Source organism: Malus sylvestris, chromosome 5 (assembly GCF_916048215.2).
Source record: "Malus sylvestris chromosome 5, drMalSylv7.2, whole genome shotgun sequence".
Classification (NCBI taxonomy): Eukaryota; Viridiplantae; Streptophyta; class Magnoliopsida; order Rosales; family Rosaceae; genus Malus; species Malus sylvestris.
Genome location: NC_062264.1, coordinates 32,370,988 through 32,515,166, shown reverse-complemented (window position 1 = coordinate 32,515,166; position 144,179 = coordinate 32,370,988). Strand labels below are relative to the sequence as shown.

General features: G+C 38.1%; 10 protein-coding genes and 1 pseudogene across 19 annotated transcripts; 7 read left to right on the top strand and 4 right to left on the bottom strand.

The window, feature by feature from the left end:
- Window positions 1-3,328: 3,328 nt before the first annotated feature.
- LOC126622094 (flavanone 3-dioxygenase 2-like) lies at window positions 3,329-5,473 on the bottom strand. The gene is made up of 4 exons (XM_050290753.1): window positions 5,101-5,473; window positions 4,783-5,033; window positions 3,991-4,312; window positions 3,329-3,783 (listed from the first exon to the last, which is right to left on the bottom strand). The coding sequence occupies exons 1-4, from the start codon at window positions 5,293-5,295 to the stop codon at window positions 3,535-3,537; spliced, it is 1,017 nt and encodes a 338-aa protein (XP_050146710.1). The 5' UTR covers window positions 5,296-5,473; the 3' UTR covers window positions 3,329-3,534.
- Window positions 5,474-44,889: 39,416 nt separating this feature from the next.
- Window positions 44,890-47,910, bottom strand: LOC126623262 (F-box/kelch-repeat protein OR23-like). The gene is made up of 2 exons (XM_050292101.1): window positions 46,853-47,910; window positions 44,890-45,437 (listed from the first exon to the last, which is right to left on the bottom strand). Exons 1-2 carry the CDS (start codon window positions 47,836-47,838, stop codon window positions 45,146-45,148), a joined length of 1,278 nt encoding a protein of 425 aa, XP_050148058.1. The 5' UTR covers window positions 47,839-47,910; the 3' UTR covers window positions 44,890-45,145.
- A 711-nt stretch (window positions 47,911-48,621) lies between these two features.
- Window positions 48,622-58,912, top strand: LOC126623260 (myosin-16-like). Of its 10 annotated transcripts, XM_050292091.1 has the most exons (30): window positions 48,622-48,763; window positions 48,875-48,921; window positions 49,322-49,444; window positions 49,963-50,106; window positions 50,221-50,366; window positions 50,450-50,606; window positions 50,807-50,865; window positions 51,249-51,408; window positions 51,489-51,638; window positions 51,772-51,908; window positions 52,006-52,152; window positions 52,263-52,364; window positions 52,653-52,710; window positions 52,794-52,895; window positions 53,267-53,304; window positions 53,615-53,741; window positions 53,834-54,004; window positions 54,180-54,311; window positions 54,388-54,497; window positions 54,636-54,696; window positions 55,121-55,298; window positions 55,547-55,746; window positions 55,882-55,950; window positions 56,054-56,122; window positions 56,240-56,314; window positions 56,537-56,596; window positions 57,016-57,231; window positions 57,356-57,495; window positions 57,925-58,181; window positions 58,443-58,912. In XM_050292091.1, the coding sequence occupies exons 2-30, from the start codon at window positions 48,919-48,921 to the stop codon at window positions 58,484-58,486; spliced, it is 3,435 nt and encodes a 1,144-aa protein (XP_050148048.1). In that variant the 5' UTR covers window positions 48,622-48,763; window positions 48,875-48,918; the 3' UTR covers window positions 58,487-58,912. The 10 variants fall into 10 exon arrangements, 9 of the variants coding, with proteins under 9 accessions (XP_050148048.1, XP_050148049.1, XP_050148051.1 ...); XM_050292092.1 differs by lacking the exon at window positions 55,882-55,950; XM_050292094.1 differs by lacking the exon at window positions 58,443-58,912 and having other exon boundaries at window positions 57,915-58,151.
- Window positions 58,913-75,686: 16,774 nt separating this feature from the next.
- LOC126624067 (transcriptional regulator SUPERMAN-like) lies at window positions 75,687-77,009 on the top strand. The gene is made up of 2 exons (XM_050293062.1): window positions 75,687-75,935; window positions 76,099-77,009. Exon 2 carries the CDS (start codon window positions 76,144-76,146, stop codon window positions 76,732-76,734), a length of 591 nt encoding a protein of 196 aa, XP_050149019.1. The 5' UTR covers window positions 75,687-75,935; window positions 76,099-76,143; the 3' UTR covers window positions 76,735-77,009.
- Window positions 77,010-84,990: 7,981 nt separating this feature from the next.
- LOC126624417 (transcriptional regulator SUPERMAN-like) lies at window positions 84,991-86,202 on the top strand. The gene has a single exon (XM_050293479.1). The coding sequence runs from the start codon at window positions 85,181-85,183 to the stop codon at window positions 85,790-85,792; it is 612 nt and encodes a 203-aa protein (XP_050149436.1). The 5' UTR covers window positions 84,991-85,180; the 3' UTR covers window positions 85,793-86,202.
- Window positions 86,203-88,740: 2,538 nt separating this feature from the next.
- LOC126620752 (bet1-like SNARE 1-1) lies at window positions 88,741-90,946 on the bottom strand. The gene is made up of 6 exons (XM_050289028.1): window positions 90,807-90,946; window positions 90,626-90,688; window positions 89,840-89,987; window positions 89,298-89,354; window positions 89,116-89,175; window positions 88,741-88,973 (listed from the first exon to the last, which is right to left on the bottom strand). The coding sequence occupies exons 2-6, from the start codon at window positions 90,637-90,639 to the stop codon at window positions 88,884-88,886; spliced, it is 369 nt and encodes a 122-aa protein (XP_050144985.1). The 5' UTR covers window positions 90,640-90,688; window positions 90,807-90,946; the 3' UTR covers window positions 88,741-88,883.
- A 766-nt stretch (window positions 90,947-91,712) lies between these two features.
- LOC126623406 (deoxyhypusine hydroxylase-B-like) lies at window positions 91,713-94,272 on the top strand. Its single transcript, XM_050292292.1, has 7 exons — window positions 91,713-92,028; window positions 92,638-92,771; window positions 92,853-93,079; window positions 93,165-93,303; window positions 93,531-93,657; window positions 93,771-93,889; window positions 93,983-94,272. The coding sequence occupies exons 1-7, from the start codon at window positions 91,845-91,847 to the stop codon at window positions 94,013-94,015; spliced, it is 963 nt and encodes a 320-aa protein (XP_050148249.1). The 5' UTR covers window positions 91,713-91,844; the 3' UTR covers window positions 94,016-94,272.
- Window positions 94,273-94,728: 456 nt separating this feature from the next.
- LOC126623405 (poly [ADP-ribose] polymerase 1-like) lies at window positions 94,729-101,528 on the top strand. Its single transcript, XM_050292291.1, has 19 exons — window positions 94,729-94,971; window positions 95,620-95,669; window positions 95,761-95,956; window positions 96,129-96,565; window positions 96,973-97,168; window positions 97,249-97,404; window positions 97,518-97,578; window positions 97,681-97,741; window positions 97,833-98,084; window positions 98,214-98,451; window positions 98,542-98,654; window positions 98,749-98,825; window positions 98,965-99,125; window positions 99,586-99,777; window positions 99,904-100,012; window positions 100,186-100,268; window positions 100,395-100,532; window positions 100,782-100,964; window positions 101,277-101,528. Exons 1-19 carry the CDS (start codon window positions 94,822-94,824, stop codon window positions 101,322-101,324), a joined length of 2,901 nt encoding a protein of 966 aa, XP_050148248.1. The 5' UTR covers window positions 94,729-94,821; the 3' UTR covers window positions 101,325-101,528.
- A 148-nt stretch (window positions 101,529-101,676) lies between these two features.
- Window positions 101,677-105,605, top strand: LOC126623407 (LOB domain-containing protein 16-like). Its single transcript, XM_050292293.1, has 2 exons — window positions 101,677-104,748; window positions 105,145-105,605. The coding sequence occupies exons 1-2, from the start codon at window positions 104,443-104,445 to the stop codon at window positions 105,472-105,474; spliced, it is 636 nt and encodes a 211-aa protein (XP_050148250.1). The 5' UTR covers window positions 101,677-104,442; the 3' UTR covers window positions 105,475-105,605.
- An 8,560-nt stretch (window positions 105,606-114,165) lies between these two features.
- On the top strand, window positions 114,166-115,428 carry LOC126623846 (uncharacterized; annotated as a pseudogene).
- Window positions 115,429-129,809: 14,381 nt separating this feature from the next.
- On the bottom strand, window positions 129,810-130,923 carry LOC126624375 (LOB domain-containing protein 29-like). Its single transcript, XM_050293429.1, has 2 exons — window positions 130,612-130,923; window positions 129,810-130,485 (listed from the first exon to the last, which is right to left on the bottom strand). The coding sequence occupies exons 1-2, from the start codon at window positions 130,888-130,890 to the stop codon at window positions 130,045-130,047; spliced, it is 720 nt and encodes a 239-aa protein (XP_050149386.1). The 5' UTR covers window positions 130,891-130,923; the 3' UTR covers window positions 129,810-130,044.
- Window positions 130,924-144,179: the final 13,256 nt, after the last annotated feature.

Below are 144,179 nucleotides of genomic sequence, written 5' to 3'. Positions count from 1 at the left end.
ATTACACACACACACACACACACACACACATAATTATCTGTTCTCTGGAAAAGGAACTGATACAATATATGAAACTCAAATGTATTCAACCTTGTCTAATTACCGTTTTACTAACAGGTGGGGTATTTGTATCGGTCTGCTAGCTGTACATTCAAGACTATACAAATATGCTAGCAGCAATGACCCCGATGAACCAATATAGACAGCGCTGCACATCAATCGGTACAATTATCAACACAACACAACACAAGTACAAGCAATAAGAATCGAGATTCACAAGCGAATGGTGCCCATAACTGCAGTATTGAAATCCAAGCTGTAATGGAAAGGTGACTTTGTTATGAGAGATCTCAATGTATTCTTCTTAGGATGGTAGATTTGGATATAAAGTGTTCCCGCTCTCTTATGCAGTTGCGACCTTCGGATTTCTGCTGATTCAGCTGCCTTCAAAAGGGTTATTACATGCGACTCTCCATTCAATACAACAAATCCAAATGCTGAGTCGCATGGGACCTGTCTTGGTATACGTGACTTCTTACGCCAACGGTTTGAAGCCATGTCATATCTGAAATGCAGTAGACAGCAACACTTCAACTATTATGTGGAAGCAACATAAGCAAAAAGTAAAATTATCATTCAAAGATCAAATAAATAACAACGAGGAAGAAATTCAAAGGACATAAACTAGGGGCAGATGCATGCGTCCAAAAAGACATCAATAAGCATACACAATAGTGAACATAAAAGAATGTAATCCCATAAGAGAATTACTTGTACTAAACTACTGATAGTCCCATAAAACCATGCATTTCTCAACATTTTTAATATATTACTTAAGAAAGATAAACAAGATTTTCGCTTGTGTGAACCACAATCAATCAAATAGAAAAAGTAAACTAAAACATCGTTGCGTTATGTTCTGGTAGAACCTGTGCCATTTAAGTCATAAATTTAAATTGCCATAACCATCCAAATGAAGTCATCACGTATCCCTCAAATTGTGAAACTTTAAAACTTTTCTGTAACCAGAATAATAAGTTTTTCGTAGTTCAATATAAATGAGCACATGAAGATTTCAAGCTGTGTCTTCTGCATTCACCTTGTGGTGAAAAATATAGATAGTAGCATTCATCCTGAAAAAGCATAAACGCAAACGAAGTCATAGCAAATCAGAACGAGTTCAAGAGCGTACCCTCCCTTAGTTGTTTCTTTCCGGAAAAATCCACAGAATTAAAGTGGAGTCATATATCACATACGGCCAAGCCACCTAAAGATTTCCACCAAGCCACAATGCCTCGGATATTCTTACAAAAAATCATTAAGAGCAAGTATTAGCACATTAGGTTTCATAATCAAATAAAATCTTGATACTTTCAGTCAGATTTCTCTCTCCCCGACTCTCTCTCTCACACACTTGCACATACAACACATATTTTTCCCATGGTGCAAGAAAACAATGGCCATACTCTATCCAAATTCTTATACCCTGATTTCACAACATTTATAACAAACTTCTTCCGGAATGTCCCTGGGTGGGTACTTGGGTCTGGACTAGACCATCGTAGCAACTCTGCATGTTGATTTCCCTCCCTCTCCGAGTTACGGAAAAGCGTACACTCCCCATTCGCATGGTCTAGAAACACAAGCACTAACCCTATATCCCAATTACGGAAATCCAGAAAGACAAGTTTTTGGCACACCTCTTGGTCAAATTTCTGTTAATCAACAAAGATAAATTCCCAATCAGTGAGGTCTCAGAAAATGTAATAAGCATCTATACACGCAGAATATGAGGCAGCACCAAGTACTCCCTATCTAGATCACACATTTAGTTCATTCGAAACCCAACTCTTACCCACTAAACTGAACTTAATTGACATCCAATTCAAACAGATCCAATAATGATACCGACAATGCAGAACAACAACACTTCAACTTGAACTGGCTTTAAATATGATTACCATACTCTAACTAATACCGAGGTCTTTTGTAGTAAAACCCCACACTTAACGGATTGGGCAAGTGGTGAGTTGAGCACAGTATCGATGTCGTTAGAGTGAGCCCCCCGGATCCTTTGATCTAAAAATTTCAACATGGTATCAGAACCCATGGTTATTAGCCCGTGCAAGCCAAAGGATTGTCACCAGGAAGTGTAGGCTTGGAAACAAGCTTGGACTCTTAGATTAGAGTCGGTCTCTAAGTTCTTAAGAGTCCCTTCCTGAAAAAGATTGAAAACAAGTTTGGACTCCATTGGAGCCGACCTCTGAGTTTCAATTGCCGATGTGTGGATCTACGTGTGAACCACTAAATGGGGTTTCACGTGAGGGGGCATGTTGGCAATCCCATATCGGTTGGGGAAGTCAACAAGAGTGGTTTTAAATACGATTATCCTACTCTAACCAATACCGAGACATTCTGTGATAAAACCTCACACCTGATGGATTGGGTAGGTGGTAAAGTTGGAGACAGTATTGATGTCGTTATAGTGGGCCCTCCTAGGCCCGTCAATCTAAAAAATTTCAGCAATTATTGTCACTAGCAGAACATAACAATGAATGTTACTTCAAGCCTGAGCTTAAACAAAAAAATAAAAAAAACACAAAAACTAAAGATAAGAGAAAAACTACCTGAATCTAACATTCAGGTCAAGCATGAATGGTTAGCCTACGGAGAATATAATACAGTGTGCTTCAATTTGCCTGGTGTTTGTTTGGTGCGAAAGTGTAGCTTGAGTCGATTTTAATTATCAAGATGTCTGAAGTAGGCTCAACAACTCCAACAACTAAAGGAAGCAAATTCATACGCCCACAAGACGTGTCATGCCCGCCAGCACCAAAAAAGTACCGACCTCCCAATAATAGAGTTGATCTTAAGAGAGCTCCACAACGTGATGTGAATAAAAGGTTCAATGAAGGAGCAAATTGAGTTAAAGAAGTAATATTAGGGCTACCAAGAGAAGGATAAAGTTTCAAGTTGAGATTATTTAGAACTTAGGAGTTTGATTCGTTATATGTTACTTTTATGAAATAATATTTCTTTTTGCTTGTTTGTTATGGGTACTTATGTAAGAGGAACTGATAACAGTTTTGAATAAAGATTTTACTTCTTGTTTTATGTGATGGGTTTGACATATCTATAGATCCAAGAGAAACTCTTGTATATGTTGGTATTCAATTAGTTGTCGTGGTACTGTGCCATGGTACTGCCCGGCGGCTCCTTCTTACCGATATCTAATTGGCTGTTGAGACCAATTTGGTAAGCGTTCTTCTGCATGCAGACAACTCAAAGAAGTATTTGAACAATGGTAACTTGATGATCAAAGGAAGAATTCAAACTCTAAATAACTTAATGATTAATTAATGTCAATCATAATTCGCAATGGTTGAACACAAATACTAGTACATATGTAGTACTTCCAATAAAAAGTACTCTATTTAACAAATTTTACAATATTTATTAATCCACCCAAATAAATTTGAGACCATTGCCACCCAAATAAATTTGTGTTTTCCCCAGTCACAGCTTCATAATTAACTAAGCATGGAGCTTAAAGGGTTCTAGTACAACTTCAGTTTTGCCCTGCTTCGTAAGATAGTTCATAATGAACTCTTTGTATCGAAAGGATCTAAAGAGTTGTGGATTGCTTGCATTAATAAGATCTCCAGCAGGTTCTACAATGCAATCGTCTGAAGGTGTGATGAAAAATGCAGCAGATGTCCGGGCATTACTTGAACTCGTCACTGCCCGATGTTCAGCACTTTTCAGCTTCCCATTACTGATTATCTACATCCCCCATACCATAAAAAAAATAGTTTGTCATATGGTAATTAAGAGAAGGTTGATGAACATATTTATGGAACTACTATCAGGCCCCTATTTCGACATGATATTGACAGCGCTATGTAGTCAAGTATAGATGGTAATACAGAATCAATAATACCAGCGAAATAATCTTCAGCGTAAAGAAGGGTACTGAATCTACTGATGTACCTGTAACTGATAGCCTATGTTAATCACAAGTGCATCAGAAAGAGGCTTCACACAAATCCATTCCCCGTCTTTGAAAACTTGAAGTCCATTTACGTGTTCTTCTTGATGTAAAATGGTTATGAGGTTTGGATCACAGTGCTTAGATACACCTAATGTCAAACTTGGGTCTGAGCAAGGCGGGTAATGATTAACAAAGAGTAACATATTTTTCAAAAGTTCATCTCTAAAATACCCAGTTCCAAGCCCAAGTCCTTCACTGATTAGCTCCAAAATGTTCAGAGCCAGTTTCCTCACTTGTGAGGAACATGTCCCAACAAGCTCTCTGAAATACATAACATCACTAATTAATCCTTGAAGATACAGAAGCATATCATACATATATATGTAACAAAAACAAAGGGAGATTTCAAAACATGAATCTATAAGATCTTTTATGTAGGTAGAACGTCTGCTCATAAAGATGTAGCCATTTTTATTAAAAATCATTGGAAGTGCTTCCTGGGGCTTATGTAAAAAGAGTTTTTAAGTTTTGGAGAATGATTTCCACACACCTCTTTTCTCTCTTTACACACCCTTGATTCTAACTGTCAAATTGAATAAATCAAGGAGAGTTAATAGACATATATGAAAATGGATGTGTAAGAGGAGAAAAGAGGCATGTGAGAAATCGTTTCCCTGACATTTTCTAACACGTGTCAGAAGCACTTTTGGCTGTCAAAAATCTCAAAAATCACTTTTAGCTAATACAAGCTCTATATATCTTAATTTGGTAGATCGATCTTAATTACTTACCGATAAGTACTTGGCTGTTGAGGCCAATGCTTCATGCTCTCCTCTAAAGGAAGACAAGGGTGTCGTAGGTTATCACGCCAAAGATGAACATCTTCCCAATCATAATTTCCACTGCTGGTAAAGAGTCTACATATTTTTTTTGGGTCCTCAGAGTAGACAGCTGCCTTGTCCTCTGCAGGCAACTCAAAGAACTCCTTGAACACACCCATTGTGTCCTTCAACAAGCTTTCTGATATTCCATGGTTGATAACCTGCTTTATAAATAGCATTAGTTGATGATCAAGGAAGAGTATTTAGTTTGAAGTCCCAATAAGTTACCTGAAAAAACCCATATTCGTGGCTAGCCTTGAGTATTTGCTGAATTATACAGGTTTGATCACCGCCCAGATCAATCACTGGAATGTTGTCGCACGAAGGAGCGGTAGCAAGCTTCCCGGGTCTTGCGTCTGGTGGGAATATGTAATTCTCGGGCAAGGTTCGCTTGTTGTACCAGTTTGAAACAAGCTTCTCCATTTCTCAAATCGTATCTAGCCTCACAATGAAAGGTAAAACTAGTGCACATATAAAGTGGACTTTGTTCTATCAGAGTTGGAATAAAGATAGTGCCGGCCTTGGCAGTTGGCATGGTTACCTACGGGACAAAAGTGAAATAAAATATAGGAATTGTTGGATTGACCTGCTTGGTGTAGGGTTTTTCTCTTCAAGTCATTGTCACTCCAAACTCTAACTGTGCACTCCATAATTTTTATATATAGGAGTAATTTTTATATATAGGAGAAAAATACTATTATCAGGAGTGCACAATTTGAATTTTGAAATGTAAACTTCTAAAATAAAATATGTGACTATTATACCCATGTAGGGACTCTATTTAATTTGTGCTATAAGAAATAACGCATGATGACTCATTAATTAATCTCATGTTATGAGTTTAATGAAGAGTTAATAACACTAAGACCCCATGAGGTTTATCGTATTTTCACAAAATCCCTCATGTTTGAAAAATAACACTAACATCCCCTTAAGGTTTTAATTCACTTTCACTTCATCCTTTAAAAGACGATTCTATGCTTGGAAAAAAAAAAATAAGGAAACCCCATATATAGTTAAGGCTTATTTTTAGCTATGCCTCTGGAACTACATTTTGATCTCACCTTGACCCGTATAACTCAAAAGTCAGCGCGCATGCTTTACTCCCTGAAACTCAAAATTCGTTCTACTTTGACTTGTAAACTCTCTTCTCTCTGAAACTTTATAGGCCGCCTCCTAAAACATATGTGATCTTAACACTCAATAAGATTATGCCACATGTGCAATAAATTTAATTATAAATCTTCATTATGCATTAACATTCAACAATCATATAATATTAAGTTTGAAAGAAATTATAAGTTTTTCCCAATAATTATATTATTTATTTAATAATTAATAATATTTTTATATTTAATAATATATTTAATTTATTAAAATAGAAAATTTATAACCATACTATAATTAATTATAATGTTATAATTTATGTGTCACAGCCCGTCCCGAAATAAATTATCGATGATGTGAATTGACTATTTTACCCTTGGACGTGAGTGTTGTGGTGTGTATTAGGCATGTTAGAGGTGGTCCAAACTTGTGTTTTTTCTTAATTTTTGGACAAATTCTAAATTTTCCTAAGTTTTGGAACACTTAGGACTTAAAGTGTATTCCTTGGTTGGTTGGTGACCCACGTGGACCACACACACACACAAACTCTCTCTCTCTCTCTCTTCTCTCCCGTGCTCTCTCTTCCTCAGACTCACTCTCTCTCCTTTCTCCCTATGCAGATGAACTTCGAACCCAAGCTTTCACGCACGGATCGACGTTCAAAAGGTAATATTCTTGTTCCCTACAAGCTCCTGAGTCCATTCGTACCATTTTTAGATCTTGAAACCCTCAAAAACCCGAGAAACCATAACCCCATATTTCATGCACTAAATATTGCAGGGTTTTTAAGAAGTTTTAAGCTTCTAGGGAGCTTTAGATAAGGATCATTTTGGTTCTAGTTTCATGGAATTTGGATGAAAATCGACTGAGATATAAAGGTTTAGAAAAAAATTCAGTTTCTGGCAAGCGGCGACCGGCGAGGCTAGCCGGAGAAGAAGATAAAATATTCCGTCAAAGTTGACGAAATATTCCGACGTCGTCAGGTAAAACTAACGAATTCTGTTACTATTTAACAGAATATTCCTAATGGCAGTTAGGGTTTCCGTTAGGGTTCCCTACGCGTGGCCGCGCGTATTGCCGTGCACTCGCCGGCACGTGGCCGCACATGGGTGGTCGGAAAATTATTTTAAAAATATGGAGATGTTCGTGAGGTTGCGTAGATCACGTTGGTATATTCAAACACCCCATTTGAGCATTGTATGAGAAATTATTAGCTAGTTTTGTCTATGAGCTTTAAATAACATTTTTATAGTTATTTCGCATATAGGGGAGGCTTATCCCGAGGACGAGCGTAGTCAAGGGTGACTCGGGGGCTACGACCCTTCGACATACCAGTGAGTGAGCTTTTGGTTTTCAGTATATACTTATGTACTTGATATTTTTCCAAAAAATGCGTTTAAATGAAAGTATGCCTTGACTGCCATGCATATAAATTATATTTTGTATATGAATTAGTATATGATGCATAATATATAATTGTGGTGCTGGGGACGCTCAGGTAAGCCCAGGTGAGTTATGAATTTTGAATGTGATTAACGGTTATAATTATTTGAGAAGTATTGAGCTTATAAACCTGCACCTAGGGTCTTAATAATTAGCCTAAGATATGGTACAAGTCTGTTATTATAATGTCACCTCATGCACCATATGCTCATATTGGATCCAATTTAGGTGCACAGTCTTGTCGTACAGACTATCATCGGTGGTTTCGACTCGTAGGTGACTAGCAACTTATCGTCCAGCTATCATAAGAGCGTGGTATTGAGCATAATTATATTACACCCAGTCTTGTCGTACAGACCTTTTAGTGGTTCTGACTTATGTGCAGTGTAGTGCCGTATAGGTCATAATAGTGACTCTGGCTAGATTGACTAATGACCTATGAATTTAGCCGTACAGACTTATGTAGAGGTACCGGCTAATATGTCATCTTCCATGTATTTATTCTCACCTAAATTACTTATTCTGTTTATATCTTGGCATGGCATGCTTATGAATATGATTATGTGAGGCATGATTTGAATTGAGATAATTATATATACATTTATGCATATGCTTATATTCTATTTCTGGGAAAAATTATACATGTTTTACGGCGAGGGGTTAGAACTGTTGAGAAATGAAATGGTTTTGTAAAACATTTGTTTTTGCCCACTCACGTTTTCTGTTTTGCGTCCTTCCAGGTTTTAGGTAGGTTGCTGTTGGTGACGTACAAGGATTCAGGCGGTTCTGACATATTAAAATAATTGTAGAACAACTTATGGTATTGTATGACTAGTACTTGTCCTACTAGACTGCACCGAGACTTTCTACGCTCTGATTAGGTGTATTTACACTTGTATTTCACTCTTAGCACTTCCGGTTATTTTTTGCACTTTAGTAACTTTCGGTTTTTATTTATCGTATAACTCTTATCTTTATTGGTTCCGCACTATGCACATGGCTACGTCACCCTCACATGACGGCCAGCATGCTTCAATTCCGGTCGGGGTTGTTGGAGTTTGTATGCAAATTGTCACATATATATATATCGTTAGTGTATATATTGTCAAGATACTTGATATTATAATCTTCATATTAATAGTAATTTGGTGCAAATAATATTTTATATAGGTCAGTTGGTATAAGACCCAACAGGTATTTGGATAAGCCAAATTCAAATTTTCATACTTATCTCTTCAATTTGAATTTGGATTATGCAGGCAGTTTCTTAACTTCCTAATACCTGTTGGGAAGGGATACCTAATATCTTATATAATAGCAAAGAGGTCAGACACGAAAAATGAGATATAATAATATACATCTACTGCATATAAGATACATATCATTTGGAAGAGAAAGCATTCAAAGGTTCGCCAGAATTCAAAGTTCCGGTGCTGGAACTTTGAATTATAGATAGTTGGATCTTGGGGGACGAACGCCCATTGAACTACAAGCACGGAGTAGGGGCGCAATTCTGTCTTTAGGACACTGCAAATCTGCAGGCCTCTATCTTTTCGATCAAGTCAGTTTTTCTACTTTCTTGTCTCTTTTATTTTACAATATTTCAATACGAATTGGTTGTAATACAATATTGGATTATAGTTATTTCAGTTGTATATTATAATTTGTTATCAATAAAGTTGTATTCTGATTGTTTCTTCCAACAATCTAAAGACAGAAATTGTTATGATGGATCAAATATCAGTGAACCTAGCCCATGTTGTGAAGGAGAAGGCTCATGTGGTAACTGAACTACCAGCGAATAACGACATGTTGTCTGCAATAGACGCTTGGACTCACTCTGAGTTTCTTTGTAGAAACTATATTTTGAATGGGCTGGACGATTGTCTGTATGATGTATATTCATCATGCAAGACTGCCAAGGACCTTTGGGATTCACTGACCAAGAAATATATCACTGAAGATGCTGGATCAAAGAAGTTTATCATTGGTAAATTTCTAAAATTCAACATGGTGGATTTCAAACCTGTCATGGGCCAAGTTGAAGAACTCCAATGCTTAATCCATGATTTACATGCTGAATGATGCTCTATTAATGAACACTTCCAAGTTGGGGCAATCATTGAAAAACTACCTTCATCTTGGAATGATTTTAAAATCTACCTGAAGCATAAGCGCAGGGAGATGTCTCTGGAAGATTTAATTCTCAGGCTAAGGGTCGAAGAAGATCACAGGAAAGGCGACAAAGCTGATGCGTCTTCCATGGACGCCAAGGCCAACTTCGTTGAGGCTAGCAATCCAAGGCCAAAGCATTTCCAGAAAAACAAGGAGAAGAATGCCAAAAAGAAAAACAACTCTGCTATCCATGCACCAAAAGCAAAGGACATCAAAAAAATCAAAGGAGCATGTTGGGTGTGCGGAAAACCGGGGCATAGGGCACAAGATTGTCGTTTCCGAAAGGATATGAAATCTACCAATTCAAACACCAACAATGGCAAGACCAACGAAGCCAATGTGACTGAATGAGATATGTTGGTTGGTGTTGTTTCAGAAACCAACATGGTATCTGATACAAATGATTGGTGGATTGACACCGGAGCAACGAGGCATATTTGTGGGGACAAAACTTGTTCTCTACCTATGAACCAAATTCAAGTGGTGAAAAGCTTTATATGGGGAATGCCTCCACTGCAGAAGTTGTTGGAAAAGGAAGAGTTGTATTAAAGTTCACTTCTGGGAAGGAACTTACCTTGCTGAATGTTCTCCATGTTCCTAAAATTAGGAAGAACTTAGTTTCAGGACCTTTGTTAAGCAACAAGGGCTTTAAGTTAGTGTTCGAATCCGACAAATTCGTGCTTAGCAAGGGAGGAATGTTTGTAGGCAAGGGTTGCTTGGCTGAGGGATTATTCAAACTCAATGTAATTGTTGATGTTTCTATTAATAATATAAATAAGGCTTCCGTTTATTCTGTTGAGTCTATTGAACTTTGGCATGCTAGATTAGGCCATATTAATTATCGATCAATGCATAGAATGGCTAATTTAGGATTAATACCGAAACATGCTATAGATTTCAATAAAAAATGTGAAATATGCGTTGAATCAAAGTTTGCTAGACAAACTTTTAAATCAGTTTTCAATAAGTCAAGTGAGTTACTTGATTTAATACATAGTGATCTATGTGACTTTAAATCAACACCAACTCGAGGAGGAAAGAATTATTATATTCCTTTCATTGACAATTGCAGTACGTATTGCTATGTTTATCTAGTTCATAGCAAGGATGAAGCCTTGAATATGTTTAAGACATATAAAGCCGAAGTTGAAAATCAACTTAACAAGAAAATCAAAGTTCTACGATCGGATAGAGGAGGCGAGTATGAATCTTCTGCCTTTGCAGATTTTTGTAATGAACATGGAATTGTACATCAAACGACGGCACCGTATATGCCTCAACAAAACGGTGTAGCGGAAAGAAAAAATAGAACTTTAAAAATATGATCAATTCCATGCTTAATAGTTTTGGGCTTCCACATAATATGTGGGGTGAAGCTTTGCTTACTGCAAACAAAATCTTAAATCAAATTCCACATAAGAGGACAAATCAATCTCCTTATGAATTGTGGAAGGGAAGGATGCCCACATATAAAATATTGAAAGTGTGGGGTTGTTTAGCAAAAGTTCGAGTTCCTTTGCCGAAGAGAACTAAGCTCGGACCAAAAACTGTTGATTGTGCATTCATTGGCTATGCTAATAATAGTGCAGCGTTCATATTTTTAGTTGTAAAATCTGAGATTGTGGATATACATGTGAACACAATTTTGGAATCTATTGATGCTGAGTTCTTTGAGAAGATATTTCCATATAAAGATAATAAATTAAGTTCTAGTAAAAAGAGATCACATGAACAAATTCATGATGATGCTCCACCGACATATGATGTCCAAGTTATAGACTTGGAACCAAGAAGAAGCACTAGAATAAAAATTCCTAAAAGCTTTGGGCCTGACTTTATAGCTCTTTTGTCAGAAGCCGAACCAAAAAATTTTAAGGAAGCAATATCCTCTACTGAGGCTCCTTTCTGGAAGGAGGCAATACGTAGTGAAATGGAGTCGATAATGCAAAATAACACATGGGATTTGGTTGATTTACCACCTGGTAATAAACTGATAGGTTACAAGTGGATATTCAAAAAGAAATTCAAACCAGACGGCTCTATAGATAAATATAAAGCGCGTCTTGTAGCCAAAGGTTATTGACAAAGAGAAGGGCTAGATTATTTTGATACGTACTCGCCTGTATCAAGAATTACATCGATTATGATGTTAATTTCTATTGCAGCCTTATATAATTTGGAAATACACCAAATGGACGTTAAGACAGCTTTCTTAAATGGAGAACTTGAAGAAGAAATACACATAGAACAACCAGAAGGTTTCATAGTGAAAGGACAAGAGAATAAAGTCTGTAAACTTGTTAAGTCCCTATATGGACTAAAACAAGCACAAAAAATGTGGCATGAAAATTTTGATCATACAATGATTACATACAGATTTAAAATAAATGAAAGTGATAAGTGTGTGTATGTATAGATCTATAAAAACTCGTGTGTCATTGAATGCTTGTACGTAGATGACATGCTCATTTTGGGAACTGATAAAGACGTTATTAATTCCACAAAGAAGATGTTGAATTATAATTTTGACATCAAAGACTTGGGTCTTGCAGATGTCATATTAGGAATTCGAATTAAAAGAATTGATGAAGGTTATATACTGACACAATCTCACTATGTGGAATCAATACTTAAAAAATTTGGTCATTATAATGACAATGCTGCTGTAACTCCATTTGATCCCAACTGCAAATTAAAAAAACATGTTGGAGATCCAGTCTCCCAATTGGAATATGCACGAGTTATTGGAAGCTTAATGTACCTAATGAACTCTACAAGACCTGATTTGGCATATTCCATAAGCAGACTTAGTAGATATACAAGCAATCCAGGGAAAGACCATTGGAACGCTTTGGTTAGAGTACTACGCTATTTAAAAGGCACAATGAACTTTGGACTGCATTATTCAAAATATCCACCGGTACTTGAAGGATATAGTGATGCAAACTGGATTTCAGATAGCTCGGGAACTAAATCCACTAGTGGATATGTTTTCACATTTGGAGGAGCAGCAGTGGCATGGAAATCTTCCAAGCAAACGTGTATAGCACATTCAACCATGGAATCAGAGTTCATTGCTTTAGAAATGAGCGCAAATGAAGCAAAGTGGCTTCGAAATTTTATGGAAGATATTTCGTTGGTGTCGAAGCCTGTAACAGCTATTTGTATACATTGTGATTGCATGGCGGCAATTGCAAGAGCAAAAAATAAGATGTACAATGGAACGTCGAGACATATACGACGTAGACATAATACAATTAGACAATTGCTCAAAAATGGAATTATATCTATTGATTACGTGCAGTCAAAGGAAAATATAGCAGATCCTTTGACAAAAGGCCTACCACGTGAGCAAATTAAATTTTCATCGAGGGGAATGGGTCTAAAGCCAATACAATGAGTTGAACCGGACGAAAACCTAACCTAGCTGATTGGAGATCCCATGGTCTAGGTTCAATAGGCAAACTGGTTAAGTGAGACTCAATAGTTGAACACACAATTTGACCATTCCTAGGATGAATTTGTGTTGTCTGCAGTATGTTTAGGTTATGTATTTTACATTTAATGACACCGATATCTTTGTATAAGAGGAATGTAGCAGAACATTCTTAATTGGTGGTCACCTATATGAAAGTAATGTGGGGTCACAATTATGAGTATATTTTTGGCTAAATTCTCTAAAGCTCTCATGAAACCAGGATATTGTTCAGAACCAAAACGAACACAAAAGTATGAACCTACGTATGTAGAAATGAAATATGTGTGATTCTTATTGTATCGATTTATCACAAAAAGATGAACAATTCAAGATCATCTATATCCAATGCGTCATCAGGTAGACCCAATAAGTATTCACTAAGAAAGGTTCAAGTCCAAAAGACACCTCTTCTGATGCATATTTTGTTTCGTTTTTCTCTTCCAAGGCTGCATGCATTTCATTTGTGACAATTTCCATACAAATGTGGGATATTGTTGGAGTTTGTATGCAAATTGTCACATATATATATCGTTAGTGTATATATTGTCAAGATACTTGATATTATAATCTTCATATTAATAGTAATTTGGTGCAAATAATATTTTATATAGGTCAGTTGGTATAAGACCCAACAGGTATTTGGATAAGCCAAGTTCAAATTTTCATACTTATCTCTTCAATTTGAATTTGGATTATGTGGGCAATTTCTTAACATCCTAATACCTGTTGGGAAGGGATACCTAATATCTTATATAATAGCAAAGAGGTCAAACACGAAAAAGGAGATATAATAATATACATCTACTGCATATAAGATACATATCATTTGGAAGAGAAAGCATTCAAAGGTTCGCCAGAATTCAAAGTTCCGGTGCTGGAACTTTGAATTATAGATAGTTGGATCTTGGGGGACGAACGCCCATTGAACTACAAGCACGGAGTAGGGGCGCGATTTTGTCTTTAGGACACTGCAAATCTGCAGGCCTCTATCTTTTAGATCAAGTCAGTTTTTCTACTTTCTTGTCTCTTTTATTTTACAATATTTCAATACGAATTGGTTGTAATACAATATTGAATTATAGTTATTTCAGTTGTATATTATAATTTGTTATCAATAAAGTTGTATTCTGATTGTTTCTTCCAACAAGGGGTGTGTCATTATGTCTTAGTATCCTTTTTGTAGGTTCTTCTCTCCCTTTCTTTATAGGATGAAGCTGCACTATTCCTGTTATGGTTTGAAAAGCTTTAATTTTACATTTTTCTTACCCTATCTAAGCGTTCCTTTTGTCGTAATTTTTCCTCTTACCGTTTTCCGACTTACCCTTTGTGTTTAGGTTCTCTCCCTTTCTTTCTAGGATTAAGTACTATATTCCTATTATTTGCAAAGCTTTAAGTTTTCCCCAGCCTATTCAGGACTTTCCTTTGTTTACAAGAAAGTAAACAAGCCCACAACAAACTAGTATAAATATAGGGTCTTAGTATTCTGAACACACACTAGAGATTTCCTTGAGTATTTGGCTTTAGACATCTTCAATTCGCCTTCTTTTTGTTTGTTGCATAATAGTGCACGCTTTAGTCAATTTTAGTAATTAAGATGTTTGAAGCAGGTTCAACAACTTCAACAGCTAAAGGAAGCAGATTAATGCGACTGTAAGATGTGTCATGCCCGCCGGCACCGAAAAAGTATTAACCTCCTAATAATGGAGTTGATCCTAGGAAAACCCTGAAACGAGATTTGAATAAAAGCTTCAATGAAGGAGCAAATTGAGTTAAGAAGTAATATTAGGCTACCAAGAGAAAGATGTGGAGTTCGAGTTGAAGTTAATTAGGATTTAAGAGTTCAAGTTGTTGTGTTTTGTTGGTTTGCTTATCCTATTATTAATTATGTTACTTTTTTAAGTTTACAATTTTTAATCTGTTATGTTAGTTTCAGGGAGCTAATAGTTATGAATAATTTTTTTTACTTATAATGGGTTGCATATATCTATACATGAACTGGATTTAATGAAGATTAATATTTTTGCATAATGTTGTGTGAATTCAGTTGGTGGTGGTACTGCTTGGTACCATGGAATGGAGCTGCTGGTGAAGAGCCTGCAACTTTAATTTTATAATTTGTTAGGTTCCTCAGATTCATGCTAGCCTTTTTCTCTGCAGGCGTGCATCTTAAAAAATCCTTGACTAAAATTATGGTGTCACTGTTCAAACTTTCCAATAAAAAGTACTGCACTTTACAATATTTATGAATCCACACCCAAATAAATTTGAACCAGAAAGCAAAAAGAAAGACAGTTATATTGCTATATAAGACAATAGTCAACTGAAGTTTTTGCATGATGATCAACCAAGCTTGGAGCTTAAAGGGTTCTAGTACAACTTCGGTAATACCATGCTTCATAGCATAATTGGTATGAACACTTTGTAATCAATGGCTTTATAGAAGTTTGTTGATGCACAAAACCGGAGGGATCTTGGAACAACGTAAATCCGACCGTGAATCTGCAAGAAAGTAAATAACACAAAATGTATCGTGGTTCACCCCAAGGTTTGGGCTACGTCCACATTGATATTGTATTTTTGAGGGAGAGAGAGAGCTTTGAATATGAGAATGAGAGAGCTTAGAGCTTAGGGGATGTGAGGAGGCTTCAGGCCTAAGAGTTGGCCTCCCTTAATGAGGAGGGTGAGGAGTCATTTTATAGAATAAGGGCTCCTCACTTGTTACATATTTGCCCCTTCCTTTATTACTCCCCCAAGTATTTATACGAGGTCTAAATACGGAGGCTCTAAGTATGGTATAAACAGTAGTCCCCCAAGTCTTCAGTCAAGAGAGTCTTTTGGCTGGAGACTTGAAATTCAGTCCATATGTGGGCCGAAGTAACTAGATGTCGTCTAGGACTGATACTCGATATGAGGCAGTGCCCAATATGAAATAATGCTCAACCAAAAGTAGCACATGTTGCGAGGCTGCTCTACTTGTGGCTTATGTTGCCTTGGTTGGCTCGGCTTATGGCGTTGGAGGTGAGGGAGTCCCTTTTATAGAATAAGGGCTCCCTCCCCAATACATAAATGATGGGCTAGAGTCGATGCTCGTAGCGAGGCGGTTGCTCAATAGGCAGCGATGCTCTCTAATGATGGTAAGGGAGTCCCTTTTATAGAATAAGGGCTCGCTCCTCAATACATGAATAATGGGCTAAAATTGATGCTCTCTAATGATGGTGAGTGAGCTCCTTTTATAAAATAAAGGCTCGCTCCTCAATACATAAATAATGGGCTAAAGTTGATGCTCTCTAATGAAGGTGAGGGAGTCTCTTTTATAAAATAAGGGTTCGCTCCTCAATACATAAATGATGGGTTATGAGTGATGCTTGCGGCGAGGCGGTTGCTCAGCTGGTGGCGTTGCTCTTTAATGATGGTGAGGGAGTCATTATTATAAAATAAGGGCTCGCTCCTCAGTACATAAATAATGGGTGCTCTCTAATGAAAGTGATGGAGTCCCTTTTATAGAATAAGGGCTCGCTCCTCAGTACATAAATAATGGGCTAAGTCCCTTAAGTATTTTTTATGAGGCCCAGTTGAGGCCCAATATATGGTGTATAGTGTAGTCCCCCAAGTCTTCGATCAATAGAGTTTGTTGGCTGGAGACTTCAAATTGAATCCATGTATGGGCCGAAGTGGCGGTTGTTCGGAGGCAGTATTTGTATACCCTGAACTGAAGCTTTGTAGGTGAAGCTTTGTAAGTGAAGCTTTAAAGCTAGAGCTCTGTAAATGAAGTTTTCGAAGCTGACGCTTTTGTAAATGAAGCTTTTGAAGCTAGAGCTATGTAATTTAAGCTTTTTGAAGCTAGATCTCTGTAAATGAAGCTTTTGAAGCTAGAGCTTTGTAATTTAAGCTTTTTAAATCTAGAGCTCTGTAATTAAAGCTTTTTGAAGCTAGAACTCTGTAAATGAAGCTTTTGAAGCTAGAGCTCTGTAAATGAAGCTTTTGAAGCTAAAGCGCTGTGAATGAAGCTTTTGAAGCTGATTGATATGAGTGATGCTCATGAATGTTTATGTTGATTGACATGAGTGATGCTTATGGATGTTGATATGAGTGATGCTCATGAATGTTGACATGAGTGATGCTCATGAATGTTTATGTATGATTGATATGAGTGATGCTCATGAATGTTTATGTATGATTTACATGAGTAATGCTCATGTATAATTTTGAAGTATTGGACGTACTTTTGATCACCTGGTTGGTGGTAATAGCGGCAGGTTGCCGAATAATTTTGGAGTAGTGGGCGTACTATTGATCACCTGGTTGGTGTTAATAGCAGCAGGTTGCCGAATAAATTTGGAGCCATAGGGCTTGGCTCTTTTGGGCATATGGGCCTTCGCCCTCCACACGACATTGCAGCCCATTATTTTGGGTTTGCCATTTTTTTTTGTACCCTCTGATGGGGTTTATACAGATGTCTCCGAAAGATAAGAAAAAATACATCAGTCAAAAATAAGAAAAGTAAATCACATCATTCTGGTGGGGTGTTTATTCCTTGCTTTTGCTTTTGTTTTTTTGCTTTGCTTTTGCTTTTCTGCTTTGCTTTTGATTTTCCACTGCACTTTCTCTGTCTCTTCACCTGGCAGACAAAAGGAATCACGATAGAAATAATAATAGGAAGCTTATCTTTTGCTTTTCTTCTTTTCTCTTTTCTTTTCTTTCTGCTTTCTGCTTTGGATATGTCGCTTGATGACATGATTAAGGGCACAGCTGCTTGGACAGCCTTTTCGACCCCACCCACTTGCTTTTCTTGGTATCTCCATTGCGTACTGCAGAAAGATTATTTTTGAACTCAGACGGAACAAGGACTTTGCCACGTTGGTATGTCAGTGATAAGATCCCGTAGTTGATCTATGAGAAATTTGATATACACATTCTTGTTCGTAAGCTCTTTTCTCAACTTAGAGGTTTGCTCATCCAACTTCTCACTTTCAGTTTGATCTGCCAGTGATTCTAAACCGACAGCAATTGAACTGGTTTTGGATGTTGCCTTCTGAGAGCTGGGAATCGCAGCGAGAACGACACAAAGCAAGCCCACATAGTTCTTATACCGAACTCGAGCCTCCTCAAGAGCTCATCCACTGAAAACAAAAAGGTCGCCCACATGGAAAATGGTGCGAGCAGCCCATGCTTGGAGGTTGGAGGATAGATCCTAACCGAACGCTCCACCCACAGAGTGGTTGGTGTTGGCGGCAAAAACGTCCTCCTCCGTGACGGAGTTGAGGCTGTGAATGGAGGATCGAATCGTTGGTGATGACTGCAGCAGCGACGACTGGGCACTCGTGAGCTTTGCGTGGCTTTTTTGACCGTTCATTTAGAAAACCAACTGATCGATTGATTCAAACCCAACCATCCAATGATCGAATCTTTTTCACTTGTTTTTCTGGGTACTAAACCGGCTTCTTGTATCGCGGGATTCTTATAATTAACGCCGCTGGTATTATCAAGCACCCCGGCGACATCTCATGCGCAAAACACCCACGGTGCACGTTAACTTCCCGTTGGACCCACCGCCGGCGTAATTTAGCACCAACTGAAAAACAACCAACTCCCCTGAAGATTCAAAACCGAGGAGAGAGAGATAGAGGTCTTTGTCTGAAGCTGCTGACCAGAAGCTGCTCACGATCTCCTTCAGGTCTGGCTTCTTTATCTTCGTCAGAGGTGAAGATCGGTGTGGCGCGCGACTTAACGGCCGTTGCTGCTTTGAGGAAGGTTTCATTGATGGAGTCTGGTAGGAGGGCGCAGTCCTCGAGGCCGGCGTCTTCGAGATGCGGAGGGAGGATATGGTAAGCAGTGACGGTTCCAGCCGGGTTCCCAGCAACCAACTTGATCTGCTGAGGCAGCCATGACCATCAAAGAAGTTGTGACAAAAAAAAAAAAGGAAAAGCACCATATTTACTGAGAGCTTGCAAGAACACATTCTGATGAATGTATTGTGGATACTGTAGACAGACAGATGTAACAAGAGAATAATGAGCTTTAAGAAGAAATGAGGGTGTGTGTTTGAGTGTGGGTGTTGGGTTGTTTGGTTCTTGGGTTTCTGCGGGTTCACAGTGGTGAGATGAAGAATTGAGAGAGAACCGACTCAATTTTTCGTATCGTTTCTGCGGGTCTTGGAACAACGTAAATCCGACCGTGAATCTGCAAGAAAGTAAATAACACAAAATGTATCGTGGTTCACCCTAAAGTTTGGGCTACGTCCACACTGATATTGTATTTCTAAGGGAGAGAGAGAGCTCTGAATATGAGAGTGAGAGCTTTGAGAGAGCTTAGAGCTTAGGGGATGTGAGGAGGCTTTAGGCCTAAGAGATGGTCTCCCTTAATGAGGAGGGTGAGGAGTCTTTTTATAGAATAATGGATCGTCACTTATTACATATTTGCCCATTCCTTTATTACATAATTACATTTGAGTCCCCCGAGTATTTATACGAGGTCTAAATATGGAGGCCCTAAGTATGGTATAAACAAAGTTCATCCCGGAAATACCCAGTTTCGAGTCCAAGTCCGCCACTGATTAGCTCCAAAACGTTCAGAGCCACATTTCTCACTTGTGTAGAACATGTCCCAAACCAGCTCTTTCAAATACATATCATATCAATATTTAGTATTTGTAGATAAAGAAAAATATGTTACATATATATGCAACAAAAAAATGGAGTTTTCAAAACATGAATCTGTATATCTTTGGTACCTATATATCTACTAGGCTGTGAGGCCACTCGTGCATGTATTCTTCTAGAGGATGCAAGGGTGGCGTAGGTAACCGCGCCAAAGATGAACATCTTCCCAATCAAAATACCCACTGCTGGTCGTCAGAGTAGAGGTTTGCCTTGTCCTCTGCAGGCAACTCAAAGAACTCCCTGAACACACCACTAGTACAAAAATATACTTGTGCAACGGAGCAAATTACATTGCACAAAAACGTTTTGTGCAATGTTGACAAAGAACCATCACGGAATGATATTTTGCCCAACGGGACTTCGTGCAACGAAGCTTCCCATCGTGCAAAACTGTTTAACGCAACAAAGGTGTACCTTCATTTCGCAATGTTTGGAAAAAAGCGGTAAAAGTCTTAGTTTGGCGCCAGAAAATTGCGCTACGGGCAACCCTCGTCATGCAAATAGTCTTCGCGCGACGATGAACCAAAACGTTATGCAACGATGAACCCATCCCAACCTGCTTTGTAAATAACATTAATTAGATGACACTAACATAGTAATTGAAAATCTGAAGCAGAGGTTACTTGATAATCAAGAAAGAGTATTTAATTTAAATTTTTAATAATTTACAACAACAACAACAACAACAAAGCCTTTTCCCACTAAGTGGGGTCGGCTATATGAATCCTAGAACGCCATTGCGCTCGGTTTTGTGTCATGTCCTCCGTTAGATCCAAGTACTCTAAGTCTTTTCTTAGAGTCTCTTCCAAAGTTGTCCTAGGTCTTCCTCTACCCCTTCGGCCCTGAACCTCTGTCCCGTAGTCACATCTTCGAACCGGAGCGTCAGTCGGCCTTCTTTGCACATGTTCAAAATCACCGGAGCCGATTTTCTCTCATCTTTCCTACAATTTCGGCTACTCCTACTTTACCTCGGATATCCTCATTCCCAATCTTATCCTTTCTCGTGTGCCCACACATTCCACGAAGCATCCTCATCTCCGCTACACCCATTTTGTGTACGTGTTGATGCTTCACCACCCAACATTCTGTGCCATACAACATCGCTAGCCTTATTGCCGTCCTATAAAATTTTCCCTTGAGCTTCAATGGCCTACGACGGTCACACAACACGCCGGATGCACTCTTTCCATCCAGCTCGTATTCTATGGTTGAGATCTCCATCTAATTCTCCGTTCTCTTGCAAGATAGATCCTAGGTAGCGAAAACGATCGCTTTTTGTGATCTTCACTAGATTGCTCCGGTCATTAGTGTGGATAAGTATATAAATGGATAGAGATAGGAAAGCAAACACAAGATGTACGTGGTTCACCCAGATTGGCTACGTCCACGGAATAGAAGAGTTCTCATTAATTGTGAAGGGTTTACACAAGTACATAGGTTCAAGCTCTCATTTAGTGAGTACAAGTGAATGATTTAGTACAAATGACATTAGGAAATATTGTGGGAGAATGATCTCGTAATCACGAAACTTCTAAGTATCGGAGTGTGGTGTCGTTTTGACTTGCCTTATCTGTCTCATAGGTAGATGTGGCATCTTCTCTGGAAGTACTCTTCCTCCATCCAGGGGTGGTATCTTTAACTGGTGGAGATGCACAAGGTAATGTATCAATTTCACTTGAAGCTTACTTGTAGTTTCAGGCTTGGTCAAGCGCGATACAAACCATGTAGTAGGAGTCCCCCAAGTCGCCGAGCTAGGGGGTCTGCTGAAAGAGGTGACAGACAAGGTAAGCAATCAGAGCTCCGACTGATTGTTCACCTTCTCCCCATCTTGCAGCAGCATGAAGGATAAAGAGAAGAAAAATGAGAAGAGATGATATGAGATACTTTTGCTTTTGAAGAAGTAACTTTCCACAAGCTTATTCTTGAACTGAGCTGGAGGGTTTTCTGGTTTCCTCCAGAGTATAAGGCCGACTGAAGAATTTGAGGGTCAAAACAAGTCCATCAAATCTAGAGTACGTTCCACCCTGCTGATATGGGATACTTTTGCTTTTGACAGAGTAATGAATGTATCGGCACGTGTGCTGTTACGCTTGTCTCCACATGCTTCCTTGTATCCTTCGCACTTGCCCTATCTGTTCCTCAAGCAGATGCGGAATCTTCCCTGGAAACATAAGATGTTGAAGATGAGTACTCGAGAGCAATGCCAGGTAAGTAATCAGGTAAGGGGTTCCAGGCAGTCAGTTCCTGGCTGGAAGCTTGATTCCAAGTGCTGACTGATTGCTCTCTTTCTCCTTGTCTTGCAGGTAAAAACAAGGCCAAAAGAAAAGACAGGGAAAAAGCATGATATGGGATACTCTTGCTTTTAACCCTGATGATATGAGATATTCTTGCTCTAGTATAGCTTGTTTGCAAAGGTATTATCGGGGGGAAAGAAAGCTGAATATTTCGAAAGGCTTCGTTGGGAGTGCCCTCTCAGATATGATGAAGGGTTGAGCATTTTTGCAGGTCTGCCTGTCCGTTGGGGATGGAGGTCGACATATATAGGAGTCTCCCGAACAACAAGTAGTAATGCTATTCCTTTACCCTGCTTGGTCATAGCACGGTAGTGGGAGCTGCCAGTTTCACATGTTTTAACTCTGTCAGAGCACTTTGAAAAAGTGGTCTGTGGTATCTGGCTCTCGAGATTCGGAGAACGATGCCTCTTCGATTTTTGAGAAAGCAATCATGCTGGGGGTATGACTCTCGAGATTCGGAGAGCAGTGTCTCTTCAATTTTTGAGGAAGTAATCATGTTGGGAGTCTGGCTCTCGAGATTCGGAGGGCGGTGCCTCTTCGATTTTGGAGCAAGCAATCTTGTTGGAAGTGTTGTCTCGAATGTGAGTAAAGGTTGAGCATGTTTGCTAGTCTACCTTGCCACGAAGCACAAAGGTTGACACACAGGGACTTTCCAATTATCCAGCAATGGTACTGTTCCTTTACCCTCTCTTCGATTTTGAGAAAGTAGTCATGTTGGGAGTCTGGCTCTCGAGATTCGGAGGACGGTGCCTCTTCGATTTTGGAGCAAGCAATCTTATTGGGAGTGTTTTCTCGAATGTGAGTAAAGGTTGGGCATGTTTGCTAGTCTACCTTGCCACGAAGCACAGAGGTTGACACACAGGGACTTTCCAATTATCCAGCAGTGGTACTGTTCCTTTACAGTTGTGGGTAATAATATAGTAGCTAGACCTTCAAAATTTATGTGTCTAAACTTTTGTTAGTACTGTTTCTTTGCTATTCTTTTACCTTTCTTGGTCAGAGCGATGTAGTGGGAGCTGCAAGCTTCACGTGCTCAACTTTGGCAGAGAACTTTGGCAAAGTTATTTGTGGTACCCATGAGCTATTGTTGCGTGTGGGAAGTGGGTGATTGAACAGTAAGATTCATGTGCTTTCTACTTCACCAGAAGTCTTCGACAGAATGCCCATAATTTCTGCAAAGCTGAGTGTGCATGTGACAGGTGCTGACAAGGCTAGAAAAGTAGGTGCCTCTTCGATTTCTGAGATCGGCCCTCGTGGTCTCTGAGCAGCCCAGCTTTTGAGAAAGCGAGCGCCTCTTCGATTGATTCGGAGAACGATGCCTCATCGATTTTTGAGAAAGCAATCATGCTGGGGGTCTGGCTCTCGAGATTCGGGGAGCAGTGTCTCTTCGATTTTTGAGAAAGTAATCATGTTGGGAGTTTGGCTCTCGAGATTCGGAGGGCGGTGCCTCTTCGATTTTGGAGCAAGCAATCTTGTTGGGAGTGTTTTCTCGAATGTGAGTAAAGGTTGGGCATGTTTGCTAGTCTACCTTGCCACGAAGCACAGAGGTTGACACACAGGGACTTTCCAATTATCCAGCAATGGTACTGTTCCTTTACCCTCTCTTCGATTTTTAAGAAAGTAGTCATGTTGGGAGTCTGGCTCTCGAGATTCGGAGGACGGTGCCTCTTCGATTTTGGAGCAAGCAATCTTATTGGGAGTGTTTTCTCGAATGTGAGTAAAGGTTGGGCATGTTTGCTAGTCTACCTTGCCACGAAGCACAGAGGTTGACACACAGGGACTTTCCAATTATCCAGCAGTGGTACTGTTCCTTTACCCTTGTGGGTAATAATATGGTAGCTAGACCTTCGAAATTTATGGGTCTAAACTTTGTTAGTGCTGTTTCTTTGCTATTCTTTTACCCTTCTTGGTCAGAGCGATGTAGTGGGAGCTGCAAGCTTCACGTGCTCAACTTTGGCAGAGAACTTTGGCAAAGTTATCTGTGGTACCCATGAGCTATTGTTGCGTGTGGGAAGTGGGTGATTGAACAGTAAGATTCATGTGTTTTCTACTTCCCCAGAAGTCTTTGACAGAATGCCCATAATTTCCGCAAAACTGAGTGTGCGTGTGACAGGTGCTGACAAGGCTGGAAAAGGCTGGAAAAGTAGGTGCCTCTTCGATTTCTGAGATCGGCCCTCGTGGTCTCTGGGGAGCCCAGCTTTTGAGAAAGCGAGCGCCTCTTCGATTTTTGAGATCGGCCTTCGTGGTCTTTGAGCAGCCCAACTTTTGAGAAAGCAAACGCCTCTTCGATTTCTGAGATCAATCCTCGTGATCTCTAAGCAGCCCAGCTTTTGAGAAAGCAAACGCCTCTTCGATTTCTGAGCAGGCGCCTCTTCGATTTCTGAAGCTTCGTCGAGTGCAGATTTTTATAGGGGCTGGCATTAAGTTCCAAAGCACACTTGAATCTCCACTAGTAGAAGCTTCATTCTTGCACTTTTAAGATCTTGATTTGTCCGACCTCTTCTCTCTTCAACACCTTTGAAAATGTCTGGCCCCTCCGACCGTCGTTTTGACTTGAACCTTGTTGAAGAGGCAGCCCCGCCTTCTCCAGACAACATATGGCGCCCATCCTTCGTCTCCCCTACTGGTCCTCTTACCGTTGGGGATTCCGTGATGAAGAATGATATGACCGCTGCGGTGGTGGCCAGGAACCTTCTCACTCCCAAAGATAACAGACTACTTTCCAAACGGTCTGATGAGTTAGCTGTGAAGGATTCGCTGGCTCTCAGTGTTCAGTGTGCAGGTTCTGTGTCTAATATGGCCCAACGCCTATTTGCTCGAACCCGCCAAGTTGAATCATTGGCGGCTGAAGTGATGAGTCTCAAAAAGGAGATTAGAGGGCTTAAGCATGAGAATAAACAGTTGCACCGGCTCGCACATGACTATGCTACAAACATGAAGAGGAAGCTTGACCAGATGAAGGAAACTGATGGTCAGGTTTTACTTGATCATCAGAGATTTGTGGGTTTGTTCCAAAGGCATTTATTGCCTTCGTCTTCTGGGGCTGTACCGCGTAATGAAGCTCCAAATGATCAACCTCTGATGCCTCCTCCTTCTAGGGTTCTGTCCAGTACTGAGGCTCCAAATGATCCCCCTCCGGTGCCTTCTCTTTCTGGGGCTCTACCGACTGCTGAGACTTCTCCTAAGCAACCTTTGTGAAGGCTCCCTCTTGTGTGCTTATTTTGACTCATGTATATGTACATATTTGTAGCTTATCGGGGATATCAATAAATAAGTTTTCCTTCATTTCAACGTATTGTGTTAAATACACCAAAGCCTTCTTCGCTAAGTTCTTTGAATTTTCTTTTGTTAAAGCTTGTATGTTGAAGCTTTCTGAGTGGAGCATGTAGGTTGGGGTAGTGTTCCCTTAATTTCCCGAGTGAGGAAAACTTCTCGGTTGGAGACTTGGAAAATCCACGTCACTGAGTGGGATCGGCTATATGAATTTTAGAACGCCATTGTGCTCGATCCTGTGTCATGTCCTTCGTTAGATCCAAGTACTCTAAGTCTTTTCTTAGAGTCTCTTCCAAAGTTTTCCTAGGTCTTCCTCTACCCCTTCGGCCCTGAACCTCTGTCCCATAGTCGCATCTTCTAATCGGAACGTCAGTAGGCCTTCTTTGCACATGTCCAAACCACCGTAACCGATTTTCTCTCATCTTTCCTTCAATTTCGGCTACTCCTACTTTACCCCGGATATCCTCATTCCTAATCTTATCCTTTCTCGTGTGCCCACACATCCAACGAAGCATCCTCATCTCCGCTACACCCATTTTGTGTACGTGTTGATGTTTCACCGCCCAACATTCTGTGCCATACAGCATCGCCGGCCTTATTGCCGTCCTATAAAATTTTCCCTTGAGCTTCAGTGGCATACGGCGGTCACACAACACGCCGGATGCACTCTTCCACTTCATCCATCCAGCTTGTATTCTATGGTTGAGATCTCCATCTAATTCTCCGTTCTTTTGCAAGATAGATCCTAGGTAACGAAAACGGTCGCTCTTTGGTATTTCTTGATCTCCGATCCTCACCCCTAACTCGTTTTAGCCTCCATTTGCACTGAACTTGCACTCCATATATTCTGTCTTTGATCGGCTTAGGCGAAGACCTTTAGATTCCAACACTTCTCTCCAAAGGTTAAGCTTTGCATTTACCCCTTCCTGAGTTTCATCTATCAACACTATATCGTCTGCGAAAAGCATACACCAAGGAATATCATCTTGAATATGTCGTGTTAACTTATCCATTACCAACGCAAAAAGGTAAGGACTTAAGGATGAGCCTTGATGTAATCCTACAGTTATGGGAAAGCTTTCGGTTTGTCCTTCATGAGTTCTTACGGCAGTCTTTGCTCCTTCATACATATCCTTTATAGCTTGGATATATGCTACTCGTACTCCTTTCTTCTCTAAAATCCTCCAAAGAATGTCTCTTGGGACCCTATCATACGCTTTTTCCAAATCTATAAAGACCATGTGTAAATCCTTTTTCCCATCTCTATATCTTTCCATCAGTCTTCGTAAGAGATAGATTGCCTCCATGGTTGAGCGCCCTGGCATGAACCCGAATTGGTTGTCCGAAACCCGTGTCTCTTGCCTTAATCTATGCTCAATGACTCTCTCCCAGAGCTTCATTGTATGACTCATTAGCTTAATACCCCTATAGTTCATGCAATTTTGTACGTCGCCCTTATTCTTGTAGATAGGCACCAAAGTGCTCGTTCGCCACTCATTTGGCATCTTCTTCGTTTTCAAAATCCTATTGAAAAGGTCAGTGAGCCATGTTATACCTGTCTCTCCCAAAAGTTTCCACACTTCGATTGGTATATCGTCTGGGCCTATTGCTTTTTTATGCTTCATCTTCTTCAAAGATCTTCCCAAAATTTCTCCTTCGAACTCGTATCCAACCCTACTTGAGGTGCGTACGCACTAATCACATTGATAAGTTCTTGTCCTATTACAATCTTGATTGCCATGATTCTATCTCCTACCCTCTTGACATCTACAACATCTTGTACCAAGGTCTTGTCCACGATGATGCCAACACCGTTTCTCGTTCTATTTGTGCCCGAATACCAAAGTTTAAACCCTGAGTTTTCTAGATCCTTTGCCTTACTACCAACCCACTTAGTTTCTTGTAGGCACATAATATTTATCCTTCTCCTCACCATAACTTCCACTACTTCCATAGATTTTCCCGTTAAGGTTCCTATATTCCACGTTCCTAAACGCATTTTGCTCTCTTGAACTCTACCCTTCTGTCCTAGCTTCTTCACCCTCCCCCGTCTAATAGGATCAAAGTACTTCTTTTGTGTGTCCCGGGTAAAGTTGATAGGAGCATATGCTCCCAAACAACTTTGAGTGGAGTCGTTCGAAAAGAAGTTTCTATGGCCCCCTTGCTCATTTAACACTGCATCCGGGTGCCGATGGAGATACAGCGACCCTTGCTCACTTATCACTGTGCTCAGGCCACACAGCGCGCCACTTACGGGTGACGCCCTAGCTTTAGCGCGATTTTGTTCTGGATTCATTTTCATAAGGATTCGACGTGATCATGGAGTGCCGGCTGTCGACTACCTGACGCCCTCCCCCTCCTCCTTTATCCGGGCTTGGGACCGGCCATGTAAGACATAGGCGGAGTTAAATTTTTAATAATTTACCTGAAAAAAAAAATAAATAAACCAAATTCCTGGCTAGCCTTGAGTATTTTCTGAATTATATAGGTTTGATCACCGCCTTCTGCTCACCCAGATAAATCACCGGAATGTTGTTGCACCAAGGTTATTTTGGGTTGTTACTAACAATTCTATACTTGCACAAACATTTGCTTTTCCAATAAACATTAAATGAGTGTTATGAATCTCGTTATTTGCCTATGGCGGACACACGGAAGTTAAATGCTTGCGATGGTGGACTCCATTGGATTTCAGGGGGATCGATGCAAATGGGAGGTCGGCAAAGCATATTACATGTTTTATGATCGTTCAAGAGGCTACACTGGCAGATAGAGAGGATTGAAGAGGTCTCAGGTTCATTTTCCAAATCAGGATGAGTCTAAAGCTTGCACTAGACTAGGTTTCTCGTTTCTAGGTGTATTTGTTTCATCTGGTGGTTTTTTACCGAGGCCCACTGCATCAGTGTACCAAGTGTAACTTGACATTTCCATGATATGATTGTAAACACTTGTATGTGTGTTTTTGTTTATTTCTTTGTTTTGCTCCATGCTAGTGTTCAGGTATAGCATCTTTTGACAACGCTTTTCTTCTTAATGCTTATGTTTGACTTTCGAATAGAGTATTTTGAACTGTTAATTAGACCATGTCATGGTGTTTGAATAAAACGTCTTACTCCAACCAAAAACAAAATTTCTTATATAGTCTTGACCCTCATAGTGCATAAAGAAGAGATACGATAGTTGTATGAGAATTCGTCTGTTTTCTTATTCAAGTAGAGTGTGTAACAAGCAATACAAAGACAACAGAAAACACGGATAAAGGAAAGGTACGGCCATAGTGAAAATAAATGTGAAAAATTAAACTTGGGTTTTTCCCCTCTACTTATTCGTCTATTTTCTACTCACATTAGATGTATCTTATTAGGTTGGGATTTCTGTAGATATTGTTAATCAACTAAATGATCTGTAGCCACGCCGAGTAGTGATCTAGCCACGGCATTATGAGGGTATGCATCATGTGGAGAAGGCGGAGTAGTTGTGTGGCCTGCAAAGTTCCTTTGGTTGATCGTTGAACCGTCAAGATCCTTCGCAGGGACCTTCCCATTAGATCCACCGGGAGGAGGATAGTCGGCCCTCTGCTTCGACTCCAACACGATGTAGTTGCCCATCGTCATCATCCTCATCAAGCTTTCTTTCTCATCATGCAACACCCTGCCTGCACTAGCCTCTTGCAAGTTCATGCTCATAAGAAATACAACTGTTGTAACTGTGAATAAAACATTAAGAAACCTCATGGTGATCTATTGATCTTATATTTATAGATATTAAACAAAGATAGCTAGCTTAAAAATATGAAGGATGTGTTATGTGGAGATTTATGGGTATTTATATGCACCAATGTGCCCTTTTTCTATTTTGGAAAGCATTAAAAATTAAATGGGTCAGGACTCAGAACAGAAGAAATGAGTTTGATCTATGATAGTAGTTTTCAAAGCAAATTTCCAAATGTCATAAGTTGGAATCTCTTCTTGCATGTATTAGGACGAGTCTTGCAAATAATTTTTTATTATATTATTGGCATGTATTTTGGGGCACAAAGAAATCAAAATCAGACCCACAATATATCCTTCTTTGCACTTACTATGGACCTTGAAATACCTTCACCTCGAGACCTACAACAAAGATATCTCTTTGAGTTTACAAGTCACGTGATGAGTGTTGTAGAGATATATCTTTTTATGTCTACATGTTACATGATGAGTGCTACTGATACAAAGGGATGTATCTCTGGCAAGAAAGCAGATTCCCTCCTTTTTCTCCCGAACGTTTGACCGAAATGTTAATAAATACTTTGGGTTGACTTGGTGATTGTATATTAGGTCTCGAATTTACTATATCTCAAGTTTGAAGCCATAGATGTATAAAAGTGAAACTTGCGATACATGTTGCGCTTTAACGCTGTATCTGGTTTGAGTTTGGACTTATACCCCATTCTTCACGGCCAGTCAGTTTCTTCTTTAGCCGCACTAGTCGCTTCGTCATGTATTAAAAATTTGGGAACTCAACAAACTTGGTGAAAACGTTTCTTTACTTGGAATTTCTGCATTTTAGTCTCAACTTTTCCCGTGCTTCACCTTTACACCTTTCTTTTAGTTGGTCGGAACTTCTGGAAAGACTTCACTTATTACACAACATCTTTCTTTTTTTTTTTTTTTTGGTCGACATGTCCGAAAAGACTTCATTTGATGGGAAAACGATTAGAGTTTCTAACACGAGCCGTTTTACTGTTCTCAAAAGGGAGGGGGAAATGAGAGTCTGATTCTGCCCTTGGTTGTAAAGTATCATACGCACGGAGGAGTAAAACGCGATGAAGCTACAAACGCAGAAACCGGTCTTGGGAATCATAATAAACAGATCAACCATTGATGTAACACGAAAAGGGGAAAGATTGATCGGTGCACAAGCCACAAAGCTATTTAACATGACTTAATTATATACATACACACACACACACACACACACACACACATATATATATGTTCTCTGGGAAAACAACTGATACAAATATACGGAACTCAGATCTCTGCAACCTTAACTAATTACCCCTTTACTAACAGGTAAGGTATTTATCTTGGTCTGCTATACATTCAAAACTGTACAAATATGCTAGCAGCAATGACCCCGCGATGAATTAATATTGACGCACCTGCACATCAATCAATAAGTGCAAGCAATAAGAATCGAGATTCACAAGCGAATGGTGCAAATAACTGCAGTATTGAAATCCAAGTCGTAATGGAAAGGTGACTTTGTTATTATGAGAGATCTCCATGTCCTCTTCTTAGGATGGTGGATTTGGATGTAAAGTGCTCTTGCTCTCTTACGCTGTCGCGACCTCCAGATTTCTGCTGATTCAACTGCCTTCAAAGAGTTTATTAGATGCAACCCTCGATTCAATACAACGAATCCAAATGCTGTGTCGCATGGGACCTGTCTTGGTATACGTGACTCCTTACGCCAACGGTTTCAAGCCATGTCATATCTGTAATGCAGTAAACAGCAACACTTTAACTATTATGCTGAAGCAACATAAGCAAAAACTTCAATAAAGTTATCACTCAAAGGTCAAATAAATAACGAGGAAGAAATTCGAAGGACATAAACTAGGGGCAGATGCATACGTCCAAAAAGACATCAATAAGCATACATGACATGTCCCAATCCCGATGTCCAGAGGACAGCGGGATGGCCACACATTGGCCGACATCCGAGGGTGGCGCAAGCCATTTAATGAATGCATATGCCGAAAACATGTGAAACATGCATATAAATTTTGAGAAAAACTATATAATGTAATATCCAGTCGTCAATAAAAAGATAGTGATAATGCATGACATGTTCAGAGTATACTTCTAATTCAGAATACAAGTGGAAGATGTGATAGAAAGTGCTATTACGAGTGATGTCAAAAGCAGATATGATGGCACGATATCACTGGTAAGGAATGCCTCGTAGCTCGAATCATATGCCTCGTTCCTATGTCCTGAGGGGGCACAAAACAAACATGAGTGGACCAAGTTGATATATATAATACTAAAACAGTTATTCAACAATGTACTAACCCCCAAAATTTTAGGGAAAATCAATAGTATAATATGTAATAGTTTTTCCGAAAATCCTAGCATGCCATAAAACCTTTTATAAAACATATATCATATATAATGTGCTAAATAGTGGTATCATAATCGACCGAAGCCACTACATCACCCAACCCGTAGGCCAAATATATGAATATATTCCGACCCGTTGGGCCCTACATCACCTGACCTGTAGGCCCCTACATCACCTGACCCGTAAGCCAATATAAGTATCATCTCACATAGGCAAAACAGTGACCATTAGATAAGCACAAAAACATTGAATATAATCTTTTCAATATAAGTACATATATCTCAAAACATCTTCATAGTAAATAGTCATCCATCATATATACTACCAAGAGTGTAAAAACATGTTCATAAATAATATATAGTCATCCATCATATATACTACAAAGAACATAAATTCGATACAGTATGGTACCAAAATAGTCTCAGTAAAGCATGATAATCATAAAGTGTAAATCTAATTTACTCATAAAACGTTTCATAAAACCTAACCATTAAATCATGTTTTTCATGTATGCATTTCTACTATTAAAACATGCATTTTAGAAGGGGTCCACTCACAGATACTCCGTCGTCAAAGAGTCATGCGAAATAGGAAGAACGGAATCATCGCTAATAAACGCACCTAAGCACATAAAGGTCCAATTAATAGAAACCTATCACAATGATTGAATTTCGGAAAACGGACGTCATAAACGGATTTAAGACGTCTAAAAACATAAGGGGGCCTCAGGTACCCCCACCCACCGTCGCACGTGCAGCCGTGGATCGCCAGAAAGTTGGCTGGAAAAGTCGGCGGTGCGTGTGCTCCACGCACTGGCACTGGCAGCCTTTCGTGGGCGCCTATTCATGGCCTAGGTTCTGGGTTGGACCAGGTTTGGGCTTGGGCCTAAGGTTGGTTCGAGGGTTTAATAAACTAAAAGCCTAAGTCACACGACCCAAGGGTCTGTGTTCAATGGGGCTTTGGGTTTGGGTTCTAATAGGCTTTGGGTTTAGTGGATTGGGCTTGTAACCTAGCCCAAAGGAATTGGGTTTTAGGTTTGAACTTAGTTGCCAAAGGCCTTAGGTTTTGGGCTTGCGGTTCAATGGGCTGAAGGCCCTAGGTTGGCACGACCCAAGAGCCTTGTTCGAAAGAGGCTTTGGGCTTGAAAGCCCGGCTCGATGCTTTAGGCTAGAAAACCCGATTTAGGGCATCGAGTTAGGTATGACCCAATTTCGTTGAAGGAGAAGACCAGAGCTTCCCAAGCTCCGATCGACGTTGATTCACAACCCCAAGGGACGATCTAGCTACCAAATTAAAGATAAAGACGAGAGGAAGATAATTCATACCTCAATCACGTCATATGGTGACCAGAGCTGGCTGAATTTTGGCTCAAAAGCCTCGGGGCTGGCTGGAAAGGTTTGGGTGTCTCGGTGCTTCATAAAGATAAGGGAGAGAAAAAGAAGGTCCACTCAATGATGGTGGTGGTGGTGTCGTGGTTCTTTGGGTGTGCGGGTAGGTGTGTGTGTTGCCAGGAAATGAGAGGGAGAATAGTCTGAAAAAGAAAAAGAGTGAGCTGAGAAAGAGAAAATGTCTCGGGGGAAAAGAGAGAAAAAAAGAGAGGGAGATATAAAACTGCCACATGGTAAGCAGAGAGATGATGAGAATTAGGTGAAAATCCAAAAAAAGGATCCGGATGGGGTAGAGGATAAGGGGTAAATATGGAAATTTCATACTCTGTTAATATGTGAATACAAAATTCGGGACGAGGTTTCACAATCTACCCCCTTAAAAGAATTTCATCCTCGAAATTACAACATCAAATAAATAAATACGAGTACTGGCACCTCATTAATTCCTCTGTTTCCCATTTCGCTTCCTCGACTGCATGGTTTCTCCATAACACTTTTACCCACAGGATGACTTTGTTCCTTATAGTTTTATCTTGTAGGTCAATGATCGCCACTGGTTCCTCAACATAACTCACATCCTGATTCACTTCTAACGGTTTCGGTTGAATAACATGAGAAGGATATGATACATACTTTTAAAGCATGGAAACATGGAATACGTCGTGAATCTATGACAACTCTGGTGGTAGCTCCAATCTATAAACAACCGCACTAATTCTCTCTGTGATCCGATAGGGGCCGACGTATCTAGGACTCAAATTTCTTCGCTTACTAAAACCAACAACACCCTTCCAAGAAGATAACTTCAGGAAGACAAAGTCACTGATCTCATACTCACGATCCTTGGAATGTCGGTCTGTGATGTTCTTCTGTCGATCTTGTGCCGCCTTCATATTTCTCTTTATCAACTGGATGTTAGTATTAGTGGTGTTAACAATTTCTGGTCCCATTAACACCCGTTCGCTAACTTGCATCCAACACAACGTTGTCCAGCATGCATTCCCATACAGTGCCTCGAACGGTGCCATGCCGATACTGGAGTGATAGTTGTTGTTGTTGTAGGCAAACTCGATCAGAGGCAAATAGTTATCCCAACTACCCTTCCACTGGAGAACAAACACTCTCAACATGTCCTCTAAAGTCTGAATTGTCCTCTCAGATTGACCATCGATATGATAGGCAGTGCTATACAACAACTGAGTATTTATGGCTCTATTGAAAGCTCTCAAAAATCGGAAAATGAATCTTAGATATATGTCTGAAATAATGGTGACGGGTACACCGTGGAGTTTGACAATATTATCTATGAATAACTATGCCAACTTCTTTAGTGTGTAAGTCTCTTGAAAATGTAAGAAGTGAGCAATCTTGGTGAACCGATCCACAATCACCCAAATGCTATCAAACCTCGACCGCGTGCTCAGCAAACCATAAACGAAATCCATAGTGATGTCTTCCCACTTCCACGCTAGTATAGGGAGATTCTGCATCAACCCTTCAGGTCTCTGTCTGTCTGCCTTCACCTACTGGCAAATAATACACCTCCACATCCCGTTTTATCTTATACCAGTAGTAGAATGGTCGAATAGTGTGATACAATTTGGTACTTCCCGGATGCATGGCATATGTCGATATGTGAGTTTCATCAAGAATTTCCTTATTCACCACTTTATTGTCCTTAGGCACAAACAGCCTATTTCCCATCACCAAGGCTCAATCTCTCCGGATTTTCAAAACTCGGCTAGAACCATTTCTCACCTGTTCCTTTAGGTCTGCACATTGTTGGTCGAGCTTTTGAGCTTCCCGAACCAAATCCACCAAAACAGGCCTAAGTTGGAAACATGCTAACAAGGCTTCCTGGGAATCTAGTGTCACAGTAACGTCGATTTCTCGAAGAAAAAACAGTAGTGGAACATAGATGGCTCAAATGAAGGCAAGCTATCCATAGGATTTCCGGATAAGTGCGTCTACTACGATGTTTCTGTGACCAGGATGATACTTAATAGTGTAATCGTAGTCACTAATGAGTTCCATCCACCTTCTCTACCTCAAATTCATTAGTTTCTTCTGGGTAAAGACATACTTCAAACTCTTATGATCAGTAAAGATGCGACATTTCTCGTCGTATAAGTAATGTCGCTAGAATTTTAAAGCAAATACTACTACTCCAAGTTCTAAATCATGAGCAGGGTAGTTTCTCTCGTGATTATTGAGTTGCTTGGAAGCATAGGCGATGACTTTCCCTTACTGTATCAGAACATAACCTAATCCCGACAATGATGCATCACTATAAATTTCAAACTCACCACCATCATCTGGAAAAGCAAGGACAGGGGCATGAGTGACGTTGTTTAAGCTCATGAAAACTTCATTCACAACTCTCATCCCACTCAAATTTTACCCTCTTCCAAGTCAACTTAGTAAGAGCCAGGGCAATTGCTGAGAAATCCTGCATAAAACATCGGTAATAGCCAGCTAGTCCCAAAAAACTCCTCACTTCAGTAATGTTCCTCAGTTGCTCCCACATAGACACTGTAGAAATCTTCTGAGGGTCTACACTAATTCCCTTAGCGGAAACTATATGTCCGAGGAAACTGATATGGTCTAGCCAAAACTGACACTTACTGAACTTTGCAAACAGCAAATGTTTCCTCAACCTCTCCAACACCAACTTCAAATGTTTCATGTGCTCAGCATTACTCTTAGAGTATATCAGGATGTTATCAATGAACACAATCACAAACCGATCTAGATACGGTATGAAAATTTTATTCATCAAATCCATGAAAAATGTGGCTGCATTCGTTAACCCAAAAGGTATGACATGGAATTCATAATGTCTATACCTAATGCAAAAAGTAGTCTTTGGTACATCTTCATTTCGGATCAGCAACTGGTGGTAACCCAAATGAAGATCGATTTTAGAAAACACTTGAGCACCCATCAGTTGGTCAAACAGATCATCAATTCAAGGCAGAAAGTAACGGTTCTTCACTGTCACCCGATTCAGTTGCTTGTAGTCGATGTAAAGTCTCATTGACCCATCATTATTCCTGACAAACAATACAGGAGTGCCCTATGAAGACATGCTAAGCTAGATGTAGCCTTTATCCACAAGCTCCTGAAGTTTAATCTTTAATTTTCTCAACTCAGCTGGTGTCATTTGGTATAGTGCCAAGGAAATGGGGTTGGTACCTAGAAGTAAATCAATGGTGAATTCGATTTCCTTTGCAGGTTACATCGGTGAATTCATTCATCACTCGCACATCTCCAGCACACAGAGAAAGTTCATCCCGTGTGACTACGTGAGCTAAGAATCCCTCACAACCCGTAGCAACTTCGTTGTCTGGATGGTAGAAATAATACTATTTTAGAGGATCCGTCGCTCACCCTGAAATATGATCACTGGTCATTCAGGCCAATCGAAGGTCATGAATTTCTCTCTATATCTAACATAGGCATTGTACCTAGATAGCCAATCCATTCCTAGAATGACGTCGAACTCCACAAGTTTGAAGGGAATCAAATTGGCCTCCAAGATTTCCCCTTCGACAATTGAATGAACATATCAAATCAAAGCGATGTAGGTTGTGCGTTTACAACTCGTGCAAATGGTAAAGATATAAATGAATAGGTGGCACCTAAACCAATCAGAACACGACCCTAATTACCACAAACAAGTAACGTACCAGCGATGATTCTGGGATCCTGCTCCACCTCCTGTTGAGTTATGGTGTTGATACACTCATAGACCTAACATCCCGAACCACTGTTACAGCCGCGTCGAGTCCTAGGACCCTAGCTGTTACGGCTTGCTCTATTCCCCTGAGCATAACTGCCTGACGCTGTTCAAGAAAACTGCAGTTGTCACTAAGCAGAAACCTAAGTACTATAATTGTTACTTCCACCATAAATCTGAGTAGTTGAATAATTACCCCCACCGTAATTTGAAGTGCTAGGGCTATTACTCCCACTGTAACCTGAACTGGAAGCAAAACCATCAGATAAACGTAGAGTAGCGCAATCACGAGCTATGTGTCAAAAGCTGCCACACCTGTAAGACTCGGTCGGATTAGCCGCACCTGGATTAAAGTGGCCGAAAGATCACCTCACCGACTCACTGCCTAAGCCTTCACTAGATGATCCTGAACCCTGGCCTTGTCGCTTGAACAACTGAGAATGTATAGGGCCGAAGGAACAAGAAGAAGTAGAAGGCTCCCTCATACTCCAAGATCAAAATCCACGACCCCGCTGATTCTGGTTCCGAGTCTGGTTCTGACTTTGAGGCTGGTTTTAGCTTAATCTGCTCCACCTCGTCTGTTTGACCCTCAAAGCTACCTCAATCATCTCCTCGTATGAGGCATATCTTTGTGGTGCCAAAAGCTCATAAATGCCTTAGTTCATAGCAATCTGTAACTGAATCATCATCTCCCGCTGGTTCCTATAGGTTCCCTCGTGGTGTCTCGACAAGCACCGAAAAGTGTTGTCAAACTTTGTAATACTCAGATTGCTCTGGTGAAACTCTAGGAATTCCTATCTTTTCCTCAGCTGATAACCGGGGCTAAAAAAGTGTGAGGTGAAAAGTTTCCTAAATGTAGCCCAAGTCATCAAAGAATTACGTGGGCAATAACCCATCACTGACTTCCACCAATACCTCGAGTTCCCTTGAAGGAAGTAACCAGCAATATTCGCCCATTCAGACGTTGGGCATCTTATACTCTATAAGGTGTCCTCCATCTTTTCTAGCCAATCATCGGCCTCCTTACAGGCTCTAACTACATTAAGCTCTGTAGCGTCGTGGCTATGAGCAATCTCCATATATGTACGACTCGGCCTGCTACTCCCAGGAAAAGCATTTTGTAGAGCAGAGGTTAATTCTGAATTCCTCCCATTAGACTAGAACGAGGTCGTCGAGGTACATTCCCACTTGTAAGATCCATGATCCTGATAATAGGCAAACAAGATTTAGAAGAATGAAAGATTATGATTACCAAATGGAGGAATGAAGTCCTATGTATGCTCTGATACCAATCTGACACACCTCGATCTCGATGTTCGGATGACAACGGGATGACCACGTGCTAGCCCACACCTGAGGGTGACGCAAGCCATTTAATGAATACATATGCCGAGAACATGTGAAACATGCATATAAATTTTGCACAAAACTATATAAGGTAATATTCAGTTATCAATAAAAAGATAGTGATAATGCATGACATGTTCAGAGTATACATCTAATTCAGAATACAAGTGGAAGGTGTGACAGAAAGTGTTATTACAAATGATGTCAAAAGGAGAAAGGATGGCACGATATCACTAGTTGGGCAATGCCTCGTAGCTCATATCATGCCTCGTTCCTATGTCTTGAGGGGGCGCAAAACAAACATGAGTGGACCAAGTTGATATATATAATACTAAAACAGTTATTCAACAACGTACTAACCCCCAAAGTTTTATGGAAACTCAATAGTATAATATGTAATAGGTTTTTTGAAAATCCTAGCATGTCATAAAACCTTTCATGAAACATATATCATATACAATGTGCTAAGTAATGGTATCATAATCGACCAAAGCCACTACATCATCCGACCCAGAGGCCACTACATCACCCGGCCCGTAGGCCAAAATAAATATCTTCCAACCCGTAGGCCAATATAAGTAGACCTGGCATTCGTGTCGTGTTTTCCGTGTTCGTGTCATACCTGATATCTTAACGAGTCGTGTCATGTAACACCCCGTTAAAATAAACAAGTAAAATAACCCGACCCGAAATCGACCTGTTAATATTAACATGTAATATGACCTGACCCGTTACCCGTTAAGGAAAATATATTTTAAACCAATAAGTAATCAAATGAAAAACATAATAATAAATAAGTATATACATACCATATTGTCACATCCAAAACATAAAAACGCATTTTTCTTTTAAGTATATTTTCACTTACCTAAACTCTTTAATAGTTTTTTAATTAATGTAGAAGTGTAAAAAAATATAGAAAAAATATATAAACGCTCATAATGACAAGCTTTACAACTTTCATGAAGAGCTTAACTTCGAAATTCGCCGCTAGAATCATATAAATCATATATCAAAATTTAACCGTTGATTGTTGTTTACATTTACGCTTCATTGTTCTCATCAAATTTTGTTTTTTCAGATTTTCTTTTTTGAAAACTTGATCTATTAGAGGATGCAAGAAGATGAACCATTTGGATCGTTGATATTATATTCAGAGTTTTACGGTTAGTGAAAATATTGCTTGATGTTTATAAAGTTTCTACAAACTATATGACATCGACTCATATTTCAGTTAACCGTAAATATCGAAACGTGATATCAAATATCTGAACCGTTCATCTTCTTACATTCGCCAGATGATCATGTTTTTGAAAAAGAAATTTTAAAAATGAAATTCAGTAAGAAAAATAAAGCGTAAATGGCAATCGACGATTAAATATAAATTTAAGGTTTATGAATTATAGTGTTGGATTTCGAAGCTGACCCCTTCATGAAAGTTGTAAAGTTGGTCACTATGAGTGATTGTATATATTTTTTACATTTTTTACACTTCTACAATAATTATTATTAATTTTATTAATTTTATTAATTTTTCCCTCAAATAAAAAACATTATTCATGAAGGTTTGGAGGATTTTAAAAATCTAAACGATAATGCAAGTGTAACCATTATCTACTCGTGGAGGAATAATGATGAATCATGAGTGTTTATATATTCTTTCACATTTTTCATACTTGTATGTATGTCTTCTTAGTTCTTGCCTATACAAATACTATATTAGTTTATTTTAATTTTGGACAACAACATGTTAAGTAAAATGCATCCTAGTAATGATAATAAGGAATTCTCATAATAAAAATATATAATGACTAAAACTGTTTTTTTTTTTAACTTATATAGAATAATAATACAAAACTATATATTTAATACAGAATATATTGTATATATTAATATGGCTATTGTATTTTATAATAAATCTTTTAGTAATTAAACTTTTAAATTATCGAAATAAATTTTTCCTTAACAGGTCGAAACGGGTTACCCACGTGTTACCCGCGTGTATACCCGTTAAGAACTCGTTTTTAAAGGGTCACCCGATAATGACCCGATAAGTTATCGTGTTGACCCGAAACCCGTTATTTTAGTGTCGTTTTCGTGTCGTGTCAGAAACTGATGGGTCTAAATATAAGTATCATCTCACGTAGGCAGAACAGTAACCACTAGATAAGCACAAAAACATTGAATATAATCTTTCCAATATAAGTACATATATCTCAAAACATCTTCATAGTATAAAGTCATCCATCATATATACTACAAAGAGTGTAACAACATGTTCATAAATAGTATATATTCATCCATCATATATACTACAAAGAACATAATTTCGATAAAGTATGGTATTTCAAAATAGTCTCAGTAAAGCATGATAATCATAAAGTGTAAATCTAATTTACTCATAAAACATAACCATTAAATCATGTTTTTCATGTATGCATTTCTACTATTAAAACATGCATTTTAGAAGGGGGTCCATTCACAGAATCTCCGTCGTCGAATAGCCATGCAAAATAGGAAGAACGGAATCGCCGCTAATAAATGCACCTAAGCACATAAAGGGTTCAATTAATAAAACTTTATCATAACGATTGAATTTTAGAAAACGAACATCATAAATGGATTCAGGACGTTGAAAAACATAAAGGAACCTCGGGTACCCCCACGCGCTGCTATGGGTCGTCGGAAAGTTGGCTGGAAAAGTCGCCGGTGCCGACGGCACCGACAGCCCTTCACGCGCGCCCACACACAGCCTGGGTTCTGGGTTGGACCGGGTTTGGGCTTAGGCCTATGGTTGGGTCAAGGGTTTAATGGGCCAAACCAGGGCTAGGCACAGGCCGGGTCAGGCCCAAATTGGAGGAACCTAGCCCTGCCCGTTTTAAAATGTAATTGGGTAGGCTGGGCCGGGTAGACGTATTTTGAATTTAGGATCCGGACCTAAAAACGGGCCAATTCGGAACAGGTCCACGAGTCTAACTGCATTTTTTTTTATTTTCTTCTTTCGGTTTTGGGCACACTGTCATCAGCCAGTGACCCCAATTTTCCATCGCAAAGACCGATGTGTAAAGACATTACAACCGTCTGCTTGCCACATCTCAGCCATCAATAAACCATATATTTCCATAACCTGGGACTCATCTTCTACTGGAGAGAGTTATAGAAATAAGTCATACAAAAAAGAAATATGGAAATGGAATAATAAGCACCTAGGTATGAGATGGACCTTTATATCATTAAGGCAAAAGCTCGAGCTATTGGTGACTGAAGCAACTGAATTTGCTTGGAGTAAAGATGAGCTTTTTTTTTACTAGAAAGAGTTATAGAAATAAGGGAGGAATTGAAAGAAACGGTGGATGCCGAAGCTCAAATTTGCTTTTGGTATGTTATAAATGGGCCGGGTCAGGGGCCCGTTCCCTCTCATTTTAAGATCTGCCTCGCCCTACTAATTTTGCACACCCGAACCGCCCCGCCCCGTTTTATGCTTATAAATTTTGGACCCGTCCCTACCCGTGGGTCCAAAACCCGTTTGTCCATCCCTAGGCCAAACGCTCAAGTCACATGGCCCAAAGGCCTGGGTTCAATGGGGTTTTGGGTTTGGGTTCTAATGGGCTTTGGGTTTAGTGGATTGGGCTTATAACCCGGCCCAAGGGAATTGGGTTTTGGGGTTGGACTCAGTGGCCAAAGGCTCTGGGTTTTGGGCTTGGGGTTCAACAAGCCGAAGGCCTTGGGTTAGCATGGCCCAAGGGCCTGGTTCAAAAGAGGTTTTGGGCTTGAAAGCCCGGCCTGATGCTTTGGGCTAAAGGACCCAGTTTAGGGCCTCGAGTCAGGTATAACCTGGTTTCACAAAATGAGAAGACTAGAGCTTCCGGAGCTCCAATCGACGCTAATTCACAACCCAAGGGACGATCTAGCTACCAAATTGAAGATAAAGACGAGATGAAGAGATTTCATACCTCGATCACGTCATGTGATGGCCGGAGCTGGCTGGATTTTGGCTCAAAAGCCACGGGGCTCACTGAAGAGGTTTGGGTGGCCTCTGGTGTCTCAGTGCTTTGCAGAGATGAGGGAGAGAGAGAGAGAGAGAGAGAGAGAGAGAGAGAAGGTTCACTCGATGGTGGTGGTGGTGTCGTGGTTCTTTGGGTGTGCGTGTCGCTGAGAATGGAAAGGAAGAAAGGTCCGAGAGAGTGTGTGTGTGTGAACTGAGAAAGAGAGAGTGTCTCGGGGAAGAAGAGAGAAGAAGAGAGAGGGAGATAGGAAACTGCCACATGGCAGGCAGAGAGAGGAAGAGAATTAGGAGAAAATCCAAAAAGAGGATCCGGATGGGGTAGGGGATAAGGGGCAAAAATGGAAATTTTATACTCCATTAATATTGAATACAAAATTCGAGACAGGGTTTCACAATACACCAAAGTGAACTTAAAAGAATGTGATCCCATAAGAGAATTACTTGTACTAAACTACTGATAGTCCCATAAAATCATGCATCTCTCAACATTTTTAATATATTACTTAAGAATGATAAACAAGATTTTCGCTTGTGTGAACCGCAATCAATGAAATAAAGTGTAAACTAAAACATCACAGCGTTATGTCCCGTTTCCCATTCCTGGCTAGCCTCGAGTATTTTCTGAGTTATATAGGTTTGATCATCGCTTTCTGCTCCACCCAGATCAGTCACCGGAATGTTGTTGCACCAAGGTTATTTTGGGTTGTTACTAACAATTTTATACTGGCACAAACATTTGCCTTTAATTAACGATACTTCTTTATCTTTTCGGTTGTTCTGCCAGATCGGTCGCTCAAGACCTTTGGTCTCTACCCAACCCAATGAAAAAAATGGGATCACTTCTTATGGACTTGTTGAGACAATAAACATTAAATGAGTGTTATGAATCTCGTTATTTGCCTATGGCGGATGCCGGGAAGTTAAATGGTTGTGATGGTGGACTCCATCGGATTTCAGTGGGATGCAGACGGTAGGTCGGCAAAGCATTACATGTTTTATGATCGTTCAAGAGAAGATATAGATAGGATTGAAAAGGTCTCAGGTTCCTTTTCCAAATCCGGATGAGTCTAAAGCTTGTGCTATACTGGTTTTCTCGTTTCTAGTTATATATGTCTCATGTCGTGGTTTCTTTACCGAGGCCCACTGCATCAGTGTAGCAAGTGTAAATTGACATTTCACGATATGATTGTAGACACCTGTAAGTGTTTTTGTTTCTTTCTTTGTTTTGCCCCATGATAATCTTCGCGTAGCGCATCTTTTGACGATGCTTTTGTTCCTAATGCTAATATTTGACTTTCGCATGGAGTATTTTAAACTATTAATTGGATCATCTCATGATGTTTGAATAAAACGTCTTATTCTAATAAAAAAGATGTCTCATATAGTCTTCACTTTCATACTGCATCAAGAAGAAATGAGATAGTTGTATGAGAATTCGTCTATTTTCTTATTCAAGTAGAATGTGTAGTAAGCAATACAATGACAACAGAAAACACAGATAAAAGAGAGGTAAGGCCAAATAATGAAAATAATTGTGAAAAATTAAACTAGGGTTTTTCCCTCTACTCATTCTACACAGTAAAAACACTATATTCGATCACATTTGATGTATCTTATTAGGTTGGGATTTCTGTAAAGATTGTAAATCAACTAAAGGATTTATGATCTGTAGCCACGTTGAGTAGTGATCTAGCCACGACATTATAAGGGTATGCATCATGTGGAGAAGGCGGAGTAGTAGTGTGGCCTGCAAAGTTCCTTTGGTTGATCGTTGAACCGTCAAGGTCTAAGTAGACCTAGCAGGTTTCGTTCCACTAGGTCCATTGGGAGGAGGATGGTTGACAACCCTCGTCTTAGACTCCATCAACACGGTGTCCTTGCCCATTGTTGTCATCATCCTCATCAAGTTTTCTTTCTCATCATGCATCACCCTGCCTGCACTAGCCTCATGCAAGTTCATGCTCATGAGAAATACAACTGTTGTAACTATGAATAAAACATTAAGAAACCTCATGGTGATCTATTGATCCTATACTTGTAGATATTAAACAACGATAGCTAGCTTAAAAATATGAAGGATGTGTTATGTGGAGGGTTAGATATATGGGTATTTATATGCATCAAGATGCCCTTTTTCTGCTGTGGAAAGCATTAAAATTTGAATGGGTCAGAACAGAAGAATCAAAACCAAACCCACTATATATGCTTCTTTGCACTTACTATGGACCTTGCAATACCTTCACCTCAAGACCTACAACCAAGATATATGTATTTACATCTACAATCACGCGATGAGTGTTGTTGATATATATTTTCTTATGTCAACATGTTAACATGATGAGTGTTGCAGATATATACAAAGGGATGTATCTCCAATGAGACATCAGATTCCCTCCTTTTCCTCATGAAAGTTTGACCCAAATGTCAATTAAATACTTTGGGTTGACTTGCTGATTGTATATTAGGACTTGAATTTCCTATATCTCTCGAGTTTGAAGTCATAGATGAAAAATGGTGAAACATGCGATACATGAGGTTTAACGCTGCAATCTGGTTTGAGTTTTGACTCATACATTACCCCCATTTTTCACGGCCAGCCACTTTCTCCTTTAGCCGCACTCCTTATGCATTCAAAGTTTGGAACTAAAACGCGGTGGAAACGTGGATCTTTACTTGGAATGTCTGCATTTTAGTCTCAATTTTTGCCCGTGCTTCACTTTTACACTACATTCTTTTTCGTTTTCCCTGGTCGGAACTTCTGAAAAGACTTCATTTGCTGGGAAAACGACAAGAGTTTTTAACACGAGCCGTTTTGCTGTTCTCAACAGTGAGGGGGAAATGAGAGAGCCTGTTTCGGTCCTTGGTTGTAAAGTACGTATGGAGTAAATACTCAACGAATCTACAAACCAAGAGCCGGACTTGGAAATAATAATAAACAGATCAACTGTTGATGTAACACTAAACGCGGAAAGATTGATTAGTGCACAAGCAACAAACTATATAACACGTCTTGGTATACATATATAAATATATATGTTCTCTGGACAAAAATATACAAATATATGAAACCCAAATGTATTCAACCTTAACTAATGACCACTTCACTACGAGATAAGGTACTTATTTCGGTCTGCTGTACATTCAAGACTATACAAATATACTAGCAGCAATGACCCCAAAGAACCAATATAGACAGCGCTGCACATCAATCGGTACAATTATCAACACAAGTACAAGCAATAAGAATCGAGATTCACAGGCGAATGGTGCTCATAACTGCAGTATTGAAATCCAAGCCGTAATTGAAAGGTGACTTTGTTATGAGAGATCTCCATGTCTTCTTCTTTGGATGGTAGATTTGGATGTAAAGTGTTCCTGCTCTCTTACGCAGTCGTGACCTGCGGATTTCTGCTGGTTCAACTGCCTTCAAAAGGGTTATTACATGCAACTCTCCATCCAATACAACGAATCCAAATTCTGAGTCGCATGGGACCTGTCTTGGTAGACGTGATTCCTTACGCCAACGGTTTGAAGCCATGTCGTATCTGCAGTGCAGTAGACAGGAATACTTTAACTATTATGTGGAAGCAACATAAGCAAAAACTTCAATAAAATGATCACTCAAAGATCAAATTAATAATGAGGAAGAAATTCAAAGCACATAATGCATACACACAAAAAGACATCAATAAGCAGTCACAAAAGTGAAATTAAAAGAATGTGATCCCATAAGAGAATTACCTGTACTAAACTACTGATAGTCCCAGAAAACCATGCATCTCTCAACATTTTTTTTCAGTAACAATCTCTCAACATTTTTAATATATTACTTTAGAATGATTAAACAAGATTTTCACTTGTGTAAACCACAATCAATCAAATAGAAAAGTAAACTAAAACATCACAGCATTGTGTCCCGGTAGAACCTGTGCCATTTAAGTCATAAATTTAAATTGCCATAACCATCCAAATTAAGTCACATAATAAGTTTTTCGTAGTTCAATATAAATGAAAACACGAAGATTTCGGGCTCTGTCTTCTGCATTCTCCTTGTGGTGAAAAATAGAGATAACATTGAAACTGAAAAAGTGTAAACACAAACAAAATCATGCCAAAACAGAATGAGTTCGAAACCAGCCCCTCCCTTGGTTGTTTCTTTCCGGAAAAATGCAAACACAGTATTAAAGTGGAATCATATATCACATACGATCAAGCCACCTGACGACTTCCAGAAAGCCACATAGCTCGGATCTTCTTACAAAATAAAATGTTGATACTTTAGGATCCATAACCAAATAAAATGTTGATACCTTCAGTCAGATCTCTCTCTGTCTGACTCTCTCTCACACACTTACACATACAAAACATGTTTGCCCATGGTGCAAGGAAACAATGGCCACACTCAATCCAAATTCTTATACCCTGATTTCGTCACCCCATTTACAACAAACTTCTTCAGGAATGTCCCAGGTAGGTACTTGCTCTGAGCAACTTTGCACGCTGATTTCCGTCCCTCCCCGAGTTACGGTTGCAAGATCTAGTAACACTAGCATTTCAAACCCTATATTCCCGATACGGAAATCCAAAAGAAAAGTTTTTGGCATACCTCACGGTCAAAATTCCATTAACCAACAAAGATAAATTCAACACCCAGTGAGGTCTAAGAAAATGTAATACGCATCGATACACCACAACATGAGGCACCACCAAGTATTCCCTATCTAGATCACACATAGTACATCAAAAACCAACTGTTACCCACTAAACTAAACTCAATTGACATCCAATTCAAACCGATCCAATAAAGATACCCTAAAACACTTGAACTTGAAGCTTTGTATAGATATTTAATGCTGACACTAACATTGGATTGTCACTAGCAGAACAGAACAAGCAATGTTACTTCAAGACCGAGCTTAAACACAAAACACACAAAAGCTAAAGATAATGGAAAAACTACCTGAATATAACATTCCGATCAAGCATGAAAACAGCAGGTCGACTGCGATCATCGCCATCTTCCACGACAACAGTTTTGCCCAGTCTCATCCTCTCCCCTGCTTCCCACATCTCTCCAACCTCTCGCCACCTGCAACCACCATTCCCATTCTTCAATTCCATTACCACAGCGTCTCTGTAATGCTCGTCCACCGGAAAAACCCCTGATATTGTTCTGGACTCGCCGTACCCACCCATAACCCAGAACTCCCTCTCCTCGCCATCCCCAACAAAGAACCCCGCGCACCCAGCCCGAAAACCTGGCAACCCGTCCATTGCAACCCATTCATTTCTACCAATGTCATACCGCTCGACTGAGCTCATTCGGCTTCCAGCCGCGCTGAACAGAGTGTGCCGGGAGCCGCCGCCAGCGACGAGAATCTCTCCCGAATTTGGAACCGCGGCGCAGGCGAAACTTCCGCGCGGCGTGAGCATAGGAGCGAGGAAGCTCCACGAGGAAGTGCTGAAGTCAAATCGGAAGACCGCGGAGGACGGCGAGGGGCGGTCGATCGGAAACGAACGAGTGTCGAAGAGCGAGCCGCCGATGACGTAGAGATGGGGCCCAATGGAGAGGGAGGTGAAGTTGCAGAGTCCGTAGACGTGGGGGTTGCAGGGCATGGGCGGGAGGGGGCACCAGGCTAGGGTTCGGGGATCGAAGAGGAAAGGGGCGGCGACGGAGGGGTCCTGGGGGAAGACGCAGAGGAGGTGGGAGAGGTTGCTGCGGTGGTGGGTCTGGCGGAGGGCGATTAGGGTTTTGGAGGAGAGGAAGAGCCTCCATGATTTGCAGGTGGGTCGGAGACGGGCCTGGTGGGAGAAGGGGATGAAGGAGAGGATCAACGCAGAGACGTCGTTTGGGAGGCCGGGAATTAGGGTTAGGGATTCGTCGGTCGGAATCAATAGCGAAGAGGAAGAAGAAGGAGGAGGAGATGGAGGTGGAAATCGGGTCATTTCTTCCTCTTCGGGTTCCGATTGGGCGTTGATCTTTTTACCTTTTTTTTTTTTTTAATCTCAGTTTGTTTGGACATGCAGCTTGTGCAGAATGTCCAAAAGGCTACAGTTGAGCAACACGTGGATTGGCGGTTGATAACTCCCTCCATTTTATCCGGAAGGGATGGGGTTACTTAGCTAAGGGGTTTTTTCATGGATTTTTTTACAGAGTTTAAAGTTAATTTTTATACAATATAATAAAATATTAAAAATATGAGTTCGAAAAGAATTGATGGGGAGTGTCACTTTTTTTTTAAAAACGATATTATCTACTATAAGATGTGGAGAAGTGGATTAAGCCTCAAAATGAACTTACAATAATGTGGTTCAAATTCTTCTGCAACAAACATCAAGTTTTCTTCTAATTTTCTTTGTCAAGAGCACAAACCAACAAGAATCACAAAAGAGTCACAATCTATGACTTGTTCGGAAGTACTTTAAAATGACTGCAAGCGATTTGGTGAAAATATTTTTAGAATTAAACATTAGTAAAAATACAAGTGAATCTTGAAAAAAACACACTTAAAATACTTTTAGGAACCATAAATATTTTTTTTTAAATATTTTCAATCATTTTAAAAACACTAATAAACGAGCTTCTAGTCTCTCTAAAGTGATTTGAGATTGAGCAGAGTTTGGACCCAATACAAAATTCATTGTCCAAGCCATTGGACCCATTATTTGGGCCCAATAAAAAACCAACGAATTTAACAGCGGTCGTCTCTTTCTTGTGAAGAAAGAGTGAGAGTATGGCGCGAAGGGAGTGAGAGGGAGCCACAAGAATGGCGAAAATGTGGGAAGTGCGAAGACTGCCACTTCCACAAACCAAACGACACGAACAACGCAACCCCAAACCAACGAAGGACAAAGGGAAGAAAAGCAAAGAGTAAGCAACTTCTGCAAGTTTTTTTCGTTTCCACTATAAAAATCTCCGATTTTTTACGAGAAAATGGGACCCGAATCGCTGAAATCTTGATGGGTTTTGATTCTTGTGAAGAAGGGTATCTGCGTTTCTGGGTTTCTCGTTGAGAATCAATCGTAATGGTATTTTTAATTTCGAAACTTTGTTTTACATTTCTGGTTTCTATTTGTGAATTTCCCATGAAAATGTAATTTGATGATGAATGCTGCTTCAGTAGTATGTGGAAAATGGGATCATCATAATTTTTCCGAAAAGACGATATTTTGAACTGCTCTAAAATACGGGAGGTGGATTCAAACTTGGATGCAAAGGGATATCATTGTAATTATCTTAGATTGAAAACTTAGGGGGATAAATTATGAGATCCCATAAGTTTTTTTTTCGTGGTCAGTAATCCGATGTGCTTATTACCTACTATTACCTACTGAAGGCGTAAACTGACTATTGTGGTACATACTGTGCTAACAAAATGTGAAAAGGGAGATGAACTGATTATGTGGTAAAAACTTTTAACTGCTGCAGGCCAAGCCAGTGACCATTGTTGTTGGTTCTCATATTTGGGTTGAAAACCCAGTTTGGATTGACGGAGAAGTACTAAACATTAAGGGAGATGACGCTGAGATTCAAACTAGTGGTGGGAGTAAGGTAATCTATTATTTGCTAGTTTCATTTTCAAGGATTTTGGGTGCTGAATCATCATTGGTATTTATATGATTTTGTATGTGTTTGGTTCATTAGGCAAAGATGGAGCAGTTCTTAATGTGATTTTTTTTTATTTTTGTATTTTTGGAGCACGATAAGATTTTGTATGTGTTTGTTAACCCAACTTCAGGCAGGAGTTTTATGCATCATTCTAGTTTCTGCTTAGAAATATCAAGATGTTATTTAAGAAGAGACCGAACCTGCTGTTATATTCTCTTGGAAGATTTCATAGGCATATCCTTTTTTTTTTTGAGTTTTTTGCAGCAAAACATGCAGTTCTGATGTCATTTTGGGACAGACTAAAAAAATCTCTTATAAGAAGCTTCTGTTCTATTTTTCAGTCATTAGTTTCCTTATAAAAAGAGACTCCATGAGTTATGTGCCAAAATATCACATAGATGCAGCTGTACTGAAAGGCCAATTTGTTATTCTGTTAAGTCGACCTACTTTGTGTTGTCCAGGTTGTTGCAAAGCTGTCAAAAATATATCCAAAGGATACAGAAACTCCTCCTGGTGGAGTTGATGACATGACTAAGCTATCATACTTGCATGAACCCGGAGTGCTTCACAATTTGGCAACTAGATATGAGATAAATGAAATTTATGTAAGATTTTTCTCATCTTCTGTTTTGTGTTAATTAATGTACATCCTGGTGAAGAAAGTGATTAATCACTGCAGCTATGGGCGTCTCTGTTATAATACTTTGACATCATGGCAGACTTACACTGGAAACATTCTCATCGCCATCAATCCTTTCCAAAGTCTCTCACATCTGTATGATGCTGATATGATGGAACGGTATAATGGAGTACCATATGGAGAACTGAGGCCTCATGTTTTTGCAATAGCCGATGCTGCATACAGGTTAACTGTGTTTCTTTTGCATCCTACTCTTTATCCTTAAATGATGATGCAGTTACTTAAGTGAATTTCCCAAATGTGATCAGGGAAATGATTAAGGAGGGAAAAGGAAACTCGATTCTGGTTAGTGGGGAAAGCGGAGCTGGTAAGACCGAAACAACTAAAATGCTTATGCGCTACCTTGCCTATTTGGGTGGTAATGCTGCAGCTGAAGGGCGGACTGTTGAACAAAAAGTTTTAGAAGTAAGCTGTGTATTTTGGTATCTAACGTTTTTAGTGAGTAAAGTGAGATCTGAAGCCTTGCATAACTATCCTTTCCCATCACTAAACAAAATGATGTTAAGTGCCAATCTTTTATTTATTTTCTCAACTGGGTAATATTCATTTTATTGTTTCCACTTGTACCATTCTAATTTGTTTTGGTTGTAACTGACATGGTGCAGTCAAATCCAGTTCTTGAAGCATTTGGTAACGCTAAGACTGTTAGGAATAACAATTCCAGGTGAGAAATTTTTAAATGCTTTAGTATTTTGAGTTGTTTCTGCTGTTAGTACATTTGTAGGCTCCGCATGACTTTTGATATACTTTTACGTTTTAGGTTCATGGGCATTCAGTGTATATTTATGTCAAGAGTAGAGAATAATACTGGTTTGCATGTACACTCAAAAAACCAGGGTTGCAGTTTGTTTGTGATGAGATTCCTGGTGGAAAAAAATACATTGAAATTCATAAAACCCTTCTTCTTCTTCTTCTTCTTCTTCTTTATTTTTCTTTTTATTGGGTGGGGGGGTGATTATTTGGCAACATGATCTATTTGGAACTGTACAACAGTGAAACTTTCGTAGTCTGTAACTAACTTTTGTTCTCTTGAAAATATTGGTGAAGCCGCTTTGGGAAATTTGTCGAGATTCAATTTGATAAATGTGGTAGAATATCAGGGGCAGCCATTAGAACATATCTCTTAGAGAGATCTCGTGTTTGCCAGATTTCGGATTCAGAGCGTAACTATCACTGTTTTTACCTCCTCTGTGCTGCACCGCCTCAGGTAGATCGCTCAATTTTCTACTTTAGTGCATATATATGATATTTCCAAAATTTTCCGTTAACAGATTTTAATCTTATCAGGAAATAGAGAAATATAAGTTGGGAGAACCTAAGTTGTATCACTATCTTAATCAATCAAATTGCTATGAACTTGATGGCACAAGTGATCAGCACAATTATCTCTCCACTCGGAGAGCCATGGATGTTGTTGGAATAAATGCAGTAGAACAGGTATGTTCTTTTGATTTGAACCTAACATTTGTTTACTGCTAAGTTAAGCATCTTTATACAGAACTTCTGGGAATAATTCTCTCTCTCTCTCTCTCTCTCTCTCTCTCTCTCTCTCTCTCTCTCTCTCTCCCAGGAGGCTATTTTCAGAGTTGTAGCTGCAATTCTTCATCTTGGGAATATTGATTTTGCCAATGGGGGAGATAATGACTCATCTGTTCTGAAAAATGACGAATCCCTTTTTCATCTTCAAATGACAGCAGAACTTCTCATGTGTGTCTCGAGCTTTGCTATGGACACAATTCCTTTTTCTTTTTCTTTTTTTGTGTCAATCACAGTGCAGTTTTGTTCTGTCTTATTCGTATTACAGGTGTAATCCTCGGGCTCTGGAAGATGCACTGTGTAAGCGTGTAATGGTTACTCCAGAAGAAATTATTAAAAAAAGTCTTGATCCCCATGGCGCAACAGTTAGCAGGGATGGATTGGCCAAGACTATATATTCTCGTTTGTTTGACTGGTAAGATGCTAGCTTCTGAATCATTCTCACTCAAATGATTACTGTGGAAATGAAGCATCTAACAATATTGGTTTTATCTATTTATTTATTATTTACTTTTTTATCTTCAGGTTGGTGGATAAGATCAATTTCTCAATTGGACAGGACCCTAACTCCAAATGTCTGATTGGGGTTCTTGATATATATGGTTTTGAAAGCTTCAAAACTAACAGGTAATGGTTGAATACAGAAAATGTTTCAGCCTGATTATGTTCTGTGCATGTAAAAAAAACAAAAACTTTCTGATCTATATTTGGTACACATAAGAAGACCTGACACTACCTAGCATCAGGTGACTTGAACTTCTGACCTGCACTAAGGTACTTGGGAAATCGTCCATATATTGCTGAATCCAAATTCACTCAGTTATAGATAATAAAAAACTGAGGAGATGAAATTAAATTTACCTAGACTCTCACTGAGTATTTTCACTCCTAACTTATTATGTCTCATTAATGCAGTTTTGAGCAGTTCTGTATTAATTACACTAATGAAAAGCTGCAACAACATTTCAACAAGGTATGAGGTTAGTCATACTTGAAAACTTCAGTTTTAAGTAACTTGTTTTTAATATATAATCTAAGTGGTATGATTTGATTCAGCATGTATTCAAGACGCAACAAGAGGAATACACTAAAGAGGAAATCGATTGGAGCTACATAGAATTTGTTGATAATAAAGATGTCCTTGATCTCATTGAACAGGTCTTCTTTTTACTCTCTCTCTCTCTCTCTCTCTCTCTCTCTCTCTCTCTCCCCTTTAAAAATGAAGACTTGTCCCTTTCCTGTGCTGCATCATTCATGATATTAGAGTGTATCATTGTGAACGGCCATGTCTATGGGACATCATGTTTGTTGTTGCAACCCTTATTTTAGAACCCCAAATGTCTTTCCACGCCATGATAATAATTGGTAAAAATTTTGCATGTGTTTCTGAATGGTACATTGAATTTACTCTCTTGGTTTTATTTTAGTGTATTTCTGATTTGTTCGTCCAGCAGTTAACTTATGAGTAGTATACTGAATTAGCTGCCATACACCCATACACTCATCACTAGTTGATTTCGTTTCTGCAGAAGAAAGGGGGGATTATTGCTCTGCTTGATGAAGCTTGGTATGAACATCTCTTCATTCTTGACTGCAGTTACATGCACACACACACTTGCTACAAAATGGTTCTTGCTCAGATACTTCATATTAGGTGAAGTTAAGATAGAAAATCTCCACTTTCTTCACTGAAATTGCACACACGTGAACAGAGATTCCTGCTCAGATACTTCATATTAGGTTGGATGGCACACACATGCACAGGATCTCCACTTTCTTCACTGAAATTGAACATTATTGTGTTGGATGGCACTGAAGTTTTCAGTTCATCTATATTTCTAATCACATTTTTCTTGGACAACATTTTCGCGTTGCAGTATGTTTCCAAAATCAACTCATGAAACATTTTCAACAAAGCTGTATCAGACATTCAAAGATCACAAACGCTTCATCAAGCCAAAACTGACCCGCTCAGATTTCACCATTGTTCATTATGCAGGAGAAGTGGGCTTGGTTCCTGTATTTTGCACTGAAATCTATCTTTTGTAATGTGGTTTCCACTGAACTGTCTTTTCTTTTTGCACTTTTTTTTTCAGGTACAATATCAGTCTGATCAATTTCTTGACAAAAATAAAGACTATATTGTTCCTGAACATCGAGATTTGTTGAGTGCATCGACATGTTCTTTTGTAGCAGGCCTTTTCCCTCCACTTACTGAGGAGGTGGCCAAATCTTCCAAGTTTTCATCCATCAGTTCTCGTTTTAAGGTATCTTCTATTCAGGCCGTCTGCCTACAATTGTGGTCTTGGAAAGAATGAGTATTGTTGTTTTGGATTATACCATACAAAATACTGGAAAAGCAGTTACTCATGTTTTTTCATGTGTCATGAGATGATTTAATTCACAGAGGTGAAACTTAATTTTCTGACCATTTTGATGCAGCTACAACTCCAACAATTGATGGAAATACTAAATTCTACAGAACCCCATTACATAAGATGTATAAAGCCGAATAATGTTTTAAAGCCCGCTGTATTTGAGAATGATAATGTCATGCAACAGCTACGTTCTGGTGTAAGTATAATGTGAACTGTGTGTATACTACGACTTATAATGAATTGGTGGCCTTAATACTTTGTCATTTGCATAGGGTGTTTTAGAGGCTGTCCGAATAAAATGTGCTGGATACCCTACTTACAGGAGTTTTTCTGAATTTTTAAGTCGATTCCGTGTCCTGGCCCCAGAAGTTTTAAAAATGGAGTAAGTTCCAACTTACGCTTTCATTTTTAATTTTTTTTTCTTCACATTTTCATCTTCAATCTCATTGGTATCTTTTCTGCTATTTCACTGGTATTTTGGTTATGTTCCCATTTCTGAACTTAATGCCTATATGATCAGTTGTCCTGAAAATGAAGCCTGTGAAAAGATTTTGGTGAAGATGGGCCTTAGAGGTTATCAGGTAATAAGAACATTAGTGCTTATCAATCACTATTACATTTACAATCACACGACAAGTTCACAACAGAAAATTATGGAACTCCAGATATACTTGGATTTTCCGTGGTGGTTCACCACAACTATCATATAGTAGGAAGCTCCTATCCTATGACTATTATTGATTGGATAGCTATGATGCAGAACCCAATTGAAATAGCTGAAAACAGAGAGAAGAGGGAATAAGGAGGGGAGGAAAGAAAATGGGACTGATAGAAATTCAAGACACAAGATACCTTTGTAAATAATGAAAAGTTTCCCCCAGAGTTTGATCATGACTTATTTATAGAGCCAGTGTGAAATCACCTTAAAATCAAAGATTGCGTCATTTAGTTGCAAGATATCTTTATATATTCAACTAAGCTTTATTTACGTATTTTTTTGTGCAGATAGGGAAAACAAAGGTTTTCCTAAGAGCTGGTCAGATGGCTGAGCTAGATGCAAAGAGAATACTCTTACTTGGCGACTCATCTAAGGTGATTCAAACGCGGGGCAGGACTCGTATAACTCGTAAAAAGTATGTTTCTACACGGGAGGCTTCTATTTGTGTACAATCATTTTGTAAAGGTGAGTGCATAAAAAGAAGAGATAGCCATTTTCTTGAGATGTTCCTTTTTCTTTTTTTTTTTCTTTTTTAAGGCAAAATCCTGAAAACTTTTAGTAGATTTGATCCTCCTGAATTTATGTAGAATTGCATTACCCTAGCAGTTAGTGCACTTATCCACTATATACTAAATACCCTTGCAATTATCTGCATATACTCGCTAGTTTTATATGTACAATATTTTACAAGTATTTCGTTGTTTATGATTCAGGAGAACTGGTTCGCAAGTTATTCAAGCTCAAGAAGCGGGAGATTTCCGCAGTTAAAATTCAGAAGACTGCCCGTAAACGCCTGGCAAGAAAAGACTATCTCAGAATCAAGTTCGCTTCGACTATCTTACAGGCAGGTGTAAGGGCAGTGGCTGCCCGTGATGAATTTAGATATAGGGTTAATGCGGCAATTATTATTCAGGTGATTATCCAGCTTCCTGTATGGGTAACTTGCTATATACAATATACATAGTTTGTTGCTTTTCACTATTTTAAACAAAGTGTCTTAACGCCTGGTGAGGAAAGACTCTCAACTTTGTTCTCCTTTCTCTTACAGACAGGTTTACGGGCAATGGCTGCTCGTTATGATTTTAGATGTAGAATTAATGCGGCAGTTATTATTCAGTTGACCTAGTTCCTGTTTCTCTATATTACATATTTGGTTGCTTTTCACATTGTGAAACACCTAGAGAAAATCTCAAAATTAAATTCTCCTCAATTGTCTACAGACAGGTTTACGGGCAATGGCTGCTCGTGATGTTTTTAGATGTAGAATTAATGCGGCAGTTATTATTCAGGTGGCCTAGTTTCCTGTTTCTCTAATTTTACGTATTTGGTTTCTTTTCACATTCTCTAAGGATATGTGAAACACCCGGAGAAAATCTCAAAATTAAATTCTTCTCACTTGTCTACAGACAGGTTTACGTGCAATGGCTGCTCGTGATGTTTTTAGATGTAGAGCCCAATCTAAGCCTAAAGTTATTGTTCAGGTAATAAGAAACTTAAAGAAGTATCAATAATGCAGCACCAAATTTCTTACTTCTAAGCTCTTGTTAAGAAATCATGCTTCGCATTTGAATGTTAAACATTTATGCTACGGTTAATGTGGCACTAAATATCTTCACTTTTAAATTCTTGTAATGGAACTATCCTTTTTACAGACAACTATTGTACTTTCAAGTTCGTTAACTGGATTTTGCCCATTTGTACAGACTGATTTGGAGACAAAAATAGCAGAAACACCGAAGTTGGAGCCCTCCGTGCAAGCTAATGTAAGCAAAGTTGATGCAACAGATTTGTTGCCTTATTATCAGGTTTCACTGATAGAAATTACGAAAGCGTGCCCTATTATTAAATAAGGAAAACTAATGAAAAGGGCTTGAAAACTTTGAGTTTTAATGACAAGGACAAAATAAAGGATAAAGTGAATAGTACCAAGATTGATTTTTTAGTGTAAAAATGTGGTTTTTCATTAAAGTGAACAGTACCAGGTGCTTTTCGTTAAAGTGCTGAAATCAATGGATGGCACTTACAATAATGCGGCACAAAGTATCTTTACTTCTAAATTCTCATGATGAAATCTATTTTCTACAGACGAGTATTATACCTTGTACAAAATCAGGAGCATTATGCAAGGTAGTGCTTTTTTAAGTGTTTTTACTTTTTACTGAAGCTTAGATTATGTTTGCAGACTGACTTGGAAAAAGAAAAGGTTGAAGAGGCAACAAATGCAGAGTCCTCCCTGCTTACTAATGTAAGCAGAGGGTTTGAAATAGATGCATTGTCTAAAAGTCAGGTTGCACAGGTAGAAATTGAAGATGCATGCTCTATAACCGAAGATCTTTCAAGTCCTGATCAAAACGCTGAAAGAGTTAAAATTCTTACTGCAGAAGTTGAAAGTCTGAAGGTAATGATATTGAACGTATAAATAAGAGAATTACCATTCTATTTATTCCATTATTGTTGTCATTTTAAACTGGCTTCGGAATTACAGCATCTACAATTTGATACTCCTGTCTGTTTTCACATAGGTCATGTTGCAAGCTGAAAAACAAAGAGCCAATGAGTGTGAAAGGAGATACGTAGAAGCTCGGGTATCAAGTGAGGAAGGACGTAGAAAGTTAGAGGAAACTGAAAGAATAGTTCTTCAACTTCAGGAATCTTTGAACAGGTAGTACGAATTATACTCATCAGTATTTCTGTTCTCATTCATCTTGTGTATGTGCTGGTCTAGTTTCTTCACAAAAATAGGAATCAAATATAGTTTCTATGTGTTAGGACTTTGAAATCCTATTTTTTCAAGCGTGCTATAGGTTTTTCTTTTTGACAAAAAAAAAAAAAAAAGAGTAATTCAATTCAGAATCACTGTAATGAGATTCCCAATATAAATTTCTTTTGACCATTAATCAAGATTTTTTTTTTCTTTGGGTACATGATGCAATAAGCTGGAAAGCACCAGAGACAGCATTTCAGTGACGGGAATTTTGCTTCTAATTTGTTTAGATTTGTGCATATATGACAACTTGCAATCATTCTGATGTTTGTAAAGCTGCTCATAAATTCATTTGACTAATACTAAATATAATCTAGTGTGTTTCAGGATGATATATTGCATGTCAAACCAAGTTTCCGAGCTGAAAACAATATTATCTACAGCATCCAAGTCAAGTTCAACAACTTCAGGACCTTTGGTTAGACACGAAGGGTTTGATAGCATTTCCAGTAACTCTGATTATTCATCCACCGACTCAGATTTCACTTTTCCAGCTCCAGCTACAAGTTCAGTTAACTTTTCTTCTACCGGCCCCAGTTCTATCCAGCTTATAGTTCAGGACGTTTCAGGCGGAGAAGTTTCAGGTTAGTTTAGTTATATGTATTTTGGTTTTCTGGTCATATGTAGGTACTTTTTAATTCAGAACAACCATCAATATTCTAAGTAAGTTTGCAACTGGTCCCCCACTTTGTATGTGATTTCACCAAAGACAGTGGTCCTATATCATACAAAACATGTAATGTTTCTATGGCGAGATTAAATCGCCACAATTCAATATGTTTATGACTTGTGAGTTGTGTTTCAGTGTTTTACGTTTTCATTTTTCCCTCGATGATACATTGCAGGATCTGAAAACGAGAAGGAGGGGGCTTTTGATGACTTCTTCTGACGGAGCTTGTTCTAATTATTTTCTTCTTTCTTGCTTAGACATGCGTCTCTCATTAACCGTCAGACTTCTGGCACTGTAAATAGATCGCCAGACTTGAACATATACGTCCCATATGCTTCATACCGGTTCATAGACCGACAAGTTTCTCTCAAGATTATACAGATCCATTGGTCAGGTAGTGTGTAGCAAGGGATCAAATGTAGTAAATTTAGGGTAGTAACGTCCGTTGTGATTTCAGTTTGCCTTGTTAACCGGCCACGGCCTTAACGTGCACAAGAAGCTTCCTCCAATTTTACTTTAGCATTTCACTGTAATTGATTTTATTAGACAGCTTCAGGGTGTTAAATTATCTCAACTCAATGTATATATTGTGGTGCTTTTTTTTTCAAACAACTGCTCTAAGCCAAATTTCTCGTTTTCTCGTAACTTTTTTGGTGTAACTGTAGCTCCGTCATGTGAGTAAAATCTCATAAATTTCATAGTTAGATTCAATAACGGGGAATTATCCGGATTTACTTGTAAAATTCTCTTATGTTTTGATTTTGTTTTTCAGCATTTTGGTTTTTGGAGTAAAATCCCAAATCCCTTTCATGCATAGCATATAAGTGGCAACTTGTAATTATATACGGTATAATCCTGTAATTCAAAATTACAAGGCTTCAATAATTCATAATGCAATAATTAAAACCGGCATTAAAAAAGGGTGCAAACAATTATTGTAATGATTGTCCATCATTGTATTGTGAACGATTAAGCCTTAATTTACATCTACCTATAAAACTCAACTTGAGCCTGATACTTAAATTTTGTTACTTAATCCCCTAAAAATCAAACTCGCATCTCACTTTGTCCATATCATCAAAATATGTTAAAAATCCAGCAAAACTATTTTTGTGGTACACATCTCAACAACAGGTCCTGTTTGTAAAAACCTTACGCGCGAGACCTGTGTGTTCATCATAGACATTGTTTATAAAATTGAACACTATTTATGAAACTGAACGATACTACACTATTTATTGGTCCAGTTTCATAAATAGTGCTTAGTTCTTTATTCACTTTTAGAAATAATGCTTAGTTCTTGGTCATGTTTCATAAATAGTGCATAATTATTGGGTTCAGTCTCATTAATTGTGTATAGTAATTGGTACAGTTTCATAAATAGTATTTCTTTCTTCGTCCCATTTCATAAATGGTATCTAGTTATTTGTCCACTTTCACAAATAGTGCCTAGTTCTTGATCTAGTTTCATAAATAGTTTCAACATATTGGTTTAGTTTTAGAAATTGTTTGTACCATACTTGACCAATCCCGAAATTACTGAGCACTGGTCAACGTTATACCGTCAAGGACCCAGAAGAGTTTCCCTCTAACCAGGAGGCCAATCACAGCGCGACACGTGTCGACGTCAGAAGCCAATCACAACACAACACGTGTCAATGCCAGAATGAAACTAGAGATCATTCTCTCACAATATTCCTTAATATCATTTGTACTAAATCATTCAGTAGTACTCACTAAAGAAGAGCTTGAACCTATGTACTTGTGTAAACCCTTCACATTAATAAGAACTCCTCTACTCCGTGGACGTAGCCAATCCGGGTGAACCACGTACATCTTGTGTTTGATTCCCTGTCCCTATCCATTTACTTACTTATCCACACTAGTGACCGGAGCAATCTAGCGAAGGTCAAAAACTTAACACTTTCTGTTGTACCAAAGTCTTCACTGATTTTGTGCATCAACATTTGGCGCCGTCTGTGGGAACGACACTTATTCCCACTCTCTTCAGCTTTGCCAAGTTGGTTTCCACCATTCGTACACTCTCTTTTGACCAGGCATCCCTCTCCAACATGGGGAGCGAAGGAAGCCACAACACACAGAATGACACCCCTCTTGCACCTAGTGCGAAGCAACGAAAGAATGAAGGAAATAGGGTTGATCTTCAAGCTAAAGTCGATGAGCTAGAAGCTCAAAACAACAAGATAGAATAAAGAATGAGGTCCTCCAGGAGTAGTATGAGAAACTCTTTGAGACGTTACACGAAACTAGGCGTACTCAAACACGTGAGCTCGTTGCCCCTATGGACATTAACCATCATCTGGATGCCCCTTAAAACGGAGGGTCACCTCCCTTCAACATAGGTATCCCTGAGGAGGAGCGAGCTAATCATCAAAACATTGATCAACATGAGACTTCTCTCAACCCAGATGCTTCGACCCGAAGTAGAAGAAGTGGAGGAAGACACCTCCTTGTAGAAGGGTTGGAATGATCAAAAGCCGTTTATCGTGACTGCCGAGACTTCCTAAAGCAATGTCGAGAAAATCCCTTCCACATATACTCGAAGATCAATGACCCAAGGGTTTCTGAAAGACTCGGTCCCCTCCTACGACCCAGGCCAGCTGCCAATCTAGGGAAGGAACGACAGGTCCCAGAGGAACATGAAGGTACGGGGGACTCTGAGGTATTCCGACAGACTCACTCTAGAAGTCAGTACAGCGAGTCCAAGAAAAAACCACATGCCCTTGCTCAAACTTTCCTACTTCCAAGAGGCGATGGAGACTTATGAAAGAAAATTCCAGTGGTACATGACTCCACTCAGGACCCCCTTGTTCTACAACTCCTTGAGGAAGTAAACAAGTTGAATGCCGAACGTCAGGCCGAGATACCTGACTGGAACCAACCCAGGCCTGGCCCTCTCACAAGAAGGATCATCGACACCCCTCTTCAAACGAAGACAAAACAAAAGTTTGGTTTACAACTCTATACTGGAAGGGAGGACCCAATTGAACACCTTAACCTCTTTGAGTCCACCATGGCATATCGGATGCACACCGATGAAGAGCGATGTCTTCTCTTCCCCTCCACCCTCTCTAGTAGAGCTCTAAACTGATAACTTGTACACTATTCGCTAAAAGTCGGACGAGTCACTACGAGAGTATGCCGGTCGCTTCAATCATGAGTATTCTCGCTGCGCTGAGGCAGATAACAAGACCGCCATCAAGGCCTTCATGGCAAGCCTACGTGATTATTTCTTCAAGTACATGATCAATGCCAACACTTGGAAGACTTAGTCTGAGGTGATGGCACAGGCTTAAAACCACGCCTCCGCCCGAAACAAAGACATACTAAGGGAACCCCCATATGGTTAACCCCTATCAACAAATGGGAAATTGAAGTCAAGTTCTACCAAGTGAGGAGATATTGGTCATTCAGACACCCATAATCTCCTGCCTCATTTAGCTACTCGCAAAGTCACCAAATGTATCTGTCTCTTGGTAAGAGGAAGGATTTTTACTCACAGCAAGCCCATTACAACAAGAGGGATAAAAGTTCGTATCAAGACAACCAAGGGTGAACGTACCGTCGACTATTATGACTATGGGGCCAAGCCTCACTCTTTCAAAGTGGAGGACTAGGTACTGAAGGAAATGCTATTATAAGAAGGCATACACATTACAAATATTTTGACTCTCAACCGTTTGAGATCTTTTGTCACACAAGCCATTCGGCAAATATTTAAAGAAGAGGGAATTCAAACAACTTCTTCTGAGTCTTTTGCGTTCCTAGCACTGGAATACTTGGCCTACGCTGACCTACCCTTATACTCCAACTTAGAGCTTCAACATGCGTACTTTGACATAAAGTATGTGATACTAAGTGTTAAAACCAACATGGTTCACATATCAAAAGCATGGATCCCTTCATGCATATTAAAACATTCATAAGCATCACTCATATCAATTAACATAAACATTATACATTCCAACACATTCATACATAAACATCATACATTCCAACACATCCATACATAAGCCAACTGTGCTTTGAAAGGGTTCAACATACTTTGTGTCTACAATGTGCCTCGACACATTGCCCTTATTCTCACCAACCAGGTGATGAAATATGAAGAAGGAACTCATCTTCATGCCACCAACGAGGTGATGAAATGTACAACCCGTACTCTCCTTCATGCCACCAACCAGGTGATGAAATGTACAACCCGTACTCTAATATCATTTGGCAACTTGCCACTCATGCCACCAACCAGGTGAAGAATGAACTTATCTTCATGCTACCAACCAGATGATGAAATGTACAACCCATACTCTAATATCATTTGGCAACTTGCCACTCATGCCACCAACCAGGTAAAGAAGGAACTCATCTTCGTGCCACCAACTAGGTGATGAAATGTACAACCCATACTCTCCTTCATGCCACCAACCAGGTGATGAAATGTACAACCCGTACTCTAATATCATTTGGCAACTTGCCACTCATGCCACCAACCAGGTGAAGAAGGAACTCATCTTCATACCACAAACTAGGTGATGAAATGTGCAACCCGTACTCTTCTTCATGCCACCAACCAGGTGATAAAATATACAACCAGTACTCTAATATCATTTGGCAACTTGCCACTCATACCACCAACCGGGTGAAGAAGGAACTCATCTTCATGCCACCAACCAGTTGATGAAATGTACAACCCGTACTCTAATATCATTTGGCAACTTGTCATTCATGCCACCAACCAAGTGAAGAAGGAACTCATTATTGTGCCACCAACCAGGTGATGAAATGTGATGAAAGGTGATGAGGGAACTCATCTTCATACCACCAACCAAGTGATGAAAGCAACTCACCATTCATTCCACCTACCAGAAGACGAGTGGTACAACTTATACATGTGAACTCCTAGCATTCACAAATAATAAAAAACCCTCAAGCTTGACAACTCAATTAGGGGAGCACTTATGCCCAACAAGAGTTATAATCACCAACAAATTCTTATTGCAAGCCAACAACAACTCCAGTGCATGGCATACGAACATCAAGCTATTCAGCCCTCCTGCATCTGCTTCAGACATTTCCCCTCTGTAACAATGCAACCACTACAACTCGTAGAAAGCTTCACACATTCTTGATCAAGACATTGTGAAACAAAACCAATTTATAGTGCCAACAAGAGCTTCATCAAATGAGTTCAACCACAATTCTCAAAAGCTTCACACACTCTTGATCAAGACAGTGTGAAGCAAAACCAATTTATGGTGCCAACAAGAGCTTCATCAATGGAAGGCAACCACAATTCTCAAAAGCTTCATACACTCTTGATCAAGATAGTGTGAAGCAAAACCAATTTATGGTGTCAACAAAAGCTTCATCAAAGGAGTTCAACCACAATTCTCAAAAGTTTCACACATTCTTGATCAAGACAGTGTGAAGCAAAACCAAGTTATAATGCCAACAAGAGCTTCATCAATGGAAGGCAACCACAATTCTCAAAAGCTTCACACACTCTTGATCAAGACAGTGTGAAGCAAAACCAATTTATGGTGCCAACAAAAGCTTCATCAAAGAAGTTCAACCACAATTCTCAAAAGCTTCACACACTCTTGATCAAGACAGTGTGAAGCAAAACCAATTTATGGTGCGAACAAAAGCTTCATCAATGGAGGGCAACTACAATTCTCAAACCTTCGAAGCAAATTCAAGACTGTTCGAAGCAAATTCAATTTATATGGTTCATCCAAACCTTCGACTACTACAAGGTGTGGCTTGCATCACAATCTCTCGCTCAACAGTGTGGAAGCAAAATTTGTATATGTTGTCTCTCCCACATTTTCAAATTTCTAGTTTCCCAAAAAAAAAAAAAAAGGGAAATTCAACAAAGCTTCATCAATGGAGGACAACTACAAATTCTCAAAAGCTTCACACTATCTTGATCAAGATAGTGTGAAACAAAATCAATTCATGGTACCCAACAAAGCTTCACCACAAAAGCTTCACCAACAAAAGCTTCATCAATGGAGGATAACTACAAATTCTCAAAAGCTTCACACTATCTTGATCAAGATAGTGTGAAGCAAAATCAATTCGTGGTACCCAACAAAGCTTCACCACAAAAGCTTCACCAACAAAAGCTTCATCAATGAAGGACAACTACAAATTCTCAAAAGCTTCACACTATCTTGATCAAGATAGTGTGAAGCAAAATCAATTCGTGGTACCCAACAAAGCTTCACCACAAAAGCTTCACCAACAAAAGCTTCATCAATGGAGGACAACTACAAATTCTCAAAAGCTTCACACTATCTTGATCAAGATAGCATGAAGCAAAATCAATTCATGGTACCCAACAAAAGCTTCAACTCCAAAGCTTCACCTACAAAACTTCAACTCCAAAGCTTCACCTACAAAAACTTCACCCACAATAGCTTCACCTACAAAAGCTTCACCCATAAAAGCTTCACCCACCACAAAAGCTTCACCTACAAAAGCTTCATCCACAAAAACTTCACCCATAAAAACTTCACCAACAAAAGCTTCACCAACAAAAGCTTCACCCACCACAATAGTTTCACCCATAAAAGCTTCACCAACAAAAGCTTCACCCACAAAAGCTTCACCCATCACAAAAGATTCACCCATAAAAACTTCACTCACAAAAGCTTCCCCCACCATAAAAGCTTCACCCACAAAAGCTTCCCCCACCACAAAAGCTTCACCAACAAAAGTTTCAACCACCACAAAGTTTCACCCACAAAAGCTTCAACTACAAAAGCTTCACACTATCTTGATCAAGATAGTGTAAAGCAAAATCAATTCATGGTACCCAACAAAGTTTCACCTACAAAGTTTCACATATAACGCTTAATATATATATATATATATATATTTCGGAAATTAGAAAATTCAAAAATTCAAAAATTCAAAAATTCAAAAATTCAAAAATTCAAAAATTCAAAAATTCAAAAATTCAAAAATTCAAAAAAAAAAAAAAGGCTAGGCTTCCTCTTCTTTGAGCCTAACAACTTTCATAACAAATATATATGAAGGAGGAGTTTTGGGCTACCACTTAGAAAGGAAAACGGTGAAATTTTTTACTTTGGAAACTTGGCTACTAGCAAGACACCTCATTCGTCAACTCTCTCGACCGGAGACTTGGGGGACTCCTACCATACGCTACTACACATTGATACTTGGAAGTCTCACGACCACTCAATGACTTGGATTTTTTCAAGTCTCCAACCGAGAAGTTTTCCTCACTTGAGAAATTAAGAGAGCACTACCTCAACCTACATGCTTCACTCACAAAGCTTCAACATACAAGATTCAACAAAAGGAAAAATTCAAAGAACTTAGTGAAGAAGGCCTTGGTGTATTTAACACAATACGTTGAAATGAAGCAAAGCTTGTTTATTGATATCTCCGATAAGTTGCAAATATGTACAGATACATGAATCAAAATAAACAAACAAGAGGGAACATTCACAAAGGTTACTCAGGAGAAGTCTCAACAGTCGGCAGAGCCCCAGAAAGAGGAGGCACCAAAGGGTGATTATTTGGAGCCTCAGTACTAGGCAGAACCCCAGAAGAAAAAGGCACCGAAGGTTGAACATTTGGAGCTTCATTACGCGGTACAGCCCCAGAAAACGAAGGCAATAAATGTCTTTGGATCAAACCCACAAACCTCTGATGATCAAGTAAAATCTGACCATCAGATTCCTGCAGCTGGTCGAGCTTCCTCTTCATGTTTGTAGTATAGTCATGTGCAAGCCTATGCAACTGTTTATTCTCATGCTTGAGCCCTCTGATTTCCTGTTTGAGACTTATCACTTCAGCCACCAATGATTCAACTTGGTGGGTTCGAGCAAATAGGCGTTGGGCCATATTAAACACAGAAGCTTCAATTCCAAAGCTTCACCCATAAAAGCTTCATCAATAAAAACTTCACCTACAAAGCTTCAACTCCAAAGCTTCACCTACAAAAGCTTCACCCACAATAGCTTCACCCACAATAGCTTCACCTACAAAAGCTTCACCCATAAAAGTTTCACCTACAAAAGCTTCACCAACAAAAACTTTACTCACAAAAGCTTCCTCCACCACAAAAGCTTCCCCCCATAAAAGCTTCTTCCACCACAAAAGCTTCACCCACCACAAAAGCTTCACCTACAAAGCTTCACCTACAAAAGCTTCACACTATCTTCCCACCACAAAAGCTTCACCCACAAAAGCTTCACCCATAAAAGCTTCCCCCACCACAAAAACTTCACCCACAAAAGCTTCACTTACAAAAACTTCACACTATCTTGATCAAAATAGTGTGAAGCAAAATCAATTCATGGTACCCAACAAAGCTTCACCTACAAAGCTTTAAAAAATATATATTTTTTTTCAAAAATTCAAAAATTTAAAAATTCGAAATTTCGAAAATTCAAAAAAAAATTGCCTAGGCCTCTTCTTCTTTGGGCCTAACAACTTTCATAATAAATATATATATGAAAAAGGAGTTTTCAGCTACCACTTAGAAAGGAAATGCCTCATTCGTCAACTCCCTCGACCGGAGACTTGGGGGACTTCTACCATATACTACTGCACATTGATACTCGGAAGTCTCACGACCACTCAGTGACTGGGATTTTTCAAGTCTCCAACCGAAAAGTTTTCCTCACTTGGGAAATTACGGGAGCACTACCCAACCTACATGCTTCACTCACAAACCTTCAACAAAAGGAAAAATTCAAAGAACTTAGTGAAGAAGGCCTTGGTGTATTTAACACAATACGTTGAAATGAAGCAAAGCTTGTTTATTGATATCTCCGATAAGTTACAAATATGTACATATACATGAATCAAAATAAACAAACAAGAAGGAGCCTTCACAAAGGTTGCTCAGGAGAAGTCTCAGCAGTCGGTAGAGCCCCAGAAAGAGGGGCACCAAAGGGTGATTATTCGAAGCCTCAGTACTAGGCAGAACCCCAGAAGGAGGAGGCACCAAAGGTTGATCATTTGGAGCTTCATTACGCGGTACAGCCCCAGAAGACGAAGGCAATAAATGTCTTTGGAACAAACCCACAAACCTCTGATGATCAAGTAAAATCTGACTATCAAATTCCTGCAGCTGGTCGAGCTTCCTCTTCATGGTTGTAGCATAGTCATGTGCGAGCCTGTGCAACTGTTTATTCTCATGCTTGAGCCCTCTGATCTCCTGTTTGAGACTTATCACTTCAGCCGCCAATGATTCAACTTGGTGGGTTCGAGCAAATAGGCGTTGGGCCATATTAGACACAGAACCTGCACACTGAACAGTGAGAGCCAGAGAATCCTTAACAGCCAACTCATCAGACCGTTTGGAAAGTAGTCTGTTATCTTTGGGAGTGAGAAGGTTCTTAGCCACCATCGCAGCGGTCATATCATTCTTCTTCACAGAGTCCCCAATGGTAAGATGACCAATAAGGGATAAGAAGGATGGGCGCCATATGTTGTCTTGAGAAAGCATGGCTGCCTTTTCACCAAAGTTCAAGTCAAAACGACGGTCGGATGGGCCAGACATTCTCAGAAATGATGAAGGAGAAATGAGGTGCAATAAACCTTTGAAGTAAGGAGAAAAATCCTACAAGCAATAACTCTCTTAATGTACTTCTTGCACACAATTGGTGCCCTTATAAAAGAAAGGGCAACATGGCCATTAGTTCAAAAATCGAAGAAGCACCACTTTCCACACGTGAAATCAGCTCCTCGGGTACCATAGATAACTTTGCCAAATATCTCTGACAAAGTTTAGACACATAAATTTTGAAGGTCCAGCTACCCTATTATTACCCACAAGGGTAAAGGAACAGCATCACTGCTTGATAACCGGAAAGTCTCTATGTGTGTCAACCTCCGTGCTCCGTGGCAAGGCAGACTGGCAAAAATGCCCAACCTTTACTCACATTCGAGAAAACACTCCTAACAAGATTGCTTGCTCAAAAATCAAAGAGGCACCACTCTCCGATTCTCGAAAGCCAGACTCCCAACAGGATTACTTGCTCAAAAATGGAAGAGGCATCGCCCTCCGAATCTCGAGAGCCAGACTCCCAACAAGATTACTTTCTCAAAAATCGAAGAGATACCGCTCTCTGAATCTCAAGAGCCAGACTCTCAACAGGATTGCTTTCTCAAAAATCAAAGAGGCACCACTCTCTGAATCTCGAGAGCCAGACTCTCAACAGGATTATGTGCTCAAAAATCGAAGAGGCACCACCCTCCGAATCTCGAGAGCCAGACTCCCAACAGGATTACTTTCTCAAAAATCGAAGAGACACTTCTCTTCGAATCTCAATAGTCAGACTCTCAACAGGATTGCTTTCTCAAAATCGAAAAGGCACCATTCTCTGAATCTCGATAGCCAAATCCCCGATAGGATTGCTTGTTCAAAAATTGAAGAGGCACCGTTCTCCGAACTTCGAGAGCAAGATTTCCTTGGATAAAGCTTGTCTGCAATCTTTACACACAACATCAGCTTTCCAAATACTACAAACCATTTTTTCAAAGTGCTCTGACAAAGTTAAAACACGTGAAGCTTGCAGCTCCCACTACATTGCTATGACCAATAAGGGTAAAAGAATAGCACTACTACTTGTTGTTGGGGAGACTCCTATATATGTCGACCTCCATCCTCCACAGCCAGGCAGACCTGCAAATAAAAAAAATGCTCAACTTTTCTTCACATCCGAGAGGGCACTCTCAGCAGAATCTCTCGAAATACTCAGCTTATTTTCCTCCCGATAATACCTATGCAAACAAGCTACACCAAAGCAACAGTATCTCATATCATCAGGGTTAAAAGCAAGAGTATCCCATATCATGTTTTTTCCTTGTGTTTTCATTTGGCCTTGTTCTTATCAGCAAGACAAGGAGAAAGAGAGCAATCAGTCAGCACTTGGAATCAAGCTTCGAATCAGGAACTGACTGCCTGGAACCCGTTGCCTGATTACTTATCCGGCATTACTCTCGAGTACTCATCTTCAACATCTTATGCTTCAAGAGAAGATACCATATCTGCCTGATGAACAGATAAGGCAAGTGAGAAGGATACAAGGAAGCATGTGGAGACAAGCGTAACAGAACACGTGCCGATACATCCACTACTTTGTCAACAGCAAAAGTATCCCATATCATCAAGGTCGAACGTACTCTAGATTTGATGGACTTGTTTTGACCCTCAAATTCTTGAGTCGGCCTTATACTCTAGAAGAAACCAGAAAACCCTCCAGCCCAGTTCAAGAATAAGCTTGTGGAAAGTTACTTCTTCAAAAGAAAAAGTATCTCATATCATCTCTTCTTCATTTGCTTCTCCTTATCCTTGTTGCTTTTTACGACACAAGGAGAATGAGAACAATCAACCGAAAGCCGAAGTCAAACCTCTGATCCAGGTTATTTGCTTGGAAGTCTGATTGCTTACCTTGTCTGTTACCTCATTTGGCAAATCTCCTAGCTCGACGACTTGGGGGACTCTTACTATAGGGTTTGTATCGCACTTGATCAAGCCCGAAACTACAAGTAAGCTTCAACTGAAATTGATACATTACCTTGTGCATCTTCATCGGTTAAAGATACCACCCTTGGATGGAGGAAAAGTACTTCTAGAGAAGATGCCACATCTACATATGAGATAGATAAGGCAAGTGAAAATGATACCACACTTCGGTACTTAGAAGTTTCGTGATTACTTAATGGCTTGGATCTTGTAAGTCCCCAACCGAGGAACTTCCCTCACTTGGGAACTTAGGGGAGCATTGTTTGTACCATGCTTGACCAATCTCGAAACTACTGAGCACTGGTCAACGTTATACCGTCAAGGACCCAGAAGAGTTTCCCTCCAACTAGGAGGCCAATCACAACGTGACATGTGTCGACGTCAGAAGCCAATCACAACACGACACGTGTCAATGTTAGAATGAAACTAGAAACTCTCTTCTATAAATAGAGATCATTCTCTCACAATAGTTCCTAATGTCATTTGTACTAAATCATTCACTAGTACTCACTAAAGGAGAGCTTGAACCTATGTATTGTGTAAACCCTTCACATTAATGAGAACTCCTCTACTCTGTGGACGTAGCCAATCTGGGTGAACCACGTACATCTTGTGTTTGCTTCCCTGTCCCTATCCATTTACTTACTTATCCACACTAGTGACCAGAGCAATCTAGCGAATGTCACAAACTTAACACTTTCTGTTGTACCAAAGTCCTCACTGATTTTGTGCATCAACAGAAATAGTGCCTAATTCTTGTTTTTGTTTCATAAATAGTGTCTACTTATTCGTCTAGTTTCATTAATAGTGTATAGTAATTAGTACAGTTTCATAAATAGTGTTTCTTTCTTTGTCCCATTTCATAAATAGTATCTAGTTATTTGTCAACTTTCACAAATAGTGCCTAGTTCTTGGTCTAGTTTCATAAATAGTTTCAACATATTGGTTTAGTTTTAGAAATAGTGCCTAATTCTTGGTTTCGTTTCATAAATAATGTCTACTTATTCGTCCAGTTTCATAAATAGTGTCTAGTTATTGATCTAGTTTCATAAATAGTGTCAACTTATTGGTCAAGTTTTATAAATAATGTATAATTCTTGGTTCAGTTTCATAAAATTTGAAATTTATACCCTTTTTGGTCCTATAAAAGCACATATTACGCTGAAAACGATGAACCTATAAGTGGTCTTTTAGATTAAAACCTTGAGAAGATTATTACGTTCTCAGTAATTATATTTTAAAAGTTGTTTTCAATTACCAAATTCAAACTCCCTCACATTTTTTACATACCTACAATAATAAATGGAGCTCGTCATCCAATTTCTTGATAATGTGTGTCATCTTGGATAGATTTTTTTCCTTGTGCCGGTAATACAAGTGGTACACCACGTGTTATTATATAAGTGGTGGGAAATTTTAATATTTTATGTTATTAATTTTTTAACAAAAGAATCTCACCACTTATATAGAGATACTTGGTGTAACACCCACCTGTGTTCTAGACACATTAAAAAATCTCTCGTCATCTTGACTACTATTGGGAAACAACACCATAAAAATATAATTGGGGAATGTAATTTAATTTGAAGTTTTTTTTTTCTAATTCTAAGCAAAAAAATAAAATAAAAAATTAATAATAATAATAATAATAATAATAATCTGAATTAGGGTTGGAAAAAAATCCCGAATTACCTGAACCCGACCGAAAATTCCTGAATTCAAAACCGAAAAATCCCGAAAAAATCCTAGGAATTCGGTACGGGAATTGGGACTTGGTTGGCAGATGTTCGGTAATCCCGAACCGATTTGTATACATATTATACATTTATTTATCATATATTATATATATTAGAATAAATTGTAACCGTTGGGTAAAAGACCTCACTCTCTCTAATCTCTCAAATGTGTCAGCACTCCCTCTCACTCAGACCACCTGCACTCTTTCTCTAACCTCTCAAATATCTTTGCACTCTCTCCTCTCCTCCTCAGCTATGTCAACAAACTCAACACTCTCTTTAATCTCTCGAATCGTCTCTACACTCTACTCTTCTCCTCCTCCCTTTATGAGCAGACTCAACACGTCCAACCGACCACCACACCTCTATGACTCCTCCATATTCCAAATCCAGGCTTCCATGGTTCCACCTCGAACAACCTCCAAACCGAAGCTTCTCTGATATGATAATGAAGGTGTCAAAATTCATGAAATTATTGTACCTTGATTTTGATTTGGATTCTAAAGTTGAGAAGGTTTTGAACTTTCAATTTGGAGATTTAGAATGAATGAAAATCCCCTTATTTCAATTACTGCTTGATATGTTTATATTTGGCTTTCTGATTTTGAATTTTGATCGAAGGCTTCTTCGATCTTTGTATTGTTGAATCTCTGAATTTTTAGGGTTTGTTTGTAAATTTGGGATTTAGGATCTGCATTGATTCGATCTTCTAAATTAGGACTGTAGTCATTCCCGATCCCGAACCGAAAAATCGAAACAATTTCGGGAATCCCGAAATTTGGGAACACCAAAATTTTAATAAGGTTTCGGGTTTTAGAATTGCATCCTGAAAGGAGTCGGTTTGGGATTCGGGCTTTGGGTTTCGGTTTGGGATCCTGACCCGAACCAGCCCTAATCTGAATGCAGCTGTCAATGGGAGAAAAGAGGGAAGTGGGGAAATGGGGAGTTGGGGGGGGGGGGGGCACGCGCCCAACTCGAGTTGGATTTTTTGTGTTTATTTTTTATTTTTTATTTTTTTGTCATTATTATTAAATAAAGTTAGTAGATGATTTTTTTATTAAAATGCAAAGATTTGAAGCTTTTTTCATAAGTTTTCCTTTATGTTTAGGGTTTTTATCACAAATGATCTTTGAAATTGAAACACCTCATCAAGATGATCCTTGAAATTGAGCGTCACAAATAAATTTGGTCATTCCGTAATAATTTCGTTAAAAATTATGTTATGTGCTAATGTGTCACATAAGTGAGTCCTACAACTCTAATTAAATATTACCATGGAATTAAAAATATTTAAATAATAAAAAATAATTTTTTATGTCAAAATAAAAATTATGATTAAAAAAATAAAAATCTCATGTCGCCCGTCAAGCAAACTTGGCTGCAGTCTTGCCCATCGTGGCAACCCTGCCCACCATGGCTCAATTTTTGGCACTCGACCCATTCTAACATAATTGGCACCACCTCACCACCCAATCGAATTACCACGATAAAAATCTAGTCGAACCAAACCATCTTCTCCATTTCCGACTCCAACATCGCTGACATCAACCTCCTCCCCATCATATCCTCCGATCTACTGCTGCACCTAAGGCCTAGACTGATGGCCTCGCACCAATCTTTCCAACGAGTAGCAGAAGATTTCGGCAAAACCCTCAACACCCATAGGATTTTTTTGGCTTTTGCTAGGAGTGGGCAGGGCTGCCATGGTAGCCAAGCCTGCGCAGGGAAGACAACGGAAGGAAAAAAAATTTATTTTTTAATTTTGGCATAAAAATTACTGAAAATATGATTTTAGTCATTCCAACTCAATTTTCTTCATATAAAACCCTACATAACTTTTTTACTCAAAGAAAACCCAATGATTAGGATCCACATAAGCAAATTCATTAATTTCATATTACTTCACACATTTTACATTTTTCACATGCCTAAAATACCCCTATTATATATTTGATGTAGACAATTAATTGTAAGGAGAGAGTAAATGATTTTGCAGCAAGAAAAAAAGAAGACGTTAATGTTAAAAATTTATTGTATATTAATTTTTTAGAAAGGCTTTGAATTTTCATAAAACTATTTGATTCAATTTTTTTCACCCTACTCTTGAATACTTTTGAATTTATCCTTTTTTTATTAATATATTAGAACATTGTATTTCATTATCTACATGCACATTAATTTACCTACAACAATTATACCATGGGTGTAATATAATATCTCTTTTTTACAATGATGCAAAATAATGTTTATACCAACAACAAAACGTGCCTAACATATGTACTAATACATGGAAAATAATTTACCTATATTAAGAAGAAATGTAGTTCGATGCACAATATTAAAAATACTATGTTACACCCATGTTTATACAACAATAAAACGTGCCTAACATGTCTAACAATACATGGAAAATAATTTACCTACAAGTTAGATAAATGTTATTTGGTTGGGTGTAGTATAAATTTTTTTAATAATTGGAAAAATTAAATATAACTAGGTGTAGTGTAATTCTTTTTTTTATATAATTAGAACAAATTAATTTACCTACCTACTATTTGAAATGTTCATTTCTAATGATGCAAAATGTTCATTACCTAACTACAAATTATTTTCCAATAATTTACCTACAACAATTATACCATGGGTGTAATGTAATATCTTTCTTTGCAATGATACAAAATATTGTATGTACCAACAACAAAACGTGCGTAACATAAGTACTTGTACATGGAAAATAATTTACCTATAACAAAAGAAATGCAGTTTGATGTATAAAATCAACAATATTATGTTCCACTCATGTTTATACAACAACAAAATGTGTCTAACATATATAACAATACATAGAAAATAATTTACCTACAAGTTAGAGGAATGTTATTTGATTCAAAATATATAATATAGGTGTAGTATTTTTTTTAAAAAAATAATTGGAACAAACTAATTTACCTACCAATTAATATGGGTAAAATTGCTACAAAATATATCATGAAAAAAAAAAAACTACTTTTCTAGTTTGACATGGACACGGTTCATACAAACACTTTTTACATTTTATTTCACTTTTTCTACTACTTTTAATTTGGCATAAATTTAGGAATTTGGAAAAGGGACCATAAAGTATGAGTGGCATGAGTGCAAATAAATTGTATTAATAGGTCAATAGTGTTCCCATATGTTTGCAAATTTTAAATTTGGGCTTAAACTGGATCTTTAAAGATAAATGGGTTTTTATCTAGAAATAATGAGTTGTAAGGGCCAAAATCTAAAGCACCCTAAAAATTATTATTTTTTATTATTTAAATACTTTTAATATATATGCTAATATATTATTAGACTTGTGAGACCTACTTATGTGACACATCAGCACGTAATAGAATTTTCAATGAAATTGTGACAGAATGACCACATTGAATTGCGACACCCATTTTCAGGGACTGCATTCAATTTCAATGACCATCTTGAAGGGGTGGTTCAATTTCAAGGACTATTTGTGATAAAAACCCTTATTTTTATTTACTCAAGGTCATGCAATATCAGCCCACCAGCTTCAAAACCCAATCTAGGATATCTCCCTAGGACTCGGACGACTACCTCTCACTACTCCATTGTTGTCCTAGGGCTCGGACTCGACCCACCCTGAAGAGCATCTGCCACATCCCACATGGACGACCAGACACGGGAATCTCTCGCTTCCTTAAATGACGAGAATGCGACACCAGACAGGATGATGCCATCATGCCAATTGTGCAATACGCAGTAAATCTCAACAGAAGGCCAATAACCACAAATTGCAGTCATTATCAGCGTCAAATGACTAATTTACTCCTGCTTCAGGTCAGCGATCCGATATGATCGAGGTTACTTCTTCAACTGCCTATAAATAGAGCCAGAGATCTTCAAGCTCAGGACTTTTGTCAAATTCAATCTCTAAGAATATACAAACTTCAAGGGATTCTTATATAATACAACCACAATTATTGGGATTAATGCAAAATCCTGTGGTGGGACTTCATCAAGCTATATATGCTATTATATACTGCAAGTCCTGTACAAATAATTATACACCCTTCAAGTACTTAGTGTGCTTTTAAACGTCATACGCTTTTACATATTCCCATATTCCTCCTATTCCCACTGACCACAAAACCCTCGCATCATGTATTAAATTTGTAGAGTAAGGCACATTTGCTAGACATCTCTCTCCTAGAATCGGCGAAAAGTTAAAGCACTGTCTTTTAAGTCTGTACACTTCCGTTGCTAAGTAATATCCAGATATAGTATCAGCATTTTGCCCTTTATTTAGTAGTTTCATATCAAATAGGGTCTTCATTATTTCAGTCTCAGCTCAGCTAGCTTTCCTCGATCCGAACTACTACTTTTCTGATCCAACTGCTCAGTGAGTCTCTCTCTCTCTCTCTCTCTCTCTCTCTCTCTCTCTCTCTCTCTCTCTCTCTCAAGCTGTGAAATTGAAAATGGGGTTTTCATTTTACTCATTGTAACATGATTATAAATTTGTTTTTTTATTTTTTTATTTTTATGTTTCATTTGATGAACTGAAGGATCAGTTGAGTACTTGTGGCAAGATACTGAAGAGATCGAGATCAATGGATTGTATCAACTTCTTTGAAGGAGAAAATTTATGTGATATTTCATGGGCTACAAGAAACTACGCATGTAGCTTTTGCAAGAGAGAGTTCGGGTCTGCTCAAGCTCTTGGGGGTCATATGAATGTCCATAGAAGAGACAGAGCTAGGCTGAGACTCCTTCCTCATACCCTTTCTTCAGAAATGTGTCCTCAAAACCCTAACCCTAGCTCTTATTTTGCTACTTCATCGTCCTCATCTCTTTCATCATGTCATTCCTTGTTTTCTCCTTCTCTGAGGACTCGGGTCTCTGCACCTTCATCAGCTTCATCTATGGATGAAAATAAGAAACTGAGATACGACTACTGGCCGGAAAATCACTTTCCTGATCTGATTCCCAAGAAAGGCATGGGAGGTGGTGTTGAGCATGAGGCTGGACACACATTTAAGGGTTTTGCACAAAGAGATGATGAGTACTTCAACAAGATTGATCTGGAGAAAGAGAATAATATAATTAGGGTTGACTTGGGGTTGGACTTGGATTTGGACATAGGGTTGCTCAAAGATCACAAGGAGGAAGTGGATCTGGAACTTCGACTTGGGCATCTTTAGGTGCAATATTCTTACTTTTGGGGTTTCTCTAATTACAATGAAATTAGATCAGATGCTTTGAGAAGGCGGAGTTTTTAGAATAGATCTATTGCGATGATTAAATATATGTCTGTGCAACCTTCTATTTCTGCTTTTTTTGTCTTTATTTCTCAGTTAATTTCTTAAGTACTTAAGCTACTAATCTACTTCATGGCGTGCTTAATTTCTGTGCAAATTCAGTCCTGCAAAATGTCTTTAGTCTAATTAATCTTGACATTTTCATTTTTCTTTTTCTTGTTCTGATATTTCATGTGGTGGTATATTGTTGGGTTACTGGCTGGTCCTTGTGTGGGTGATCGTGCAAATAGAGCTGAGCTGTCTCATAAAACGGCATTGGATTGCTACACTGTTTGAGATATATCATTAATTGTTTCAAAGAAAAGGGATGGTTGTATAGTTGATATTCTCTCTTGTGATTGTTCTCTAGGAAATGCAAACCTGCATCTTCTTTCTCTTTCTTTTTTTCCTTCCTTTACTTTCTTGGAAATGGGAAAACTGGAAGCAAAATTGTATAGCATGGAAAGAGGGCCTTTTTTTCATAATTAAATTTAAAAGTTATAGTTCCTGCAAGCTTAGTTATATGATCTTTGTTGCTCTATCCTTTCTTGTGCAAATGAGCACAAATTTGATCATGTATGTTAAGTGCATATATGTAGTACTGTTTGTATACATTGTTATATAACTACATATATAGTTAATCTTCATCAATAATACTTACATATTGAAAATATTAGATCTGCATGTATGTACTTTTGCTTTATTATTCAATTATTCCAATGTTGAGCAGTTTAATTAGCTAACTAGCTAAGTTAATTCGGTCAAAGAAAAAGCCTAGCACAGTTAAACCAAGCAGAAGATTCAAATCTGATTACTTACTACACTACGTAGTTGCGAGTAATTACCGTAACTATAAGTAAAAGAATATTAGTTTATAAACAGTAGGATAGTCAGAATAGCAGTTCTAATTTTACTTGAAGGGAAAGAAGATTTTTTAAGGCTACGCAAATTTAAGAAGCAAAAATTAAGCACCAATATTTTTATTTTCCCTGGCTTTAACCTTTAACAAATCTGTAGTCTACAAAAAGGAAAATTGGATTTACAAACGAGTAGTACTATATATTACAATTTACAACCGGAATAAAACTTGCTCCTGCTTAAATCAGAGCTGTACGTGCACTCCATTGGATTCAAAATATTTTCATGAAAATATATGAGAGAAGAAAGAACAACATTTATGGCTATAGCTTATAGCCAGGATATTGTCATGACTTGTCAGCAGCTGGAGGGAACATTAACATGTAATATCTGCATCATGATTTGATCCCCTACGTACGTACGTCAAATATTAGAGATATCACAATTGCATGTCAAATTAATGCAAATTAGAGCAGGACATAATTATGAATGCAAAATAATCAATATTTTTGCATGTCACGTATGTGTTGCCTCGTCGAATGTCCAACTCGATGCAACACATTGGTGGTTAATTTTGCGTTTTTGCTCTCTCTCTCTCTCTCTCTCTCTCTCTCTCTGCTGCAGAGAAATCGGGAGATCTGTCTCACCAGGGTCCAGAGATTTGCATTTCCCGACTTCTGATGTTTTGCATGTTCCCCATAAATCCCCAGTCTCGCAGTTGCATGATGGCCTTCCTTATTTGGAACCTCATAATTTGCCCAATGCAACCCAAAACTAGATAAATGACACCACACTCTCTCTCTCTCTCTCTCTCTCTCTCTCCACTATACTACTACCATTCAAGATTTTTATTTAATAAATTAATAGATATTGTTTCAGGAAAGAAAGATGAACAGTTAACGGGATATTTGTGAAAAGGAGATTGGTAAATAAAAGCTAGGGTGGTCATTGGGGGAGTTGGATGGAGTTTGAAGTTTGAAATGAGGTGAGAAGATTAAAGTTTAATTTAGAGAAGAAAATGGCAAGAAAAATGGACATCTGGGTGAGTAGGACAGAACCTGCCAAAGTGCTTGTTTTTGTGAAAGATGAGGGCATGGGATAAAGTATAGGCTAGTCGGCGCACGTCACCATCCCCACCCTCTTAATTCTTTCTTCCACCTAAAAACAAATGGTACATGCACCTCCTTCCTCTATTCGTTATATTTCTTACTTCTTTTTCTTTTTACCAAAAACAAAATCGAAATCCTTTTCATCAAATGTTTTCATTGTATTTTGTACTAGTCTTATTAAAGATATGGAGATTTCTTATAGTTAGATATTGAATATTGAATCTTTGACAAAGGAACTCGATGTATATAGCATACTAGAAAATTAAGATAGGTTAATATAGTGAAAATGAGAACAAGGCTGAGGACGAGAGATTTTTCAATGTGCCAGGAACGCTAGATTGGTTATGTCTTTTTGGTGGGGGGGGGATCGAACTGAGAAATAAATTGAAATCAAATCAAATTGAAGAACATTAAGGTTTCACCATTGAATCAATTGGCAATATGAGGAGTAGTTCAACTTCTTATAAGCCCTTGTATGGTTTGGTCACTCACCGATATGGGAATTTGTCCTCACATTCTCACATGCCCCTCATGTGTGGCGAATTTTCAAGCCTAACACATGGATAACACAAATTGGATGACGTGAATCACGTGTGACTGTTGGGCTTCACACGTGGGTCAATCTGCTCTAATACCAAAACTATTGGTGTTCCTTCATAAAACTAATTGATAATATGAGAAGTAACACAACTCAATATAAGTTATTACATGGTTTGGTCTCACATGGCTATAGAACTTTGTCCTCACATTCTCATACAAACTCGCCATAAAATGAGGAATATTTCAATCTTTTGGATTCTTTTTTTCCCTTCTCCAATTCTCCCCAAAACACCACATTGGGTTAATATTAAATAATAGCAAACATTTTATTGTTTGGACGATTGTTATAGGCTAATCAAGTGCTCTCCTTTTTTTTTTTTTTTTTTTTTGCCTTTATCTAAAAGGGATTCAAATTCGAAATGTCTTTTAATATTGGGAGAAAAAAAAATACAATTAGACTGAAAAATCTATTGATTCTAATCCTAAAACACTTCACAGTACTATGCTACAATCAGGAGGGAATTAATAGATTTTGCAGCCAAAGGAAAAAAGAAGAAGAACAAGAACAAGAAGAAGAGAAAAACAAGAGTAATTAGAGTGTCCATCTATTTAGTTCTAATCATCTTTCTTTGAGTTCTTCTTGTATAAGTTAAAACTACTTAGAGTGTTAGACACACTAAGCAATTAATCTGACATTTTGTTAAACTAAATTATTCGTGTTGTATTCATATGTTTCAAAATTTCTTGACCATCTAGCATACACCATTTCATATCCACACCAAAACAATGAATTAGTTAATTACAAACAATTAACGTTAACTTCTATTTTATTATTATTATTTGAATATAGGAGGTATCCCACCATATATTCGTGATAGACTAATCTCATTATTCATGCAACCTCAGTAATGCATGAGACAATAACATACTTTTAGTCTCCAGGTATGGTGAAGCATATTCGTTGACCCTAAAAAATGTATCCGTTGGAGTTCGAACTTGGTTCAGGGCTCCAAACTTTTGCTCGCTTTCTACTAGACCAACTGCTTGATGTTTAATTAAGATTAATTATTAACTGTGGAACATTTTTTTTCTTCTCTTTTCTTCCTCAAAATAGCTTTCATCTCTTCTCTTTATTCAGTTTGAACTTTGAAAGATGTTCCCATTTGAAAGCTTGACTATTTGAGATTAATGTTTCAAAACTGCAAACGACAAAGGATCCATCAATTTCGGTCTAAACACCGGCTTCAGCAAGGAAACTCAATAAAATTCCAAAAACTTTATTTATATGTTAATATTATGCAATGGTTCTGGAAGCCGGTGGGTCAATTGTTGACAGGCAGTTCCGTCTGCCAACTTTGGTTCTAAATTTTTTGTAAATATTCATGGCTCTGTATTTTTATGTTCAATTTTAAAGTAATCCTAAGAGCAGAAAAAAGAGTGTGATTGATACACTGTTATAAAAAAGTTTTAAAAAATAATTCATGAATTTCTTTAGGAAAAAAGATTGAGTATTGTGAAGATTTAGAGTTTGATTTGGTCGGATAGAGGAAGAACCAATTAAATTCCGTTTTTTTATTAGCTAACAAATTAAAGACAACAAACAAACAAACAGAAAGGTCATTAAAACTCAAATTAAAAGATGCAAATGATTTTGATTGGGAATTGAGGTTTGTTGCAGCATTACTCACGTTGTTGTTGTTGTTCATGTTCATGATCATCTTCTTGCTTGTCCATGAATGCATGTAATTCCATCTTTTCTTCTTAGAAATTTCCCTGCAGACTTAGTCTTAATCGTCTTCTTAATAATTCTTAAACCTTTCGTCTTCTACTTGGAGACAAAATTCAACGATAAAGATTAACATGAACTGAGGTTTTGTCCACTCATTATTTTAAACTATGCACCTTTTTGTCGCCCACATCAGAAAAGGATATGATACAGAGATTAATTTGAATTAATCAAATATAAAAGAATAATGCTTAGCTACTAAAAGAAAGCAGCAAATTTTTCTGAAAATCCAATTAAAAATGGAAACTAGTCTAAACAATTGAAATTAGAAACTATGAGAAAAAAACACCACTATTCCAAATGACCAGGCCAAGAACCAAGGCTCGACCTCTAAGGCTCAATCCGGATTTCAGAATGTGTTGGGAGGTCGAAGAAGAGCTTTGATGTGAGGAAGTCAGATAAGGGTGGTTGTGTGGGGAGGACAGATCTATGAGAGATTACTTTTTTGCGGGTTGTTGATATTTTTTTCGGGTCATTTGGAGTGATGTTGGTTCAAGTTTCAATTCTTTAATTGTTCAGATACGTATTCATTTGTGATTGGACACTTGTTTATTTCAGGAGTATTTACTACTCCTTTTTTTTTTTTCAGCAGCCAAACACTATTCTATAAAAAATAGTGTGTTCTTCGGTTGTTTTCGTACATATTCAATAGCAGGATAACAAGGTAGAAGTTGTATGACGGATTCATATATAGTAAAAGTGTGGAGTGAATGTTAAGATGTTTTTGTCCATGTATATTATATAGTGACACAATGTCACATCCCGCCCTGGGCCTCCACCACATTCCGGGCTCGACTCCACCGTAGCACGATATTGTTCGCTTTGGGCCCTGACCACGCCCTCACGATTTTGTTTATGGGAACTCACACGAGAACTTCCCAGTGGGTCACCCATCATGGGATTGCTCTCGCGCGAACTCACTTAACTTCGAAGTTCCGATAGAATCCGAAGCCAGTGAGTTCCCAAAAGACCTCGTGCTAAATAGAGATAAAAATATACATATAAAGCTTAGAGGATTCACTCCCCTGGGCGATGTGGGATGTTACAATCCACCCCCCTTAGGAACCCGACTTCCTCGTCAGCACACATCCGACCAGGGTTGGCTCTAATACCAAATTGTCACATCCTGGCCTGGGCCCCCACCACATCCCGGGCTCGACTCTGCTATAGCACGATATTATTCGCTTTGGGCCCCTGCCACACCCTCACGGTTTTGTTTCTGGGAACTCACACGAGAACTTCCCAGTGGGTCACCCAACCTGGGATTGCTCTCGTGCGAACTCGCTTGACTTCGGAATTCCAATGTAACCCGAAGTCAGTAAGTTCCCAAAATGCCTCATGCTAGGTGGAGATGTGAATATACATATAAGGCTTAAATGATCCACTCCCCTAGACGATGTGGGATGTTACACACAACATGTTCATTCACGCATATAGAATGAATTTCATTTCTTTCAAGAAAAATATATAATTGCCGAAGATTAGTTTTATTATTAACTAATAGTTTGTGGAGTTAATGTAGTCCAGTCATTTTTCATGTAAACCTCTTGTGCTAATTTGCAGACGACATATACCTAATGCCAGTAACCTGCTACACTAAATTATTATATTTTGGCCTGCATTCTTATACATATTATATACACATGATATTATACAATATTATATATATAGGCGCGATGGAGAGTTATGTTTAACATACCACGTACGTATGATATTACCATGAGTCATGATGAACGAACCAATATTAACAATTTCACATTATAAACATTTTATGTTGCGAAACAATTCGCTGAAAGAAACATGTATATAGAAACATATACCTGTTAAATCCAGTCGTGCTCAGAGTTTTTCCTATCACTTTGAACAATAATATACAAATTAAAACCAGAAGCATGAGCTACTGAAATTAGGGCACGATGTTGATTGTGATGACACAAAACTGATGTATGTTCTGTAATTGATTTACACAACTATATGGTGTAATCAGTATATGCTTATACAACTGTAAGCTCCAAAAATGCACTGTTCGTTGCTTATTATATATATCATGTGGAGGAAGTTTCCTACAGCTTTCCTCACGAATGCGATGAGTAACGTCGATCAGTTCAGCATGAACAACTGTTTTCAATTATTATTTTAATTTGTTTTCGTATCTGCATGTCATCATTTAATTTGTGGCATTATTCAAACTTGACTACATCTTAATTGGTCGCTAATGGTTAAACCACGTATTGATATACGCTTTACTTTTGAACTAGAAGTTTCTAAGTTATATGTGTATATATAATCATCTGGTGCATTAATCTAAAAGGGTTTGTTTCTATTTTGAAAATGTAGTTTTACTACGTACCATATTGTAACTCCAAAGGTCATTAAACCATAATAATTGATGTTTTATTATCAAATGTGTAAATTAGTTTAATGTTTTATATTGGTAGGTAGTTAATATTTTGGGGGTTTTGAGTGGAAATGGAAGTTAGACAAGTATAAATAAAACGAGAAAATCATGAGGGAATAGTTGAGTTATAATAGGGCATTTAGTTGCCATAATTGGGTGGATAATTAAAATGATTTAACATAGTTAGGGCATTGTGGCATAAGTTGTGCTAGTTCATTATGAGGCTAAACTCACTCCTCCCCCTTAGTGTAAATAATATCGTTTGTTAAAAAAAAAGGTTTCTTTTGTAAAAAAAGGGACCAATTGGTGAGTTTGCCACAACAGTTTACCCATTCAGGTGCAACTCACATGGACATTTCAACTTTATCAAACCACCATCATGTGATTTAACAATGCCAAATAATTAAACTTAGGACATGTTATGTGAGCCAAATCACTGAGTTACCCCGTAATAATTACACGGACCAATATCTAAAAAACCCTAAATAATATACATGTAATGACTAATTTATCACCTTCCTTGTCTATAGAAGTATGGCAAATCTTATTTCATTATATTATTTTCTTATTCAACTTGCATGTGACATGTCAACCACTAGTCACAAGGGTTTCACCACAACTCAAAAGAAAAAACATTTAAAAGCCCAAAAACTCAAACCACATTTGATCCTTATTACTGATCATTCTAAAACTCTCAACCTTTATTTCACATTCTAAATTTCAAAAGTAATCAACCACAACTTAACTAACTTTGTTAATCCCAAATTTACCAATTCCTGAAACCTAAATGCATAAAAAGTATTAAAATTCAAAATCTTGATTAATGTACTAGAACACCAAATTTCACTCAATTTATTTATATTACAATTCCACAATCATCATACTAAAACCCAATATATAATACTAATTTGACTATACACATAGTCTGAATCTAAGTAACTGAATAATAGAAACCGCAATGCAGTTTATGATTTCAACTTTCAAGTCTCTGTCAAATCATTAAGGATAGAAGAGTCATTTCCAACTATTACTAAAGATTATATTGATTTTTTTTCATTAAATTTTTTTTATATTGATTTTACCTATATTTTCTTAAAAGTTATACAATAATTTCATTTCGACACACAAAAATAACACATACTTATGTGCTTTTTAATTCTCCCTTTTAACAACATAACTTTTTAGGTTTGATACTTCAAAATGTTATCAGAGTTACCAAGTGTAAGTCACTTGATGAGAACTGCGCATTCAATAATTTCTTTCAAGTAAAAAAAGCAAACATTAAGTGATGACTGTGTGACAATCACACCTACAATAGAGATATGACAAAGCAAGCCCCCCCTAATTCAAGACAAATAGAATAATGAAATAAATATTAAATAATTAAGAAAACGCGTGTTCAATTAGTAGTAAACAAGAAGAATACAGTTTCCGCCGGCTTAACAGAAAGTACTCTGAGCAAAGTTTTAAGATTTTTCCCCAACAACACCTTCAGTCCAAAGTTCCCAACCCTCTCATGACAATACCTATGCCTTGTGCTTGTTTCCTCTCGCCCCCTTCACCAACACCTCCTCTCTATAACTACAAACCCTAATTTCCGATATCCATATTACCATCATATATATCCAAGAAAACCAAAACTTGAAGGTGTTTTTTAGCATGGAATCCAACCATCCGGATCATCAAGATTCAAAGACCTCTAGTACTGATGAAGAAGCTGAACTCCGACGGGATGTGAACGATGACATGGGCACAGGGCGGTCTTACGAGTGTGTGTTTTGCAAGAGAGGTTTCACAACGGCACAGGCCTTGGGAGGACACATGAATATTCACCGGAGAGAGAGAGCCAAGACTAGACCTAGTTCGGATCCTACTAATTTGGCTTCGTCGACTAGCAAGGCGGTAGAAGATCAGAGTCATCCGAGGGCAGCGGTATACCATGCAATTCAAAGCTACCCGCCACAGTATTTTATAGCTCCTCCAGATGACCATATGAACTATAGAACATATGTGCCTGCACCTAATACATCAGGGGTGTTAAGGCCCCCGCATGCAAATCATATTAGTGATGAGGACTTGTGTGCAAGAAATTATTTTCCGAGGCATCGGAATTTGCTAAGAGATGATCATCAGGATTGGAGATCAGGGAGTAGTTCGAGCTTGAGAATGGGCCGGCCATCAGATGATTACAAGGAGAGAGTGTTTAACGGTGGCAGTGAAGAAGCAGATGATGAATTGGATTTGGAGCTTCGACTCGGTCATGATCCCTAAGTATATATGTTATTTTTATCAAACATTTGAGAGATTATAAATTATACATTTTTATTAATTAATTTGTACACTTTTTGGTTGTGAGTACAGTTATAGATTTATCTGTACATTTTCCCATGTTTTCTGTTTTTTTTTTTTTCATGGGGAGAAGGTGAGAAGTTATTAGAATATCCCAACATCCCAAATTTTCTTGGCAATTTTCCAATGCCCGGCAGGATTTAAAGGCAGGAAGAAGGAGCAATTATACCCAGATATAGTAAAGAAAGTATTTTGCTTCATCCATAAACACACCTAGCCCTAATTTTTGGTAGGTTTCTGTGAGAAGTTTTCTTATAATGTATATGTCTACTTCTTCCTTCCATTGTATCTGTTTCTTAATTATCCCCCCTTTTATTTTTCACCTAGCTAGCTAGCCCAAGTTTTGCTTATAAATTTGTACTGCTGTACTTATATCATATTGTATGAAAAGATTGAAATTTCTAATTATCCAGCATTACATAATTAATTTGCTTGAATTCTTGCTTCATTAACCTATATGTCAGTTATGTTTAATTGCTTCTTTTTTTTTCCAAGAAAATGAATAAGTACAGGAAATAGTTAACACTAATTGGGGAAGCTTGCTTGATTCACTTTCAAGTACTCTACATGTCAAGTTTTTCTTGTGCCCTATGATCTGTGCCAAATGGTCCCGTGTACATCTAAATCATCGCATACCATTGGTCATTGTACCTCGATTGTTCAACCCCAACTTGCCATTCACATTTCAGGTGAGCTCTGAGATTTTAGATTAAACTATATATTCTTTTTTTGGTTACATTAGAGAGATTTGGAATCTGGACTTAGGATTTTCGATCGTATATGAATTGATATATGAATTTTATGTTGCACACATAAGCTATGTGCCGAGGAAATTTGTTTCATACCTCAAAATTCTTGGGGAAAAATATATTTTCTTGTAGTGTGATACGAAAGTCTGAATAATTAATTGTCTAAGGTTTTCAACTCGATTTTAGTGTCACTCTGTATACCTATACAATAACAAATTAATTTTCACTCTTAAGTTGTAGCTGTCACAGTCCTCTAATAAACTTGGCACTCTTTTACATTGTATGTAATATATCTCCACTTTTTTGATCATTTGGGAAAACAAGTGGCATATTTTGTGGGGCTTTGGGAACATTTTCAAGGTTAACCTACAACGATGCAGTTTCTAACTTTTCATTACATGATAAAACAATCAGCAGCAGTACTAATTTACTCACTTGGAAAGGAATCGTAAAACCAAGAATGAAAGATCCTTTATTTCATACAAATGATAGTGCCCACACGTACATAGAGATGAGAGTCGAACTTAGCTAAGACATTAATTTGGTGCAGAAGTAAATGTTGCAATAATATTTTCTTGCATTTGGGTATATGTATATCTGCAGACTGCAGTAATGATTAATTTGTGATATATCTGCAGACTGCAGTACTCTGATTATATCCTTGATATATAATGGACACTCAAATTAAAAACCGTACGGAAATGTAGGCTGAATATATATTAAACTATATTACAAAATATTATACGTACATAATCGGCTAAACGTATTAATATATACATACATATGTATATACACACACACACACACCTGACTTGACCAAAGAACTAATATTTGAAGAATTTTCTGCATGCAGGCCATGGCCGCCATGGGACTAAATGCAGTGAACGATTTAATGATGACTATGGAGCGGCTTTGACCAGCTCTTACTTCAACCACAAGTCCACAACCACAAGATCAACTCATGTCGTGCTAAAGAAGGCCGTTCAGCCGGCAGCCCAGGGAATATCTTCTCAGAATGCGTTTTTCTAAATTGCTTTGATTTACGGTAATCGTATTTTGAATTTGTTTACAAATTTACGGTAATAGTGATTCGGATTTGGCTACAAAGCAACCAAACCCTACTCTTATTAACAATGGCGGAGCCACTACGGGACTAGGGAAGTCCTAGGCCTATCCTGCAATTTTTTATTTTCTTTTCTATGTATAAGATATAGCATAAACTCCTTTTACTTTTGGTAAGTTTAGTGGCAATCTTAGAGTCCTTGGATGTGAGATTCTCTTATTCTACGTATAATGATGTACCTTCTTCTACTTGTTAATTACTTCAAGTTCCCCTTTGGGTGGTGGAGATTAATTTAGGTCGGAGTTTTCGAGCACAGTTTCTGAATCTAATAGTCAGGATTTATCACTGACTGCTTTTAAGCTTAAGGAATGTTGGCTTGAACTTCTAGTCCATCGTTTGTCTCTTTTCTTAAGCTCTGCTCTTAAGTATTATTCGGATTAAGTGATTATATGATCGATGCAATATGAGATAAATAAATAAAAATACAATCAACCTACACAATATCTTAGGTGTTAAAAATAAAAGTTTCAGATTTGTGAAAGGCCTCTTGTAAAGCAAGATTTTGGCTCCGCCATATCTATTGAACACTTGTAAATTGCATTTTAAGGTTCTAAATTACTTTAATGTTCCCGAGAGTTCATGCATGTAAACCTGTCATTGTACAAACAAATTAAGGGAAGTCAATCAACTGCATTTTGAATATTCGATGAGAGGATTTTAAAGATTTTAAGCCCCCATTTTGTTCTTATATTCAGGACGTTTGGAAGTCAAATAAAGAAAAAAGAGTCAACTAAAAGAGGTTTGATGAGAGGATGCGAAAATGAAATCGAAAGAGGCTGATCGCCGTCGTCAACATTAGTGGTTCTCTTATTGTTCTGCGAGTTGACAAAGGACAACAGCTTGTCAAATCTTGTCTTTGAAAAAACTAGTCGCAATATTACTCGACTCAAAGACCGTACAACTGTACAACCTAGGTGGAGCTTGAAGGACACAGCAACTGATTGAAACAGACTCGCCGAACAAAGATTTATGCACTTAATTAGCTCTGCAGCTAAACATAATTAGAAGATCGATAATCTTTATACAAACATACGAGAATATCTTTACAAGCAGAATTTAAACATCGGATCACAGCTAAAAGCAAAGCATCTCCCATATTCAGCTTAAAACTAGTGGCTGTACCAAAACCATCATGGATTAATTATCTAGTGAGATAGTATATGACTAGAAAAATGACCACAAACGATGCAACTAGTGTAAACATTCTCTGGCTTGACTTGGTCTCAAAAACCTGAACAAAACGAAACCCGTCAGGACATCAGGAATCAGAAAGGGACCCTGAGACGGATGAATGAAGGAAAGAACCCTATAACCTCAGAAGGAAAAGGATAAATTTGGATAGGAGGACAACAACAGAAATCAAGTGTACGTACCATCTTAAACTTGTCCATTGTACCAGATAGCACTCCCCTCGATGAATCCATATCATTTCCCTGAATTAGACAATGCACGTTATTAAAACAACTTGTACCATTGTCCGACCAAAACAAATGTAAATTGAATTCTATGGTAGAGAACGCTATAATAAAAATCGGGCTAGCAGCAGCATACATACCATTCTGTCTAACATGTGATTATGAGTCTCCACCTCCTCATGTATATCACCTGACAACTGTTTGAGAGAAATGGATAAATATTTGGCGGGGATATATTAAAACCTATGAAGCTATAAAAATACTGACATCAATTGCTATAAATCTTCAGATAATATTTTGTCAAATCTAGCTTATAAATGTTTAGTAACTTTGTTAAAAAGAAAAGCCAAAGAATCATACAAACCCGTATTCCTAATAGAAGGATTTCATAGTTGCTTTATTTGTTCCCAATAAAGAAAAGGTAAGGATCAAGACGTTATGCAAGATTTTAACACATAATCATACTACAAATGCTACAATCTTCCTCCTCAAGGTATTAAAAAATTTGAAGAAATCATGCACTGACTAGACAACAACACAAAATCTTAATTAATATCATGACTCAAAAACCATGTATTCAAAGGTAGTAAACAAACCGGAACAGTAAGACTTGCATTACAACTTTCAAAGTTTCCAGGCATTGAAAGACAAGGGAATGAGGGGTAAGGAGAGCAGAGCTTACTCTCTTCAGCAAATTGACTCTATCTTGCAATCCGTCCACTGCCCTTTCGTTATCATGTTCATCAATTTCATGTGAGTAGGAAGCTGAGGACCTGATGCCGCCCTCCTCAATGCCATCAAAAAGAGCAACTTTGTTGCCACGGAAGTCCCTAAACATAAATAGATAAGTTCATTGTAATGTAAACGAAACATGCCACATTCACAAGAGATGTTTCCTACAAATGTAACATGGGAAAGCTTCACAAAATTTAACAGAATCCTTTTTTCGGGTGAAAAAATAACAAAAGCTTCGGTAACAAGCACCAGTAATAAAAGAGGTTGCAGTATCCAATCAATCAAACCCTTTTCTCATCAAATTATTGTTAAGACATCCCAAACAGGCAACTCCATGCCGAATGAAAGCTTACTCGAATATAAATCTCGTTTTACTTTGTACAACCGAAAGCAACTCGTACTCGAATCGGTCCAAAACAGCTTAAACATAACTCAACAGAAACACTGATTGAACCCGAAAACTAACCCAAAAATGATCACAGACCCAATTCCAAAACGGGTTTTCAAGTTCACGAAATTCTCAACGTTTATCACTCAGTTACTAATCAGTACACACACCAAGCATCAAAATCGCATAGCGAAAACCACACTATATACACAGATCTAAGTACAATTTTACTATTTACGTAACACAATCAGGTAAATTTGCTTCAGAATGTTCTAGAAAACAAAAAACTATAACTTGTAAAGACCAAATGAATCGGATTCGTATCGGAATCGGAACCGAGCTAACCTTCGAGCATTCATGGGTGAATTCGATCCCGGCGAAGCTTATTTGATCTTTGAATTCGATTTACTGCAAACAAATTCAAATTTTTACAAAAATCTAAAAAAATTGAAATCGCAAATTAAAAAATGATACGAGCAGAGGAGAAGGGCGATTCAGATCTGAGATTGGGAGCAACGAAACGTACCGTTTTGGAGGGAAGCGGAGGATTTTTCCCTGCGGAGTAAGAAATGAAGGGAAAAAAATGGAGGGGAGAAGTAGAGTCGCTGGGATTTATATTCTGTAACAACTGATCTAGCGGGGGAAGGAAGGAACGTTACTTTTGTGGGTCCCATTTGGGTTGTGAGTAAGAATATTGGATAAGTAGTGGAATGTTTTTTACTGTGCTGGGTCTTGTTACTACTAGCAGTAAAGGGCAAGGATTGTCTGCCCCTTTTTTTCATGATCTTCCATGCTCTTTTGTTTATATAGTCACGGTTAAATTACGTTAATATTTTATATTACTATTTATTTTTGTTTTATTATCTTTATAAAAAAATAATATAAAATGTTAACGTGACTTAACCGTGACCACACAAAACAGGAGGATATGGAAAATTAGAGAGTAGACAGTCCTTGTCCAGCAATAAAAGGATTTTTTACTGTTCACAATGTGGTCGGTTACAAGTGTGTATTGACCTCGCATTCATGTGAGTTAAATTTAAAACTTATTCGACTAGGTGGAAATGAAAATAATTATCAGGACGAAGATTAGCCTTAATGATCGGATAATTCTAGTGATGATAAGTTAATCTTCTCCAAAAGATCACATCGACTGAAATGATTGACAATTATATGTTGGCTTTTCACCATTAAGTTGTAGTATATTCTAATGGTTAGATTGTGCGACTGTTAAAAATGATATGTGAGTTGGACGAACTTGAATAAGATTACAAGACATACAGAAGAATAAACGGTTGATATTTTTTAACACGTGACGAACATTTCAATGGATCAGTGATTCTTCTTCAAGTATTGGGCTGGGCTCATCTAAATAGGGTTCTTTTGACCCGGACACAGCCCATTATATATAAAGTGAAAAATGTCAAAAGCAAAAAAAAGGTGGGAACTTCATCGTCGTCTTCAATTGGCGGGCATCAGATTCTGGTCAGACTGTGACAGACAAAACCCTAATCCGTAAAAGGTAGGGCTTGTTGGAATCCGAATACCTCTCATCTCAAGATCAATGGGTTCATTGAATGATGACGCTGCCGCCACCACCGCCACCAGCTTCGAGTCCTCACCGGAGATGGTGACGTTCCTATGCGACCGGTTGCTCGACCCGACCCAGCCCATCTCGGAGCGCTTCAGAGCCTTGTTCTCTCTCCGCAACCTCAAAGGCCCTGCCCCTCGCGACGCCCTCATTGCCGGTTCGTTTTCTTTATTTGTCTGCAAGTATTTCTTGTTAATCATTATATTTGCGGAGCCAATTTGCTTGGAATTTCAGGACTTGTCTGGATTTTCAGTCTCTAGAAAAAGGTTAATTATTTTATGGATTGGTTAGGAATTTGGAAGTAGGTTGATTCTTAAAGCAAAAATTCACTATCTTTGAGCTGAAGTAAAAGTTTGGAACTTTGGAGCAAAGGGCTGGTAGCTCGGTTAGTTAAGAGCATTCATCCGTGCACCCGTGGTCTTGGATTTGATTTGCCCCCTCCCCCGCATGTATTAAAAGAAAAAGTTTAGGACTTTGGATGAATATTACAACAGTGATCGGTTTTACTAGATAAGTGAACATTGATCATTAGGACATTAGGTGTTTGTTGATGGAGAGGGTGTTATGCTGCACCTCCGGCATTACAATTATGAATGCTGGGAAAAAGGGTTGGAAGTAAACATGCTATATATTGTGGTTTTGTTTTGTTCTTCGGTAAATTATTATAGGAGGTTTTACCTTCGTTGATCTCCTGTTATATATTATTGTATGTGTTGATGATTAGTGTTTTTCTAATCAGATTATGGATATGTGTTTTCCTCTGCAGCAACAAGAGATTCTTCCAATTTGTTGGCACATGAGGCAGCATTTGCATTGGGTCAAATGCAAGATGTGGATGCAATCCCTGCCTTGGTAGCCGTTCTCAATGATCTCTCTTTGCATCCCATTGTTCGTCATGAGGTGAGTTTATGTTGCTTTACTCTGCTTATATTCCTTGTCTTCTTATAATATGTCTCATTATTCCTGTTGCATTTTATGCAGGCAGCAGAAGCTCTTGGTGCAATTGGTTTAGAGAGCAATGTTCCTCTTTTGAAGAATAGTCTAGCACTAGATCCCGCTCAGGAGGTCAAAGAAACTTGTGAATTGGCCCTTAATCGGATTGAGCAGTTGAAGGATGCTGATTGTCAATCGAAGGATGAAAAATCACCTTTTATGTCAGTTGATCCTGCTGCACCAGCTACTTCTGGTTCTTCTGTCTATCAGCTAAGGTGTGCCTGGTTATCATCCGCGGCTTAAATTTTCGTCCACTTACTCTAATAAGTTAGATATCTGACTTGTGTTAATTGTTTTAAGGGAAGTTCTTCTGGATGTAAACAAAAGTATGTATGAGCGCTATGCGGCTCTCTTTGCTCTGCGGAATGATGGTGGAGATGAAGCTGTTACTGCCATAGTTGATTCCTTGGGTTCAAACAGTGCTCTCTTGCGTCACGAGGTTTGTTTATTTACCTAATCGAATCATACTGAAAAATTATAAATGTAGACCGGACATGCACACACACACACAAGGATGTTTAAAGATTAATGTTTCTATTTGCTTTTAGAGTGTTGATCAATTGACACCCATGCAAGACAAGAAACTTTTGCACCACTTAACTGATGTAGATTTTTTCAAAAGTCAGTGTCATGTGATATTCATATCTTCTTTGGTGTGATTTACAGGTTGCTTATGTGTTAGGCCAATTGCAGAACAAAGCTGCTTCGGCTGCTCTTTCCAACATACTTATGAATAGAAATGAGCACCCAATGGTTAGACATGAAGCTGCAGAAGCTCTTGGTTCCATTGCAGGTATGACTGCTTGATATTTGTCTAATTATGTTCCCAAATGTATCTGTCTGTATATAGAGTAATAGTATATCGGCGTTTTGGGCTATTTAATTGAGTTACTGCTTTGTGTGTAGATGACCAAAGTGTATCACTTCTCGAAGAATTTGCGAGGGATCCTGAACCAATTGTGTCACAGAGTTGCGAAGTTGCTCTAAGCATGCTGGAATTTGAGAGATCAGGAAAATCCTTCGAGGTATGCATATCAAACTATGTTTTGAAACCAATCAAACTATAGATTTAGTATATCTTATCAGGAAAACGGCTGAAGTCTCTGTTTTATGTGCAGTACCTCTTCATGCAAGCTCCTCTAGTGCAGTAGATAATGACAGATAGTTTCCATCACTGGCGCATTTCATCCCTACACCCCGAATAGCTCCAACGGAGGCAGTTCATCCATGTTGTGCAGAATGAAGTTGGGGAGAAACAGAAGGAACCGAGTTTTTTACTTGTCCGAACCGAATGAATTAAGCTGTATTGTTATACATGGCTGTTCTAATATATGGTTACAAAGTTGTTAATTTGGGATAATTGGACCTACACGATCATTAACAAATAAAATCACATTGATATGCGGCATTGCATAGTGTAAAATGATGAATGTGAATCTTTTGTTCCTTTCAAGTGCCGCCCACGTGTGAGTAGGCGGGCGATCGACCGGATGTGAGCGGTTACCTGAACCATTCATGCGGTTGGCCGAACCAAGCACAGCTCTTAAATAAAAAGTACCGGCATTGACAGCCGAGTTGAATTTGATTGGCTTGTTCCAAAAGGCTTCTTTAGCACAAGTATTGATAACAACGAAGTTTTTTCTACTATGTGAAGTGGGTTATATGAATCCTACAACGTCATTGCGCTTAGTTATATGTCACGTCTTCCGTTAGATCAGCACGAAGTATTGATATAAAAAAATAAAAAAAAACCAATAAAGCTTCCTTAACAAGTTGTGATGATTCGGGCCGGGTCGGGTGAAAAAGGGACGGAGCCCTCGGTCCGTTGAAAGCAGACAGACAAGGAGCCCATGTGGAGAACGAACGTTAGTCTTCTTCTTCAAAATCGCACTGCGTCTCACTTCTAAGTTGTAGAGAGAGAAATAGAGGAGAGAGAGAGAGAGAGAGAGAGAGAGGAATGGAGAGCCCGCAGCCCCAAAAGCCATGGAAGGTGGAGTACGCCAAGTCGTCGAGATCGTCGTGCAAGACCTGCAAATCCCCCATTGAAAAGGAGACGCTCCGCCTCGGCAAGATGGTCCAGGCCACCCAATTCGACGGCTTCATGCCTGTAATTCACTACCCTTCTCTCTCTCTCTCTCTCCTCTCGCTTTCTCTCTGTAACCCCCCATTTCACCTGCGCTGTTACTCTCATTGCCATTGGTCCATTGCCATTAACCCAAAACAGGAAAAAGTTTAAGAAAGAAAACGGGAACCTTGAAAACAGCGATGGTGTGAGAATTTTAGTTTCTAACATTTGGGTTTTTGTTGTTTTTTGTGCATTTTCAATTACTTCGCAAGTTTGGTAGTTAAAAGTTGGGTACTTTTGGTTGGGTTTTGTTTAACGTTGTTTAGCATTTTAGTTACTGTTATGCAATTGGGAGCTTAAGCTCTGTTTGTTCTGAAGCAAATAATGCTTGTGTTAGTCGTTGGCCGTTAGTCGGAAAGTGTTCTTCGGCAGATAGCTTTTCGAGATTACATGAGGAAATGCTGTCAGGAAATGTTTTTATTTTTGAGTTTTAGAAAGGAGACAACTTTTACAGCTCTAGTTTAAAGTCGAAACCTGGTTCAAACCATAATCAAGAAAACTTAATTCTATTTCCGCTCGAACAAAATGGATGCTTTTGCTCGCTTCGACACCCCTAGTATTTTCTTGTTTGATTTCCTCTAAAGTACTGCATATATAAATGTTTTGACTTGTTTTTGTTTTCTGAATCAGATGTGGAACCATGCTCGTTGTATAATGAAGAAATCGAAGCAGATAAAATCGTACGCGTAGCTGTAGTGTTTATCATAATCTCCTTTGGATTTAGTGGATGAATGCAGTGATTTAACTGATTTGCTTTTGTCTTGCATTTAGAACTGATGAGGTTGAAGGCCTGGAGCTCCTTCGTTGGGAAGATCAGCAGAAAATTAGAAGTTATGTACAAAGTGGTGGACCCCTGGATACAACACTGGCAACAAGCAAGTTCGCTACTAAAGAATGTGGTATTTCAGTTTCACCAACTTCTCGCGCTACTTGCAAGCAATGCAGCCAAAAGATTTTGAAAGCGGAGGTTGGTAATTATTATTCAGGAAGTAAATTTTTATATTTGTTGTGTGACAAGCTTTCGTCTCAGTTTATCCATAGAAACCCATCATCATCATATACAAGATACAGCATATTTCTGCAATTCTAGTTAATATGGTGTAACTACTCTGCATGATTTCATTTTATTCCAACTTTAGGTCCGTATATCATCCAAGCCTGAAGGTCAAGGGCCTAGGGGCCTGGCATGGCACCATGCCAACTGCTTCATGGAATTATCACCATCCATCGAAGTGGAGAAGTTGTCTGGATGGGAGACCCTCCCAGTTTCTGATCAGGAAGTTGTACGTGCCTTGGTTAAGAAGGTTCCTTCTAATGCTGGCACAAAACGAAGAAAAGATGCTGGTGATGATCAGAAGTTAAAAGTTGCTAGGTCTGAAGGAGATGTGTCAATGAGCAGGGATGTATCTGTGAGGAAGGCTACTGATGTGGGGAGTAAACTGGAGGCCCAAACTAAAGAGCTGTGGGCACTGAAAGATGATCTTAAAAAGCATGTGACGAATGCAGAGATGCGTGAAATGCTTGAAGTCAATAATCAAGATTCAACAGGATCAGAGCTTGATTTGCGTGAGCGCTGGTAATCCTCTACATTCTTCTAAGTGTGAAAATTGGCTATTTTCTTCTCTCTTTAGTTTCTTCTTTTTTTAATTTCACTTTTAAAAAACAGTTTTTTCAATTAAAAAAATCCATAAATGCTTTTATGCATATTCCTTGTTTTGTAAAGGTTCTCATAGGCTTGTTAGATTTTGTTGCCTGATTTGTTTTTGACCCCACTTAGTGGGATAAGGCTTTGTTGTGGTTGTTGTATTTGTTTCCATAATGTAGACCTTTTTTCTGTTTCCTAGACGTAACCAGCTATGCATAAATATATGTGTTAATTGTTATTGGGTAATCATCATCTCTAAGTGGAACATTTTATTTTTATTTTTATTTTTTAATCTGATTTACTTGAAGATGATATTTTTTATTGCTATACTTATTTAGTGCTGATGGAATGATGTTTGGAGCACTTAAGAACTGCCCACTCTGCTCTGGTTTTCTTCGATATTCTGGAGGTATGTACCGGTGCCAAGGCTACCTATCGGCATGGAGTAAGTGTTCTTACTCTACTCAGGAACCTGAACGTCTTGAAGGGAAGTGGAAAATCTCAAAAGATAAGGATAATCATTATCTTAATAAGGTAATCAACTATGGTTAATTTCATGTTGGTTTTGGTAGACAAGTTATGAATTGAGTTTTATTTATTTATTTTATTTGCAGTGGTTTAAATCACAAAAGCTTGCAAAACCTGTGCGGATACTGCCTCCATTAACACCTAGCAAGCCTTCTGGAAGTCAAGGCCAATCTCAGTCATCTAACAGTACAAGCTTGGCGGATTTAAAAGTTGTTTTTCGTGGATTACCAAAAGAATCAACAGTATGGTCTTTTTTGTTCATTTTAATTTGCATTTAGTTCTTATTATCTGTGGAATTATCTTTTTTCCTTAGTGTCAGTTCTGTCTATCTATCTCATCGAGGGTGATATTGCAGGAAGAATGGTGTAGAAAAATTGAGGGTGTAGCTGGAGTATTTCATTCAAAGATCAAAAAAGGCATGTGCTTATAATTTTGATTTAGTGCTTTCTTTGGGTTACGGCTGTATTGGTAAAAGATGCATAACTATAGTTATTCTTGCTTAACAAATTAAAGTGCAGATACTAATTGCTTAGTTGTGAGTGGGGCATTTGATGATGATGCTGAGATGAGAAAAGCAAGGTTAAGCTGCTATTAAATTGCTGGTCTTGACTCTTGGGTATATTTCTATATTGGTTCCTTTTTATCTAACTGGGTTAGGTTATGTTTTCAGGAGGATGAAGTTACCAATCGTTAGGGAAGACTATCTGGTTGATTGCTTTAAAAGACAGAAGAAGCTTCCATTTGATATTTACAAAGTCGAAGCTCTCCGTGAATCCTCTAGCATGATCACTGTCAAAGTGAAAGGTCGAAGTGCTGTTCATGAATCTTCTGGTCTGCAAGATACAGGACATATTCTTGAGGATGGGAAGAGCATCTACAACACAACTTTAAGCATGTCTGATTTGTCAACTGGTGTTAACAGGTGTGTTCGGTTTATTCTATCTTTCTTGCTCACATATTTGAGCCTATTATCTCTCAATAAAAATTCACAATATGCGATATAAATTCTTCTTTATAACCCTCTCTTGCTGTCTCTCTTTTCTATGTAAAGTTACTACATTCTCCAAATTGTACAAGATGATAAGAGTTCAGACTGCCATGTGTTCCGTAAATGGGGAAGAGTGGGGAATGATAAAATTGGAGGAAGCAAACTGGAAGATATGTCGAAATCAGATGCGATCCATGAATTTAAACGTTTGTTCCTTGAGAAGACTGGGAATCCGTGGGAAGCATGGGAGCAAAAACAAAATTTTCAGAAGCAAGCTGGAAGATTCTTTCCATTGGATATTGTACTTCTTGTTCTTTTCTTTCTTTTATATTTTTCTGAACTCTTTTTTTTGTTCTTAAATTAATATCTGACTAAAACTTGGATTTTTCAGGATTATGGAGTTAATAAACAGGTTTCCAAGAAAAACCAGAACAATGCAGGCAGCAAATTGGCTCCTCAGTTAGCAGAATTGATGAAGATGCTTTTCAATGTTGAAACATACAGGTTAAACAAGTTCATTTCTTTAAATGTTTGTCTCTCCCCCACTCCCGTCTTTTTATTTATCTGTAACTCTGAGACTGAGTACTAAGTTTTGCAGAGCTGCCATGATGGAATTTGAGATAAATATGTCAGAAATGCCGCTTGGAAAACTGAGTAAAGCCAACATCCAAAAGGGTAAACATTGAAAAGAGAATCTCTTCAATTTTCTGCAGAGCTCAAATATAAACTGTTCTATATTCAAATTTAATTTCTAGCTGTTTGGATAATAAAGTATTGTCATTTAACTTCGTCATTTCCTGTTCTCTCTGTTCAGGGTTTGAGGCATTAACGGAAATACAGAATTTATTGAATAATAATGGTCATGCTCCTTCCACAAAAGAAAGCTTGATTATAGATGCAAGCAACCGTTTTTTCACTGTGATCCCTTCCATACACCCACGGGTTATCAGGGATGAGGATGATTTTAAGTCAAAGGTACATAAGGATGTTTTGCATATGCTCAACCCAGTGGTTTCCTTCATGCCTTTCCCATATCAAAAAGATGGTTTTTCTGCTCCTATATTTCATATGCATGTATTTAAATGATGTCATTGAATTTTTTTGGTTGATGATACCAATCTCTTCCTTGATGGGTTGCTTATATTAATTTTTATGATAGCACTTTAATATTAAATGTTTCGTAGTACAAATTTATCTTTATAACCCTGATTATTTTGATAAGTTATTTACTTCAAAATATGTGATTTTGGTATGAATAATATATTTAAGGTTTCATTACTTATCATATGTTAAAAGATGAACTCATGGAAAAAGAAAAAAGTTCATGTAAGTGGTGGGAAAGTGGAGTTACTGCTGCTATGTTCACATTGCAACTGATATTGGCAAGTTCGCATAGTTACAAGCAATAAAATGTGCCTTCATGTATCCTTGGCAGGTGAAAATGTTAGAAGCTCTCCAGGACATTGAAATTGCTTCCAGATTAGTTGGTTTTGATGCTGATAGTGATGATTCCCTTGATGAGAAGTATAAGAAGCTCCGGTGTGATATTGATCCAATCCCTCATGATAGTGAAGATTATCAGTTGATTGAAAAATATCTTCTTACTACTCATGCCCCTACACATACGGTGGGTTTCCATCGTGATACTCTCGAGTACTGAGCATACTGTGCTGGTGACCTATCTTTATATACTCAATATTTAATGTTGATTTATTCCCTAAATCTTGTGTCTGGCATCTTATTATATGATCAGGATTGGAGTCTTGAACTCGAAGAAGTTTTTGCACTTGAAAGGGAAGGCGAATTCAATAAATTTGCTCCCTATCGGAAAAAGCTTAAGAACAAAATGCTTCTTTGGCATGGTAAGTTGCACTACCTATAAACTTTAATTTAATAAAATTTGTCTTGTGAGATGGGATCGCCTATAGTTGCTTGCAATCTTTCTCTTGCCAAGGTTGATAGAAATGTGCTTTTAAATGTAATATCAGACCTATAATCAACATTAGGAATAAAACTGATTACTTTATCCTCCCAGGTTCTCGGTTTACAAATTTCGTGGGTATACTTAGCCAAGGACTGAGAATAGCTCCTCCTGAAGCTCCAGCTACTGGTTATATGGTCTCTCTCTCTCTCTCTCTTGCACATTTATGTCTATATATGTATTACGCATCTCTTTGTGTGCATAGCAGTAGTGTATTATTTTTTTTTCTGCAAGACTAAGAGTGTAAACATTTTGCATTACAGTTTGGCAAGGGAATTTACTTTGCTGACCTTGTCAGCAAGAGTGCACAGTATTGCTATACAGATAAGAAAAATCCTGTTGGCCTCATGCTTTTAAGTGAAGTTGCATTGGGGGAGGTCTACGAGCTCAAGAAGGCTGCAGTGAGGATATTTTCCATTATCTTCTTATGTGCTTTGATTGTGTGTTTTGATATTCTATCTGAAATTTGACATTGTGCGTCCACTCATTTGAGCCTGTGGTATATACTTGCCATGTATAACTTAAGCAGTAGTGTGTGGGGGTTCTTGTGCATCCTAAAAATTTCTAATTTTGGCGTGTGGAGCAAAAAAATAGCCATTTCTGGTTTGAGTTTTGCCCATTAACTTAGTGTTTATGCCACTATCTTTCAGTATATGGACAAACCTCCAAAGGGAAAGCACTCTACAATGGGGCTTGGCAAGAAAATACCTCAGGAGTCGGAGTATGTAAAATGGAAGGACGATGTCATCGTGCCTTGTGGCAAACCAGTGCCATCAAATGTCAAAGCTTCTGAGCTCATGTATAACGAGTACATCGTTTATGATACAGCTCAAGTAAGTTCTAAGCTTTGTTTTTGTTATCTCTGGCACGTGCCACTTTTGATACTATTTTCACTTGTTTAATTGTGCTGATTTAAATAAATAGTATAGAAGTAGTTTTACAGTCTGGGGTGTGCTATCCACACATTCCATTTTACTTCTCACATACCCCTTGATAATTTCTATCTGTTGATCTTCTTCAATTCATCTGATCCGATGGCCAAAAATTAAAAAGGTGTGTGAGAAGTAAAATGGGGTGTGTGGATATCACATCCCTTACAGTTTTTAGGAACATAGTAACTTTACTGGGCGATGACATGTGGACAGGTGAAGATGCAATACCTGTTGAAGGTGAGGTTTCATCACAAGAGGTGAGGGGGATGTATTGATGTTCAGTATTTTGGCTGCAGTGTACAGTCAGGTAGTGGTTCGCTAAGAAACTCACACGATGTTCCGCTATCGGATGTTGGATGTTTATAGCGGTAAGGTCTATTGGGGATTTGTGTGAGATCTTTGAACTTTTGCTTCCGGCATTGTAAAGAGTGTTTTTATGCAATGGAATCAAATCCTCTTCGGGCATTTTGTTCACTCTTGCTATATGTTATCAATGAGGATGTCATCGTTCTGCCTTCTTTCCCCACAATATCCACAATCTTTCTATAGCAAAAAATGCCTTGTGTTTGAGACCAACTTACGTGGAACAGATTTACTGTCATAGTGGTGTCTTGGTCCAATATTAAGACGCTAGATGGACATGTTCCAATCCAGCAGGCAACTGGAGCATCTAACTGGGCTGGGGTATCAGACCAAAAAATAACTGGACTGGGACCAAAAGGAAAAATTAGAAGAAAGATGGACTGCTTCAAAACGTAAACGTTAAACCATCCCCAATTGGACTACAACTTGGTGTAAGTTGGTTTTCTTTTGGAGAAAGACTTACCAACAGACAATATGTCAACTCGGCAATCAGACAATGGTACACAACAATGGTAGAAAGGTAATGTGTTCTAACTTTTCCACACAACATTGTTTCATTGGTTTTGGAAGCTATGGACATGGTTAATTGTTTCAGGTGTAGAATCATCATTTAGAGTTTAGACTTTATGGCTCTAGTCTTGGATTGGATAATCGCTTCGGTTTTTGTTTGTAAGACCAAAATTTGATACTTAACCTAAAATTTGAAGCTCTAAATGATAACTCTATACTAAATAAAGAAGATGAACACATGCAAGTAGTGGATTGCTCAAGCGGTTAGGGTCTTCTTTCTTAACGCACTACATCCCAAGTTCAAACCCTTCATATGCCAATTACTATAGAATAGTATAGAATATCGCTTGTACTAAAAAAGAAAATGAACTCATGAGATATAGATATTTTTTTTGGGTAATCTAAACGCTATATATGGGTAAGAAGAAATAAACTACGACCCAAAGAAGAAAAAATCGTAACCGATATGGGAGCATCTTTGCATGTGTGCCATGTGCTTTGATGATGACCAAAATTTGACTCCAACTGAATGTTAAGCTAAGCTGCCAACGTCATGTGTGAATGGATAGGAATTTTTTCTTTATATATTATACATTTTGCATATTAATATACTACCGATCGTCCATTCACATTCATATGTTTTCATATTAAAATACCACCGATCGTTCATCCATTCATTCATGTGCTCAAGTGCTTTGGTGGTAAGAGCTTGTCCAGTAAGCTGATCTGCATGCAGAAGCAGAAGCTGAAAGCTGAGCTCAGAAGCATGGATCTGTGACATGGGAGTGTAGCTTTTGCTGCAAACAGCCATTTTCCTCTGTTAGGATGACGACCCTTCTCATTCATTTGAGTTGAAACCTCTTCTCATGCACCAAAAACATTTTATATATGCACCCAAAGGAGGTGGCAGGTCAAAGTAACTCCGACCTCACTGAAGCACCTGTTCTATGATTCATATCCATGCATTCCTTCATTGAACTTTCCCTTGGCATAAATTGGGTCATATACTTGGATTGACCAGGTTCCATTTTAGGTTGATAATTGTGTCTTGTAAGTGACTCATACTAGTTCAAGACTAGGGTTTTTGCCCTAAACGGACATGTTGAGAAAATCTCATTTTTACTCATTTTTCTTCAAGTTTGATTGTCTAGTGTTGGTATTGAAATCACCATTGAAAGCTTAAACTTTAGAGTCTACAGTCTTATATTTATTAATTGCTAAGATAAAAGATTTTAAAGCGCCAAAATATGAAACTTAAGCTCAAAAAAATCAATTTTTACACGTCAGTCCTTTGAAAAAAAACGGATCTCCTAAAAATATCTCTAAAGAGATGTTAATTACTTGTTAGTTGATGCTAACTGACCTAGTTTTTTTTCCCTAATTAGCAAAGTATCTGGACTGCAGCAACTAGATCGGTCAAAAAATCCCAAAATTTTGCAGTTCTTGTGGTTCAAGTGCATTTAATTTGTGTCGGGTGAGATTTTGGTTTGTGAAAACGATGGCCTTATTGAAACCACTTTTGACTAATTTTCCTTTTTGTCTGATGTGATCAATGGTGTGTTGCATAACGCACGAGGATAACACAACTGCACTCACTCACTTCATTATAGACTTGAAGCTCAGATTTTCAGCTACAAGAAAGCACTTGCCTAATCATTTTCTGACAACCTGGCCAATTTCCAAAATCTCGACCAAATCAGAAAAACTTAACCACAACGGGTTGTATTTTCATGTCTGTCTTACTAATTAAGTTTTTAATCACGTGACGAGTGAAATAGAGACGTGCATGATATACCGTCAGAGATAAAAGTTATCCTAATTACAAACAGAAAAACCAAACCAAAGCAGCGCAGCACCAATTTTCTTCACCAAGTTGGAGAATTGGAGTGCTGAGCTTGAACAACATGACTGACTAAATAGATAAATATTGTACGTATTGAATAATAAAACCCTATTTTTAAACTATATTGCTCAAGGTAACTGAATCATTAGTAATTGTCGGTAGAAAAATATACCAGAAGAGCTGTGGCAAGTAGCAGTGAGTGAACCACAATGTCACAAAACGACAATTTGCAGCAGTTCCCAGGTGCGGCGCCGTTCGGCGGAAAATATAAACTTATTCAAACCCTAAAATCAAACTTTGCCATTAAAAATTTACTAATCAAACTCAGTAGCCATTAATCATCAACACCGGAAAAAATATAAAGAAAAAAAAAATTGTGTTACAAATAAGATGAAGGCTTAAAAAAAAATGTAGTCCCCACGATATTACATAAACCATTAATGATTGTCCCCTTAGAACCCTACATACAGACCTTCCTTTGTCCCCCGTTCATTTCTTATAAGACTCCCCCTTTACGTTTCTCAATGCCCCACTTTCCTCCTCCAACTTAATCACCATTTCCTAGTGTGCTCGTGTGCCTAAATTCTCATTATTTTTTCTCTCTTTTTTCTCCAATTTTTACTCTCTCTCTCTCTCGGATCTCTTTGTTTGTCTGTACCAAAAATGGCTTCTGGGGGTGCTGGCAGCGCTGGGACTGGCACTGGGTCTCCTTGTGGGGCATGCAAGTTTCTGAGGAGAAAGTGTGCTTCTGATTGCATATTTGCACCTTATTTTTGCTCCGAGCAAGGACCTGCTCGTTTTGCTGCCATTCACAAAGTGTTTGGCGCCAGCAATGTGTCCAAGTTATTGTTGCATGTTCCTGCTCATGATCGTTGTGAAGCTGTTGTCACAATTGCCTATGAAGCTCAAGCAAGAATTCGAGACCCCGTTTATGGATGCGTGGCTCACATTTTTTCCTTGCAACAACAGGTGATTAATTAAACTCACCCTTCTCTTTTATCTGTTGAATACTAAGCTAACCCTTTTATTTTGAGGTTGAATTAGCCAACCCTTTTACTGTTGGTTTTTTTTTGTTACATTGGAGGAATTCGAAACTTAGCTTACTCCTAAATCCTTACCTCTTTTTGTTGAATTAAGATAACCCTTTTCTATTTTCCGTTGAATTAAGCAACTGCTTTCTCTTTAGGTTGAATTAAGCCAACCCTTTTGTTTTTAGGCTGAAATAAGCAAACCCCTTTTGGTTTTAGGTTCAAATAAGCAAACCCTTTTCGGTTTTAGGTTGAAATAAGCCAACCCTTTTGTTGTTAGGTTGAAGTAACCAAACCCTTTTCATATCATTGTCTAAAAGTTAGAATTCATATGTAGGTGGCATGTTTGCAAGCACAATTGATGCAAGTAAAGGCTCAACTGGCTCACCAAAACCTCGTTGATTCAAGGAACATGGAGAGTACTCAGTGGCAGGGGAATGTGAATGGATCAGTCACAAGCATTCCAAGTTATCCGAGCTACGTGAATCCTATTTCACCTCGGAGCTCGCTGGACTCCATGGACCCCAACAGTGATATTGCCATGAATATGCAGGAGATTCAAAGCAGCAGAGAGGAGTTCTCGTACCAAGGTTGTTCTAAAAAGAGACCATATAATGGTGACTTGGGAGAGCTTCAAGCCTTGGCCCTCAGAATGATGAGAAACTGATCAATCCCTACATCATGTTTTGTTTCAACGGTATGACGGTGGCCTTTCAGATGTTTCTGTGACCAATGGTGTATATACTGAGCCTGTTTTTTTTTTTTTTTTTTTTTTTTTTTTTTTTAAAGAAAAAGAAATTAGTACCATTAATCATATAATCTCTCTCTCTCTCTCTCTTTATGATGTGAGAGATTTTTCAATGTGATCGGTACACAGAATGGTACACTACGTGTCACTGTACAAATGATGAGATATATGTGCTAAAAAGTTAATAATTTAAAAAATGAAATTTCTCACCCCTTCTATTAAAACATGTGATGTACCACTTATATTTCCGTTATAATTAAAAATTTCTCTGATATCTCACTAAAAATATTACTGCAGTTGCATAAATTACTGGGCTAATCTAAGTAATCAACTTTAATCTTATGAAGATAATGTAGTTTTTACTGAGGGGCAATAATAGAATACACCACATTGAGGTAAATTAATCTTGAAATCTGAGTCCTCTTGAATTGTTAATTACCTCATTTACTTATCAAATTCAACAATGAAGACGTTTGGCCCGGCTTACAACTTTAGCGATAGGGCATTATTTCATGCCACCTTCAAGTAAAAAGTTTAACTATTGTCCTCCCCCTCCATTTAGTACAAAAGATGATACTTTGGGACACTCTGGCATTCAAATATCTAAATAATTAACCAATTTTTCATGGATTTAGCTAAGATTCAAGCACTCTTGGTGTTGTCCCATTTTTCAAAAACAAGAAATTATATATATGTACAAACTTTAGCCTGAAGTTGCTTCTAGATACAAATGGTGCCTATTCTATTATATATACGATATTTGGATTGACATGCAAAGGCATGTAAAGGAGAACACCTACACCTCTGGAAATCCCATGATTAGTTTAATCTTTTTCCTTATTAACCAAGATTGTTGGTCCAGCTGTTCCTTTTTTATAATTTTTTTTACTATTATTAGGAGGAGGGGTATATTTCGAAACTATTATAATAATTTAAGGGTGGGGAAAGTTTCTAACCCAGAACATATGAATAGAAACCTAACATCATATCCATTAGAATATTGGATCACATGTAGGGGTGGATTTTTTTGCCAAATTGCCATACCAACCGAATTGTCAACCGTGCCATACTGATTTTGTGCCAAATTTTTTGTGCCAACGGTAATGGTACGGTATTGTACCGTACCGAAAGTTCGTGGTACAGTATTGGTAATGGATACCATTACCACGGTATTACCATACCGTACCGAAAATATAATATGATATATAATTTATATAAACTATATAATATATAATTATAATATAACACATATTTATAAATTATAATATATTTTCTTTGTTTGTTAAATGGTTTTCAACTTTAATTCTTCTTGCTACTAATATGTTTTCTTCGTTTGTAATATAGGCTTGACACAAACTCAATCTTCTACAAGTTCAATGCCTCCTCCAAAAGCTTCGACATCTTAAACTTGAAGAATTAATCAATGAATTTTACCTTTTGAAGTTTAGTTTCAATTTTCCTTTGGTTTGAAACTTTAACTTCTATTTGGATTGTTAACTTCTATTTGTTTTGGTTTGTAACTTCTATTTGGATTGTAAGCTTAATTTTCATTTTGATGCATAATTTGAATTATTGTGTGTGTGAATTATGAATGATGAATAATAGATGAATTTATGCTACAATTTAAATTACTGCTTTATGTTTCCATTCTTTGTTTTAGGCTTATAATTTTCAAGTAATTCATCAACATTTCATGCAGCTGTAAATCCATTTGAAGGTGGAAATCCAAAATCCATTTGGGCACTTGTTATGAGAATTTTCTTCCGTCTATACATTTGGTTTATATATCTTTGTCTTATTACAGAGGCACAAAATATGAAATGTTGAACAAAGCAAAAACATATTTTGTCTCAAAATAAAGTGGCAATTACCATTGCCATACCATGCCAACCGAACATTTGGCAATACCGAACTTCGGTATACCGAAAGTTTGGTATGGTAATGACAATAGATTTTACCAAACCAAAAATTTGGTACGGTAATTGGTACGAGGGTTTTGGTACGGTAACCGTACCGAACCCACCCCTAATCACATGCATTGGTCCAACTGTGAGTCATCACCAAAAACAAAATTAAATAAATAAATCATCCATCCTAATGTACCATGTTTCTTATTTTATAACTAATTAAATTAAACTTACCAATTTAATTAAGCCGCTTTAATTCTTTATACTGAAGTATACTCCTAGCTAACAAAACTAAAAGGTGTTTCACTGGGATATACATCCCCGAGGGGCTAGGGTTTGACATGATGAGTTCGCTTTGAAATCTATCATCTCCCTAAAGGTGGTGTGATTAATTAGGGGAAGATCAAGAGAATGTTATCATTGTAGTTAAAGTGCAAACACACTCTTGAGCTTTGAGATGATACTACTTAATGGCCCCACTTTGCTGGCTTAAGGTTTTTGTTCTAATAAGTAGGTTCACCTAACATTAGTACACTAATCCAAATTTAATATTCTCAAACCTATGATTTTGTATTCCTATATATAGACAAAGTGTCCCCTTGATTGAATGCACAAACCTGCATCATCAGTTAGTACATTGGCAACTTTAGGTTTGTCAAACCAATTAACCAAATTGTTTCTCCAAAATCTTGTAATTACAAAGAAGATTAAGACATATTAATCTTATTTGAAACAAGTTATAAGAAGAAAAAAGGGTTCATTGGGAAGAATAAATAATAGTAGTGAAGTCACATTAAGTGAAAATTAATCAATTTTTATTTCTTTGGGCCAATAACCATGGTGTATACACTAAATTTGTAGCCAGTTCAGTCAAGTGGCCTGTAACCACTTTCATACTATCTTTTGCCTCTTTGGCATTAAACAATTGCATTGTGGGAAAATAATGGAAAATGCACCTATAAAAACATATTTTCATCGACCTCTCCACTCCATCAATTGCAATTATAGGGCTTGTCTGGTGGGCTGGTTGGAATATGTTGTGATCAATTAAAATTGATTTGAGTTCATCTTTTGTTTGTTGTGTCAAATATGATGAATCCACACTAGAATAAGTTATCTAACATATCCTTATACATGGTTACAACTTACAAGTCTTGTCTTACATGTCCTTGCCAATTTCATTTCTAATGCTCAATCACATCCAGCCAACCAAACGACCCAGAAAGGAAATATACCGTAAAACATTAATTAAAAAAAAGGGACATGAGCGACCTTTGAACGAGAGTACTTCAAATAAACAAAGCTATTACGGAAAATGTGAATTGAAAAACAAAAACAGAAGACATGAAGAATTGAACTTGGGTAGAAAATTTAAAGAAAACTAAGAGCTTCAAAAGTAGTTTGGTCTCTTTTCCTTGCCATAGTCTTTTCTTAAAAGAATAAGAGATGAAGAAAGGTTTGCTATGTGTTTGAATCTTTGGACTTTTACGAATGCTTCCCAAACACTAAGTTTCATTTTAATTTTCCTCATATATTTTATGTAAAACCTCGTCCCAAAAGATGTAATTTTGTTTTAATGAAAATAATGAAATTATAATCTTGTCCCCTATCCTTACCAAATATGGTTTCCTTATTAGATTTTCTCTCAAGTTCTCCTCTCTCTGCCTGCCACGTGGCAGACCCCCACACCTTTCTTTCCCTTTCTCTCTCCTTCTACGCCGAGTCAACTCTCAGCTCACATTTTCCCTTTCACTTTTATCTCCTTCCCGGCGACACACCCACCCACACCCGAGGAAACATGACAGCACCACCATCACCGTGGTAGATCTTCTCTTCCTCTCCCTCGTCTCTATGAAGCACAGAGCAACCGAGAACCCAGGTCTGCGAGCCCGTGATATTCGAGCCCTGAATTCGGTCGACTTCGGCCACTTCATGGTGTATCGCAGGTACGAATCTCTTCTCTTCCCTCATATCTTCATTTTAGTAAGAGTATCGTAGGGTAAAATTGTGAGACGGCGTCGATCGGTGCTCGGGAGGCTCCGACCTTCATTCTCGATGGAACTGGGTCATTTCAACCCAAACCCGGAAACCTAAAACCCCAAACCCATTTAACCTAGGCCCTTAGGGCCGCGCTGGCTCAGGCTTTTGGCCCACTAAACCCTCGACCCAAACCCCTTAAAGCTAGGCCTTCAGTCCATGCCAACTAGGGCCATCAGCCCATTTAACCTTAAGCCCAACCTAGTAAACCCTTAACCCAAAAACCCTAGGCCGGACCCTTGGACCTCAAGCCTTTGGGCTGTGAAAACTTGGGCCTTCGGCCCGTTGACCTTAGGCCCATAAGGCCCAAACCTTTTAAGCCCATAAACCTTTTGGCCTAAGCCCAAACACGGATCCGGCCCAGCCCAACAGGATCTTAAGAACCCAAGCCGCGCGTGGGCCAGCACGTAAGTGAGCGTGAAGGGTTACCGATGCCAGTGCGTAGAGCACACGCGCCACCTGCCACAACGGCGCTGATGACGACTTTTCCGGCGACCCACGGTGGCGCGTGAGGGCGTATGTGACGACATGTGGGGTACCCGAGGTCCCTTTTTAAGTTTTTCGACGTCCTGCATCCGTTTGTGACGTCCGTTTCCCAAAATTCAATCATTATGATATAGTTTCATTAATTGGATCATTTATGTGCTTAGGTATGATTATTAGCGGCAATTTTGTTCTTCCTATTTCGCACGGCTCTTCGACGACAAAATATCTATGAGTGAACCCCTTCTAAAATGCATGTTTTAATAGTAGAAATGCATACATGAAAAGCATGATTTAATGGTTACGTTTTACGAAACGTTTTATGAGTAAATTAGATTTACACTTTATAATTATCATGTTTTACTGAGAATATTTTGGAATACCATACTTTATCGAATTTATGTTCTTTGTAGTATGTTGATGCACAAAATCAGAGGTCTTGGAACAACGTAAATTCGACCGTGAATCTGCAAGTAATGTAAATAACACAAGATGCATCATGGTTCACCCCAAGGTTTAGGCTATGTCCACACTGATTGTATTGTATTTCTCTGAGAAGTGAGGGAGAGAGCCTCTGTAATATGAGAGGGGATGTGAGAGGGTTTCAGGCCTAAAAGTTGGCCTCAGAAAATGCCCTCTCATTGTGAAGGTGAGGGGTCCTTTTATAGAATAAGGAATCCTCACTTATTACAGATTTGCCATTTTCTTTATCACATAATTACATTTAAGTCCCTCGAGTATTTGTACGAGATCTAAATACGAGGCCCTAAATATGGTATAAACAGTAGTCCCCAAAGTCTTCAGTCAAGAGAGTCTTTTGGCTGGAGACTTGAAATTCAGTCTATGTGTGGGCCGAAGTAACTAGATGTTGTCTTGAACTGATGTTCGATATAAGGCAGTGCTCAATCTGAAATGATGCTCAACTAGAAGTAGCACACGCTGCGAGGCTGCTCGGCTCGTGGCTTATGTTGCCTTGGTTGGCTCGGCTTGTGGCGTTGAAGGTGAGGGAGTCCCTTTTATAGAATAAGGGCTCGCTTCTCAATACATAAATGATGGGCTAGAGTTGATGCTCGCGGCGATGCGGTTGCTCAATAGGCGGCGATGCTCTCCAATAGTGGTGAGGAAGTCCCTTTTATAGAATAAGGGCTCGCTCCTCAATACATAAGTGATGGGTTAGGAGTGATGCTCGCGGCGAGGCGGTTGCTCAGCTGGCGGGTTTGCTCTCTAATGAAGGTGAGGGAGTCCCTTTTATAAAATAAGGGCTCGCTCCTCAGTACATGAATAATGGGTGCTCTCTAATGAAAGTGAGGGAATCCCTTTTATAGAATAAGGGCTCGCTCCTCAATACATGAATAATGTGCTAAGTCCCCCAAGTATTTTTCATGAGGCCTAGTTGAGGCCTAATATATGGTACATAATGTAGTCCCCAAAGTCTTCGGTCAATAAAGTCTGTTGGCTGGAGACTTCAAATTGAATCCATGTATAGGCCGAAGTGGTGGTTGTTCAGAGGCGGTATTTGTATACCTTTCACTGAAGCTTTGTAGGTGAAGCTTTGCAAGTGAAGCCTTTGAAGCTGAAACTCTGTAAATGAAGCTTTTGAAGCTAGAGTTTTTGTAAATGAAGCTTTTGAAGCTAAAGCTCTGTAAATGAAGCTTTTGAAGCTAGAGCTTTTGTAAATGAAGCTTTTAAAGCTGGAGCTCTGTAGATGAAGCTTTTGAAGCAAGAGCTTTTGTAAATGAAGCTTTTGAAGCTGGAGCTCTGTAGATGAAGCTTTTAAAGCTAAAGCTTTTGTAAATGAAGCTTTTGAAGCTAGAGCTCTGTAAATGAAGCTTTTAAAGCTGATTGACATGAGTGGTACTCATGAATGTTTATGTTGATTGACATGAGTGATGCTCATGGATGTCACTAGTACAAAAACATGTTTGCGCGACGGAAACTTGCGCGACGCAGACAATTGCGTCGCGCAAAGTATGTTTGCGCGACGAAATGCACAAGACGTTGCGCAAGTAGTCTTTGCACGACGGCACTTTGCGCGACGAAGGAGTGCGTCGCGCAAAGATATTTTGCGCGACGAAAGTACAACTACGTCGCGCAAAGCTGTTTTGCGCGACGCACTCCTTCGTCGCGCAAAGTGCCGTCGTGCAAAGACTACTTGCGCAACGTCTTGTGCGTCGCGCAAGGGTTTGGCGCCAAACCACGTTTATTTACCGCTTTTTTCCAACTTTGCGCGACGCCTGGGTTCGTCGTGCAAAGTCAACACGAAAATCTGCTTTTTTATCTTTCTTTTCAGTGTTCTAATACAATTCAAAAACTCCATAGCAGCCTTCCCCTGTTCCTCACCTGCAAACCTTCATAGTCGCCTGATCACAATTTCCTTGGAATTATCTTATTCAGTTTTGTGTGTGCTAATTGTGTTCGATTGTAATATTTTTACAGTTTTGTGGAGGCTAGATGTTTCCCCTGTCATTAATATTTTTACAGTTCTTTGTTTGTATGTGATGTACTGATATGTGCTTTTGTATTTTGCTTCATTCAGGCTGAATTCACCCCAGAAGATCTTGATTCCCGAAAACCTCTATTGACCATTGAAGTATGTTTAACCATTCTTTTGTTCATTTGCATTGTTCTCACGTGTTTGAAAATTGGATTTGCTGAATCTCCACCTGTCCATATAATCTTTTCATGTGTGTTTATTACTAAATGTTTTTGGGAGTTGTGACCAAGAAACTATTGTACCAACTACCAGATGAAAGTTTAGATTGTGCTTTGATTATACTTGAACTCATTAACTGAGTGAGGTGATTTAAAAACTTCTATGTTATTCATCCATTTTTATATATGATTGTATTGAAATTTTGGTTGATATTACCCAATATATTGAAAATTTTGATATTTTTTGTTCTTATCATGCATATATGATTGAGGGTAAATACTTAGTTTGGTAAATACCCAATATATTGAAAAATTTGGTCTCCTATTGATGATGGCAGTGTAGCACAAAGGGACTCTTTCTCTAACGTGAGGGTAAATACATGAAAATCTACATTTCACTATCGCTTGAACAAAAAAAATGAACTAAAAAGAGATAAAAAATGATACTTTAGAAAAAATAACCTTGATTAAGTGGATATATAGTCCAAACTAAAAGGGATTGTAAAAGATATTTAGAAAGAAAAGAAAAAATTGATAAGTTTCTATCTATAAATATCAAAAAGTTCAGCCACATATTTGCTATAAATTTTGGAATGGCACACTATTACAACCAGTCTTGTAACTAGTTTAGTTCGATATATGAAACAAGAAGGGTAGACAAACAGGACACTCTTCGGAAATTTATGAACAATCCTTTCATCTTTACAGTTTATAACATATCATATCATGCTCTCTATGAAGATTTACTGAATCTATTAAAGGAGCTTTTAATCCTCATGGATAGGAATTTTTTAAAATTAGCATAAAAAATAAAAGCAAAATTTTAAGGAAGATTGTAAAATTAGTATTTTTTCTTTTCTTTCATTACCTTTTTCTTTTTTAAGTAAGATGTGTTAAGCTCGACTATTGTAGATGACCAATTGGAACTTTTTCACGTCATTGAAATGTTACTCTTTCAAGTAGCGTCATCTCAAATCTTAGCCTCTCCTCTATTTCCTCCCTGAAGAGGTTCTTATTCCATACCTTTGTTTGATCGGCCTTCACAAACCTCCTGACATTCCACTCCAATCACCAAACAGTATTATTGTAATAACGAAAACTTGAATCGGATACACTACTAATTAAGGCAATCTCCAACTATGGAGGGCTACATAGGCCTCAAAAAATTATAATTTTTTAAGGAATAATAACAAACTAAATTTATATATTTTCAAACACAAAATATATTCAACATAAAGTATATAACACAAAATCTTCAAAAACAAAATAAAGTATTTATTTTGTACACTCATAAGCCCAAAAAAAAAAAAAAAAAAAAAAAAAACACGAATCAAATGACTCCAATTTGGTAAAGTTTTCTGGTTTTGGTTTCTATTGAAAACATGAAAAACTGAGAGGGAAATTTCGATATAAAGTATTAAGTTTAATTGTGATTTAAATTTTTTTTTATGCTGTTGGTGGATGAACCCATGTGTTGGTCGAATTGATGGATGTAAAAAATAAATATGGCAAGGTGTAAATAGTTGAGGTCATGGCCTACTTAGAGGGGACCTTAGCAAGCCGGTACAAAAATTGGAAGAACAATTTTCACAATCATTTTAAGATATGAGATAATCTGGAGATTGCTCGCTTACATGTTCCAAGCGAATTGAATGACCGGCCAGAGGATTGGGAGTGGCTCTGCAAGCATTTTACGAACCCAGACTTTGTGGTATGTGCATAATATTTTAATAAAAATTTATTATTGTTTTAGTAATTTTTTAAAGCTTTTTTTATTAATTTATTTCAAATAGTTGCACTAACATGTATATTGTGTGTTTAACAGAAGAAATTTGTTGCTGGACAGATAGCTCGAGAGTCAAAGACACTTCTCCACCATTCTGGTTCGAAGCCCTTTTCGTATAGGCTTGAGGAACGACGTCAGGTAATACTATATTAACTTTGAAATTTTATACAATTTATTTATTATTATTAATAAAATTTTCTTAATGTTTTTTTTCTTCAGGAGGGTTCTAAGTTCCCAGAGATTGACATGTTCAAGGACGTTTACGTTCGACCTGGTAATGAAATCGCTGGGCAGTTTTATGTAAGTATATGTAATTATTATTATTCTTATATGTATGAATCATTCAAATATTATTTATATTTTGTTATTAAACATTATATGTTTTTTCTTTATTATTACAGGATACTATGGTGGAAAAGAGCACTGTTGTTCTCCAAGAAGCAGCATCGCAGCTTCCCCCGGAGACTTCGATCGAGGATGTCATGGTACCAGAGGATGTAGGTTTTCAGATCATGACTGAAGTCCTGGATGAGAACCTTGGTCATCGTCATGGCCAGGTTGTTCGGGGTATGGGGAAATCACGGGTTCGTGAGACGGGTGCCTCTTCTTCCAGATTGAACACATCATTGATGGATGAAGTGACAACCTTAAGGGGTAAGCTTGCGATCCAGGAAGAGCAGATGAGGGTCCAGGGCGAGCAGATGAAGGAGCAGATGAGGGCCCAGGGCGAGCAGATGGAAGCGCAGCTGAGGGTCCATAGCGAGGAGGTGAGGACCTATGCTGAAACGGTGAGAGACCTTGTACGAGCCATACAGACGGCCGGCCTACAAGTCTCGCTACCAGCACCTCATCTTGATCCACCTTCGATCTCAGAGCCACCTCACCCTCCCGATACTCAGTAGCTTGATGTTTTAAACCTAGTTCACTTGTACTTTTTCTTTTTTGTTTGGACATCTTGTATGTATACATTTTTATATATTTTATAATTAAATACTTTTGCTTGGTTAATTAATTATTCTTTACAATATTTATCAAAAAATTAAAAAAAAAAATTAGTTTTGACCAAAACATTTAAAAAAAAAAAAAAGGTTTTGCGCGACGTAGGTCGGGTCCCGCAAGGAAACTTTGCACGACATAGGCCCTGAGTTGCGCAAGGCCACTTTGCTCGACGTAGGCCCTGCGTCGTGCAAAGTTGCCTTGCGCGACGCAGGACCTACGTCGAGCAAAGTGGCCTTGCGCAACTCAGGGCCTATGTCGTGCAAAGTTTCCTTGCACGACGCGACCTACGTCGCGCAAAGTTGCCTTGCGCGACGCAGGACCTACGTCGAGCAAAGTGGCCTTGCGCGACGCAGGACCTACGTCGTGCAAAGTGGCCTTGCGCGACGCAGGTTATACCTTGGTCGAGCAAACTCTAGCGTTACCGACTTGGCGCGACGGGTTTTGCACGACGAAGGTACGTCGCGCAAACCCTTGCCCAACGACTTTGGACTTTGCACGACGAAGGTACCTACGTCGCGCAAAGTGTTTTTTCTACTAGTGTGTTGACATGAGTGATGTTCATGAATGTTGACATGAGTGATGCTCATGAATGTTTATGTATGATTGACATGAGTAATGCTCATGAATGTTTATGTATGATTGACTTGAGTAGTGCTCTTGTATAATTTTCGAAGTACTTGGCGTACTTTTGATCACCTGGTTGGTGGTAATAGCAGCAGGCTGCCAAATAATTTCGAGTACTAGGCGTACTTTTGATCACCTGGTTGGTGGTAATAGCAGCAAGCTGCCGAATAATTTGGAGTATTGGGCGTACTTTTGATCACCTAGTTGACGATAATAGCGACGGGGTGCCGAATAATTTTTTTTGTGATACTAGACATACTTTTGGTCATCTGGTTGATGCTATTTTAGGCTTATGGGCCTTCACTCTCCACACAACATTCCAGCCCATTTACTTTGGGCTTTGTCGTGTTTTTTATTTTTTTTTTGGTATTATTACCCTCTGATGGGGTTTATACAGATGTCTTCGAAAGATAAGAAAAATAAATTACATCATTCTGGTGGGGTGTTTATTCCTTGCTTTTGCAGTGTCCCCATGTGCTTCCCTTTTGCTTTGTCTTTTCACTTTCTTTTTCTTTTTTTGCGTGGGCACAGTGGATTTTGATCTAAATCTGCCAATATCATTGCTTCTATCAGTGCTTTTGCTTTTCTTCTTTGTGAACACATGACCCCTCCATGACTGCACCACTTTTTCTTTTTCTTTTTTCCTTTTGCTTTCTCAGAAAATGAAGATGCAGGGATGGGTCATTGATCTCATCCAGCAGGTTGTCTGTAGCATACAGAGCATCTTTGATCTGCACTAGCTTCCCTGCAATTTGTTGAGGTACTGGGGCTGATCATGGGCCCTCTTGATCACTTCCCGGAGATCGCGAGATTGAGAACCGGACGGCGGAGCCTTACTGGAGATCCACAACCGCTGAGACGAGAGGGGCTAACAACTTTTAGGCCCAGCAATCATATGCTTCGGTGGTGTTGCATGAGGACCCCTTGTGATGAAGTAGATCGTCAAGCTCCCTAATCGAGTCTTCCATTGCCAAAAGACCATCATCCGAATCATGAGCCCTTTGCCTCTTGATCGTATCACCCAAAACCGTAACGGCATCATCAGAATCGGAATCAGGGAAACGTGGACACTTGAGAGAAGAGATAGGGGGCCTCAAATCTTGACCCCTCATCTCTAATTTCTTCAAGAACCACAACACAAACAGATGAAAGTGGTGTGCTTTCTGGAACTGGTAACAAGTCGTCGATTTTTCTTCTCATAGAAGATGATGCATTAGTCCCCCACTTCCAGTTTTAACAAACAGAAAGAGATCAAGCGACAGAGAGAGGGAGAGGGAGAGAGAGCAACAAATTTGAATTGGGTGGAGCAAGCCCTGGTCGTGGGTTCATCGCGACCTGGTTCTTGGCCGCATCGCCGATCAAACTTTTGGTGTCGGTAAAAGCCACAATAGACGGCGTCGTCCTATTACCCTGATAGTTGGCGATGATCTCCACACGATCGTGCTGCCAAACACCGATGCACGAGTAAGCCATTCCCTCGTATACAACCCGAACCTAGACGTCGAACCTAAACCCGAATCCAGAACCCGGCCTTCGGGTGAAACCGAGAGCTGGAATCTAACCCGGAGCTGGAAACCGAGAGCTGGAATCTGACCCAGTAAGTCTTCCCTGAGTCGCTTCACCTCGGTCGAGTCGTGAACTAAGTCGTCCGAGTTGTCTCGAACCTCTTTTCTGGGATCACGAATCTTGACGGCCCATTTACCCCACGGACGCTGCCTGATGCCTCGGTACAGGTTCTTTCTTTATCTCTTCGCCGACTTCTCTTCTTACACACTACTTAGGTAAGACGACGGTTAGTTTGGAATCGCGTTGCTCTCTCAGGAACATACATATGATCATATAGCAGAAGGACATTGTGGCAGTGTACTAGGAACTGATGATCAGTAGTCTTATCTGTTATCATTCCTTCTCAGACTTCTCAACAAGCGGCGATTGATCATTCAACGCCATGAGATCTGTGTCAGGTTCCGGTTTAGGTTTCTCCTCCTTGGAATCTTCTGCCTTTCCAAGCCGTGGTTGTTTGATAGGTCACGGATCTCATCGTCCCCGTCCGGACGGGTATTGGGCATCGGCGCCATTGGATCTCTGTCTGTGAAATCGAGAAAGAGATTGCAGGAATCGAATTGGGAAATAATTGGGAAATTGGGAATTGGGAATTGGGAATTGGGAGGTAGCGTTTTGATTTATTTATTTATTTTTTTTTTACTAGAGCCAAGATATGTGACTGATTGAAGAGAGAGAAAGAGAGCTGGGATTGGTTTCTTGGGTTTTTGTGATTTTGCAGATTCACGGTGAAGGTGAAAAAATGAAAAAGAGAACCGACACAACTTTTCGTATCGTTTCCCACAGACGGCGCCAAATGTTGATGCACAAAACCGGAGGTCTTGGAACAACGTAAATCCAACCGTGAATCTGCAAGTAATGTAAATAACACAAGATGTATCGTGGTTCATCCCAAGGTTTGGACTATGTCCACACTGATTGTATTGTATTTCTCTGAGAAGTGAGGGAGAGAGCCTCTGTAATATGAGAGGGGATGTGAGAGGGTTTCAGGCCTAAGAGTTGGCCTTAGAAAATGGCCTCTCATTGTGAGGGTGATGGGTCTTTTTATAGAATAAGGACTCCTCACTTATTACATATTTGCCCCTTCTTTTATCACATAATTACATTTAAGTCCCCCCAAGTATTTGTACGAGATCTAAATACGAGGCCCTAAATATGGTATAAACATAGTATATATGATGGATAACTATATACTACTTATGAACATGTTTTTACACTCCTTGTAGTATATATAATGGATGATTATGTATTATGAAGATGTTTTGAGATAAATTTACGTATGTTGGAAAGATAATATTCAATGTTTTGTGCTTATCTAGTCGTCATTCCCCTACCAGTTATTTCGTACCATCCTCTATGCCTTGACATTACTTGTAATAGCACATTCCGTTTGTATTCTGAATTAGATGTATGCTCTAAACATGTCATGCATTATCACTATGCTTTCATTGTTAGCAGTTGAATAATGGCTTAGGCAGTGAGTCGGCGAGGTGATCTTTCAGTCACTTTAACCCTAGTGAGGTTGATCCAAGCTTGTGTTACAGATGTGGCGGCTTTGGACACATGGCCCGTGATTGTGCTACTTCATGTCTACCTGATAGTTTTGCTTCTGGTTCGGGTTACGGTGGGAGTAATAACCTGGGTACTTTGAGTTAGGTGGGGGTAACTATTCGACTACTCAGAGTTATGGTGGAAGTGGTAGTCAGAGTACTTCATTTTTTTGCTCAGAGGCAGCCACAATATTCTGGAACAGTTTCAGGCAGTCGTGCCCAGGGAAACCGAATAGGCCACAATAGCTAGGGTGCTAGGACTCGAGGCGGCCGTAACAGTGATTCGGGACGTTAGGTCCATGAGCGTATCAACGCCATGACTGAGTAAGAGGTGGAGTAGGATCCCAAAGTCATCACTGGTATGTTACTTGGGAGTTCGATATCATCTTGGGAATGGATTGGCTATCCAGGCACCATGCTTATGCCAGATGTAGGGAGAAATTTGTGACATTTAATTGGTCTAGACGACTGTTGATCACGTTTCAGGGTGAGCAACGGATCCTTCCAAATAGTATCATTTTTGCCATCTAGACGACTAAGTTAGTATAGAAAGGTTGTGTGGGATTTTTAGCTCACGTGGTCACACAGGGTGAACCTTCTTTGTGTGCTAAAGATGTGCCAGTGGTGAATACATTCACCGATATATTTCCTGACAATTTTCCAGGGTTACCACTTGCGAGGGAAATCGAATTCACCATTGATTTACTCCCAGGCACCAACCCTATTTCCTTAGCCCACACTGAATGGCACCAGCTGAGTTGAGAGAATTAAAGATCCAACTTCAGGAGCTAGTGGATAAGGGCTACATCCAACCTAACATGTCTCCCTGAGGCACTCATGTACTATTTGTCAGAAAGAAGAATGGGTCTATAAGACTTGGCATCGACTATAGGCAACTGAATCAGGTGACGATGAAGAACCGTTATCCCCTACCTCATATTGATGATCTGTTTAACCAACGAAATGATGCTTAGGTGTTCTTTAAGATTGACCTTCGTTCGGGTTACCACCAGTTACTGATCCGGAATGAAGATGTACCAAAGATTGCCTTCCATATTAGGTATGGACACTATGAGTTCCGTGTCATTCTTTTTGGGTTGACGAATGCACCTGCAACTTTCAGGGATTTGATGAATGGAATTTTCAGACCGTATTTGGATCAGTTTGTTATTATGTTCATTGGTGACATCCTGATCTACTCCAAAAGTAATGTTGAGCATAGGAAACATTTGAAGTTAGTGTTGGAGAGGTTGAGAAAACATCAGCTGTATGCAAACTTCAGTAAGGGTCAATTTTGGCTAAACTAAATTAGTTTCCTCGGACATATGGTTTCTGTTGAGGGAATTAGTGTGGACCTTCAGAAGATTTTGGCAATGTTTACGTGGGAGTAACTTAGAAATGTTACTGAAGTAAGAAGCTTTCTAGAGTTAGCAGGCTATTACCGATGTTTTTTTATAAAACTTTTCATCAATTGCCCTGCCTCTTACTAGGTTGACCCGGAAGGGGGTCAAATTCGAGTGGGATGAAGATTGTGAACGGACTTTCCAGGAGCTTAAGCAACGTCTTACTCAGGCTCCTGTCTTTGCTTTTCTGGATGATGGCGATGAGTTTGAGATTTACAGTGATGCATCTTTCTTGGGATTGGGTTGTGTTCTGATTCAACATGGGAAATTTATCGCATATGCTTCTAAGCAGCTCAAAACTCACGAGAGAAACTACCTCACTCATGATCTGGAGCTTTGAGCATTGGTCTTTGCTCTCAAAATTTGGCCATAGTACTTGTACGACGATAGATGCCGCATCTTTACTGATCATAAGAGCTTGAAATATGCCTTCACTCAGAAAAAGTTGAATCTAAAGCAGAGAAGGTGGATGGAACTCATTAGTGACTACGATTGTACTATTGAGTATCATCCTGGTCATACCAACATAGTAGCAGATGCATCTAACTAGAAATCTCGTGGACAGCTTGCCTTATTTTTATCTATCCATGTTTCGCTACTGTTTTCTCTTCGAGAAAGCTGCGTTACCATGACACCAGACTCATAGGGAGCCTTGTTAACACACTTCCAAGTCAGACTTGTTTTGGTGGATATGGTTCGAGAAACTTAGGAGCTTGATCAGTAATGTACAAACCTAAAAGAGCAGGTATTGAACGGGTTGAGGCAAGATTTAAAAATCCGAAGAGATAGAGCCTTGGTGATGGGAAACAGGTTGTTTGTGCCTAAGGATAATGGAGTGGTAAAGAAGGAAATTCTGGATGAAGCTCACATCTCAACATATGCCATGCATCCAGGGAGTACCAAACTATATCACACCATCTGTTCGTTTTACTACTGGTATGGGATGAAACGGGATATGACAGAGTATGTGAAGAGATGTATTATTTACCAGCAGGTGAAGGCAGATAGACAGAAACCTACATGGCTAATGCAAAATCTCCCTATACCAGCATGGAATTGGGAAAACATCACCATGGATTTCGCGTATGGTTTGCCGAAGATGCAATTAAGGTTTGATGGCATTTGGGTGATTGTGGACAGACTCACTAAAACCGCTCACTTCTTACCTGTTCGATAAACCTACACATTGGAGAAGTTGGCATGGTTGTTCATCGACAATATTGTCAAACTTCATAGTGTACCCATCACCATTGTTTCAGACAGAGATCCAAGGTTCACCTCTAGATTTTAGAGAGCATTTAATGATGCCATAGATACTCAGCTATTGTATAGCACTGCCTATCAGCCACAGACCGATGGTCAATCTGAGAGAATGATTCAGACATTGGATGACATGTTGAGAGTGTTTGTTCTTTAGTGGAAAGGTAGTTAGGATAACTATTTGCCTCTAATTGAGTTTGCTTACAATAACAGCTATGACTCCGGTATCGGCATAGCACGATTTGAGGTACTGTATGGGAAGGCGTGCTGAACATTGTTGTGTTAGAAAGAGGTCGGTGAAAGGGTGTTAGTGGGACTAGAAATCGTTGACACTACTAATGCTAACATCTAGCTGATTAAGAGGAACCCGAAGGCAGCACAAGACAGACAGAAGAGCATTGGGGATCGACATTCCAGGGATCGAGAGTATAAGATTAGTGATTTTGTATTCCTGAAGTTGTCGCCTTGGAAGGGTGTGGTTTGATTTGGTAAGCGAGGGAAGTTGAGTCCCTGTAATGTTGGTCCCTACCAGATTAAGGAGAGAATTGGTACGGTTGCTTATAGGTTGGAGCTACCACCAGAGATGTAGCAAATTCATAACGTATTTTATGTTTCCATGTTTCAGAAATATGTATTAGATCATTCTCACGTCATTTAGCCGGAACCATTAGAAGTGAATTAGGATGCGAGTTATGTCGAGGAACCAGTGGCGATCATTGATCGACAAGATAAAACACTGGGGAACAAAGTCATCCTTTTGGTAAAAGTGTTGTGGAGAAACAATGCAATCGAGGAAGCGACATGCGAAACAAAGGAACTAATGAGGAGCCAGTACCCGTATTTATTTATTTGAGGTTGTAATTTCTAGGATGAAATTCTTTTAAGGGGGTAGATTGTAAAACCACGTCCCAAAATATGTAATTTCGTTTTAACGGAAATAATGAAATTACGATCTTATCCCCTATCCTTACCCAATCTGGTTTACTTTTTAGATTTTCTCTCAAGTTCTCCTTCTCTCTCTGCCTGTCACGTGGCAGACCCTTATCCCTTTCTTTCATTATCTCATTCATTCTCCCCCGAGTCAACTCTCAGCTCATTCTCTCTCTCACTCTTCTCTCATTCCCGGCGACACACCCACCCACACACCCTAAACAGCCATACCTAGGGAAACTTAACAACACCACCATCACTGTGGTGGATCTTCTCTCCCTATCCCTCATCTATATGAAGCACAGAGAAACCGAGAACCCAGGTCTGGCGAGCCCATGGTGTTCTAGCCCAGAATCCAGCCGACTCCAGCCACTTCACGGTGTATTACAGGTACGAATCTCTTTTCATCCCTCGTATCTTCATTTTAGTAGGAGGATCATAGGGTAGAATGGTAAGACGGTGTCACCCAGAGCTTGGGAGGCTCCGGGCTTCATTCTCGATGGAATCGGGTCATTTTGACCCAAACCCGAAAACCAAAATCCCCAAACCCATTTAACCCAGGTCCTTAGGGTCACGACAGCTCGGGCCTTTGGCCCATTAAACCTTCGGCCCAAACCCCTTAAAGCTAGGCCTTCGGGCCATGCCAACTAGGGCCCTCTGCCCGTTTAACCCTGAGCCTAACACAGTAAACCCTTAACCCAAAAACCCTAGGCCGAAGCTTTGGACCCCAAGCCTTTGGGCTGTGAGAATCGGGCCTTCGACCTGTTGACCTTAGGCCCATGAGGCCTAAACCCTTTAAGCCTAGAAACCCTTTGGCCTAAGCCCAAACCCGAATCCGGCCCAACCTAAACGGATCTTAGGAGCCCAGGCCGTGCATGAGGGTTCTCGAGGTCCTCTTTCATGTTTTTTGATGTCCTGAATCCATTTATGATGTTCGTTTCTCGAAATTCAATCGTTATGATATAATTTTATTAATTGGACAATTTATGTGCTTAGGTACGATTATTAGCAACGATTCTATTCTTTTTATTTCACACGGCTCTTCGACGACGGAGTATCTGTGAGTGGACCCCTTCTAAAATGCATGTTTTAATAGTAGAAATGCATACATGAAAAGCATGATTTAATGGTTACGTTTTACGAAACATTTTATGAGTAAATTAGATTTACACTTTATGATTATCATGCTTTACTAAGAATATTTTGGAATACCATACTTTATTGAATTTATGTTCTTTGTAGTATATATGATGGATGACTATATACTACTTATGAACATGTTTTTACACTATATATGATGGATGACTATATACTATGAAGATGTTTTGAGATATATATATATATATATATATATATATGTACGTATGTTGGAAAGATTATATTCAAGGTTTTGTGCTTATCTAGTGGTCACTGCTCTGCCTACGGGCGATGATACTTATTGACCTATGGGTCGAAAGATATTATATTGGCCTACGAGTTGGGTGATGTAGGGGCCTATGGGTCGGAAGATATTATATTGGCCTACGGGTTGGGTGATGTAGAGGCCTATGGGTCGGAAGATATATTATATTTGGCCAACAAGTTGGGTGATGTAGGGGCATACGAGTCGATTATGATACCACTATGTAGCACACTATATACGATATAAGTTTTATGAAAGGTTTAATGGCATACTAGGGTTTTCGGAGAAACCTATCACATATTATGCTATTAGTTTTCATAAAACTTTGGAGGTTAGTACGTTATTGAATAACTATTTTAGTATTTTATATATATATATATCAACTTGGTCCACTCATGTTTGTTTTGAGCCCCCTTAGGACATAGGAACAAGGCTTACGATCCGAGCTACGAGGCATTCCCCTACCAGTGATTTTGTACCATCCTCTCTGCCTTGACATTACTTGTAATAGCACATTCCGCTTGTATTCTAAATGAGATGTATGCTCTAAATATGTCATGCATTATCACTATGTTTTCATTGTTGGTAGTTGAATATTATTATTTTATTTTAGTAGCTTGTATTTGAATATTACTTTGCGTAGTTATGCGCGAAATTTATATGCATGTTCTCAGCATATGCATTCATTAAATGACTTGCGTCACCCTTGAATGTCGGCTAATACGTGACCATCCCGATGTCCCTCGTATATCGGGATCGGGGCGTATCATTTTATAACCAACAAAATTCGACAATGCTCCAACGACTACTAGTGTCAAATTGGCCAGAAAATTTGGTCATAGCATCATGACCGAAATTTGCTCTTTTTAATTCTTGAACAAGTGTATTTCCTGTTTAAAAATGCAATCCCTCATCGAAAACTTGATAAAATAAAATTACAACTTATATTGAATGATTATTTTATTTACACTCAAACATTTTGCGAAAAAATCCAACCCAACTTGAAAAAATACAGTGCTTGGAGTGGTTGGTCAAGGCTAATATATTGATAACCTTTAAAATATTTCGGATTTAAAATGGGATAATATTTTAAATAGAAAATGGAATTGAGTAAGAAAAGCACGAGGGGACATTGCCTCTAGGGTTTAAAAATACCAAAATTTGACTATTGACTATGGATGCGCACACGTGCAATGTAAGCCGTCCGATCTTAGGGATCAGTGACAGAAACTGGAGGTGGGGCTCTGTCTAATTGTCTTTACACCAAGTGCGTGCCGCTCTGCTTAAAGAAATGCATTATTGAATTGAAACAAACGAAGTTTTATGACAAAGAAAAAGATAGAAGGGACGAAGAAGAAGAAAAGAAGTTTGGCCGCAGAAGAAAGAAAATGGGATTTAATTAGATCATTGAGCTTTGTGCTGAGCTGCGTCTTGTGTGAAAATGGCCAATTTTTGCTGCATACTTTGGAGGGTTTGTTTGAACTTTTTAAGTGTACTTTTGTATAGTTCACTAAAGTTTAGTTAAAGTTCAGTTCTAATGTGCATGATAATTTTGTCTTCTCATTGTAAACAAATGAATCAAACTCATCAATATGTTCGTTTCGTGTTACAATCCTTTCATGTAGTTTGGCAATGATTTTGTTGTAACAAAACTTGATGGGCTCACTCATAAAATTTGGTTAAAATGATTTTCTAAATGCACAATAGGAGACGTTTCAATACACGCTTTTTTTATTTTTATTTTTTATTTTTATTTTTTTTAACACCAACAATATTAAAAAGGGAATTTTAACGAAAAGCACCCGGTACTGTTCACTTTAACGAAAAACCATATTTTTACACTAAAAAGTCAATTATGGTACTATTCACTTTACCCTTTTTTTTGTCATTATCATTAAAACTTAAAGTTTTCAAGCCATTTTCATTAGTTTTCCTGAAGAGAATCAAAACATAAGATCCTAAATGCAAAAATAAATATTTTTAACCGCATGAGTGAAACCTTATACACATTCTTTTAAGCTTAAAAAAACCAGCCATGGTTGGTTTTCTTTTCAGTAAATTACATTTTAGCCCCTCAGGTTTGGAGTCAATTTCAATTCCTTACAACATCTTTAAAACATTTCAATTTCATACACTTAATTATCATTTTATTTCAATTTCATACATCTATTAGAAAATCCGTTAAGTGATAACGTGGCTGTCAAATTTGTACCACGTGTCAATTTTTTTTTATGAATTTAAAATATTATAATAATTTATCCTATTAAAAATAAAAATAAAAAGAAAAGAAAGAAACCATCTTCTTTCCCGAGCACACCCACCCCACCCTACTTGAATCCCCCCCCCTCCCTCGCAACCCTTCCCCCCCCCCACCCCACAAACCATCCAAAAACCCATCTCCCACCCCACCCCACCCACAAACACCTGCATACCGAATTTGAAAATCCGATCCCAAATCAAAACCCCACCCACAGACACCTGCACACTAGCGTATCGAGAAGCTTCTAGGGCTTTTTCAAGATCGAGTTGCGATGCGACTTCACGGCCAACGCGGTCGGAGACGACGAGGGCCGCATGGGTGACATCGTGCATAACAATTTCGTCCTCCCAGGACATGGTGTTCTGATGCCCGAGGGTGCGTTTTGGGTTGCGGGTGGGTTTTGGGTGGGGTGGGGTGGGGTGGGGTGCGGTGGGGGGGTTGCAGGTGGGATGGGTGTGCTAGGGAAGAAGATGGGTTTTTTTATTTTTTTTCTACGTGGCATAATTTTGGCAGCCACATCATCACTTAACGGTTTATTAACAAATTTTTTAACGAATGTATGAAATTGAAATAAAATGATAAATAAATTTATGAAATTGAAATATTTTAAAGATGTTATAAAAAATTGAAATCGATCCCAAACTTGAAGAGGGAAAATATAATTTACGCTTTTCTTTTCTACTACTAACAAAACATTTCTTTTGTATATTTTGACAAGGTGGTTTGCATCCTTGAAATAGTTTATTTTATTTTTCCTCAAAGTTGTCAGGTGGACCTGAATGGATTTGATGCGTTTGTGGGCTTTTACCATGACTTACTTAGGGTTTCACAAATACAAAAGTGCCCATAGAGTTGGGTCTGTATACCAATTAAGGAGTGTGGTCCAACTTAGTTGGGAGTTTTAACTTTCAACCGAAGAAAGCAAGACTAGTTTTTCTGTTTACTTTTTACTTTTGGCTTCTTCAAGGGTAAGCCATGAACCCTAACCCTAAACCCTCGAGAATCATAATGCAGCACTAATTTTCGTTTTGACTTCAAATGGTTGTTAATTGTAACTAGTTTTGTGTACCCGAAACACCGAAACATGTCATATTTACATATGAATGCCAAAAGCACAAGAAACTGGCCCTCAACGATCAGGAGAAGTACGCATAAAAACAACCAAAATTTATAAATTAGGTACCGCTCACTTACATTATAGTCTGGCTGAAAATATTGACAACTACCTATAGCTAAAGTAATTGGCTGAACTTCTGAATCATGGATAATGCACGCCCTAAAAGAATGTACAGCGTACGCGCAATTATTTCTTTTTAACTGTAATCGTAATGGTTCTTGGACTTAAGCAAGAATTTAATAGTGCAAAACCAGTTCCCCTTTTTATGGAAGGATTAGGGCACTCCTGATTAAGCAATCAATAAGCACCAGTACTATAAATCAACGGAGTTTTGTAACCCATCAAATTTGGGGTAATGGAATCTGCATCTCATTATGTTTGATATGATAAAGTGGCTAAAATAATAGTTACTTATATATAGACAGCCAGGGTTTTTGTTTGGTCTGAAGATAGCTAGGGTTTTGATCCCATTACTAGCTACGAATCATAATGATCACAGCAAAATACTCATTAGCCATCACATTTCTAACTTTTTGTTTTGTTTTGGAATAAACGATATTATCTACACTAAAGGGGAGGGGATGAGCTTAGCCTCACAATAGGCTAGCATAATATGGTTCAAACTCGTCTTTGGTGAGAATCGAACCGAAGACCTCTTACTTACAAGTGAAGAGGAATACCACTTACTTACAAGTGAAGAGGAATACAACTAGACCGTAGTACTAAGTGGCATCACATTTCTAACTTAATTCGTTATTGTTAGGAAATATTAATGAAAATGCTGCAGATATACATGAAATCCTTTCACTAGAATTAATATATAGATAGATAGATAGGGTTTGATCTTAGCCAAAAACTCATAAGCATGCAGTTTAACTTTAGGCCCAAAAACATTTGCATTGATGAGCACACTACGTATAATTATATGTCAGAATCAGAGAAAGCATGCATGCATGCATGCATGTGTGTGTGTGTGTGTGTGTGTGTGCACAGTCTACTACACTGGAAAATTTTCACACAAAGAACAAAGCATCATTCTTGACAAAGTTAATAATAGTTTAATTAAGCTGCATTTGTCATGAAGATACAAATATCAATTGATTTCTCAGTTTTCTGCTGTACCAAATGTGGTATTCAGATATCTCTATTTGCATGTTTTTCAAGAAATCATGAAACAAAATCTGGGAAAGATAAAATTTTGAAAAAAAGGAAATAAACAGAAGGTTTGGAAGACCAGAGTTGGGAGAAATTTTCAGGTTTCCTCCCAAGTTCCAAGGACAGAGATAGGCTTTTGATTTCAGTGGGATCAGGACTTTCTGAATTTGAGTTCCAATCCTCCTCATGTTAATATTCCAAGAGTGGTACTTTTCACACATTTTTTTTTACCTTTGACACACACCTCTTAGTTTTTTATCGTCGAATTGAATGAATTAAAGAAGATCAAAAGATGAAAATTAATAAGAGGTGTGTGGGATGTAAAAATGGGATGTGGATAGCACCAACCTATTCCAAATATGAGATAAGCTGCAGATTTAGATGTTATCCTTTCATGAATTAACTTCACCAGGTAATTATTCAATCATCTATAATTTTCTTAGAAATTATTCAAGAATGAAAACAGGTAGACAGGTGGTGTAATATGTTATATATATAGTACATACATATTATATATATCAAGATTTATACAAGGATTAAAGGAAACTAACTATGAACTTCACCAAGTACTTCAATCATATATTTTTCTGAAAAATTATTCAAGAAAAGAAAAAAAAATAAAAAAATGGTCTAATATATATATATATATATATATATATATATATATATATATAAGTATATAGCAATATAGGAAATTAATTCGATGCTTAAACATTCAGTGCGAATAAAGAATTAAACTATAGCTAGCTGAGCCTGGTTGCACCTAGTAAATCTTCAAACATTAAATTTCTCTTTGATCTCATTGTTAAAGCAATTCTATTGTAGACGGAATATTCTTTATAAGCTAATTAGCTCTGGTCATTAGATTTGTCCAGTAGGCCTTCAAATCAGTATATCTTTCACTTGAGATCAAATAATTGACCAATAGAACCCAAAGATAAATAATTTGTGAAATGCCACATACTAGGTTTTCTTATGAAAGGCAGTATTAACAAAGAAAAACTAGGTAAAAAATTTAGGTCTACATGAGGTCCAATAAACAAAGTAAATTAGCTCAATCAGAATTCATGAGATCTATCTAGTTCTGTCAGAGATCGATTAGAGAAATGACCTTATATTATTTTAATAATATAAAAAAATTACACTAGCTTAAACATATCTATGGTAGCTAGGTAGGGTTTCCACTTGTATGAACATTTCTAGGGTTCATTATACTTCCTAACTTAACTATAGCAACAACATTTAAAGTGCATGTTTCAAAGTATGCAGGGCTGCAATTCAAAACTGACAAAGTAAATTTAACTGATGAGATAATAGAACTCATGCATCGGTATACTCATCACCGGTCACCTTATCATGATTCATGAATGCTGGTCAATGTAGCTGAAAGCCACTGATTGAAGCTCATTAGCATCATGAAAACCCCATTGCTTGTTGAAATTGGTTTGCACGTCAAAAGAAGACATGGAATGAGAAGTGCCCTCTTCAAAGCTGCCATATGAGGAGACATTTTCATCTGGGATATTCACTGAATTTTCATGACTCCCATTAACAGAGTTATTTGAGTTCATCATTCCATTCTCATAGTATGATGTGGTTCCAGCATCATTGGTATGATTTGAATTGAATTGTGGAAAAGTGTTTGAAGAACTTTCTAGCTCATGGAACCAACTATGAACTTCTGTATGAGAAGGAGCTTTCCCATAAAATTTCTCATTAGGGTTTGCTACAGCAGAGCCCTTGAGAAAGCTTTGAGCTGCTTGATCCTTGAGGGAATCTAATTGTGCTTGTAAGCTGACCACCTGAAGATTTCAAAGCAAAAGCATATATTCATCAATCAATTGGATATATAATATCTGTAAGGTAATTAAACAGAATTAGGTTTTCTATTGTTATCCACAAGTTCGAGCTGGTCAAACAATACAAACCTGCTGTTGGAGAGAAAAAATATGAGAAACACAACCATAAATGGGATCTTGAAGCCTGGCTTGAGCTTCATATGATATCGTCATGGCGGCTTCACAACGATCACCCACCGGAAGGTGAGCAAGCAGCTTCGACGCATTGCTTGCGCCAAAAACCTTGTGGATGGCCGAGAAATGGGTAGCACCTTGTTCATGGCAGAAGTAAGGTGCAAAAATACACCCTCTTACACATTTTCTTCTCAAGAACTTGCAGGCTCCGCAAGGAGAACCAGAACCAGTCATGATTTCAATTAATGTTTTAATTTAGGGTTTTTTGGTGATATCTGCTCTGTTAGCTTATAGTTTGTGCTCAGCATTATTTATCACCATACGTTTATAAACACTATAGGGAGAGTGGAGTTGATTATAAAATAATCAATAATTAATAGCTTTAGGTTCCCTTAATGGGGTACATACTTCATTATTTTTTCCCCTTTACCTTCCATCTTAAATTTCTATGCAGTCTCATATTTGATTCCACTGTACATCTACATCCTTATACGACAAAAGGAGCTGGTTACCACAAACCAAACTCATTTCTATCCTTTTGTTGAACAGATCAACTTTAGTTTCATTTTTTATAGTTGGGTAGAAATATATGTACTTCCAACAAATGTGGTTTATTTTTTAGGAAAACTAATGAAAAGAGTTTGAAAACTTTGAGTTTTAACGAAATTGACAAAATAAAGGGTAAAGTGAATAGTACCAGGATTGACTTTTTAGTGTAAAAATGTGATTTTTCGTTAAAGTGAACAATACTAAGATTTTTTCGTTAAAGTTCCCAATTTTTTTCAATGGGCCCTTAAAACTCAATTCTAATTTCAATTTTTTCCTCATACAACTAAGTTCTTGAAATATCCGTTAGGTTTGCTTATGTGACTTGTAGCGACACGTTTGAAACCCACCACTCTAATTATATAGATGTCAGGTATATTAAATTATATTTTTTAAGTTGATGCATGGGGCAATAATCTGATAATCACATCAACAATAATTGGGGGTCGCTCATGTCACATGAGAGAACCTAAATGGATGTTTCACGAGATATAAGCAATGTGGAACATAATTATTTGAGTTACAAAAGAGATAGTGAAAAAGTGGAGTTACAGGGGAGAAAATTATACTAAATTGGGTTCCAAAAACATTGCACTGAAGGTAAATTTTGGACCCGCGAAGGGATTGTATTTACATTTGAACTAATTAACTCTTGCCCCCGACAAAATTGTGGTCATGAGACAAGCTCACATCACTAACTAGCTATTTAATTAGCTGGAGAAGAATTACTTAAAGTAATCAGCCCAGGTTAGGGAACTGCTGGCCCCTTAATTCATAGAAATGGGAGACACGAGTATATACATATACATATACATATATATATATATGTATGTATTCAATAGTTTAATTAGTAGGAAGTTGCACAAATGGGAGAACATTTTTAATCAGATTCAATTAATTAGTGTGATCAATTTATTGAACGTTAAACATATTTGGTGGAATCTGCCAATGTGGTTCTTGGATTCAGTGGGCATAATCTATAGATAATCCCAAACCGTACGTGCAAGAAGCATAAAGATATAGAAGAAAAGAAATGAAGCATATTCGAAACTGAATGAAACAAGAGATCATGACATTGGAACGCAACACTTGCTGCCCAGGTAAGCACAAACGTTCGAAAATGTCCTCCTTCCCTTCTCTTAATTTTATTTGTTTAAGGTATGGAGTCACGGTTTGTCTGAGCAATACAGTGTATATTAATTAACTAATCTTATATTAATCATGATATCTTTTGCTTTGTCACCCACAGCTACAAACATGTAGACGTGCGATTAGGCCCTACATCCCTAACTTAATCATGACACCCTAACTTTAAGTATATACCTTCCCTTTCCAGCTCCCCTTTTTTCAATTCGGTTTTGATCAATTTTATTTTTGGGATGATCATATAATAAGGGATATAAAGTTTAGCAAGGATGTAATTGTTTGTTTCTAATTTGTACTAGTTAAAATCTTAAGTTGTGTATATGCAGACATTGGAGCTATACCAGCACACGTGCATGACCGGTTTATGACCGGATAATTGTGAAAGTTTCTAACTTGGAAACACTATTTCACGGACATCGAAATTTCAATTAGCAATACAGAGAACAGTTCAACTCCTTATATGTAAACAGCTAAGTATGACACTTGTGGACGTCATTAGAAGGAGTTTGTGCATGGCAATGGAGCCATATGGACCTCATTGGCAATCGTTAAGACAATGGCGGAATGAGTTTGTGATCATTTGTATTTGTTGGCCACTTGGGCATGGAAATAAAGTGCAGAGGGATATGTTGGCGACAAGAAGGGTTACGAATGAATAGAAGATAAATTAATTGCCTTTTGGGATATATATATATATGATGTACAGTAGGGATTCAACTAACCCTTAAAAGAGAACACCAATAACGTACACACCTGTCTAAACTTTGTCTTAAAACTTTTTAGGGATAGTTAAAGAAATACTGAACTGAATGCATGCATGTTTCATTTCATGGGATGCGAAATGTTACATTATGTACTTTACTTGCGCCCCATTAGATTTTGTGTTCATTAGACCACCTCTCTTCAAATGTTTCGAAAATTTTACAAGGCTCTAATGCACTCGAGGTTCTATGTTCAGTTTCTTTTTCTATCGATTGTGTAAAAAAAAAAACTTCATAATAGTTTTATTCTAACCTCCACTGAGTTTTAATCTTTTAAAATTTACATTATATTTTGATTAAAAAAATCTTTAAAACAAAAAAATTTATGCTTGCAAATTTTTTTTTAAACAATATAACTAAATTTACCTTAGCCAGTAACCATTGAGAGAGAATGTGGCTGACGAAAAAGAGAGGGATGAGAACATAGGAAAGGAAATGACTTTCTGCAAAACACCACAGATATACTTAAGGATAAATTGACTACTAGAATTTTGGAATAGTAGAATTCATTTCAAGTAAATTCCAATAAGAGAGAGAAATTTTAAGCTTTGGCAGTAACTTTTTCTTAGTAAACAATTAGCTTTGACAGTTTCGCTTTGACGATTAAAGAGAGCAGACCATGGTATAGAGTTCGCCAAGATGACCAGAGACATCTTACTTTGGTTTGAAAAAACTTACAATGCACGTCAAACGCTGGTTAAAAAAGAAGTTTTACGCAAAGAAAAATGGCCTCAATATGATTGAGAGAGAAATTTCACACATGATTCACACTTATAACAAAGGCAATAGTATTTTCACAAGTGAAAAATGATAGTCAAGAAAGAATTTTGACTCTTGCTAAACCGTTATAAATAAAGAACTTTTCGCGTATAATCAATTGCTATAAATATTTTCATGTATCGTAAAATATTGTGTAAAAAGTATATTCGCACATCTAGCCCACTATCAAGAAGAATGTTAAATTAAAAAAAAAATCAGCTTTGTCTTTTAACTTTAATTAGTATATTTTTAACAAATGATATTTTTTACCGTAAAGGAAAATTGATGAACTTGGCCTAAGAATTTGATAGTAATAAAGTAGTTCAAATTCGTATTTGGAAATAATCAAACTTAAAATCTTTCATTTACAAATAAAAAAATATTATTAAACTATAATATTAAGTGATAAATTTAACTAATATTTTAAACCAGGAAAATTGTTAAATTGAACTTAACCAAAAGAAAATAAGAAGATGAAAAAGGATGAGGGGACAGCGGGGTTAATATTCCTGGGGATTGCAGTGCACGTGGTGAATAAGAAAATGGCGAATGGAATCTACTTCAATTATGATGTTGACACGCCGCACGAATGGCACTGTTTTCCCAGACCTGAAGGCCCCACAGCTACCAATTGCCACGTCACTACCAGCTAGAGGAATGGCAAGACGATAAAATTAGAGTCCTCAGTCATGCTATTTCCAAGTGCTATATTCTTTGGTCAATAACTTGCAAATAATTATTACGCGGGATCTCTTATTTTATTAACCATTCGTGTTAAGCCTTAAATCATCACTATAAAGAAAACTTCACTTAACACTTTGTTAATTTAGCAAGATTTGTCCTTCATTTGATTTGAAAAGGTCTTAGACTTGGCACATACGAATTTAAGACCAAAATATTTATTTAGAGGTATAGTAATTTTGATCTAAATAGTGATACATCGATTCTTATTGTGAATGGAATAACAACCTCTTGTACATATGTTATTGTATCATGCATGGTCGGCGTGTGGTGTAAGTTACGAGAGAAGTTGTTCTGCATTGAAAAATTGTTACAATGAGTCTTTTTTTATTGAAAAGATTTTTCAATATACTCAAAATATTGACAAAATATTATATGTTATTATATTAGTCGAGAAAAGTTTTTTCTTTAAAATGTCTCTCTACTTATATAAAGATATATAATGTATATGCCCGTGTTCCGACACACTAAAATATCTCTTGCCGTATTGAGTTCGGAAATAGATTGCTTGTTTTTCAATTGTGTATTGAAGATTACCCCTACTTAGCTCATATCGCACACCTTGTAATCCTAAAAGTCTTTTTGATTTCATGCCCGATCAAATAAATTATCAGCCAATTGGTTATTTCAATGTCGTGCCCAATTGTTGTGTCAAAACTGCATTGGTAACAACATATTTTGCCAATAATGTTAACTATGGTATACTCTTTGGTACTTTGCAATCTTGTAATCTTGCAATCTTGCATTACTTCTAATTGAATTTGATAAAGAGAAATTTACACACATCGTGTACGGCAACGTTTAAAATAATAACAAATTTTTTAATATGTACAAAGTATAATCTTGTATTAAGATTTTAGTTTTTTTTTTTCGACTTTTATATACAAGTTATACTAAGGAGAATGATTTCAACCCTAAACCTTGTGTTAGGGAATTGACGTAGGGTAAGCCAAGGGTCTCAAAGGGACAGGAAATAAATAATTTGAGAATCACTCAACCAGGGACAACAGAGATCGCTAATCATGGATCACTCACTAGTAGGAAAAACTATTTGTGCGACAAAGCAAAATCCGTCGCGCAAGGACGTTTTGTGCAACAAAAATAATATCTTCATGGTGGAAGGTTGGTGAACTTTGTGCAACAAAGAACTTCGTCACACAACAATGTTTGCACAACGAAAAAAAGATGTTCTTCGCGCAAAGTGAGTAAGAAAACTGCGGGTATTTTTTTTTTGGCGTGAAAATAAACGCGCAACGAAGATTTTCCCATGGAACCTTTGCGCGGCAAAGTCTTTGTCGCGCAAAGCTCGTTCAGTTTTTGGGGCAGAGCATTCAACGCATGGCAATCAAAGGAACACTTGTGCGACAAAGGCTTCGTCGCGCAAGGACCCGCACTAAATACAGTGTAGATTCTTCTCTGATTCACATGCAACGAATGTTGTGACTCAAAATTGACTGTAACTTGCGCCACAAAGCCTTCGTTGCGCAAAGGCCCTAACCTTCTTATAAATATACGCTTATGATCTCCTTATTCTTCACAATTATGTTCTCCTTATTCTTCACAAATCTGTTCATGCTGGGATGGAGGATAAGAACAAGGATTAGAGTGTGTATGCCAACCCGTATGATTTGAGGCAACAAACATGTGGAGTTTGCGCATGCGATTGGTGTAGCCATGAGGAATAATTGTCCTACTACTGAGTGGTGTTCTTGGAAATATGTGCCTGAGAATGTGAAAAATGCGGTGATGGATGAATTAGTAGTTAGTCTACTGTTGGTGGATCAATAATTAATTTTGTAAAATTTGTTGTTATATGTTGGAATTAATTATTTGCATATATGTGTAACAGTGTAAGTATACTCTTGATGATGATACAAACGAAGAGTTGATGGAGGCGGCACTGAAGGGAGGTTACAAGCGGTGACGTTATAATGTCGAGCGGAATTGATGACCCTCAAAATAGTAATGTTAAATCTATGTTTTTTAGGACAATATTTAAATTTAAGGTTTTTTATAAGTTATGTATTTGTACTTAATTAGGCTTTAATTCCTGTTTGGTTTTTTAAATAATTGAATGAAATATAATATCCATTTATTTAAGGTTTTTATTATTTTTAGAATAAATATTACAACTGAAAATTTGTTTGTAATTATGAAGTTTACGTAAACATAGATATCTATGTTTACGTAAACTTCATAATTACAATCGATCACGTTCATCACTAAAACGTTTGCGCAACAAAAGTTGTTGTTGTACAAAACCTTGCGCGACAAAGGCTGTCGATGTGTAAAACCTTGCGCGACAAAGCCTTCGTCACACAAATGGTGTTCAGTTTTAGGTCAGCATATTTGGTGCATTTGAATAAGAGAAATCAATACCATATTTAGTGCAGATGTTTGCGTAACAAAGTCTTCGTCGCGCAAAGTCCCTAACCATCCTATAAATATGCGATTATGCTCTCCTCATTCTTCACAATTTGTTTCAGAAACGCTTACCAAGTCTACAGATTATAATCAGTTTGTTCTTTGATTGTTGGTACGATGGCCGATAGTGATGCTTGTTCGTCAAAGACAACGGATGGCGAAGGTTCCGGAAAGGTTTCTATTGTAAATTTTGCATTTGATATAAATTTTTTATTTATCTTCAATATTATGAAAATATATTTTGTGGATAGCCAAGAAGAAATTTGCTGCGGTATGGGTCCAACACACTTATGGTCACAGTCGTTACCGAATCACTACTGACAAAGTAATAGGGGTTGTGAAGTCAGAACAGCGTGCCAGCTTTTGGTCCGACGTTGGAGCATTGGTGCGTACCAAATGTATTGTGGATTGGGAGTCTTGGAGAGCCACCCCTGAGGAGCTAAAGATGCACATGATTGATGAGCTAACAGTATGTGTTAATTTTATTAGGTAAATAATAATGTTTGTTAAATATAATATAATAGTGAGCTTTTAATTTATTAATTTTTGCAAGACATCCCAATTGGAACATTGACAAAAGTGACCCAAATATGATGAAGGCTATCGACAACAGGTTCAAGTTACATTTCTGAGAGTGGAAGTTTGATAATCAACGTACGATAGAACTATAGCAAGAACCAGAACTACTGGCGGATATGTAGAATAAGGTTTTTTTTTGTTTTTTTGTATTGCTTATTTAATAATTAGATCTGAATTTTAAGTTTTTTTAGTAAGAAGAGTTTAATTAAATATGTACTTAATGTTTATTATGAATAAAATTAAAGGAAAACTAATAAAAAGGGCTTGAAAAATTTTAGTTTTAATATAAAAAAAAAAAACATGTTATAAGTTTTGTTTAATGATTAGTACAAGACCCATATTAAAGTAATCCAACTAAAAATGGCCTAACTATAATAAATTATGATTTTGTTAATTTTACCCCTAACTTTTTTAGGTTGAGTTCCAGATTTTCGTCGTTAATGGAGTTCTTCGTTGTTTTGCAGACCTTCTTCTTTTTCTTTCAAGCAAAAATATAGATCTTCATGCTATTTAATTTATATTTTGTATTATTTCGTTGAAATGTGATCGTTGTTATTATTCATAAAGTATTTGAGGTATTGTTTTCAATTTTTCTTCGTTAGTAGAGTTCATCGTTTGTTTCTCCAGAAAATAAATTTGAGATCTGCATGTTATTCAATAATAACGACGGGTCACTGTTTCTGGACTGTAAAAATATATTGTTTCTAGATTTTAAGTATCACTATTTCTGGAATCTAAGTTACTATTTCTGGAATCTAAGTGACTGTTTCTGGATCCAAATGAAATATATACATTGTTTCTTAAAAGTAAGCTAGAAAAGAAATAGTGAAATTCATTGTATTTGGATTTAAAGCAAAATAAACATCTTGTTTATTAAATATAATCAACTAATGCATGAAAGAAAAGAAACAATCAAAGGTTAAAACATAGACTGTTTCTGGAATCTAAGTCACTATTTCTGGATTTTGGTTTTTGTCTTTTTAGATACAGTATTTGTTTGTGCACAGAAAAAACAAACATTGTATCTGATTTTTTTTCTTTCCAAAAACAGTGTTATATTTTGGGTTCTCAAGAAATAGTTTTATGTTTTGGTTTTTTTTTTTCCCTATTTACAGACGTCTGACATGTTCGTACATCACCAGGACCGTAGGTCCTTATTGGATTTGATTGGAATAAAATACTAACACTATAAATTGTTCGTGGTGCAAATAAGAGGATGAGGATGAGGAAGATGAGGATAAGGGTATGAAAAAGGTAAACAATAGTTTTGGATGATTTTTTATTAAACTTTGAGCCCTTTTGGTTAAATAACATTTTAGGATAGTTTTTAGTTAAATATTTGTTGGCCCAAACCCTTTTCATTAAAACTCCCTAAAATTAATGCATTTTAATAAATATGTATATTAATTAATTATGCACAAATGGTATAATGAAATAAGTTTGATTTATTAAGTATTTATGTGGTTTGAAAAAATTAGAAGAGTGAATGAAAAAATAATTTTTTTTTTAAAACGAACATTAAAAAAAAAAAAGTAATGCGCGACGAACTATGTTTCGTCGCGCAATGTGTTATAAAAACATGGCAAAGCATAGTTGGATGACACCAAAAAGTTGAAGCGCAAGGTTTTGCGCGACGATGCTTTCGTCGCACAAAGTCTTTCACCTTACTAAACTTAACCAGAATGCAAGAAGGCAGAAGCTGCAAAATAATTGCAGCAACTCCCTTCACCTGCTAGAATTTCCAACTATCGGGATTGTCGTTAGTCTCAAAGGTATAATTTTTCTTAATTAACTTATTTAATTTACATTCATTTAACTTATGTTGTATGTAGTTTATAGGTGTGAGTTTATGTATTTGTATGCAAACATTTTTGTATGGATGTACAAAAAATGGTTTGCAATGTTCATATGAGCTTAGTTTCTTGTTTGAGAATTAGTTGGATTTCGCGAATAGATGCGAAAGCGTGACTGCGGTCCAATTAATTCTTGAATTCTCCCAAAATTTTGGATAGTTTGAGAATGCACAGTTACATGTTGTATTTTGCGATTCACGCATTAGAATTTGAACGTGGAAAATGTGGTAGCATCTCTTTGTATTCTTCGGGTGCATTGTAGTTTTTTGTATCTATGTCGTGCACTTGAAATACTACAAGGAAATGCTGCCGAAATTTTCCCACGATCGAACTCTAATGTGTTGGAACCGTAAATTACAGCACATAATTGTGCATTCTCGAATGAGATAGGACTCATACCGGAGACATAATGTGGCATGTCATAATTGAAGTTGTTGTAACCCTTGTAATTTTTTTTTTGTTTGCTGGTGAAATGGACGAATAGTGAATACATAATCCTAACAGATGTGTTGATGATTATTTGGATGGAATAAATCAGTTCATTGATTTCGCAATTGCAAACAAACGTGATTCAACTCAAATTCGGTGTCTTTGTAAAAAGTGTAACAACTTAATGATTGGATATTTTGAAATTGTTCGATACCATTTAGTCAGAAATGGGATGATGGAAACCTATACTATGTGGAATCATCATGGAGAACAAATGCAGTATGCTTCATTCTCCCACATTACCTGAGCAGTGGATATAGTTGAATCTGTTGTGGACCCAAATGACCAAATTATGGACATTATCAATGATGTTTTTCCAACCACTAGTTTGAATACGAATGAGAAAGTGGAAGATGATGTCCCTCCCCCCATGGACAATGAAACATTCGAAAAATATGAAAAACTATTAAAAAGTGCCAAGCAGGAATTGTACCCTAGTTACGAAGGATTTTCGGTGCTCACGACCATTGTTGAGTTGATGCATGGCAAAATAAAGTTTCATGTGTCGAACCAGTGTTTTGATTACTTTTTAGGGGGTTTCAAGAGGATGCTTCCAAATGATAGTTGCCTTCTTAAAGATCATAAAAGTGCAAAGAAAGTGCTGAGTGGTCTTGGATTGGGATATGAAAAAATTCATATGTGTAAAAAAAATTGCATTTTGTTCTACAAAGAGAATAAATCATTGGATAAATGCCTTGATGTAATGAGTCGTGATTTAAAATGACCTTTCAGAATAGAACAACCAAGATTCCACACAAAGTTATGCGTTATCTCCCATTAAAGCACAGGTTGCAACGATTGTATATGTCGATGCACACTGCAAGCGACATGAGGTGGCATAAGGACATACAATTGGATGACGATGTTATGAGACATCCTGTAGATGGAGAGGCTTGGAAAGAGTTTGATCGGTTGTACCTCAATTTTGCACGTGAGCCCAGGAACGTGAGATTGGGACTTGCGACAGACGGGTTTAATCCGTTCGGGGTTGTAAACCAAAACCATAGCACTTGGCCAATCTTCGCAATTTCGTATAATTTGCCACAATGGAAGTGCATGAAAAAAGAATATATGATGATGACGTTGTTGATAACTGAAGATCCGGGCACGTCTATTGATATGTATTTACAACCGTTGGTCGATGAACTAAAAGAATTATGGGAAAACGGTGCTCCCACGTACGATAAATCTACCGGGAAGATGTTCACTTTGAGAGAAGCAATGATGTGGAGTATAAAAATTTTTCCTACGAACGCTATGATGTTTGGGTAGAGCACTAAGGGTTATTATGCATGCCCATTTTGCAAAGAGAACACAACGTCTAGTTGGCACGTGGAACAAGTTTGTTACTTATTGCATTGTAGATGGTTGCCGTGGGACCACGAGTGGCATCAGAATGAGACAACCTTCTTCAATGACACAAAGCTTCAACCAAAACCCAGAGAATGGTTCGGAGATAAAATTTTGGCTCAGGTGAATTGGTTGAATTTTGCTCCGTTGGGCAAATTTGTAAATAGGACAAAACCAAACACACATCTAAACTGGACACACATGACGAGGTTGTTCGATCTCCCGTACTGGTCTAAATTAAAATTGAGACATAACATTGATGTAATGCATGTTGAGAAAAATGTGTTTAATACACTGGTCGGAACTATATTAGACATCGAGGGAAAAACAAAAGCCATAATAAAAGCTCGGATCAGTCTGGAAAAAATGGGCATTAAGCTAGGTTTATGGATGACAAGGGACGGAGACATAGCCAGAAAGAAGCTTGAATCATTTTCGGTGAAATCGGATAAGAGGAAAGAGTTTTTGCAGTTTCTATCTTCTGTAAAGTTTCCAGATAGGTATGTTTCAAACATTGGTTGTTGTGCAAACGTGGCTGGAGGAAAATTTTCCGACCTCAGGAGTCATGATTGTCATGTCATACTTCAACGTCTTCTCTCAGTGGGAATTCGACACCTCTTGCCCAAAGACTTGGTGAAACTGATTATATTGTTGGCGAGATATTTTTCTCAATTAACTACAAGATCTTTGCAAAAGTCCGATGTTAAACAGTTGTGCGACGATATTATTGAAGTGCTATGCAATTTTGAACAGATATTCCTTCCAGCTTTATTCACAAGCGTGATCCACATCATGATTCACTTGCCAGATGAGGCATTTCTAGCCGTACCCGTCAACTATCGATTGATGTATCTGATAGAAAGGTATATAATCGCCATAAATACTTTAGTTCGTGATGTATGTACGATTTGACTAATTTTATACGATATTTTGTTTATTAATGCAGACTACAAGGTGAATTAAAAAAATAGTGTATGGAACATGGCAAAGCCTGAATGATCAATCGTGGTGGCATGGGTCGCATTTGAGTCGGTTACATTTTGTGCAATGTACCTACAAGACGTTGAGACTACGTTCAACCGACAACAACACAATAATGACGATGGTGTGAGAAGTGAAAAACTTTATGTTTTTGCCCAAATTGCACAACCCTTTGGCGAACCAATCAGATGGCAGTTGTTTAACAAAATGGACCTAGAGGTAGCACATTGGTTTGTACTTAACAATCGTGACGAGACAATTACCTACCTAGATGAGCATGAAGAGTTGATGAAGCGGGAACATCCTTCACATTTATATGCCAAAAAGCATCGTGAATTGTTTCCTCAATGGTTTTGTGAAAATGTAAGTTGTTCGTGTTTTGGGTTATTTGCATAATTGTAAATGTTAAACTAACACGACAACTTTTTCTCATTTATTTAGGTGAAGAAATTGAAGGAAATAGATTCGCCCACTTACATTGAAGCATTGTACAACTTGACCATTGGGCCCCTACGCGTAAAATTGTACTCCGGTTATGTAAATGGCATCAAATTTTTGGCAGCTGATCTTGATGACAGGCTTTGTGCGCAAAATAATGGGGTACATGTCCCGGGTGCGGACGACATTGCAGACATTGATTTCTATAGAAAACTGACAAGTGTTGTGTAATTGCTTTACAAATACCACTGTCAAGTTATCATGTTTAAGTGTCACTGGTTTGATATAAACCCACGTAGGGTTGAAGGTGTTAAGTGAGACAATGGTTTACTATCAGTCAACACTAACAGATGTTGGTATAATGACGACCCCTACATTTTGGCAACGATAGCCAAACAAATTTTCTATATAGATGACCCTAAAGGCAGGAGGGGATGGAAAGTAGTTCAGAAGATTGAGCACATAGAGCTGTATGATATTCCGGACCGAGATCCTACTACAGATGACCATTATGGTGATGTTGTTGACCAACAATTGGAGACTTCAACGGAACTTGGTTCATATACACTGTGAGATATAACTATTGTATAAGAACCATATTAGGTAGTCAAATGTCTTGAAATCAAAATACCGATCGACTCCATTATGATTGACCTCAGGGATCTACCGCGATACAATGCACCCGAGCACGTGAACGATGATGTTGACGTGCTTACAGACGAGGAGGAATAGGAGTCTGAATCTAACAATAGTGATGATATTTATTCTAGTTCAGACGAGAATTAATGAAAAATTATGATGTAAATGTAATGATATTTATTGAATGGCATTTATTTTGTATACAAATAAAAGTTTCCTTTAAATTTTGTAATAAAATTAATTAAACAAAAAAAATATTTATTTATTTAAACCAAGAAATAAATTAAATTTACAAATATGTGTGACGATGTTTTAGAAATGTTTGTCGTGCAAATATTTAAAAATTCGTTTTTTTTTTAAATTGGTGGCGCGCCGAAAATTTATACACCATTGTCGCGCAAACATGTAAAAATTTGATTTTATTTTTTTTGCAAAAATTGGCGCGTTTTTATTTCGACGCCTTCACTCTATCGCTCTCTATCTTAGACTCACTATATCTCTCTCTCATTCTCTGCATGCGAAAAGCTCAATCTCATACTCACTATATCTTTCTCTTAATTCTGTCCGAATTCACTCTCATCTCTTTCTCGATTCTCTCAAGCTCCTCGCTTTCATCACTCACTATCTCAATGTCTCCCTCTCTCCCTCCCTCGCACTCTCTATGTTTCTCTGTCTCTCTATCACTCTCCCTCTCGTATCCACCGCACTCCAACACCACACTTTCTCCCCGCCGCCGCAACATTACTAGGTAAGCACCCAGTCTCCTTTAATTCAATTATTTATAAGTGGAATTTTCTCAATTTTTCTATTGAATTGT

Coding starts and splice junctions, on each gene's coding strand:
- LOC126622094 (XM_050290753.1), bottom strand. CDS start 5,295: ATGGAGAAGCTTGTTTCAAACTGGTACAACAAGCGAACCTTGCCCGAG. Junction 4,313..4,782: donor CAACAGCCAAGTACTTATCG/GTAAGTAATTAA, acceptor TATGTATTTCAG/AGAGCTTGTTGGGACATGTT. Junction 3,784..3,990: donor ACATAGGCTATCAGTTACAG/GTACATCAGTAG, acceptor TGGGGGATGTAG/ATAATCAGTAATGGGAAGCT.
- LOC126623262 (XM_050292101.1), bottom strand. CDS start 47,838: ATGACCCGATTTCCACCTCCATCTCCTCCTCCTTCTTCTTCCTCTTCG. Junction 45,438..46,852: donor GATCGGAATGTTATATTCAG/GTAGTTTTTCCA, acceptor ACTGCACTGCAG/ATACGACATGGCTTCAAACC.
- LOC126623260 (XM_050292091.1), top strand. Junction 51,909..52,005: donor ATGACAGCAGAACTTCTCAT/GTGTGTCTCGAG, acceptor TTCGTATTACAG/GTGTAATCCTCGGGCTCTGG. Junction 55,951..56,053: donor ATGCGGCAGTTATTATTCAG/TTGACCTAGTTC, acceptor AATTGTCTACAG/ACAGGTTTACGGGCAATGGC.
- LOC126624067 (XM_050293062.1), top strand. CDS start 76,144: ATGGATTGTATCAACTTCTTTGAAGGAGAAAATTTATGTGATATTTCA.
- LOC126624417 (XM_050293479.1), top strand. CDS start 85,181: ATGGAATCCAACCATCCGGATCATCAAGATTCAAAGACCTCTAGTACT.
- LOC126620752 (XM_050289028.1), bottom strand. Junction 89,355..89,839: donor GAGTCAATTTGCTGAAGAGA/GTAAGCTCTGCT, acceptor TCTCTCAAACAG/TTGTCAGGTGATATACATGA. Junction 89,176..89,297: donor ATCACATGTTAGACAGAATG/GTATGTATGCTG, acceptor TGTCTAATTCAG/GGAAATGATATGGATTCATC.
- LOC126623406 (XM_050292292.1), top strand. CDS start 91,845: ATGGGTTCATTGAATGATGACGCTGCCGCCACCACCGCCACCAGCTTC. Junction 92,029..92,637: donor TCGCGACGCCCTCATTGCCG/GTTCGTTTTCTT, acceptor TTTCCTCTGCAG/CAACAAGAGATTCTTCCAAT. Junction 93,658..93,770: donor AGCTCTTGGTTCCATTGCAG/GTATGACTGCTT, acceptor CTTTGTGTGTAG/ATGACCAAAGTGTATCACTT.
- LOC126623405 (XM_050292291.1), top strand. CDS start 94,822: ATGGAGAGCCCGCAGCCCCAAAAGCCATGGAAGGTGGAGTACGCCAAG. Junction 95,670..95,760: donor AAATCGAAGCAGATAAAATC/GTACGCGTAGCT, acceptor TCTTGCATTTAG/AACTGATGAGGTTGAAGGCC. Junction 97,742..97,832: donor GCTGAGATGAGAAAAGCAAG/GTTAAGCTGCTA, acceptor TTATGTTTTCAG/GAGGATGAAGTTACCAATCG.
- LOC126623407 (XM_050292293.1), top strand. CDS start 104,443: ATGGCTTCTGGGGGTGCTGGCAGCGCTGGGACTGGCACTGGGTCTCCT. Junction 104,749..105,144: donor TTTTTTCCTTGCAACAACAG/GTGATTAATTAA, acceptor ATTCATATGTAG/GTGGCATGTTTGCAAGCACA.
- LOC126624375 (XM_050293429.1), bottom strand. CDS start 130,890: ATGACTGGTTCTGGTTCTCCTTGCGGAGCCTGCAAGTTCTTGAGAAGA. Junction 130,486..130,611: donor TTTTTTCTCTCCAACAGCAG/GTTTGTATTGTT, acceptor TGAAATCTTCAG/GTGGTCAGCTTACAAGCACA.